This window comes from Pocillopora verrucosa, chromosome 5, assembly GCF_036669915.1.
Source record: "Pocillopora verrucosa isolate sample1 chromosome 5, ASM3666991v2, whole genome shotgun sequence".
NCBI lineage: Eukaryota > Metazoa > Cnidaria > Anthozoa > Scleractinia > Pocilloporidae > Pocillopora > Pocillopora verrucosa.
In genome coordinates this window covers 7,807,451-7,909,419 of record NC_089316.1, presented here as the reverse complement: position 1 = coordinate 7,909,419, position 101,969 = coordinate 7,807,451, and the positions used below count along the sequence as shown (strand labels likewise).

Here is a 101,969-nt window from a genome sequence, read left to right as displayed (position 1 = left end):
TTTTCAGTCTGTGGTCTTGCCAAAAAATCAGTAGTCTCAAACTGCAATGGCAAATCATAAAGGTAAATAGTTTCAAATTTATATGTGTCTCCTAAAGTTCTTTTCAAAACTCCTTCTTAACCCTTTAAACTCCCATTAGTAGGACCAAGAGAGAATTTCTCCTTACAATAATCAATGCCAATAGCACCAGAAATAAGTGATGAGAATAGCGAAAAATATAAAGTAGGGAATACTTTTGTTGATCCAATACGAAATTATCTGAACTAACATTCTAAGAAGTGGATGGTTGACAGTGAGGAGAATGCCAATGTGATCTGGGAGTTAAATGGTGAAAGGCTTCTGGCGTCTGCTTGCAACTTCTTGACTTCATATCCATTCCTTCCTGCTTCATTGTGGTGATCAAGCAACTCTTTAGAAGAGTCGTTCTAACTTAATGTTCTCTAAAACTTGTGGCGATAAGCACTCTTCTTGGCTGATATTTTGCTTGTACAATGTCATTTCACAGACCAAGATACTAGGAATCAGCCACAGTAAAAATCCCCATTGTATGATTTCAACAGCTATAATCAATTAGTATATAACACACATTCAGATGAATGGTTTTTTTTGTTTTTCATGTGACTGATTGGCGAGTTTATTAGTGTTGTTTCAGTTGGCTAGTTGAATGGCAAGTACCATTCACCATCCGAACAGATGATGAGAAAAAATTGAAACAACAAGAATGAAATTCCCACCATTTTTGGTATATTGAAAGAAATAAACTAAAGTTAGTATAATTGTGTGGTTTTTCTGTGACTATTACTATATATGACTGAAACAAAATTAGATCACCTCAGTGTCGATGAAGAATGATGGATATTTACCCCCATGAATACAGAGGGTAAAGATTTCTAAAGATAACTGTGGTTGGGCTGCGTCGGTGGGAGAGTATAGCAGGTAATTTATTTTAAGATAACACTGAGTTGAAAAACGTAATTGGCGACCGTAAAGAGTAAAAAAAGCTGACTGTTTCGAGCGTTAGTCCCTTCGTCAATCGCTCTGACGATGGGATAACGCTCGAAAACGTCGGCTGTCTTTAAACTCTTTACGGTGCCCAATTTACGTTTTCAACTCCAGTTGTTGACACTAAATTACCTGATATTTACCTCCACTTCGGTGAACAATGTTAACTATCATGAGATGTTTGAACGCAAACATGACGGCAAATGATTATTTCAAACTATCATCAACTATCGTGACCGTTTGAACAGGGCTTAAAAATTCTGAGTTATTTTTGAGGTAAGCATTAAAAGATTTGTACTTGTTATTCTGAATTTATACCCGATGAAAACGTTTCACTCACCTCCTCAATTATAGCATCTTCTCCTTCGCTAAGAATACCAATGTGACAATGGTTTGTTCCGCTCCTAAATTGAAGTTGACTAAAACAAAACACACGTACAAACCAACTAGTAATCGCTTACAATCAAACTATGCATTTCTCTATGGCACAAAACAACCAATCGTATTACGCGTCACATGGTTTGAATCGCATAGTTGAATCACATCCATGGGCGTAAATTATGGGGCTCTTTGGTCTCAGATACTTGTTACAAATTTTTGATCAAAACTCAGGAACTGCACGCGAATGCGGACTAGGCTACTGGAGGTGAACGACTATGCTTTTCAAAACTATATGTTCGATGGCTCTCGATTTCTCGATCTCGGTTTCTAGCCCTGATCTATTCTGCGTCCTTCACCACTGTCTATTCCATCTACGGAGTTTCCGATGATAAATTTAACCTCTAAATCATCATCAACGGGGATAAAATAAGATCGACTCACATCGACGCCGATGAACTTGAAATCTGAGTTGTGTAGTGCATAATTAACTGCCAAATTGGCTTTAATTTTCAACATCTTATACTCCAAATTTGGAAAGAATCGGAAGTAACGCAATTTTCATAAGCGTATTGACCAAGCGTGAGGTCAAGATGGCTAGATATTGGGTCAGTTCTTTTTTGTGTTTTATTTCCATAAAAACGGAAAAAAGAGAACGACACTAATATCCAGCCACCTCGACCGAAAAAGCTTGGTCAATATCGGATTTATTATAGAGCAAAAAACATCGCCGCTTTATTACGAATCAAGACTTGTTTATTTCGAGAGACGGGAAAGGAGGCCAACTGTTTTTTGCGCGGAATCACAGCGGGCCGTCCCGAGCCCATCTTGCCTTCTCAGGTGCCAATCAAAACAGAAGATATTTCAAATTTGGGTTATTTTCCCTAGGGCAATTACCAAAATAAAGGGAAAATTCCCTCTATCTGAACCAATCAACCTTAAGTAATTTGCTCTCTATGTTAAAAAATAACAGAATCAACGCGCGCAACATTATTTGAGAATGGTAGGCTGTTTTCAGCCGACGGTAAACCATTAGGGTGGTGCTTTGTTTTAGGGTACCGTTCGCACTTGCCTTATTGGGAACATTTTCTCTTTAATTTTCCTATCATGTTTGGAATCTTTAACGATATGTCCGTTTTGCTCCAAAAAAGTGTTTGAGAAAAAAAAGAAAAAAAAAAAAAAGAAAAAAAGAGAACTGATGCAGGTCACAGGGCTCTGTAACGTCCCTGTTACAAAAGGCTATTAGTAAAGCGGCACCAATTGTTAAACAAAAAATATACCCCAAAAATTTCATCCGCGTTCGACAATAATCGACCTTAAAATGCTCAGCGATGGCAGGGTCAGGGCTCTTATAGCACATCCAGAGCCTTTCCGTTACCTCCGAGTCTCAAGTAATCTGGAATCAGACTTTTTGAAACTCTAGGACGCATACGTGGGCTCTGAATCGTAAGGACCTCAACATGTAGACCTGGTGTGGTAGTAAAAGTGTGCATGCAGAGTCAATGGAGTATGCGCTTATCTCAACATTGTTTAGCAATTTATTACCTATACGTCCGAATAATTGCTTAAAACTATCATTTAATTTTGTGGCTTCATCACAAGCAGCTCGCTAAATCTCATCGATGCTTTTTTGTGCCTTTGAGGTGCAAGAGCAAATATACATAACCCAAGGCTAGCTTAAACATCAAGGACAAATTGAATATCCATGTTGGCTCACCATGCACTAAGCTAGGGGTATCATAATGATGAAATCTCCATTTGTTTGCAGCAGTTTTCTTTTTTCCTGTATTCCGTCATAAAAAACGCTTTCTTTTCCCTTCTTTCTCTTTTAAAAGAGCGATTTCATTCACGTCCAATCTTGAGTTATTACCCATTAACTCTAAAGGGTGACTGGCTTCTAATTTCTCATTTCAGTATCAACCTTGAATGAATGTATAGGTAATGAGAAAAATGAAAATAATAACCAATGTGAAAAGCTCATCATTGTTAAACAAATTCTCCTTGTCCTTACCACAGGACATGTAGAGAGATCGGTGTGGAGAATATGAGTACCAACCTAAGGGTGTAAATGGTTAATGATCGAGCTAAGTGCAAATTAATGCTATGTTTCATCTATTTGAGCGAACTGAAAAATTCCAACATCTGTGGCATCATGCAGTAGTTCAGTGATTGGATTCTGTCATATTGGTTCTATCATTCGTCGGTCTGCAATCGCTTGATTGGTGAGATTATCACGCCATGCACCTTGCTGGGACATACCTGTTAGATAAAATACCCTTTCCAGGAGTTCTCAGTATTGCTTTCAATAAACCTCACAGAATATTCACTTAGATACTAACAGCAAGAACTCTTACATTCAAATAAAATCTAGGACCGCTAAATAATTAGTTAGAGAAAGCTCGAAAAAAAATGTTTATCAATACTGGCTCGCGGGGAGGAAGGAAAGGAGGTGAAGGATGGGAGGGATGGGAATCCTTGTTACAAGGATCTAGTTCTCATCTATAAGTCACGGTGCACAAGATTAAGTAAGAGAACTCTCAAATTGAAATCATGTCACTTATGAACACAACTTTATTAATATCTCAAAATAGGCCAAGATACATAATTCCCAAAATCTATCAAGAAATTCTTCAAAAAAAATGTATATAAATCTCTTTTAACTCTAAAAATCTAAAATATCTTTTTCTTCAAAAATCCCGACCATCTCAGCACTGTTTTTCAAATAATCACAAAATTTGGCATAAAATGTGAGATATTGTGGTGCAATTTCTCAGAAACACCTTTAAAACATTCGCACAAGGTGTGAAAAATTCGCATCTCCTATAGGCGGCGAAGCCACCTAAGTTAGTGCAGTTCTTACTGTGACACTACAGAAGATTAAAACACCAAAAAATCTCCGTTAAGCCACAGAGAGATAGTTGAGATGATTATGAAATTAATATTCCTCCATGTGAACTGGAATCTCTTATTCGGGAAAATGAATGAACTTAAGTCATCAGTGACCTCATGGATAAGCTTCCGGATCTCCATTTACTTGAAACAAGTCTTAAAGAGGAGTGGATTTTTCTATACTGCATCACTGCAACAGCTAGGCTCGGTCTCTTAGGAAAATCAGGATTGGTTTGATGACAATGTGTGGAAATAAACGAAATCCTAGAGCAGAAACGTAAGCACTTTCTTGCCTATCCAGTCAGCGCAACATCAGTATCGAAATGAAAGTCTTTATTGCCTGCAATAGTAAACTCAAGAGCATCTCAGAAAAATGCAAGACACCTGGCTCCAGGCGCAGACGCCATTCCTGCGTAAATATGAAAGGCAGGTAATAAATAGTCACCCAAAATCTGTGTGAAATGTTCTCATCCTTTTGGAGTTAAAGATGTCAAGACTTCAATAAGGCTATCATTGTCCAATGTAAGAGCGAGGAAACAGGCAGTCCTGCGATAACCACAAGGACACCGTTACTGCCGTCAGTTTAGGCAAATTCCTTGCTAGAGTCAGGCCTAATCGACCCCATCAAACATTTGCAACAAGGTCTCCTGCCGAGAGTCCGTGCAGCTTTCGAACGAGCAGCAGCGGAACAGTACATGTGATATTTACAGCTCGTCACTTTATGAGAAAATCCAGGAGTAACACTAGGACCTCTGTACACCTTTGTTGACCTGACCAAGGCGTTAGACACGGTTCAGTCGTGATGATCTATAGAAAATCATCTCAAAGCTAGATGTACCTCTATTATCATCGCCATGATTGGAAAGTTTCTTAAGAAATGATGGAACTTGTAAAATAGTGAGGTGTGGAAATATTTCCCGGTCAACAATGGCTTGAAACACGTATGTGTTCTCGGCCAACCTTCTTCTCAATGATGCTCTCTACAATGCTCCCAGGTGCATTCTCACAAGGTGATGCAGGCGTAGAAACTCGTTATAGAACTGATCACATGCTTCACAATCGTAGACGACTTAAGGAAACACTTGAGGTCAGTCTTACCACCATCCGTGATCTAAATTTTGCAAATGATTGTGCACTGGATAGTACTGTGAAGAACAGATGCATCATGGCATGAACTCTTTGGGCACAACCTGTGAGAACTTTTGATTCACCGTAAGTACCCACCAGCTCTAAGAAGCAATACAACTAACCTTACAGTCATTTAATTGGCACAAAACTCACGCAATTGACATGTTCACCTATCTTTAAATTGCAGACCGCTGTCCATCAGCTCGGCGTACAGTAGACTTCGCCTGACTGTATAGGGACGCAGGTAAATCTCAACAGGTAGAAAACTCAAAGTCTATAAGCTGGACAGTTTACAGCAGGTAAGCAGCCAAATTTAATCACATCCACGCAACAAGCCTCCGAAATGGTTCATTGGTTCAACTAAATAGTCGAACTAGGGCAACAGTTGAACTATACAAATTGCACAACCTATCTTAGTTAGTTAAAGTAGTTCAAGTGATCAAACTAGCTTCAATTGTCAACTGCACAAACTGCACAATCTAGCTGAATTGGTTCAGGTAGTTAAAACAGTTAAACTAGCTCAATTGGTTTACATGGTTAAATAGTCAAACTAGCGAAAACAGTTTAAACTGACAAATTGCACAATCCAGCCTAACTGGTTGAAATAGTTAAAATGCTCAAACCAGCTTAAATGGTTAAACTGAAAAAAAATGCATAAGCATCTTATAGGGTTCAATCTACCAAACACCACAATCTACCATAATTGGTTTAAAGTAGTTAAAATAACCAAACTAACTTAACTGGGGTATAACTAATTGGTTGAAGTAGTACAAATGATCAAACTAGCTTAAATTGTTCAACTGCATAACCTGCACAAACTGCACGATCCAGCAGAATTGGTTCTGCCTAGAAAGTAGTTATGTAATTCTGCGACCTGATTCGAATCCAGACAGTCAAGTAGATATTTCAGTGTACCGCTGGTTATTTTGCAGTCACGGTAAGATATCAATTTTTCGAGAGCACATGGTCTGTTTTGAGTTTAAGTTTTAGTTTCTGCTAAGATTGTCGAACAAGATTTCATTTGTTAGTAGCGGGACAAGACACAAATAACTTGTACTATTCCATCGTTTTTGTTTAGCTTTCTTATCCTTTGTGACTCGGTTAGTTTGCTTTATTCAGCGGATTTATGCATTTGATTTCAGTGAATCGTTGTTCATGTAATAAAAAGAGTTTACAGTTCAGCGCAATTGGCTTCAACTGGTTAAACAATCAAACTAGCGAAAGACCGTTAAACTGAAAACAATTGAAAAATATATCGTAGTTTAAAGTAGTTCAAATGGTCAAACTAGCTAAATGGTTTAACTTGAAAAAATGTTTACAATTAGCTTAAATGGTTTAACTGCACAAGCTGCACAATCTAGATTCAAATACCTAAAATAGTCAAACTAACGAAAACCAGTTAAATTGCACAAATTTCACATTCTTTCTTAATTGGCTAAAGTAGTTCAAAGGGGGGATTTAGGATTTTCGGTTTTGCAGCTTTGGCTACGTTTTAGATCGGTTTTTCGGTTTTTGTGCCACAAAACTTCGTTTTTTCGGTTTGGTGGTCATTGCGGTTTGCGGATTTTCCGTTTTTTAGCATTTGGTTTTCGGTTTTTGCAAAAAAATACTAACTGGTTTTCGGCTTTGATATCCGATGCAGTTTTCGGTTTTTCCAATTAGACCTATTTGGGTTCCGGTTTCTCTTCGATCTGAGCGGCAACTACGCGCCTCCACTAATCTCGAATAGCCGCTAAACGCAAATTTATCGAGAGGAATGAGTGACAAACCAATTGAAATATCGCTAGGGATCCCTAGGTAGCCTACGTGTAGCCGTACCCTCCCCCTCCCCTGAGGTAGGGGGGGGGGGGGAAAGAAGGGAGGGTACGGCTACGCGCCTGCACGTAGGGCACGGCTAAGCACGGATCATTTCCAAAGTTTCTTTATCAACGCCACCTCGAAGTTGGTGACCAAGTTACAGGCCATACGTGACTGATTGATTCAACATTCCAATGGAATCTCCAAACTTTCAGGTCTTAGTTCGCGAATGGAAATGTTAGATCAGGGATTTTTGATGAAACTTTCCAGAGCTATAGCTTTTTGCGACTGCAAAATTGCAATTCCTATGGAGGGCTTTTCTCGTCCTCGAGAGCGTAGCTGTTAATTTAAGCAGATACTAGAAGAGACGAATGCCAAGTGCATGGTATTCATGGATCCTGTCATGAAATTAGTGTAGTTTACTCTGTACGCTACACTTGTCATCACTGTATCGAAAACGATCAGGGTTTTAATAACTGGGATGTGAAAGTGTATCGATTTTGACAGTTTTGCATGCCGTTTTCAGTCTTGATCGAGTTTTTTTTTCGATTTTGGATGATTTTTTTCTACGGTTTTAAGGTTTCTAATGGGCCCCAATGCCCTCCTCAGTTCAAATGGTCAAACTAGCTCAAATGGTTCAACCGGAGAAAATGCATAACTAGCTTAAATGGTTCAACTGCACCAACTGCACGATCTTGCTTAATCGGTATAACTAGTTAAAATAGTCAAACCAGCGGAAAGAGGTAAACGGTATCGGAACAATTCGCCCCACCAATTTTTAGACAATTCACCCCTAATGTGAAAACACCGAGTCAGTCAACCGAATCATTCGTGCCCATCGTACATGAAACAAAGCTATCTACGGTCGAATTTATAAGTATAATAAGAGCGAACGCGTTCTCGCGCGTCTAAAACCGAAGAACTGAACACGTATCACCATCTTACGCTCACGCGATTGACGATCATTAAATTATTTTGGTTTCGGTTGACTCGAGTAGTCGAGTTTTCTTTTTCTTTCAAGAAATGATTGCCTTGTGACAAAAGCTTTATTTTCTACAATAGTTTGGGTGTTTTCACATTGGGGGTGAATTGTATTGAAATTGGGGGCTAATTGTCCGGGACGAATTCTCTGACATTCGAAGTGAACTGCACAAATTGCACAATGTATCTTATTGGCTGAAGTGGTTGAAAATGGTCAAACTAGCGAAAAATGATAAAATGCGTAACTAGCTGAAATGGTTTAACCGGCCAAAATTCATAACTAGCTGAATCAGTTCAACTGCGGAAACTGCTTAAGTCACCTCAAATGATCCAACTGGTTACATAGTCAAACTGGCGAGGATAGTTTAACTTCAAAAATTGCACAATCTATCTGAAATGGTCTGACTACCTTAAGTGCTTCAACTGGACAAAATGCATAACTGGCTTAATAGGATCTACTGCACAAACTGCACAATCTAGCCTATTTGTTCCAACTGGACATAGTTTGATTCTACTCTGGTTTGCAGATTTAATGAATGTAACCGAAAAAGTTACAATTCATAGACCCAACGTTTCGACACTCCTGTCTAGTGCCTTCATCAGGGGTGATCTAAACGCTGCAACAAGAGGTCCTATTATATGATCACTAATCAGCGGCCTTTTTTTTCGGACGAGGTCTAAATAGGCGTCAGGTAGCAAACCGTCACCGTCACGATTTTAAGGAGCGTGAGCGGAGTTAATATGCCAAGCCTCCAAACAAAGGCGCTGGTGGTAACGCAGATTAGTGGTGATAATTTTAGAATTATTCCACCCAATTGTATGGTTAGTTAGGCATGTATGCTCCGATAAAGCTGAATTTTCCTTTTTGCAAAGGAAAACCGCTTTTTGGTGCTCTTTTAACCGTGTACCAAACTGACGTTTGGTCTGTCCGATGTATTCGTTGACACAGTCATTGCAAGGAATACAATAAATGGCGTCGGTTCGTTTTTCTTTCGTGACAGGATCCTTAGGTTTGGCGAAAATATGCCCCAAAGTCTGAAAAGGTTTTTGAGCAACTTTAACGTTGTGGCTATTCAAAATTCTCTTGGTGGGTTCCGTAACACCCTGTATATAAGGAATAAAAGCAAAACCAGTCGCTGGTTCCCTTGCATCAAGAGCGTTACTATTTGTAACTGATTTTTGGCAGTTACGGGGAAAAGTGTTTGTATGGCCATTTGCCTTTAGGACATTGGAAACATATTTCCTCTCCTCAGCCTTCGAATCGAGTGAAGATGGTAGACAGTCAGCCCTCCTAAGTAAAGTTTTGGCTACAGACTTTTTATGGCAAACGGGGTAGTGAGAATCGAAAGCGAGGTATTTGTCGGTGTGGGTAGGTTTACAGTAAACACTTGTCTCCAAATTACCCTGAACACATTTAAATCAAGAAAGGGAAAATGTCTATCCTTTTCACGCTCAAGGGTGAATGGGATCGACGGCTCTACTGAATTCAAATGCGACAAGAGGCGCTCCGCTTCATTTCCAACTATCGCAGAAATAATATCATCGACATATCATTTCCAGAAAAAGGGTTAACCGATTAAGTGGCTAAGGCCTTTTGTTCCACGTCTTCCATTACCATGTTAGCAATGACAGCAGAGACGGGCGAACCCATCGCTGTACCAAAAACTTGTTGATAGTAGGCGCCGTTATATGTAAATTGCGTGGTTTTGAGGCAAAAAGACAGCAGATGACTAATATCCTCCACAGGCAAGGAAGTTCTTTGTCCAGGGAAGCATCTTCTCTGAGTCATTCCTCCGCAACCTTGACGGCAAGATCAACTGGGATTTTGGTGAAGAGCGAATCAACGTCTAAAGATACTAATTCTTCACAAGCGTTAAGAGTTTTATCTCTTATGAAATCCGCAAATTCGCAGGGATTTTTGACAGAGTAATCAGTATTCCCAACAATAGGCGACACAATTCTCGCAAGATAACCAGAAATTGCATAAGTCGGAGAATTAACAAAAGAGACAATGGGTCTCAAAGGAATTCCCGGTTTATGAATTTTAGATAAGCCATGAAAACGTGGACATAAGCCGTCACTACTGTATAACATTTTGTACGTAGAGTCACTAATTATACCAGCTTTTTTCAAATCAAGCAACATTTTGTTTAACTTTCTTTGAGTTTTATTGGTAGGATCAGAGTTAAAGACAGCATACGTACTCTTGTCATTAAGCAGAGACAAAGCTTGGTCGTGATATTGCTGTTTGTCCATAACCACAACACAATTACCCTTGTCCTCAATTACGAGCCTGTCCGGATCCTTTTTGAGAGCTATAAGCGCATTGAAAACATCCTTTTGAATGTTTTTGGAGGAGGTTTAGCGCGTGTGAGTATGCTAATTACTTCTGCTCTTACCAAATACCTACGATCGTCGTTGAGTTGAGAGATACTCTCTTCAACAGCGGCGACAATATCGGCAGTCGGTATTTTGCGAAGAGCAATAGCAAACTTCAGACCCTTCTCTAAACCACTCCGTTCCAGCGCGGATAATTGGAGGAAAGGTTCAAGACTCATTTATCTCTCAGAGATGAGCCTGAATTAACAGGAGACCTCTTACTGAGCAAGTGACGGAGTTTTCTGTCGTTTTTCTCTCTCTGTTTGGTAAACGTCTGCAGTTCTTTCGAACTTCTTTTCGAAATTTCTTTAATTTAACTCCAACTGCTTAAATGGTCAAACTAGCGAAAACAGTTAAACTGTATAAAATTCATAACTAGCTTAACCAGTTCAACTGCAGAAACTGTTAAAGTTGTCTCAAATGATTTCACTGGTTACATAGTCAAACTAGCGAGGACATTTAACTTCAAAAATTGCACAAGCCACCTGAATTTGTTGAAGTAGTTCAAATGGTCAAACTAGCTTAAACTGTTCAACTGGACAAACTCCATAACTAGCTTAAAAGGTTCTATTGCACAATCTAGCTTAATAGGCTCGACTGGGTGAATAGTCAAACTAGCGTAGGCAGTTAAACTGCACAAATTGCACAACCTATCTTTTTTGGTTGAAGTAGTCCAAATGGTCTAACTAGCTTGAGTGCTTCAACTGCACAAACTGCACAATCTAGCTTAATTGGTCCAACTGGTTAAATATTCAAACTTACAAAACATTTAAACTGCACAAATTGCACAATCTATCTTATTTGGTTGAAGTAGTTTAAATGGTCAAACTAGCTCAAATGGTTCAACCGGAAAAAATGCATAATACATTTGGTTCAACTTAAATTGAATGCAGATGGTTCTATTGCACAAACTGCACAAATACCCTTCCTCAGAAAATGGCTCCTCTGTTGTAGGCTGACACTGGAAAGAGATCCGTGGGTGGACAGAGAAAGCCTTTTACAAACAATTGAAAGTATTCATCAAAAACCTGGGCGAAGATCCTGAGAACTGGGTAGGATAGGCTCACCTTTGGCCGTTCATGTGATTCACATGCGACAGACACTCTCGTGCACCGATTGGTCTCCACGGACACCCTCAGACACAAATGCGTACTCAACGGCATCAAGGGAAAAAAAAAAAACTACACGGCTGAATTTTATTATGTGCAAATATATCTCGAAAGGCAAGGCTTTCTTTAGTTGCCTCAAACCATTGACTTGTCTTGGTGCCAAGACTTGGAGGAGGCGGCGTTAAAGAAACAACAGCTGCAAATGGAGAAGGAGGTAAGAGAGGCAGAGGGCAAGTTGAATCTAGGAAAAAAACATGACGAAAGATTCGAGGAACAACCGAATACCGCATGAATGCAGCAACAGCAGCTACGACAACTAGAACGTATGAACATGGTTTTGCTGCAGCGGCAAAGCCAGGCGCTTATGTTCTTGTTACAAAAACTTGCTGACAAATAAATTGTTCCGCAAATTTATTTGAAACTTGGACTTTCTGGTTCAGATGCCTTGCGTATTTCTGTATATGTGATAGACAACAGGAAGAGAATATCAGCTGTCTGAAGAGAATATCAACAGTTTGTATAATCTGTATGAGTTATGCGATCATTTGATATAATCTTGTAATTTTAAAAGTTGTTTATAGTTTTAAAGTTTAATACTTTTAAAATGCTTTTACATGGTAATGATCGTTTAAAGGAGATTAATTTATTTGAAAGTAAACTGAAGACTGATTGAAAATTATTCGGAAAATTGATTTATTATGGACCATGCTTGAAATTTTTGAAAGTACTCATGGACAGTTGTGGGAAAGAACTGGAAAAACTTAGATGTAATTGCACCACATAAACATGCCCGAGAATTATGAAGAAGAGCACATAAAATATACACTTTTCCCACAGCGCTTGAGCATAACTTTGAATTCCTCTTGAAGTCCAAGAATTTAAAATACTTTACGACATCACCGAAGATCCATTCAATTAAAAATCTCACTTCACTCATTGACTTGTTCCAAGCTTTTGGAAGGTCTGTTAGTAACGCCGTGAAATGAACTCCGTGAAAGTGAAATCGGAGAAGATACGCTGGATCGCCATGAATGCATAAGTTGCCTCCTCCTGAAGCTGGTTCAACACTTTGGATCGAGCCAACATTACGCTGTTGTGCCTTTTACTCTCCACCGGGCCATAGAGGGTAGCAATAAGGCCGTTGGGTGTAGCAATGGACTTAAATTTCATTGAATGTACTTTCGTAGGGCCGTTGTACATCATCCGCTCCTTTCTCGCTGATAATTTCTGTGAATGTCTACAAAGGTGGGCGACTTATCCACGGCTGATCCAATCCAACAGCAAACGTATCCAGTCAGTGCAAATGGAATCCATCACAGTATGCGAAATCATTCAAAGTTGAGGCTCAGGTATCGCGAATCGTGGTATCAATTCCAATTACCTGCTCGGGCAGGCAAACTGCCTGAGAAATATGTAGAATGCCTCAGTTGTGTCCATGTTGACGTCGTTATAGCAAACAATCAGGCCTGGAGGGTTCAATACTTCAGTAAGTTCTTGCTTTCTTTATCTGTCATCATGTCCAGATTGAAGCGTTCGTGGCTCCAATATAGAATAAAAGGATTTTTGGGAGAACTTAACGTTATATAGAAACAAGTACTCTGTATCATCGATCAAATTACGGGCATAAGCCATGAGAATAGTGTCTCTTACTTTTGGCATGGCAGATATGAGCAAGGACGAAATCGGCAAGACACTCAGTAAACTTTCAAAGGTTCACAATTGCTGGAATAAGAAACTCACGGTTTCCAAGATCTTTTCGTAATGTAAACTTTTGGCAGGACCGCCAACGGCAACTGACGGCCTCGACGTTGAGTCCCTTTACGTCGCCGTCGCCATAAGGTCTCGGGTGACTGTTTCGAGGTACGCGGAAGTTAAGCGTTAAGTGGACTATGTCAGAGGATCGCCTGATTTCCCAAGGTATTACTTTACGGAAGAAGGGCTAGGACTTTCAAAATAAATTATTTGTTTCTTATATCACTATCATGCCTTGCCAACCGGAGCTATACAGAAGGCGCTTGACCCATTTTGCGTCGGAAAAAGCAACTGGGACTACCCGGTAAGTTAGCTCGTTGGGCGTTGGAGGGGAAGAAAAATATCTGTATAAATTCTATGCATGCTCAGCACTCTTGTAGTTTAAGCAATTTATACGACAGGATCCAACGAGCTTTAGATATAGTGGCCTTCCAAGGGTACTTGTTTGTTTTGGTCTTCAGAGAAAGGTGATAAAGTGGACGTGGCCTCAATTGGCATGTCAGTAGTTTGACACCATAAGAAGCATTGATGAGCCGGAGTCCAGAATTATTTCGTTCAAAAGGAAGCAGTAAATAGTTGTTCACTGGATTACTGACGTCAAGGCGAGCAACCATGCAAGGTTCAGGTAAGATGCTAACTGAAGGAACGAAAAGATCCACGACAGATCAGACGAACAACAAGCAAATTTAAAATGATACAAAAAAGTTTAATTCACTCTTAAATCATTCTTTGGGGAGACAAGTACATAAGTATATAGGAGTTTACCAAACTATGGTTTTGAAAAAGGTAACGCTTTCATATCAAATGGGTGTTGTTCTGTGTAATGGAAAAAAACTTCGCACCTGAACCAATCCTTGGAATGGCTTGAGAAAAACTCTGGGAGAATCTCTAAAGTTGGTCGTTGGACATAATAACAAGCCGGTATTATTAACGCGGTCGCAATGATAAAAAAACTGAATTTTTATTGGTGCCTGAGAGAATGCGGAGCTCGCCATATGGCACTAGGTAGAACCGGAGTCTAGCACGCCGGTGAAAAAGGTGGGGGGGGGGGGGAAAGTAGGGGACACAACATCCGATTTATGTTCTGTATCTTAAGCTGCTGTACTAATTTATCTTTTCGAACCGCCGTAAGTAGCAGACGACTTTTGCGCTCCGTCATCGTTCATATTATTACTTCGCTTAAGGCCAGATAGGCTTGATTTCCGCCGCTCTATAGCTGGCCCAGTCTGTGATCCTCCCTGGTGAGATACCGCACTTTGCTTGAAGCGTTCACCTAGTTTCCAAAGTAACAAATCACATTTATTTTGTCTTGTTTTCCTTAGTAGTTTGTCCTGTCGGTAAATGTGCTCACGTTGTGGCTGGGTCATCCAATAATGTTCTGCCATTAAAATATATTCAATGGAGAAGAAACTAATTCAAACGGTAAGTTAACTGCCAAAGATAAGAAAGACCACAGGGTATAGACATTTCTTTTTATAGACCCCATTGCTCCGGTCTTGGAGCAAGCAGACCAAAGGTGATAGCAATGAACGACCGAAGGACTACTTCTTGTCTGCGACATGGCGATGAATTCGTCATTTAACCTACTTAGAACTTCATTCAGGTCCAATTTCAGCTTGTGAATCGTAACATTTGTCTGAATATTTCTTGTGATTGGGTGATCAAAATGTAGGGATCAATTTGTTTTGTCACTCGGTATGAGTACGCAAGGAATTGTGTTTTTCACTAAACCACTCTTTGTAGGAAGTAACAAAACTGCGGTGGTCAAAGGCTGCTTATACTGTCATTAAATAGGTCAGTGGAATGAGTCAACGATTTCTGGCGGGTAGCAGAAGGGTTGTGAGCTGTTAACTTTCTGACGTCAGTGTATCAGAAAAACAAAACCTAATTAAGGGGACCAACGGAATGGCGAGTTAAAGATAAGAAACATTAAACGGCATAAACTTATTTTTTGTATGGTCCTCATTTCTCCGGTCCTGGGGCAATGGGCAACTAAGGGGACCAAAGTGATCGAAATTTTTCAACGGAAACGAAAGATGAAAAGACTATTTTTTTTGTCCAAAGAACCGACTGAAAAATGTTTTTTTCTTGACGTACGTTATCTACACTTTTAAGTGTTGTGAGAAATCCAGATGATTTGCATTTTTTTTGACTGATCTGTTAATGACGTATCAGCCCAACTTCTAGTAGGATAAGCATAGCAAAGTTCTTTGAAACCTCCGTTAAATCAGGAGGTTCTAGGGTGGCTTCTTTGCTCTGCATTGCCCTGCCGTGTAATCTTTGGTGAACATCGGACTGAATTTTAAAGATAAGGAAGATTAAAGGGTATAAACTTATTCTTTTTTATAGTTCCCACTGCTCCGGTCCTATGGCAATGAACAGTTAAGGGGACCTAAGGTGATTGAAATTTATCAATGCATAAGAAAAATGAAAAATGTTTTTGGTGACGTGCGTTATCTCCACCTCTAAGTGTTTTGGGAGATTCCGATTTTTTCTGCATTTTACTATTGATTTGTCCAAGACCCATTAGCTCAATACTAGTGTGATAAACATCGCAAGTTCCTCGAGAATTAAGTTACATCAGGCGCTTCTAGGGTATAAGCGTAGTCGAAATGTAATTACTTTAAAGGTAAGCTTTAGGTCAGTAAGCTTCTTTGTTGCCCTGCCGCATAGCCCTTGTTGAAAATTGGAATAAATTTAAAGATATGTAAGATTACAGGGTATAAACTTATTTATTTGTATAGTCCCCGTTACTCCGGTCCTGGTGCAATGAACAACTAAAGGACTCAGGGTAATCGAAACTTTCAAAGGATAAAAAAGATTGACAATGTTTTTTCGTGACGCACGCTATCTCTACTTTTAAGTGTTTTGGCAAATCCTGATTGTTTTGCATTTTCCTACTGATCTGTTGATGGCGCATCAGCCAAATTATCATGATCAATTTATGTGATGAAATGAAAGCCCCAAGGATTTTTTGAAAAGAAAAATTGAACTTAGTCTAAGGAAATTAATCTCGTTGCTCGTTTTGAACAAATAACTAAGAAATTCAGGTAAAATTTCAAAGGGAAAGCGGCTTTCTATTTTGCTTGCGACGGTCCCCATAATTTTTACTGCAAGATAACGATATGTCTGCACATATGGCATGAGCATTTTTGTGATAGAAAAGACGAGAAACTTAAAGAAAACAACTTATTTTCCTTTGGTAAGATATCTCTTGAAAGGGCTATATCGGGTGAAATAATCATCAAAATGCACGGATGTGTTTTCTCGTCATTTTTAGGGTCCCCACATGGTGGATTATGACTTAGGTAAAATTTCTAGCGCAAATGTAATTGTCATTTTCAAAATTTTGACCAAATAATGGGCTTGTTAGGTGGAGCTTTGCTAAGGAGAGCGATATCATTTCGATGGAATCCTGACGCACAAAGAAAGCAACGGATTCAACAGGAAATAAAAATTGGCGGTAAATTATTAAATACACACGCAAAAAAATAAAAACAGTACAGACTGGCCCAAAAAACAAATGCTCAAGACGGCGTAAGTTAACATGCTACGTTGATGGAATATATGTATGAATTTAGGAGATAAGATCTTGCTAGAAGCGGGTGCTCATCAAATACACGGGGTAAAGTTATTGTGGAAATATAGCGCCATAGTTAATAAGTCCACACGTGCTCTGCAAACGAAATTTCCCGCACAATTCTGTAACAGAAGTACGATGGTTAAAGGCTGCTTTTTCTCCTATAAACTAAGTCTGTGCAAGAAGTCAACGTTTACTGGCGGTAAGCAGGAGGGATGGAAGCTGTTAACTTTTTGACGTTAGTGTTATGTATCGAAACAACAAAACCTAATTAAGGGGAACCTGTTAAAGATAAGAAACATTAAACGGACAAATTTATTTTTTGTGTAGTCCCCATTTCTCTGGTCCTGGGGCAATGAGCAATTAAGGGGACCAAAGGTGATCGAAATGCGTCCACGGGTAAGAAAGATGAAAAGACTATTTTTTTTTTGTCTAAAGAACCGAGTGAAAAATGTTTTTTCGTGACGTGCGTTATCTCTACTTTTAAGTATTGTGACAAATCCAAATTTTTTGCATTTTTTACTGATCTTTTAACTTGTTTATTTGTATAGTCCTCATTTCTCCAGTCCTGGGGCAATGAACAATTAAGAGGACCTAAGGTGATCGAAATTTGTCAATGGATAAGAAACTATTTTAAGGTAAGCTATAAGTTGCTATGTTCTTTAACTTTTATTTTTCTGTTCTACATTGTCCCTACCGAATAATCTTTGGTGAACAACGGAGCAAATTTTAACTTGGTCCCCACATTGTCCGAAGACAATATTTTAGTCGTGCAGTGTAACTGATTGCTGTGATTATCATGATCAATTTATGCGATGAAATGAAAGCACCATGCCTTTTCCACGGGAAGAATTGAACCTAGTTTGAGGGAATTTATTTAGCTGGTCGTTTCGAATTGAACGGTTGACTAAGAAATTAGGGTAAAATTGCGAAGAGAAAGCGGCTTTCTTTTTTTCTTGCGACGATCCCCATAATTTTTCACTACATGATAACAAAATGTCTGCACATGAGGCATGAGCAGTTTGGTGATAGGACAGAAACTTAATGAGAACAACTTAATGTTTCTTTGGGTCAGATATTTATTGGAAGAGGCTATATCGGGTGAAATAATAAACAAAATGCTCGGTGGGCAAAGGCTGCTTATGCTGTCTACTAAGTCAGTGCAATAAGTAAACGTTTACTGGCGGGTAGCAGAGGGATACAAGTTGTTAACGTTTTGACTTCAGTGTAATGTATCGAAAAACAAAAACCCTAATTAAGGGGACCCACGGAGTGGTGAGTGAATCTGTTCAAGATAGGAAACATTAGACGGCATAAATTTATTTTTTTTGTAGTTCCCATTGCTCCGGTCTTGGGGCAACGAGCAATTTAGGGGACCAAAGGTGATCGAAATTTGTCAAAGGATAAGAAAGATGAAAAGACTATTTTTTGTCTAAAGAACCGAGTGAAAATGTTTTTTCGTGACGTGCGTTATCTCTACTTCTAAGTGTTGTGATAAATCCAAATGTTTTGCATTTTTTTACTGATCTGTTAATGAAACATAAGCCCAACTGCCAGTATGATAAGTATAGCAAGTTCCATGAGACTTCAGCTGCATCTGGAGTATAAGCGGAGCCAAAATGTAACTATTTTAAAGGTAAGCTATAAGTCATCGTTATGTTCTTCACCTTTCACTTTTCTGTTCTGTTCTGTTGGGTGACATCGGACCAAATTTTAACATGGTCCTCATATTGCCCAAAGACAAAATTCTCAGTCGTGCAGTGTTACTGATTACTGCGATTATCATGATTAATTTATGTGTTGAAGTGAAAGTACCGAGCCTTTTCAACGGAAAAATTGAACTTAGTCTAAAGGATTTAATCTAGTCGCTCGTTTCGATCAGTCGATTTAGAAATTCAGATAAAATTGCGAAGAGAGGGCACCTTTTTTCCTTGCGAAGGTCCCCATAAAATCTGGTGCATGATGGTGACGAGTCTGTACATAAGGCGTGAGCAGTTTAACGATAGAAAAGGGCAGAAGCTTAATGAGAACAATTTATTGTTTCTTTTGGTAAGATGTCTATTGGAAGAGGCTATGTCGACTCATAAAATCGGGTGAAATGATAATTAAAATGCACGGATGTGTTTTCTCGTCATTTAGAGGTCCCCACATGGTGGGTTATATCCATGGCAAAATTTTTAATTAATTGCGAAAATATTATGACCAAATAGACTTGACGATGTTTCCAAACCATGGACTTGAGAGGTAAAAGTTCGCTGAGGGGAGCGAAGAAAGTTCCATGAAATTGTGTGGCAGAAAGACAGCAACAGATTCGACATTAAAAATTGGCGGGTAATAATTAATAACACACGCAAAAAAATAAAACAGTGCAAAGTGGCTCAAGAACACAAAATTGCTCAAGACGGCGTAAGTTAAATTGTTTCGTTAATAGGATTTACGTATGAATTTAGGGGATGAAATCTTGCTGGAAACTGGTGCTAATCAAATACAAGGGGTAACTTTTTTCGTAGAGATACAGCGCCATAGTAAGAGTCCCCATGTGCTCTGCAAACAAAATTTCCCGCGCAATCCTGTAATCTATTACTGTGCTGATTAATTTATGTGATGAAGTACAACTGCATATCGAACCTTTTAATGGAGAAACCTGGACGTTATTTATCAGAACTTACTTTAAAAATAATTTACCGTGTTGGTTTTTAGCTGAAAATCTACTTCAAATTCGGGGGATTTGTTAAAAAAAAAAAAAAAGGAATTTTTTTTCTTGTGCGGGAATGGCCATATTATTTAGTATGAGTTCATAACATGTTTGCGCGGTCTTAAGTTGCTAATATTCTCTGTGCTGCAATATGACCCTCAAGATAATTTTTTGCGATGATAGCGACCTAAGGCGCCCACACGGTCTGTACACAAAATCGTTTGTCATGCTGTTACTGGTTGTTCGTTGTTGTTATTGTCATGATGAAATAAGAGGATAAATTTGAAGCTATCGAATTCTTTTTTTTTAAATAATGAACTTAATTTAACAGAATTTGCCGTACAGAAAGTTACTTAGTTGGTCGAGTAAGAAATTTGGGTAAAATGGAGACGAAAAGACGGATTTATCTATTTGAGAAGGTCCCCGTTCTTAATCACTGATCACTCGGCGAAAAGTGTAAATACGATGATCACAATGTTTACCAAATATAAATTTAAGGGTTAAAACTTTGCTAAGGAGAGCGACAGCATTTCGATGGAATCGTGTGGGGGAAAGTGACCAAGAAATTTGACAGGGAATAAATTGGCGGGAAATTATTGAGGGGCCAAAAATTGATCTGTACAAATCGGCCCAAGGACGCAAAATTTCTCAAGACGGCGTAAGTAAAACGTTCCTTTGATGTGATTTATTTGTGAATTAAGTTAATGAAGCCTTGCTGGAAAACGGGCGCCAATTGGGGTAATCTTTTTGTGGATATAGCGCCATAGTAATTCACAGAGTCCCCTCATAATCTAAAAATAAAATTACCCGCGTTATCTTATCACCTTTTACTATGATTATGAATTTATGCGATGAAGTGCAGCTTTGTAGAACACTGAAGTTTATTTTAAAAATTTGTCTGTTGTGTTCGAGTGAAAAAAGGGCTCAAACAACTTGCCATCTTTTAGGAAAAGCAAAGGAACGGTAAATTCATTGGACAAATGTTTGCTACTTTTTTTTTTTTTTAATTGGAAAAATTTACAAAATGTACGTGAATAGGGCGTTTGTTGTCTTTTGCCCGGCCCGCGAGAAAGAAACGTCTGCTGCTATTTGCTAAGGGAAGGTCAGAATCATGCGGATCACAGTAGAGATTTTGTCACTACCGGGAAAGATTCATGAAACTGTTGCAACATTTCCATATATGATTTTAAAGTTGGCGTAAGCCCGTTTTTGGGGATTTTTGGAGGAAAAGGGCGGCCTTTTCAGATTTAGGAAATCAAAAGAATGCGTCCTTCGGAATACTCCACAGCTTAAAAAATAGTGTAAATTTATTGATCTTAAAAATTTTGTGGTTATGTATTTTTTATCAGTTTGTTTATTTATTTGGTAGCAGTCCTTTACAACAAAGAATGACCGATGGAGGTACATCGGTTTTGTCAGACTCTCAGATCCCCAACTAAAGGCAATTCAATGTACTTTACAGCTACCCCGCATATAGGTGACATGGAACTGCAACAAAACTCCTTCTTCCTCTTAATCCAAGATCATTAGACTACAATCCCTTTCAGACTCTATTTTATGCTAAACTTCCTCGTACATCTTATTGTGTCCAGGGAAAAACTGTTCGACTAAAACCGTAGCCAAAGGTAATATGTGTGACACAGATAGAGCAAACAAAAGAGAACAATACCAAAACAAAAATATTATTAGAATGGTTTAGACGAAGAGGGTCAGCTTTAGAAAATTGGAACGCTTTGGAAATTACTAATAGACCATGGAAAGGCAATTACATTACTTTTCTTGCTAGCTTAAAAAATAGGCAGCCTAACCTTGCATTTGGCCACTGATATAGTATGACTTTTATAACATTGAAGATAACTAGGGGTTGTATCATGATGCTCGAATGTAGTGTTGCAGAAAATTTCCATTCACATGTAAAACAGTAAACTGCCGTAACCCACGTATCTATGAGTACCCTGTTTGTGGAGAGAAAGATGATTCGCGAATATAGTGATTGACTGACATTCAGGCAATAACTAAATGGTAAAAAATAATCATAATAAAGATAATAATATCGGTAAATTTATAGGGGCTAGCTCGAGAACCTAACTGTTCTATCTCTAACCCTTTAACTCCCAGAAGTGATCAACATGAAATTTCTCCCGATAATGTCCTTATATTATCTTGCAAACAGCTCATGAGAATATTCAAACTTATCAGGTAGAAGTTGTTGTCCTGATCTAACACCAAATTCTCACAACTAATTTGCAAGGATATGTGTAGCAGCTAGAAGGGAGAATTACCAATCAGATCTTGGGAGTTAAGGAATTAAGGCTAAAAGTGATTAACTCATTTACAGCTACTTACTCATTTCGATAATATATATGGATTTGCCTCCCACAGGAGGAAGTAGCCACAAAAAGGGAAGCAAAATGATCAACGGATTTGGTATAATTTTGTTTTAAGGGTGAGGTGTGTTCCAACAGAGAAGTTTTCAAAGGGTGATCTCCCTCTTCAATATAAAGGGGAACTTGTCTCAGAGGATGAAGGTTATCAAAGAGAAGATTTGCATGTGGAAGAAATAAGAAGCTTTCTCTTCTTTTTTAAGGATGGATTCCTGTGTTTATGGTAAGTTATTTTAATTATAATATAGTAAAACGTCACTAACCGTAAGCGCTAAGTTAAACAAAAAAGATTTTAAGGTAGTGGGGGAGGCTGTCCTAAGACTACTGTACACAAATCGACCTGAATGAATTCAAATAGGCTTCATGAGATTGTTAATCACTGATATTGAAATACATACTATTTTGTGTGTAATGTGCTTCATGATTTGTCATCATTTGCATATTACTCCAAATGAAATAAAATTACCATCAGAATATATGGTACTTTTTTTGCACTTTTTTGGCTTTATCATGAGTTGCATTTAAGTTTCATTGTAAATAAAGTAGTTGTGTAATTTTAGATGGGCTTGGTCTGCGCCACACAACCAAAGGAAGAACTGAAACTAAGTCATCAAACCTTACACTACACTTTTACAAGGAACAAATTGAGACTGCTCTTTTCCAATTATAACTTTGACTTTTGTGGATTTTCTAGCCTTGATGCAACATTCTCTGCTGGACTTGGAAGACTAAAAAACGATAATCCATTAAATAAAGCAAATGAGAAAGATTAACGGTGAAGACAAAGTGTGCCTTGCCCTTTGTGGACTTCGGAACGGTGAAGGTCTACACTGTGACCATGAAGTTAGAGATCTTCCCTGGCGAAAGCTAAAAGGTATTGCAACCTAACCATTAATAACTTGTTTTGGGAGACTTGTGTCATACTTAACAGAACTGCAGCAACTCTTTTCTTTGCTTGTGGTTCAGTGTAACGGACCCCATGAGCTATCAGGGTGTTTGCCCCATCTCTTCTAAAGATAATTTCGTTTTTTTTTTTCTTGTTTTGTTTCGTTTTGTTTTGTTTTTTTAGGGGAACATTCATAGCCCTTAGGATAAAAAATTATAACATTTAATTCTCCATTCCAGACTTAGATTTACTCAAATGCAAACCGTTTCAGTCCTGTTATGATTACGTATATTAATCTCTCTTAACATGAATATTGAAAATACCATACAATCTGTCTAGATATCATGACAACTCATACCATCCTTGGTCAAAACAATCTAAAAGTTATTTTTTTAATAATACTTCAAATGATGACGACAATGATTATGATGATGGCTCCAATTATTCATTCCTGGTTTCACACAAATTAGCAAAACTCTACACATTTCTTTTTCTTAACCACATAGGTAATGAGAGCAAGGCAGATGGACTAAAGAATGGGACAGTAAGGTGCAACACAAAAAAGAAGAAAATATGAACAAGGGCAACAGCAGTCCTGACAATGATGAAAGTTTCCACATAGATGTAACAACAAATTCTGAAGAGATTTACTCCCTGAATCAGATCAATGACTGTCTATTTACAGACTCCTTGGAAACTGGTATGTACATACAAACACCCTCTATTATATAAACTGCAGATGTCCCTTACACTCTGAGCCCATCAATTCTTAGGGCTCTTTGGAAAATGAGAGATATTTTTTGATGTTACAGAAATAGTTTTCCAATATTAAATCCCCACTGAGTTTTTTGCAAGTGGCTTTTGCCATTTCAAATGTCTTCATAAATATCATTATACATTCTCTTCCAACGTCAAAGGTAAGTTGCAACCAAACAAAAGCCTTAAAAATCATAAAAACAATGAACTATTACTACCACGGCTAAAAGTAAAACAGTGGTGTAAGAAAAGTGCAAGAAAAGGGGAGGAGGAAAAACAAAAGGTGTAAGACTGCTTTTTGTGCATAACCAAACTGCGGAAGCTTATGATTTGCATCTGAAAGAACAGTATCTATAAACGGTGTTTTGGACAATTTCGCTCTTCAGACCCTCAAAGTGACTAAAAGAAACGGTTTGAATAGCTTCGAAAGACATTCTCAGACAAAACTCCCAGGAACTAATGCGTCAAAAGATGGTGGTTTTGACATAGAAGAGTTGAAGTTATTAAATGAAGTTTGGCTCTACTAAGAAATAATGATTATCACAAAACAAGAAAAAAACTGTTACATTCCTTTTTTGTGTCTGCTGCATTTATAATGCATGCAGACACTTAGATAAGCTGTAAAACGCGCGACCAGCTACTTCATATACGACAAGATCTCGGATTTACTCTTGACGTTTCACTGCGGATTCCATTTGGTGATACGATACATGAAGTATGCACGGAGGGGTAATACTTTCGGCCTGTAATACTTTCGGCCTGTAATACTTTCGGGTGCAAACTTCGTTCCTCAGGGGAATAATCTATCCAATCGGATACGAGGAAAGGACAAAGGAAAGAGGTCGTGGCAAACTACCGATTTCCGGGAAGACTCGGAACCAATCAAATCTGAGAAAAGGACAAAGTCAAATCCGTCAAACTATATGCTTTCGAAAAACGTTTGGGTTGCGTCGTATCGTCCTGATTTCGTTCGTCAAGCCAGGGTGTACTATTGCTTGCAAGGTGAGTGATCTTTTCGCTTTTCATATTTGTAATGGATTTCTTAAAAGGTGTTTTCTCATTTTGCCACAGCATTCGCACTGGGTGTCATTCCGGCCGAGTGAAAGGTTTTGAAAGATGCTTTGAATTTGTAAATCGACTGAAGCTTTCTCGGCGCCAACACGATCACCGCCCCGCCATTTTGCAAGTGCTCAGGACGCAAAATAAGCTTTATGAGCCCCATTTGGGGAATGGAAAGTTCCTTCGGGGAACAATTGAGCTCCATTTGGGGAATGAAAAGCCCGTTAAGGGAATTATTAAGTCTCACTTGGGGATTACAAAGCCCAATGGGGGATATAATATGCCCTGTTTACGAAATGGATTTTGCCGAAGATACATGTATTTCACTACACACATGAAAACATCTATCACTAGACAAACATGTGCGAAAGCTGTGGCGATTTTATACAGAGGAGAGAAACCTAGAACTAGTATTCTTCATGATAATTATTATCTAAGCATCGCTATGAACAGATCTTTGCATACAGTTGTAAGGTATCAATGCTTTCAAAAATTGGAATCCTTCATCAAGATTAATCAAGCGCTCAATTGCTCCTTCACATTTCAACTGTCCAGCATTTGAAGATTTGCTATTTCCTTTGCACTTCCTAAGTGCAACTTGTGATTTTCCTAAGAGAATTTTCATTTGAAGCTTTTTTGTTTTGAAGAATATATTTTCAACACACATAGCAGCTCTCCTATCTGATCGTCTTAGTTCAGATTTACAAATGTCGCTATAATGAACATTAGCTAGTCTATCTTTATTTTCTGGTCGACTTTGACCAAGGAATATACCAGGATATGCAAACTCTTCAGAATATTGATCTCTGAATATACTTAAGGGTTTGTTTCCCTCTCCTGGTGCAACATTTAAAATACGTTGAGGCAGACTGTCTTCAAAATAATGTGTGTTGGTCAACATGGTGTCAGTAACACCAGCAGGTGTTTCTGCTTCATCTTCAGTCCACTGATCATCATTATCATTACTGTCATTTCCATCTTGCTTATTGGAACCACTGCTCTTTTCTATTTCTGGTTCACTTTGATTTTCAGTATTAGTATCATCTAATAAACAGTTTGCAGTATACTGCACTCCCCAACCTTCATTTAGTGTTATTCCTTCCTGTCTGTAGAGGCTGCTGTTGTGGATTGATTTATAATGAATAAGTAAACAAATAAAAAATTATAATTCACCTAGGTTAGTTTTTTTTTTTGGCATTTTGTTGTTATAGTTAAAATTTGTAGTAGTAGTCGTAGTCGTCGTCGTTTTTGATGCAGTGCTCCCTATGTTATTAGAAATTTTGAAATACATTATATTGCTATGAAACAAACTCAAAAGGTTCTTTTTCACTTGCAGTCAATGGAAGAACAAAAAGAAGAGATTGTTGGTTTCTTAGACAATGTGTCTCCAACTAAAAAAAGTAGCAAGACATCTTACTTTGACATGTCCATACAAACCACCGATGGCTTAGTAAGAGGAGTCTGCGTCTCCGGAAGTAAACAGGAACACTTTGATCAAATGAGCAAAAAGAAATCTCCAATAAAACTTCGAAATTTTAGAATTGAAAGAGCAGGAGATGCAACCACAGTACTGATGAATAACAATGTACTGTTAGAGCCTACAAAAGAAATACCTTTTTCAAGAATTGAGTTGCCAAGTGCCAACAATATCCAATCAATTTCAGCTGCAAACACAAATCAAAGTATCACCATCAAAGCCAAACTTATTCAGATGTCATCAACAAAAAAAGTGAAGACAGAGTATGGTGAAAAAAAAAAGTTGTTTGCCTATCTTGTGGACCCACATGGAGCCATTAAGGTGACACTTTGGGAACAATTCTGTGGATCTCATTAATCCTGCTGAGCTACCTCAGAACTTTACCAATACAACAGCAGCAGCAGAAATACTTGGAGTGCGAAGTGTCACGGCATATCAAGCCTGCTGCAACTGTAACAAAAAGCTGGTAATAGAGACGTCTCCCATACTAACCTGTTCAACTTGTGGGCTCAAGCAGAATATGAAGTCCACCATTCAACAATGTTATGGACAACTACTGGTACAAATTAAAGAATCGAAGATCACAGTGACCCTGTTCAACGACATCCTGCATGATATGCTAGCGTCACAAGGAAAGAGAACTCTTCCGATCACTGAGGAAACCATAACTACCTTTCTTCTAGAGTTACCAACTATAACCAGCATAACATTCAACAACAAACAAAAATAGTGGAGTCAGTGCAAATCTGAATAAAATGAACAATTTCCTGTCACACATCAGTGGAAATTACTACTGAATACCAAACGTTAATAATACCTGTTTTGTTACAGTTTGCAACAAACATTTTGTAGACACTGGTTTTAAGTGAAATGATTGTTTCTCTGACTGATAAACATTATTTACAAGTACACGTGCTGCTTTTTTTGGGATAATAATTCTGTTGCGTTACATTTCTGATACATTTCATTTCAATTAAAAGACAAACACTTCAAAATACTTTTAAAAGTATATCCACCTATTAGTTACTTGAACACGACAATGTAAATATACTAACTTTGTTTTACCTATGTTTTGTTCCAAATTGATTGCATATTACCATTAAATGAAAAACATAATGATTTCTTAGGAATTATTACAACCAGAGACTTTTTCTTGCTTTGCAAAACTGCTACTGCGTTTGCATTACAGTTGTCTTGTGTTACAAAGACTTCTGATACTATTCAATTTTGTTAAAAACTATTGGCTGTTGTATTTCAATTCTTTGATTTAAATATTCTGCTACAAAATAAAAGAAACGTTCACTTTAATGTTAGATTCTTTGCAGTACCATAACACAATAAAAGTTATTTAAACAGTGATGAAGATGTAATCACAATCATTATATTGATGATTGATATTGATGATCCCTTACCTCCAACTGGAGCATTGGACATTCACCACTTCAGTTCCCCATCTTTGTGATGCCTTGAGCATTCCATAGCACTGCCTTTCGGGAGATGTTTCTAGCCAGTTTAACAGTATTAAAAAAAATAGGCGCCTACAGCAGATTCCATTCCACTGCAGCAGACACAAGTACCCATTGGGTACCTATTTTCTTAACCATGTAGTTAATGAAGGTAGATGCCAGTAAAAGATGGCAAAGTTGAGAGTAAGGTGCAACGCAACAAAGAACAAAATATGAACGAGAGCAACAACATGGCTGATGTTGATGAACAATTCCAGATAACTATCATAACAACTAAGGATGTTTCCTCCATGAATCAGAATAACTAAATATCTGCAGACTCCTTACAGCAATTTCACGAGTGGAAACTTGGGTTGTGTGATAAGGAATGCTGGGTAAACGATGAAGCGAATTACAAAGCAATCGAATAATTAGAATCTCTGCCTTTTAATTTGGCTTAATTTAAAGGTAGTCACTAAATTTATATTGATAGCCACATATAAAGCAATTACCTGACATATTTTGAAGGAAAAGGAACTTGTTATGCTGAAATAAGCGACCACTTGCCACACAGGTCTATCAGAGAGTATCATTTTACGAAATGGCATTGTAAGGGAGATACAAACTGGAAAGAAACATCTAACTAGTACAATAACACAATTAGTGATCAATCCTAAACTACTCAGATTTATTTTATTGACTGGTTGGATTGTTTTAATTTGGAGTGATTTTTGTCTGGCCCGTATCTCGAACAATATGATCATCTCTTAATCTGGCCATTCAGTTCCACAGTAGTTGTCCTTGCTCAACCAACGTTGCCATTTTGTATAACTGCTTCAGTCAAATTTCCATAGACAGGTCATGTTCTACTCTCACTTACTTACACTTTTGTATACTGAACTGATCATGCTCCCTTATTGCAAAGAATTTCTGTAAGGGGGGGGGGGGGGGGGTTTCCAAATCCTTTTTCGGGTTGAGTTGTTCAAAGCTAGGTTTAGATAATCCAGGCTTAGTGTGAAATCTGGTTCCAGATCTGAAAGCTTTAAATGAAAATTCAATACAATTCTTTTTGTCTCCAATTTAAAAATTGGATGCTATGAAAAGAAAAGAGAAGATTATCCAAAAAAGGCTTTTGAAAGAAGGAATAAAGAAGCTTGGATAAAAATTTGACCTTGGGTTAATGCTTATTGGCCTTTGAACAACTGGGCCTAGGAATCTCTCATCAACTTCTTTTTTTTCCCACTGGGGCATATATATTTATAATGCTTTCCTAACTTAGAAGTTTCAAGTTATAGTAATTAAGCTTTTTTATTTGTTCCAGTCTTGCCATAAACAAGACTTTCAGCATAACTCACTATTTTTCCTCTTGAATTCAAAGGGGAAAGAAATCTACATCTCCAGTTCCTTCTTCTTACAACGGTGGAATAATGCATCGCAGAGCAATGCACCTGAAAAAGTCCTTCATTCTGTGTCAGGTAATAATGATTATTGTGATAATAATACTTTTAAACATGCTTATAACATAGCATGCTTGCCCTATCTTAGTCCAAACCCTAATTAAGTCGTATTTTCATCTCCTACTTCAACAAAGTCTCCAGTTATCAAGGAAAATGTCATGAAAATTCTGGAATTGAGCTTCTTTAAGACACTCAAACTGACTGACCAAAAACATTGCCTGACAACAAAAATGAAACCAGGAAGGGTAGATCTAACTGGTGGCTAAATCTGTGGAATGATAATATTATGATTGCAAAAATGTACTATAATATTAAAGAGTCTCATGCTGTTGCATCGATACTTTTTTGGTTTTTCCTTTTTTTTGGTTCTTTATTTTTTTTTCCTATTTTAGCTTTCTAATTTCTAAATTAAATCCGGAAAGTCATTCTTTTTAGCCTTGCCCCCTTCTCCTTGGTATTTTCATCAACCCTGACTGGGTAACACATTGCACATCCTGATGTCATGATATCACAATTACAGCAAAGACAGTGAGAACATTTTATGAAGTTTTCAAAAAGTTCAGCATAATGACGTGTTTTTCTGATGCTAACAATGCCTTTTTGGGCCATTAAAAAGAAAATATTTCTGTTTCATTTTTTATATTTTAATACCTTGGGGGGAATTTCTATAATTTGAGTTTGTAAAATATTGTTTGAGTAAACGTAATTTATGTTTTAATTATCATATTTTTAAAACAGATCAGACATAGTTGAGATTCGTAGTAAGTGGGGCAGGACTGTAACAGTAATTTTGACACCTGAGGTGAAAAACAGCATCGACCTCCTCAACAAGACAAGGAAAGCCGTGGGTATTCCAGATGAAAATCCATTTAATAGTTGCTAGGTCAAATAGACAGTCAAATTTGCTATGGAAGGCGGCCTACCTCTGTCAAACCTTACAGAGATAGCCAGTACCAAACTCAGAAAGTATATGGCGACCATTTCCCAAGTAGTCTCTCTCAAAGGAACAGAGGTATACCGACTAAGCAAGACACCTTGGTCATGAAATCCAAGTGCATGGAGACTTCTACTGTCTTCACGAATCTGCAGTTGAAATTTCCAAAGTGAGCAAGCTTCTTCTTACAGTCGGTCAAGGTGAAACAAGAAAGTTCACAAGGAAAACACTGGCGGAAAATGACTGAAATGGTGAGTACAAGATTCAATGGTTTCATAACTAATTTCTCTTGTTCTTCTGTCTATATTGTTCTTGAGAGCCATAAACTACACATTTTTTTGTTCTTTACAAACACGATTAAGGTGCTAACTATGTTAAAAAAGAGAGAAGAAAGATCGGTCACTTACCAAGTTGAACTACACTAGGAAGTGATCCTAGACCGTTTCATGCTTAGCTGCCAACCTCGTCCCAAGGTACATCGGTCACTTTTTCAAAGTGGCGGCCACGCGTTCGTAGATTCCCGTGCATAAGGGGATATGCATGCTCAAACAATTACTTATGGGGACTACCAGCCATACTTATGGGGACATTTCTAAAACAACTAGTTATGGGAATTACTTGCCATTCTTAAAGAGCTTATGACACGAATTTTTTTGCGTAAATATTTAGCTTATCATATGTACAAACCAATTCCGATTGAAGAATAGTCCTAGACTTAAAACTCGGTTTTTTCGGGCCCTAAAGTGCTTTTGTCTTAAAAGTGTCCCGTGGACTGGTAACGAATTAGCGGCTGATGACGTAGAAAACTGTGAAAACTCTCAGTCTACACCAAAATACCTTTCACATCTCTTGCAATTTTGTATAAGTCAGCGCTGAAATAATTTTGAAATAACGACCGATAGCGATGTCTACCTACCTTAAGTAAGCTCTACCGAGAGTTGTAATACATCGTACTCAAGTTATAAAGAAGAAATGAAAGTTGCGAGTACGGTTCAGCCCTAAGAAGGAGAAACGCGCTGCATCAAACGAAGATTTATACGAAGACTGACAAAGGCGGTTTCCCGCTTGCATTGTTTAGGTCAAGATTAGAACAAAAATTCCCGTTACTGAATGTCTAGTTTGCTGCGCTTGTGTTTTGTGGATAGCTCTGTTCGTTTCTGTTGCAATAGCATTGTTAGTGAATGTTTCCATCCGACAGATGCCAGTAGGTAATTTATGACCGGCCCGGTAACAAGAGAGCCTACGCCACCTCCACATGATGCAATCCCATTGGCAAGCGCCTTCTATTAAAGTATTCACCCAGGACAACGATAGACGACACATAGGAGAAACTAGAACCCACTAACCATACAAGTCCGTAGGTCACATACATTTATGAGCTTCTTGTATGAAGGAGGTTAGGAACAACCCTGGGACGGATAGTAACGCACCAGCAAAGGACACAACACGGCATCCAAGACGATCACACAATGCACTTGATATAAGACCAAAAAAAAATTAGAACCCATGGCCATGGCGCCAATCCACGCTGTGAAAAGAAATCAATAATATGATCTCCATGTATAAAGAAACATGTCATTCTTTTTGTCACGGGCGTGAAGCAGAGGCAAATTTTTTAAATGCGGCAACGACTGTTTTACATCCGTTTCATGACCAATATTATTAGGTTCCTCTCGGTCAATGCTCTAGTGTTTCGTTGCTGTAGAGAAATTCCCTTGGTAAACCAAAAGCTAACTTTTGAAGAAATAATCAGTTGTATCACGAGGCACGATGATTTTCCACCGAAGAGTAATCGAGCAGTTCTACTGCAAGTTGCTCCTTCTCCCATAGATTGCAAAGGCAGAAGCCATGGTCACGGTCGTCGAGCCGGTCAAACCAAAAGGAAAACGAGTGAGTTTATAGTCATCTGATTCAAGTTAATCTCATATAGGCATTTTAATAGAAAAAAACCTTATTTAGTTTAAGTGCAGCATTGCCATATGACCCATTCCGCACAAAGGAAATAACGGACATCAGTATTATTAATGAATATTTCGTACGCATCGACTTTCATACGGCACTTAAATTCGTTACTATCTAATTCAATAAAATTTGTGTTTCCTTATTTATATCGTTGCGGTGCTGTTATCCCAATGAAATTGCTAATATTGCTACTTTTGGTTTCTTGAGGGTAGGGGGGAATTGATAGCTCGTGAGATGGATTTTCGGAAACCTAGGTTAGGAGAATACACGGCCCCTTTAAGCTTGTTTTTATGCCATTATCCGTCAGAGGTTGCACACTGTTCACGCAACAGGATATCGGTCAGCTCAGGAAAGGGCTTGAACTTCATTACAATTGATGTAAATCTTTTATCAAAATACGATGGAAGCTACAATTGGTATGATATTCATACGATAAGAAAAGCGCAAATGTAGTCATGTGGAAAGACAAAAAGTGTGAGTACATCTCAAGCGCGTGAAATAAACATCAAGAAGGAGCTCACCATTTTTCATTTGCGAAATGTCAGCCGGAAAGAATGTTGAACAATCGTGTATAGTGTGGAAACAGGGCCCTTAATCAGCATTCGTTTTAGCTGAATTCATCGGTTATGTTACCCTTATTTGTGGTATGTGTTCGCAACAGGCGTCTTCGAAGCCGGTACGGAGAATAAGGCCGACGACATTAAAGAGTAGAATCTCCTCGATGTCGACGATCGAAAGCGTCCATTTTGGCCATACAGCTACGTCATTTGGAAAGTCGTGTATATAATTGCCCGGTTTATGTGTATTATTCTTGTAGCGAACATCATTGGGCGCTCCAGCCACGCACTATGTTCGTCCTCTCTATGATATTTCTCCTTTCTCCACCATAATTGCTTACGCGTCTTCACAGTTTTCTACGTCACAGCTATATAACATGATTTTGGCCGCTCGCTTAGTGGCGACACTTTTTGGCCGCCAAATCGTACTTCCAATGGACCAAAAAATTGGTCAAGGAGAACCCGCTAAGCGCTATGGTTAATGATCTCTAATTTTAAATACAGCTATCAACCAGAAGATGCAAAATAAAAAATTTCAAAATTTCGTGTCATAGGCACTTTAAAGGGAAAAGCTCTACATAGCTACTAATGTGGACTACTTGCCGTACTTATGGTGACATGCTAACACACAACTACTTATGGGGACTACTTTCCATTCTTGTGGCGACATGCTAATACACAGTTACTTACGGGGACTACTTGCAAAGAAATTAACCCCCCCCCTTCCCCCCCCCCCCCCCCCCCCCGAAAAACGCAGCAGTCACATGGACATGGAAAATGTGGACCGGGGAATGTCAAAGTCAAAGAGTAAGTAGAGAAAATGTTGTAATTATAAGAGGAGTAAGTTTTAGCTGAAAGCTTACTTGTTGTGCTTATTTTGATTTTCTTTACAGAGTAAGATGCCCATGTTTTATGTACAGAAGAAGAGAAGGAGGCAGTTTTTTAAGCACCCTAGTTCATTTGTCAGAGAAAGACGCTTTACGGGAAAATTGGACTGTAAGAACTGTATTTTAAAAGCAAATGGTGCATTAGATGGTAGGGACTGGCATGCTGTTAAATATTTTGTTAAGAATCATATTGACATTGGAGAAAGAGGGTTCTTGCCGCTAAAGTCCCCACCCTTAATGACAACCCTTAATACCTTGCTAAAATTCAACCTCAATAGCTGCAAGGACAACAAAAAACAGTAATTCATGATAATTAAGGGGTATTTTGCTGTTTCCAAACATCTCCAATATTTTAAAAAAAAACTTACCGTCATAGTTTGCGTGGATACCCTGTGATTCAACGACAAATAGAATATGTTATATTCTACCATAAATTTTTGGATATAGGCCAATCCCAAAATACCCCACCCAAAGTGTAAGCCACCAATCCTCCATTAAATTGGCTTTGTCAAGTGTAAAATGATATAAACTGTAGTATTGACATCAAAACTTTTAAAAGTCTTAGAATCAATATGTTATCCACTTGTAATTCCAACTCAAAATTTTGCTACCTTAAAAATAGGATTTTAGGGTTGTGTCCAGAATTTTTACATTATTTCGACTTTCTCAAATTCAGTCATTGATAACTATGGAGGTAGATTTCAGTATTACACAAACTAAGAGTGCTTTATTTAGCTCTTGATTGGAGTATTAAGATATAACCAATTGAAAGGGTTTGGCATCACATATTTAACTTTGTCAAACAATGACGTTATTAAGAAAACTAAACTTTTAGAATTGTATTTTAAAAGCAAATGGTGCATTTAGTGCAACACTTGCTTTTAAAATACAAACAACTTAAGGACCGGCATGCTGTTTAATACTTTGTGAAAAATCAGATTGACAAGAAAAAGCAGGTTCTTGCCCCTAAGTATAACTAATAGAATCGTTCTGTTTTTGTTATCTCAAAGTATAACTAATCCTGTGCAGGGTAACCTACTGTTTTGCCAAACTCTTCCAATCTCAGGGCTGTCACAAAGATCTCAAGTTTCTGGGTAACTACAGAAAGAAGGCAGGAAATTAAGCAGCTAGGGATTTCCTTTTTGGTTCTATTTTTATTCTATACTCTATGAAAGTGGCCAGTGGTCAACTTCATATTCGCTAAGGAAACTCCCTGGTCCCCCGCCCGTAATGACTACCCTGTTACCTTGCTAAAATTTCACCCCAAGAGCTGCAAGGACAACAAAATACAACTGAGATAATTAGTATATTCGTTATGATGTTGGACATAATTGCTAACATTATGATAGTTAAGGAGTGTTTTGCTTTGCATTTCCCAATATTTAAAAATATTACTAATAGTCAAAGTTTGTGTGGGTCTCCTGATTCAAGGGCAAATAGTATGTTCCAGTTGCCTCAAATTTTCTTCAAAAGTAATAGAGCTTCCCTTTATTTTATCAATCATTTTAAAAAGTTTCTGTAGATTCTCATCACGTAATCACTGTTACCGAAGGTGAGCCCTACCAAGACTTCTTATAAATACTCCTGCGCTTACAGTTTTAGTGAATTGTATAATCCGCCAGGATCTAAGGCTCCTGCAAATGTTTGGGTTATACTGTTATAAAAAACACACCCTGAACATTTGGATATAAGCCTATATTAAAGTACCCAACCTCAATATAAGCTACCAAATTCTCAAATCTATACATCCTGATAGTAAGCTCTGTAGACCTTACATACCCGCCAATATTCTTAATATGACTAAACATGAATTTTTTATCCATATCATTACTGTTTCGTTAAAGGGTGTAGTTTCAGCCAGTATTGCATTGTAGCTTGTAACCACTGATCCGGCCTTGTTAAGTTATAAATATATACAATGCAGTATTGTTATACGATTTTGCAAAATATTAGAAGCAATTTGCCATCCATTTGTAGGCCTAACTAGTTTTTAATTGGTCAATATCTTCTTTACAACAAAAAGCTCCTATGAAATTATGAGCTCAGGGTTATATCCAGAATTTTTACCGTTTTTAAGTCTCTTACACTTGATCATTGATAATTCCAGAGGTGGATTTTAATATACACTAACTAAGAGTGCTTCATTTCTGGAGTGTAAGCAAAACCAATGAGAGAGTTTTGCATAATGATTTTAACAAAAAAATTTATAACTACAGTGGTTGAATTGAACTGTTATTGATCAAGCATTGTGAAACCAACATCAGAGGGTTGTGCAACCAAACTACGTCTTAAGTTAAATTTTAGTAGCCATTAGCATACAATCTTATGACCAATCTCACTAAAAAGATGTCTGCAACATGGGATGCAGAATATCTGCTCTACTCACTCGTGAGTGGCTTTGGCTGATAACTCTCCTGTGACAGTTAAAAAGAAATCGCTGCTTAAAATTATATTAAAGTGTTACAGTTCCATTAACTTCAAACTTCTCTTGCCTTCTTTTTTTGTGAAAAGCCACCTGAAGTTCCAAGATTATGAGGAGGGCTTACCAGTCTGGCTTATATATATGCTACGTGTAGGATGGAAGCCAATGTTAATTAAGTTCCAAGTACTAGATCCTTTTTTTTCTTCTATAAGAACCTTTTTTAATAGGAACGTTTAGGCTGAGATTAGCCCAAATTTTTAAAACATTCTCAGAACATACCCAGGCTGAGAGTCAGTTGAGAACTTTTTCATTTTGCTCATCTTTTTTATCTTTTTTTTAATGAAGAATAAGAGAAGAATAAATAAGGGCAAAAGAAATGTTAAACTGTGGTCAAACAGGACAATAAACTCAAATACTTAAGAATGCGGTTTTTACTGTTGTACGATAAACTGAAGAACAACTCATATTGTGGTCGAATTTAGTCCGTAATAATAAAACTTTCAGAACATCTTAAGAAAGTTTTCAGACTCAAATTGCATAAAAAAGAACGTTCAACCTCAGCCCCCAAATTAGACGTTAAAAAAAGGGTGTGTTACCAAAATGGTACCTATTGTAGTGCTCAACTTGTATTTGTCAAGTATTGCCTTTCCTCCAGTTGGCCAATATCATGGGTTTTTCATACACCAAACTGAAAAGCCATCTCTTAATCAAAGAAGCCGAATTCAGAAAGCTTTTACAACAAATATTTTTGTGCCCTTTTCCTAAAATCATTACTGTCGAGTTGGTGTTATTGAAAGCGTGACAGTTGGACTTTTGTTGTAAACATTACAGGATTCGAGTTATATCAACTGTCTCTTGCCTTCTTCACAGAAAGATACCCGCAGGTTTGAGTTTCGAATTTGAAAGATAAAGATTAGGTCTTTCCTGCAAAGAGTATTTTATCCCAAATTGAAGGGTCACTTTTGAGATTTTTTCAGTTGGGCTTCCTTAAGTCGCAGTCATCCTTCATTGTAGGCATGCTATGCATGCAAAAGTTATTTCTTTGGATGGATAAGCTCAGGTGGGACACTAAGTAACTGACGTTTTCATTTTTGTAAAAAGGGAAAAAGTATTAACTTCAAAAGATTCCGACAAAAATTTCTTTCAATAAAGAGCAAAAAAGACCCATTCAATTTATCTGAAATGAATTTAGACACAGGTGTTTTTCTGGTCTATTGTCACTGGTGTCTGAATAGTTTTAAGCAACACTAAACTCTATTGGTGTCACACTTGCGGCAGTCTCCGTCGCAGCCGTTGTTTAGTCTCGCCACGCAGTGCAGTCTCTCTCCCATTGCAAGACCAAACAACGACTGCAAAGGCGATTACGCTAACGGGCCTTCATTATTAGTATTTAATCACGAGGGTTTTCTTCCGCTGCAGGAAAGTACCAGGCCTTCAGCAAAACTTCTTCGCCTTCTCCAGCAAAAGGAGAGGCGGTCCTCATAAGAGGGGTGTGGAAACAGAGACCCCACAAGTTAGGTAAGTATGTCCTCACAAGTCTTATATTAAAAGTAGTACCCACAAGTAGGCAAAGTTGAGTAATGGACAGGTCCCCATAAGGAAGTCCCCACAAAAAAAATTGGAATTTCCTCAATTCTAATCAAGTGTATAAAGAGTAAGGCAAACAAGCTATCAAACATCGTAGTTTTTATTTTGATACTGCCAGCAGAAGGAGGGGTCCCCGCAAGCGGTGTGTGTAAACACAGTCCTCACAAGTTGCCAAAGGTGCGTATGTGTGTGTGTGTGTGTGTGTGTATATATATATATATATATATATATCTTCTTTTTTTTTTTTTTGCTGGTTCGCAACAGTTGATGCACATTTCGTTATTTCAAAGCTAAATATATTATAGTATGTACTATAACCATATTTCAATTTGTATATTTTAGAGCGAGAGCGTGCAATGGTGTTTCCGGACTACTACTTCTTTGCTGAAAGACGACTGGTAAACCATATAATCGAAACAAGAAAAGTCAAGAACTTTGATGATTGCGAGCTTTTGTGCTACCTGAACGACAATTGCGTCAGTCTTAACTTCAAAAAAGATCCTGACAATAATAAAACAGTCAACATCTGTGAACTAAATAACGCCACGCATCTGAAATATGACAGTAACTTGAAAACTGAGGCCAATTTTTATTATCGTGGCTCGAAGGTGAGTTATTAATCGATTTTTCGAAATTTTGGCCTTGGAATAACATAAAAGCAATGATGAATGTTTATGCAAATTTTTGTGTATTCGATCATTTGGTATTTTGTTTTAACAACAACAAAGCAACAAAAATATTTTATTCATACTATTCAGGTACAACGAGAAGTAAAAAAAATAAATAAAAAAAAAAAGAGGAAAAAACTACAAGTAAAGAGAGGAACGAAAGAAGGAAACAATAATTAAGGCCAAACTAATTCACGAAGCAAGAAGTGTTTCTTCTTTCATTTAATCTCTCCATCTTTCATTCGTTACTTTTTTTTTCTCCTTCAGAACGCTTGTGACAAGAGTTTCCAGTGCCAAAATAACGCGACTTGCCAGTCTGGATTTACACTCAAGGGATATCGGTGCTTGTGTCCTCCTGGATTTAAGGGAGAATTTTGTGAAACGGGTACGAGTCTGAGTCAACACTTGAAATGACGTATATGTGAGATTTTTTCCTGATTCTCAATGCTGGTATGACAACTGTCCCTTAGCTGGTGAAATTGGCGTGAATTTGTGTCATTGTATATTGAGCTGAATTTTTCCAAAGTAACATATCTTAGTATAGCTTAATGAACGTGTGTATTGTTTTCTTCGCTCGCTCTCGTTAGCAAAATGGTGAAAACAGTTATGGTTTGCACTCTTTAACACCGTAATTGCTTATGAGCGGCAATTTTTGCATAATTTTGATGGCCCATTTTTTGTTTTTTAAATTTGATTTAATAGACGTTGACGAATGTAAAGGAAACCACGCTTGTCACGAAAGTGCAAACTGCACCAACACCATTGGATCACACGTATGCGATTGTCAGCCTGGATATACTGGAAACGGACAAAATTGCACAGGTGGATTTTAAAAGATTTTTGTTTGAATAATAGAGAGGCCTTGACTGTGCTCTTTCCTGTTGTAAAGCACGCAGAAAGCGGCTAGAACAGAAAGAAGTGTAGAGAGAAACACGAGACGTAGTCGGGGAGGAGACGTAGCCGGGGAGGATATTTTTCTTTGCTCACTTTCTTATCACGTAAATTACGGCGCTTGGCATGTTTAGAAACCTTAATTAGGATTTTCTGTTGCTACTTGCCTGCTCCCGTGTTCCGAAATTTCACTTTTAATTAACGAAAAAAAGGTAGAGAGAAGTCCGGGAAATGGTCGAACATAGTACATTTTCTGAGAGGCGTGACAGCCTTAGCTCAGCACTAAGTTTTGTATTCTGATGAAGCAAGCTCTTTTAACCAATAGCAGCGTGCGTTATATCCGAACTTTATTGAAAAGCCCTTCCGAACCTGGCTGGAAAAGAGCAACTTGAACACCATAGTAATCGGCATTGCTAGAAAATACGATCCCTGATTAATTGTTTTACACCGCCGTCAATTGTGTTACGGACCCCCTATAGTCGTGTTTCATTTTTCTAAATGAATATCTTTCATGCTTTTTGTATCTTTCTGCCCTTGGGAAGGCGTTGCAATGATAGCAGACGACTGTGTAAAACGAAATCGCAAGTTTTACTCTGAACCTTAGAGCTAGAAGGTGTAAAATTTCGTAAATGTGTTCAACAAAAAAATGAAGATTAAATAAAGAGTCAAACATCTATGTATAAACCAAACGTTAACGGATCGGAGGCGTAAAGACTACCGTATAGACTACCCAACGCGTTCGACTACAGCGCCGCACCATTCAGCCGCGTTAACTCATAACTCGGTTTAATTTATATAAGCAGCCGTTTCTCATGTTAAGGACCTTTTGGGTAATGTTCCCAACTTTGAATGAACGATTTCGGTGACTAATGCATTGTCATTCTGCTTTTAAATAGATCCTATAAAAATAATCGACAAAAGCATGGAAATAAAATCGCTCGTTTGGCTATGAACCCTATGCACAGGATGGATATGTAAATGATTTTCCATGGCGCTACGTTTTCGTTAACGGTCAAGATATATTTGAGTGAAAAAGTTAAAAATTATTATCATCAAGTTTTATAAAATAGTCAAGATATTACGAGCACCCTGATTGGTCAAAAAAAAAACAATCGTTGATTGCACCGGTAAACCTGTGGAAAATTGAAGTTTATATAATGTTATTAAAGTAACAGACCGCACTTTCTATCGGTTTACCAGCGTAGAAAACGCCTTCAGATGTTGGGAAACCATTCGAAAAAAAAGTAGATCAATCGCCTCCAGCTCGTTCTCACAAAGTCCAGCGTGGATTATATCGCCAGTAAACTGGGAGAAAGAGCGAAAAATAAAGGTTCTACAAGAACTGCGAAGCTGCGTCGGTGGGAGAGTGCAACAGGGTAATTTAGTATTATCAACTGAGTTGATGAGGAATACTCGAAAGGTCACCTTTGAAACTCTTTACAGAGGCCAATTTGCATTATCAACTCAGTTGATAAGGTAAGAAAAATAATGGGGAAGGAAAAAAATCGAAAAGAAATGGCAGGTTGAGTCCTGAAGGGATTGTATGACCTTATCTGATCCTTTTCATAGAACGAAAGGAAACCTTAAGGAGGCAGAGAGAAATTACACACTCCTGGGAAATAATTGTGTTACTACCAAATACCTCGGGGCTGGCATCGTTGTGCGGCAGTTGAGAATCAAAAATGTCTTAAACGCATTTGGTAGCATACAGTAGGGGTACATACAACTCAGACTTAAATGGGCGATTAAAGCAAAAGGAGACATGACTCTTTGTAATGCTATCAGTGATTGAGGAAGAGCTAACGCTCGAATCGTCAGCGTTTTTACCCTTTACGGTGGCAAATTTACGTTTTCAACTCGGTTGTTAACACTAAATTACCTGCTATAATTATCAAAACCTGGGTGATGCCAATATTAAGAGTTGTTACGCTACACCGAAATTTGGTCCATTGTTTTGTGACGACCTATCCCCCAAGGGATGGTACGTTTTGTGGGAGCAGCAGGAACGAGCCAGTTGTTTCAGAGCCGATAGCTTGATAAACTGAAATACTCGTGATAAAATATACGTTTCAAATATCTAATTCGTGGAACACAAAAAGAGAAAAAATTGTTTTATTATGTATGATTACCAAAGTAATCACTCGATTGAGAGTCTGCTCATTTTTAAAGTGGCAAACATGATGAAGTTCAAATATATATGTGGTTTCCTCAGATATTGACGAATGTAAAGGAAATCACTCTTGTCACGTGAATGCTATCTGCACGAACACCAACGGATCCTATCTTTGTGAATGCCACCCTGGATTTAATGGAAATGGTCAAAGCTGCACAGGTGAATTTAATCTCTTTGCTATAATATTTAGAATATTCCTGCTCGAATATAACCTGAAGCTGCTGAGGTGGCCATATTATTAGTTTCTCATATGTAAACGATACCGGTTGTGCCCTAAGTCTGCCTAGAGCTGTCCTTTAATGCATTGTCTGAAAAAGAAGGAGCTCAAATTCGGATCCTGATGAGTTTATCTAGATTTCCAATATCACTGTTTTAGTCTCAAAGCCTTAAAGTAGTTAAAGACATGCGAGTTACAATGTTCAATTCTTTTTCGCCTAAAAACACTGTAGGTACATTTAAGCAATTGCTATCTACAATCGAGTGAGTGAATAACAGACCAATAATAACTTGCATGCTATATCTGTGGATCCATAGAATTAAATAAAGCAATTTTAGCAGGAAATATTGTCCTACCAGTACTAAACACGATCGTTAGCAAGCGATCTAAGATTTTAGGGCTTAGTTACCTTTTGTAATTGAGCGTGGCTTTAAGCAACGTTAGGGCTTTTCTTTAATACATTTCTTAAACCATATATGAAAACTCTAAGAACGGGTGCTGTTAATTTTATCGTGAATTAATTCATCAATAAATTAAACTTGCTTCATGTTGAAGTTTAACAAAATGAAACAACACGAAGGTTACCTGCTATATTATTCAGTGTTATTTGTTGTCATTGTCGTTTTAACCGTGATTTAAAATTGTTCTGCGAATTGAAGTCAGAGATAAAAAAAATTTGAGAATAGCTCGGGCTGCACTTTTTTATGTCTTTAGTTTTGATCAGCGCCGGTGAAAACTTAGACAAGTAAGTCATCTACGAAAGAAAATAACAATCAACTTGATTTCGGCATGGTTTTCTAAATCTATTAATTTGATTCAGTCTTCAACGAATTTATTCGTCAAAAAAATTAAACTAAAAATAAAAACAAAATAAAACAGGAACGAAGTCTGATTCCTCAGTCTAACCGTTTCCTTGGTGACTAGTTTGAGTGCATTTCATTGGTTCATGGTTAAACGGGAACTGATTGTAAACAACTCCATCGTTGGGTCGCTTGATCTCTACATGTTTCGCCATGACACTTGCTTAAAAGAGGTGTACTGTCATGATTGAGAAGAAAATTCAGCAAACAAGGGAAAAACGGCGACGATTTCAATTCCAAATTATACTTTACAAAATTATGAAGAAAAAGCAGTAGTGCTGAAATCTTGAAGCACGATACGAAATGACAGCGATACAAATCATCGAAAAAAAATATTTAGTGGGCTTCAAAATTTGATAGATAAATCTGCAGACTCGAGACTTAACTGAAATGAAATAATTTCAAAGTTTAATCGCCCATGTGGATTCATATTAACAACTCACTTGTAGTAAACTCTCCTCGGTTTGTGCTTGTCGTTACACTAAGAGGATAATTTCGTTGTCCTTCAAGTGGTCTATGAAACCGAAAATTCAAGGCTGATAATGATCCGAAAGAGCCAAGGTTAGGATATTCAAGAACAAATATAACGTGGACGGTTCGTTCGGCATTTTTGCTGCGCGCGCCGTTTTGAAATGACGTTCCCGTCCTCTCGCTAAACCACTCTTTTAACGAATGTAAAGGAAATCATTCCTATCACGTGAATGCTACATGCATGAACACCCTTGGATCACATGTATATCAATGTCACCCTGGATATGCTGGAAATGAACAAAACTACACAGGCGAATTTCATCTCTTTCCGAAATGACATAATTGACTCCAGCGCCGCACCATTCAGCCGCGTTCGCTCATAACTCGTAATATAAGCAGTGGTTTTTCATGAAGGCGATTAAATTTTTATTTTGTTTCCCGCGTTGAAAGTAGCAGTAAATTCCTCAGAGTTGACTTCCATCCGAAATTCACATCGAGGAGGCATAATTTTATGCTACCTTGTGCACAGAAACGATCATTTTTTGATTATGTTTTAAATTATTTAACAACCTTACACGAACTTTTACATGATGTAGAAATGAAACTCTCCGTGGAACTAAAAAACCTTCAAGAATCCCTGAGCTTTAAAAGATTCCCTAATAATAATAATAGCAGCTATGATCCTTATTTGACCTATGCAAACCGATGAATGAGTTGCCAGCAATCGGATCCTTGTGTTTTCGCAAAGATTTCTGGGAGCGCCACGGGGCAAACATTACAACTCTCTAGAAATAAATGTATGGCGAAAGGCTGTTTCGAGGTCCAAAGAAACGATTATGAAGAGAGATCATCGCTTTTTTTGCCGCTGCTTTATCAGAATTGGAATGGGTCATGTTGATTCAAGGGAAGCGTAAGTTTTGTTTGAACAACCATGAGATATGAAGTAAAATGAACCGATTGACTTTTCACCCTGCGCACAGTTTATTGTAAAATTGACATCGTGTTCTGGTCTCGAAATTTAGACATATTAGCCTTTTCAGTTTTTTTACGTGTGTTAAGTCTACTTATAGCTTCTAGCTTTTTTCTTGGCTTGGTAATACAAAAGAGCGCTACAACGCTACTTTGAAGCAGCAGGAGATAGAAATGGTGTGCTTGGGCATTTAATAATATCGCAATACATTAAAGTGATTGCTTAGGAAATCTTTGTGCAAACGCAAGGATCCGATTACTAGCAACTCATTCATTCGCGTTATGATTATAAATAATTGGATGGTGCTAATAGACAGAAAGTCATTGCACACTCCTGGGACTTAATTGTGTTACTACCAAATACCTCTGGGCTGGTATCGTTGTTTGGGAACTGAAGATCAAAAATGTCCTAAACGCGTTTGGTAGCTTCCAGTTGAGGTACAAACAACTACAGGCTTTGATTGGCGATTAAAGCAAGAGTTCACATAACTCTGTATAATGCTATCATTTCATTTTAGTTCCTATTTGCATCATCACTGTCCAATCCAAATTCTTCTTTAAATTTTACTTAACGCATCGTTGTTCTTGTAAATCATTAGTCCCATCTAGTTGTTGTCGAACTGATTGACTTGAAAAATTTCAACAAAAAATGTTATCTTTGTTACTACAACCTTTTTGTTATTTCATTTACTAGCCTACCCATGTTATAATTATCAAAACCTGAGTGACACCAATAGAAAGAGCAGTTACATTACACCGTCAGATGGACCACTTTTGTGTGACTACTCACTCCCCGAGGGATGGTATCGTTTTGTGGGAGCTGCAGGAACAAAAATGCCCACAACACGTGTGCCAGCATTCAGATGTGGTACAGACTGGTCAGGCTGGTTGGATGATGCTCATCCTACAGTGGAAGATGGTAAAGTAGGCAAGGAGGTCTGCTTTAGTGATCGCTCTACTGGTTGCCAAAGCAAAAATACTATTTTTGTAAAAAACTGTGGATCCTACTTTATCTACAAACTTCTAAAGCCACCTAGTTGTAATTCACGCTACTGTAGTGCAGACTGAATGTGAAGCAAATATACCTCGCCTAGTAAGAGAACTCACAAATTGCTCCGTAGATACATGTATATAAAGTTTCGACATGTAAGGTATTCAACCTTTCTTCTCTATCGTAAACATTATCATCAGATTTTAACTTTGGTGGCAAACAGGTACTTATCTCATTAGAATGATAATTCTCATCAGATAGCCTCTGTCATCAAAGAGAGTTGCCCCAAGTATCTTTAAGTAATCTTCCAGTAAAATCTGCAAGACACAAACTCTCAAGCTTAAGGTTTTTGAGCCTTTCATTTATGTTTTTTTTTTTGCGTTTTTTTTCATCCTTCAATTACTGTAATTATAAACCATGATTATTTCAGCGTAGGTCCGTGGAATACAAACAGGCGCTTTCTTTCGTTATAGGCGTAGAAAAAAAAGCGATGACAGTCAAAATCTGATGTCCTTTGAAATTACATAAAGTTAACGTAATAATAGTGACTCAGTATTTTAAAACATTGAACCAATTTCCAGAAACACAGTAAGCAAAATTCAATGGTTTAGCCTGCGTAACCGTGTGTTAAATGTGTCGTAATCGACCAGAATTCATTTGAAATTAATGGATCGCTTACATCTCACGCTTATTTTAAATCCAAGTTAAAGATCTTGACGCAATGGCTTCAAAGTGTCCTTATAAAGCTTATTTAACTAAGAGCACGGGCACCTCATTCATTCAAGACGAAATTTGTTAAAATACTTTTATAGCTTTTAAAAGTTGACCTGTTTTACTACGGTTAATGTTTGCCTACAACATTAACAAGCTAAAAGAAAGGTATTCAGAACTGCAATGTGTTAAAAACCAGTATTTAGAGCAGCATAGGTAAACACAAGTTGTAAACAACTTTCTACACCGTTTAAGTACATCACCAAAAATTTTTTTTTCAGGAATGTTAGATTTGAAATCAAAATCACAGTTTCTCTCGGCGAAGTTTTCCTTTTATATAATGCAAACATATTCAAAGAATCCTATGAAAAATAGTAAGCGCAGAAAAGAAACCCACTCTCACCGTAACCCCCAAAGGCTACTGCCTGATATTTCAATATTCTAACTAAGACTAGTCTTCCAATCATTTGATGTTCATTTGTCTCTAATTTACAATAAGAGACTTGAACACAAAGCAAATGAGGCAAAGCAAGGCGAGTTTCTTGACAACGTATCAAAATATAGAAAAATCGTCGGTAGACTCTTCAAAGTAAAGTGATATGAGCTGGGTCAATTGTGGCTCAGCTTCTTGAGTGGTGTAAATAAATTATCTCATTATTTAACAAAAACTGTGTATCTCTTTGTAAATAAATTTAACTTACACGGACTAGTTTCATTACACGAACACGAGTAAGCGTTAAGGGCAGTGTAGTCCATGGGTCGGAGTAGGTTCTCGATACCACTCATCTGATAGCGATCGCGAAAGAGTAGCTTTCACCGTTCTTTACTGAAGTTAATGTCAATAACCAGGTAAAAATAACAACAAAAACAAGGAAATGTTACAGTGAAGTAAAAACAGAGCCATAAATCAAAACTGGGTTTAACTTTACATCGCAACGATGCAGTAACAAATGGAGAAAGTTATTGAAAAATATTTTAACGTAAGGAACAGAAAAAGGAAAATAAGGTAATTTTTAACTTAATATTGAACATTTTTCTTGATTAATTGCAAGTAGTTTTCACAAGTAATGTTTGAATTATGAAGTTAATAGTAATAAAAAAAAAATTGCAAAAAGGCATCTCTTGTAGTTCATGCCTTTGTTAGTGCTAAGTGGATGTACATAAATTTGATACCCGTATGGGAAAAGGGACAAAAGGGAGGGGGAAGGTTCTTTATAAAAGAACAATGGGAGAAATCATTGTTACCCTTAGGACCTGATAGTAATAATGTATACCTTTTGCATTGATGTAAAAAAATTGCTCTGAAAAAATTCATATTCACATTCCGCTGGTAAATGAAGTTATCGATAAAATGTGTAAACGCACTGGGCGGTTAACTTCACTCGGTTAATATATTTTTTCCATAAATGAATCAGTTGGAACTGTTGCGGAATAAAGTCTGGTAATAAAACAAGGTGCTGTAGTATTGCCCATTGTCTCCCGTTGCCGGATCCCATCATTTATCCTGTCGATGTCATCTGTCCGGCAGAAGGAAGTGAATAACGTTTTCGTACACCACAAATGTAAGTGCACATGCTGGCGTTACTCTAAAAAGAAACAACAATCAACAACAATCAAACGCACAATACACAGTAAAATCGACAATGAACGTTTTACATATATTACAGTTTCAGGGTTTCTTCTAAAGCGCTCCTTTGCTGGATTTCCAAAAAAAGTATCTTAATTAAGTATCTTAATAATTTCACAGTATTCGAACATGTAACTGACGAAAACAATGACATGGCACCTACTCCAAATTTTATAGCCTCTTAATGTATCTATCGCCTGTCTCTTCTTCCCAGTTTCTCACAGATGGAGGGTGCAAATAAGTTCAAACACCTTATGGGGGTACCCCATCTCTTAAGACCCTTTCCTTTACAAAGTGCCACCTAAAATTAAAGATGAGAGCCCACTAAGCCCTCTTGGCCAATTCTAGATTATACAATGCGGTTCAACACATAAAACTAACAAGCAAATCTACTTATATCATCAAATTTTTAACATTTAGCCTTACCTGAGGACACTGGGAATTAATCCTTTATAAAATCCTGTTACTCCTTCATGCCTAAGATTTTGAAAAGAACCTGCCGTGAGGAGAGGCCAGAAAAAGAAGAATACCTTCTTCCATAAAAATGTGGACTTTACCACTAAGCCGTAAGTCAATCCGAAATTGGATACAGTTCTCAAACAAGCTGGTTTCAGTTCTCCGCCAATTTTGGTCCAGTTCTTTGTCAAATTGTTTCAAACGGGCAAAACATGTACCTCTCTTTAATGCAGAGGGTTTGAAACTAGATATGGAAAGCTAGTCTATAACGTATCGAAAACTTTAAGTCCTCAAGTCAAGTTCCAACTTACCTGAAAGTCTTACTAATCACATCCAACGCGCCTTTGTATTCCACCATCGTGTACTGATTCTTTAGAAAAGTAAAATTCATGAACAATAAATGTCAGCAGGAAATAGTAAATACTGAACGATTTAACAAAACAGACTTGCTTAGAGACAGCTCCTGATATATTCAATTGGTTTTAGCTAATTTTATGGGCACAGGATCAAAACTTTCGCGCCGTGCGTTCTCATAACCATCTTGGATCCGTGTTTCTTAAGAGGAATAGGGAGAGTGAAAGAGGGTGAAAGCTACTCTCCCTCGTGAGATTTGGTATTTATCCACATTGTAGGGTTTCCCTGGCCTTTTGTTGGTGCCCATTTGAACCACTGGGGGGGGGGGGATGTGTGGGGCTAACGAATCTTTTCCCAAGGAACCGACACAATGACCTAGCTGAGGCTCGAGGCTCGAGCACAGGTCACATCAACCTGGAGTCCAGTAAACCAACCGATGAGATCACCGGCCTGAAAACTAAAAACGGCCTTAAACTACAAGTTTATTTAAAGATAATAGCATACAAAAGTAAAACGAAATCTAAATCTGTGTCAAAAAGGTTAATAATTTGCTAATGAATCTCCCATTCTAACCTGAAGTCTTGCTCTAACCACTTGATAAGGATATGTCGCTGTTGCAGCGAAAATTTTCGACAGTGAAGCCATTACAAGGTACTCAGTTGAACTCTATGAAGAAAATGAAAGTTAGCAAAACATAAATTAGAGAGCAAAACACTTTATATAAAAAAAAAAGAACTACTATATTTTCAGCACTTCAGAGTGATTCCCAAGATAACCCATGGTTACATAATAATAACCGTCATCCTATAAGTACCATCCTACCAGCCACATGTACAACAAAGGTAATAGAGGTTGTCTTTTGGACGTCAGTTGTAGCTTCAAAATGCTGAAGCTCGTCATGGAGGACTACTACTCAAGATGAGAAGCCAAAAACTTCCCCCACCCTTCCCTCTCTCATGTTCTCCCTTTACATTCGCCACTGGCCACTACATGTGTTCGTATTGACCCTTTACACCCTAACATCAATATTCATATTCTCCATACTGTTCTCTGTACATTTCCAAAGATACTAACAAGGAGAATTTCTTAAACAGTCAAGAACTTTTTCGGTGGCTGAATATTTCCTCTATTCTCATGACCTCCATGTGTGATTCAGAGGTGATATTGTAAGGAGAAGTTAGATGTCAGTCAATCTTGGGGAGGGGGGCAAAAGGATGATTCTTATCAATCCTTCTGGGTGGAGAGGGGAGTTGAGAGAAAAGTTTCCTTCCAGTAAATGACAGCACTTCAATCATCCACCCTAAGCTATTAACATGATCAGAGTAAAAGCACTTCACATGTTTTGTATGTCAAGGATTAAGAGCAAGAGTTTCTTGTTTGCTAACTCGGTTGAATTTGTGAGCGTTAACACGTATACAATCAACTATACAGACACGTGCAGACAGTATTCACCAGCTTCTTGTTGATTGGTGTTCCAAAATATTGACTGTAGCCTTTCTTCAGCTCCTCATAGGCCATGAATTGCAGTGCTCCGTGTGATACGCCAAAAATAGCTGGAACGTAACCCTGGTCAAGTAAAATATAATGATATGAGAAAACTTCATGTTCCATCCAAACACATAAACTCAGGTAAACTCTAAGCTAGGCAAAGATAGCGAGGTCTTAACTCTAAGACTGATGTTTGTGCTTCTCTTTTGTTCTTGCTCTTCCCTTCCCTTTTTCTCTTTTTGATTGTTTTTTTCCTCCTTTTCCATAAGAACACTTTTACACTTCCACTATTGAATCGCCCATGTACATTTAAGAACTAAATACTATATATATATATATATATATACAGTACTGTCTGCAGTTAGATATAGCTCTTTGGCATACAAAGCTTTGCTTTCATGTCCAAATTGAGCACTCTACTAGGATGAGTCATTGCTGCTAGCATTATGCATGCTCACTAGTTTATCTAGTTTGAGCACTCTGGCATGGCTTAGATGATACCACACGTGTGAGATCACTTGGGGTGGCTATATAGCCTTACCTCCATCCTAGCATCAGCACTGCACTGATGAGGCCCAGAAGGCCGAAACAGTACTGTCTGCAGTTAGTTATATATATATATATATATATATATATATATATATATAATTTGCACAATGGAGAATGTGCTTCCGTTTTCAACGCTTTATTCAAGACCCGACGCGTTTCGGCATTTGCCTTCCTCAGGGGCCTCAACATGCAATTGTTATTTAATAATTCCTCTATAATACTACATTTTATTCCATTATTTTTTTTTTGTACTTAAGCTCAAGGTATTAAGGTACACATGGAGCGGTACGCAACACTTGTGACTTCTTGGATTTGGTTGACTTTATTAGAGACCAATACCCTGCATACTTCACCACAAGACCAGCACACACAGTCAAAATAATCTCAATTTTTAACTTGATCAATCAATCAAAAAGCTGTCAACAGATACATTTCAAGGTTACCTTGTATAAACCTCTCAACCCCTCATGTCTCCACAACTTTAACAGAGCATCTGTAAGGATCAAGGAGTACAAAATAAGTCATGTATCTGGATTTCATGTAAGTGAGGAATTGGTGAGCACAATTACATACGCCACCAACTTGATTCCAGTTCACAGTGAAATTGTGATTGAGAAAAGTATCAAACAATTTATTATTCACTGCTGAAAAACAAAAGAAATGATCACAAACTTGAAAGAGCTCTTGATTTTTAACCACATTCTCCTTGTAAGTTGCATGTCTGAAATGTATCAAGAACAGTACGGGGAAAATACATACTGATGGAAGGGTGTAAATGGTTCACTTTTCTTTTCTCTCTCTTAGGTAAAAAGGTGTCATTCATCTTTGCAAACAAATATCTTACCAAAATTTCATTTGTACTGAGGTGTTTGTGTTTTTTCAGCAAGGGAATCAGAATACTAGAGACATAAGCGACTTTTGACCACCCATATTGAATTTGTTAGGTAACCTGGCACAAACCACCAAAAAGTTAATTCATCATTCTAATTAGCAAATAGATGGACCTTAATCGTTGGAAAGTAAGTCAACGTGATATAACTAAAAACGTTTCCTAAAATGATCTCAATAATAACGCAACACAATTGGTTACTCGCCAAACATACAATTATCTATTTGTTCAAAATTGATCAGCGCACTTGAATGAATGTGTAAAGGGCATCGCATGAATTAATGTCTGATAATATCTCGAACCGTGAACACGACCCTGAGAGTGACACTAAATGAGCACGCTTCAAACTTAGAGTCTCTCAATGGAGACAAACACCCTGTCCCAGATGCTTTTTTCGAAACATATTCACAATTCTTTCATTAAATTGTTTTCGAATATCTGTAGTTCTTAACAGTAGAAACAAAACAAGATTATAAAGACTGCCTCGATAAGCTCGTCCGTGGAAAAGCGCCAGAGTTTGCCCGAGAGGTTTCAGAATTCAGACCACCTGTACATGCTCTAAATTTAAATTCAAATAAAGATTATTTGGGACTAGAAGTTATTAGGATCGCACAAGTTATTAGTAAACTGCACAGCCACAGAATTTAGAAAAGGAACCAAAACTGCATAGTTTCTTTGAGATAAGCTTAGATTTATAAGGCCTATTTGGTGCACCGTTTTATTTTGTCCCTTGTTAGAAGTGCTGTTTCACAGCTTTTTTTTTTGTTTGTTTTCAGTCATTTGCGGCGGTGAAATATCGCTTTCAAAAATCTCACACTTTCAAAATATGGCCAACATTTATCAAATAGAACATAAAAAACCACGATATTTCCATAGGGACATTTTTTAATACAATAGCTTTCCCTCGACGGCTTTGAGGTTTTGCGGTGCCTTGAAGGAGATCAAATGAAAAAGAACACAAAAAAATGAGCCAAATCTCGTGCAGCAACTTCTTTATTCTCCATGTGTAGAGGGCTGGATTAGTCTTTAAGACGAATATCAACATTTAGACAAAGTAATTGATAGCATGAATCATGAGGTTCATTTTGGATAAATGATTCTAGACAACTTTTCTCTCAAATATTGATAACTGAGTTCAGTCAAAAAATATTGTTTGGGAATAAATATTAAGAGAATATAGTTCAAATTGCTTGACCGGTCGTACTTCTTTTCTGCTTTGAAAAGTAGAATATTCAGGACCTAATTATCTTCAAGCGGCACCGGTCCGGCGGTTGTAATTTACGTCCACGGGGGCGTCTTTCCTACAGTAGAAACCTCATAAAAAATAAATGTCCTTAATGCATCAATTTTTGGTCACGGAACCATAGTTAAAACAATTTTTAAGGACTTAACTCGGACTCAAGTTTCAATGCACAAAGTTTGTGCATTAAGAAACGAAACTACTTGGCGACAATTTGACGCAAAATCTCTGGAGGGCTTTTCTTAAGTCAACACATAATTCTGAAATATTTGAGGGCACTCAAATAAATATCTTTTGGGCTTGATTTTAATAATATCAGTCCTTTTGCAATTCTCATTTCACTTTGCAGCTGATCCTTGCTATCATTATGAAAACCTTAGTGAAGCCAATAGAAAGATAGATTACCTTACACCTCCCGGTTCAGAATTGTGTGACTACAAACTCCCTGAGGGATGATATCGTTTTGTGGGAGTTGCGGGAACAAAAATGCCAACAACACGTTTGCCAGCATACAGATGTGATACAGACTGGTCAGGCTGGTTGGATGGTGCTCATCCTACAGTGCAAGATGGTGAAGTTCAAATGAAGGTCTGCTTTAGTAATCGTCTATCTGAGCTCCCGGTTTGCAAATACTCAACAACGATTTTTGTGAAAAACTGTGGATCCTACTTCATCTACAAACTTCACCACCCACCTGGTTGTGATTCACGCTACTGTGGTACAGACTGAATGCGAAGCAAATATACATGGCGCAGTAAGAGGACTCATAAATCGCTCCGTAACTACATGTGTGTGAGGTTTTTAATATGTGACCTACTTAACCTTTCTTCTCTATCGTGAACACTATCAGCAGATTTTAACTTTGGTGGCAAACAGGTATTTATTTCATTATAATGATAATTCTCATCAGAGAGCCTCTGTTATCGAAGAGAGTTCAAGGATCTTCAAGGTAATCTTCAAATAAAATCTGCATGACGCAAACTCTCAAGCTGATGGTTTTCGAGCCTTTTAATTGTGAATTTCTTTTTTTAGTATATTTTTTAAAATCCTTCTTTAGCTGTAATTATTAACCACGGTTATTTTAGCGTAGGTTGACGGAATACAAGGAGGCGCTGTCTTACAATATCGGCGTAGAAAAAAAAAGTAAAGACAGTCAAAATCTGATGTCCTATAAAAAATAACACAAAGTTAACGTAATAATTGTGACTCAGTATTTTGGAACGTTAAACAAATTTCCAGACACACAGTAAGCAAAATTCAATGGTTTAGCCTGCGTAACCGTTATTTAATTAAGCGCACAGGCACTCCATTCATTCAAGATGAAATTTGTCAAAACAATTTTTTGCAGCAATTTGTATAGGTAATCATGCGTTTCGAGTGCAATTTGGGAGAAATCAGCACGAGTAAATTTTCAAAGACTAACCAAATTGCATAAGCCATTGGGGCGAGTGCAACATGCATGAGTACGATTACGTTGAAAAGCCGCATGTAGTTTTTAAAAGTTGACCAGTTTTTCAAAGTTTAATGTTTTCCTACAACAGAAACGCAAAAAGAAAAATATTCGAAGCCGCGATGTGCTAAAAATAAGACTTAGAGTAGTATAGGTGAGTTGTAAGGTGTTGTAAACAACTTTGTACACCGTTCAAGCACATCACCAACAATTTTTCACAGAAATGTTAGATTTGAAATCAAAATCACAGTTTCTCATTGTGAAATTTTCCTTTTTTTAACCTGCAAAAATATTTAAAGAATCCTATGAAAAATAATGAGCGCTGGAGAAAAACCCGCAAGAGCCACTTCTTTTCTAAGACTAGTCTTTGAATCATTTGATATTTATTTGTTTCTAATTTACAAGAAGAGACCCGAAAACAAAGCAAACGAGGCAAAACAAGGCGAGTTTATTAACAACGTATCCAAAAATCGTTGGTGCTCTTTTCAAAGGAAAGTGATATGAGCTGAGTCACTTTGTGACTCAGCTGCTTGAGTGGTAGAAGGGCATCGCATATGTAATCTCATCATTTAACAAAAACTTTATCCCTTTGTAAATATATTTAACTTACACGGAATTTTTTATGTAGTCCATATGCCAGAGTAGGTTCTCGGTACCACTCATCTAATGAAATGTTATGTAAAAGACTCTTCAAATTCACTTGATAGCAATCGCGAAAGAGTAGCTTCTACCATAATATCAGTAACCAGGGAAAATGACAACAACAACAAAGAAATGTTCGGGTAAATGCATGAAACCAGAACCCAGTAAGGCAAAAACAAAGTAATCAATCAAAACTGGTTTTAACTTTACATCACAACAATTCAGTAATAAATGAAGAAACTTATTGTAAAAGATCGTAACGTAAGGAACAGCAAAAGGAGAGTAAGATAGTTTTCTTTAGAACTGTCACAATTAATTTAATATTGAACATTTTCCTTGATTAAATTGCAGGTAATTCTCCCACAAGTAATGTTAGAATTCAATTGTCAATTATTATTAAATAAACAGCAATAATAAAAAAAGGAAACTTGCAAAAAAGGCATCTCTCAACAAAGGGATAAATTATTGTTATCTGTAGGGGCTAAGATTAGTAATGGCTTCCTCTTGCATTACTGTACATAAAATGCTCTGAGAAAAACTTATTTTCGCATGACGCCGGAGCATGAAGCGTTACTAATAAAATGTGTAGACGCACTGGGTTGTTAACTTTACACCTTAACGAATTTTTTTTTTTCCATAAATGGAATCAGTCGGAGCTTTTGCTGAAAAAAGCCTGGTAATAAAACCACTCGCTGAAATTTTGCCCCTCGTCAAAAGTTTACACTAACACATCAGATGGAGCACCGCCGAGTTCTGTCCAGTCGAACATGTGGATTTTCTTTCACCTCTGCCAAACCAACGAGATGAAAATACCTTAAAATGCTGATTACTTTTTCTACCGCACACCTTTTCTTTGACATGTTACAGTATTGTTATTATAAAGGTGAATTACCATCAGTTGGAATTCTAGGCTCAGAGGTTGTCTTAAGCTTTACTTTGAGCCTTACTGGTGAAATGAGAGTGACTTTGCTCTAGGCTGAGAGGTCATTACCTTCTATCAAAATCAAGACACCTGGCATCTCCATAAACGTTAATGAGTGAAAAAAGTGACTATATCACTCAGGTAATCTGGCCCAGACCGCCAAAACCACCAATAACGCAACACAATCAGTTACACGCCAAACATAAGATTATCTATTTGTTTAGAATTAATCAGCGCATTAGGACGAATATGGAAAGGCTATCGGGCATCAAGTGAATTAACATCCGATAACATCTTAACTGTGAACAGGACCCTGAGAGGGACGCTAAATGAGTACGGTTCAAACTTCGAGTCTCTTGACTAATGCAATCACCATGTCTAAGATGCTTTTTTCGAAATAGTTTCACAATTCTTTTATTACATTTTTTTTTCGAATTTCTTTAGTTCTTAACAGTACATACAAAACAAGAATGTAATATTGCAATGAAAAGCTCGTCCATGGAAAAGCGCCAACGTTTCACTTAGAGGTTTGAAAGCCAAGTTCAGCAATAAAAAAAATACGAGGCGTGACACGCAACTCATCAGAATTAAAGCCAAAAAGAACATGCCTACACAAAATAACCGGACACATAGGAGAAAAAGCAAACAGCAAAGATTGAAGCCAAGACAAAACACTCTGAGCCAGAGGACACAAAAAGAAAAGATGCTCCAAAGATTCCACAGGAGCCCCACAAAAGCAAGAGAGAGGAACTGGCAACCCGAAAGACCCGAGACGCTGCGCCGTATAAAGAACCCCATGGGCAATCTTCCAACTCAGATCGATCACCTGACGGTCCAGATCAAAGAAGAAAAGGGAGCGCCAAGTGGCCGGCCAATCAAGAGCACCATAAACCCCAGCAAACTTCTCCACGCAATGTGGAGAGACCATACTTTCAGACAAAAGGAACAGGTAACAAGCCTTGGTGCTCGAGATCGACACGGGGGAACAGACATGAGCAGAAGACGCGCCATAGACGAGGGCATCACGAGACACCGAAAAAGAACCATCAAGACCACGCCAAGCAAGAAGAAGAGACCTATAGAAGGGGGGCAAGACCCTAGGGTCGAAAGAATACGGCCGGGAAAAAAACGACAAAAGGGGGAAGCACCAAAATGAAAGTTAAACCAGAATGACATGAAAGAAACCCAGCCAGAAAAAGGAGGAGGCAAACCTCCTCACCCACTGACCGAGAAGAGCCCAGACTTTAAGTTTGACATCAACCACCGAAAAACCACCGAACAACGAGGATTGGACTACAACAGAGCGCGATACTAGATCGCGCTTACCAGACCAAAAAAGAGAAGGCAAGAGAGGAAAGTTCCTTTAGGACCCAAGGGGGCATGTGAACGAGAGACGCCACATACCAAACCCGGAAAGGGCCAAAGCATTAACAACCAGGGCCTTGCCACGAAAAGAAAGAGAGCGAGAACGCCAGGAGTTGAGTACGCGTTCCACAGCATCAATCCTGGGGCGCCAATTATCAGCCTCCAAATCACCCACACCGATGAAAACACCAAGGACCTTGAGCTTAGAGGACGACCAGTCCAAAACGACTGGGGGGTCTACCCGACCACACCAGCCACCCAGCCAGAGCCCTTTAGACTTGGACTGGTTCAGCTTCGAACCCGAAGCTTGCTCAAAAAGAGCATACGTCTCGAAAGCCGCAACAATGGCATCATCCGATGTTAAGATAAGAGACGTATCGTCCGCATACTGAGAGATTGGAGACAGCGGAAACGCCCCAGGAAGACAGAGACCAGAAATGCGGGGATTACAGCGAATGTTAACCGCCAACACCTCGGAGACCAAGACATAGAGCAAAGGCGACAGGGGACAACCCTGTCGCACACCACGAGAGAGGCTAAAGAAAGAAGACAAATATCCGTTACATTGACAGCACTCTGAACCCGATGATAAAACAAATCAACCAAGAAATGAAGGAGGGGCCAAAGCCCATGGTACACAGAGTGGACCGCATGAAAGACCAATCAACACGGTCAAAAGCCTTCTCCTGATCTAGGGAAAGAATGGCCACCGAGGCGCCAGAGGAGGAGGCATAGTCAGCAACGTCCCGAAGGAGCGCGACATTTTCGCCAATAAACCTCCCGGGAACCCCACTTGCTGGTCCTTAGCGACAATAAGATGAATTACTTTGAGCAGCCGCCCAGCAATAGCGCGGGAAGCTAACTTATAATCAACATTAAGAAGGGTAATTGGACGCCAGTTACGAGGGTCCAAGCGATCACCCTTCTTAAAAGACAACGAGATTATGCCTCTGCGCTGAGAGAGAGCCAGGGAACCCGAATCAAGACAAGAGTTTAAGACGGAAACAAGATCCGGACCGAGCACATCCCAAAACTTAACGTAAAATTCCACCGGCAGACCATCCAGCCCAGGAGCCTTGCGCCTGGCCATACCGAGGAGAGCAGAAGAAACCTCTGCAGCCGACAGATGACCCTCACACAAAGCCGCCTGATCACTGGGGAGAAACGATGACAAGTTCCCCAGGAGGGCGGACTGAGCACAGGAGTCTGTGTCGGAGGCAGTAAAAAGATCAAGATAAAACGAGGACAAAGAACGACATAAATCAACAGGAGAGGAAACAATAGAGCCGTCGCTCTCCCTCAGCGCAGAAATCCAACGGTCCGCGGACCGTTTCTTCTCAAGACGGAAAAAATAGGAAGATGAAATCTCACCTTCCTCGACCCATCTGACCCTTACCCGAACCTGAGCGCCCCTCGCAGCCTCAGAGTCCAGGACAGCCAATTCAGAGAGAGCAGAATGATAAGGCCCGAGACAAGACATGGAACCATCATCCACCTTGGACTTCAGATGGTTCACAAGCCGCACAAGAAGATCCCGATTACGGGACCGAGCAGCTGACCTTGAACAACAATAGCGAATCGAGAGCCCTTTAATGCGACTCTTCCCCTCATCCCACCATTCCGCCAGCGAGGGGAAACGGAGGACCGAGGAGCGCCATGACGCCCAAAAGTCACAAATTAAACGGACGTACGCTTGCTCTTGCAGAATAGAAATATTAAGCTTCCAAAGACCGGGGCCAGGTGGGACGACATCCGGGACTGAGACAACAGTGAGGAGACCACAATGATCAGAGAAGGGACGGGAAGGAGATCACACGAGAGAACAGAAGAAACCCACACATACGGAATACCACAGAGATCAATACGGGAGGCACGGGAGCCGTCCCACCTGGTCCAGAAAAGCTAGAAGAAGAAGGATGGAGATACCTCCAAATGTCAACAGTGCAACAGACATCGAAAAGGTCCCGGAGAGAAGAAAAACTCTCACGAGACGGGTCAGATGGGTCCGAACCGAAACGGTCAACCGACCGATCAAAAACTGCGTTGAAATCGCCGCAAAGGATGGTAGGAACTGACGGATCCACCTTCACATGAAGATCATCGAAAAACTGGTCCCGTGCAGGGTTGCGATTAGGCGCATAAATACAACACACACGAAAAGATTTACCACAAAACACGAATTCACATTGGAGATAACGGCCAACGCCATCACTCCAAGAATTGACCAAAGACAGAGAAGGCCGAAAAAGAAAGAACAGCAGCCACAAGAATGTACAGAGCCACAAGAAAGGGCACAACTAAAACCGGAAGACTGAAACCACAAAGAACACTCCGACAAGGACAAGCAATGCGTCTCCTGAAGGCAGACAATGTCTACACTTACAGGGAGGGAGCGCAACACTGCACGAGACCAGCACGCTTGGGCTGATCCCTGATTCCGTTACAGTTCAGAGAGAGAACAGACAACGCCATGAGAAAGAAAAGACAGGACATAGTCATTTCTTCACGACAGATGAAGGACCTCGCGAAATAGCCGCCAACGCAGCACCACCAGCGGTCCCACCAGGCAGGTGGGAGCCGGAAGGGCCCGGAACATTCAGGGCGGCCCTCTTGCAGTCTTAGGAGCCTGAGAGGGCGGAATCATCAAAGGATCTGAATCAGAGGTGCCGGCCTCATCCGATGAAACTCAGAAGCAGCCCGTTTCCGGGAGCTAGAAGCGCAAGTCATATCCGAGTCCACCGAGGACTCATCAGAAGACGAGGCCTCGCCAGAAGAGTCAACACAGGCAGCCTCCCCAGCAGCCACCACAGAACTATAGGAAGCTTTGCTAGCAGGCGTTACTGAATTACAAGCACTAGATAGTTTACCAGCAGCATTTACATTATTAACAGCACAGTCCCCCATAGGGATATGAATAGCAGCATTTATAGTACCATTACCATTAATTAAATTATTGCTAGCACTTACACTATCAGCAATTGCATTATGAGCCGGCTCTTTTAGGTCATTTACATTATTACAGCTTAAAGCAGCAAGGCTATTATCAATATAACTATCACTATGGTATGACGGACCCTCAAGGTCAGGGTCAAGCTCATTATCCTCCATGTCCTCAACAGGACAACCAGAACCATCCCCCTCAGAGGCCTGCGCACAGGGAGGGGACTGGGAAGCAACTTCCATACCAGAAACATCGACACGACGGGGGCACTCACTTGAACGGTGCCCCACTTCCTTACAAGTAAAACACTTGCCCTTAGAGGGACAATCCGCGGCCTTATGGCCAGGTTCACGACAAATGTCACATTTACAGGCTGGCCCCGATACCACACTTTTACACGAAATTTTCCCACATGCAAAAACCTCGGAATGTCTTTAGTAACAACCATTGGAATAATCCGAGTGCCGGTATAAACACCTTCCAAATCCGGCCACCTCTGGTAGCGACCAGGCCTCACATCACCGTGTCTCTTCAGAGCGTCAGCAATCTCCGCTTCAGGCCTCTCGAATGGGAACCAACTAATCAGGACATCCACCCGCTGGGGAGGGGGGGGGGGGGGCACACAACCTCACACACCACCCCATCCAGAGTAATCGCACCCAGACCTTCAAAAACAGCCTTAGCCCTAACGCTATCCCTATCAAAAGTAACCCTAAACATCCTAGACGGGAATGGCTGGGCAGAGACAACACCATAACCCCCCCCCCTGAAAAACACAACAAGTCGCTTCGCAACATCCCAACCTTTCAGAGTCGACGGGAGTAAATGGCACCTGACATCAATGGTCCGACTCATTGCCGAGGCCATGACGCCAAGAGAAAGGAAAGACCCGAACGCGGGCGACACCCAAAAGGGCGAGAAACCCACAGTTCCGACGGATTCATTCATGGAAAAAATATATTAACCATGCGAAGTTAACCGCCCAGTTTGTTTACACATTTTATCGGTAACTTCATTTACCAGCAGCATGTGAATAAGATTTTTTTTTCAGAGAAATTTATGTACAACAATGCAAGAGGTATCCATTACTATTCTCAGGTCCTAAGGATAACAATGATTTCTCCCATTGTTCTTTTATGGAGAACCCTCCCCCCCCCCCCCCACTTGTCTCTTGTGGGTATCAAATTTATGTACATTCTCGTAGCACTAACAAGGGCATGAAGTGCAAGAGATGCCTTTTTGCAAGTTCTTTTTTATTACTATTAACTTCATAATTATTCACACAATGCTTGTGAAAACTACTTGCAATTAATCAAGAAAAAATGTTCAATATTAAGTTAAAAATGACCTTATTTTCCTTTTTCTATTCCTTACGTTAAAATCTTTTTAATAACTTTCTCCATTTGTTACTGAATCGTTGCGATGTAAAGTTAAACCCAGTTTTGATTTATGGCTCTGTTTTTACTTCACTGCAACATTCCTTGTTGTGGTTATTATTTTCCCCTGGTTATTGACACCAACTCCAGTAAAAAAATGGTGAAAGCTACTCTTTCGGGATTGCTATCACGTGAATTTGAAGAGTCTTTCACAATCTTTCATCAGATGAGTGGTATTGAGAACCTACTCCGACCCCTGGACTACACTACCCTCAACGTTTACTGTCGTGTTCGTGTTATGAAACTCAGCTGAGAATAGTCCGTGTAAGGTAAATGTATTACAAAGAGATACACAGTTTTTGTGAGATAATGAGATAGCATACACGATGTCCTTCTATTTACACCACTAAAGAATCTGAGCCACAATTGACCTAGCTCATATCACTTTGCTTTAAAAAGTCCACCGACGATTTTTCTATATCCTGATTCGTTGTTAATAAACTCGCATAGCTTTGCCTCATTTGCTTTGTGTTCAGGTCTTTTCTTGTAAACAAGTGACACTTGAACATCAAATGATTGGAAGACTAATCTTAGCTAGAATATTGAAATATCAGCCAGTAGCCTTTGGGGGTTATGGTGGGGTGGGTTTCTTTTCTACGCTTATTATTTTTCATAGGATTCTTTGAATATGTTTGCGTTCTAAAAAAGGAAAACTTCACAGTGAGAAACTGTGATTTTGATTTCAAATCCAACATTCCTGTAAAATATTTTTGGTGATGTACTTAAACGGTGTAAAAAGTTATTTACAACTTATGTTTACCTAAGCTGCTCTAAATACTTGTTTTTAACACATCGCAGTTCTGAATACCTTTCTTTTAACGTGTAAATGTAATGGGCAAACATTAACCGTTGTAAAACAGGTCAACTTTTAAAAGCTACATGCAGCTTTTAAACTTAATAATACACACATAAATTGCACTCGCCCTACGGCTTCATGCAATTTTATTGGTCGTTGAAAATTTCTCCTTCTGTTTTATCCCAAATTACACTGGAAACATGTGATTACCTATATAAAATTATTTTAAAAAATTTCGTCAGGAATGAATGAAGTGCTCGTGCGCTTAGTTAACTTAGCTGTATAGGGACACTTTGAAGCCATTGCGCAAAGATCTTTAACTTGGATTCATAATAAGCGTGAGATGTAAGCGATCCATTAATTTCAAATGAATTCTTGTCTATTCGGACACATTTAACACAGGGTTACGCAGGCTAAACCATTGAATTTTGCTTACTGTGTCTGGAAATTGGTTCAACGTTTCAAAATACTGAGTTGCTATTATTACGTTAACTTTACGTAATTTCATAGGACATCGGATTTTGACTGTCGTCACTTTTTTTTCTACGCCTATAACGAAAAAAAGCACCTGTTTGTATCCCACTGACCAACGCTAAAATAATCATAGTTTATAATTACAGCAATAGAAGGATGAAAAAAACGAAAAAAAAAAATAAATAAAAGGCTAGAAAACCATAAGCTTGAGAGTTTGTGTCTTGTAGATTTTACTTGAAGATTACTTTAAAGATCCTTTGGGCAATTCTCTCTTCAATGACAAAAGTTATCCGATGAGAATTATCATTCTAATGAACTAAATACTTGTTTGCCACCAAAGTTAAAATCTGCTGATAATGTTGACGATAGAGAAGAAAAGTTGAATACGTCGCATGTCAAAACCTTGTACACATGTATAAAGGGGTAAGTTTCTAAAGAAACTGTGGTGCTGCGTCGGTGGGAGAGTATAGCAGGTAATTTAGTGTTACCCTTCGTCAGAGCGATCGCTCTGACGAAGGGCTAACGCTCGAAACGTCAGCTTTTTTACCCTTTACGGTGGCTAATTTACGTTTTCAACCCAGTTGTTAACACTAAATTACCTGCTTGTACACATGTACCTACGGAGCGATTTTATGAGTCCTCTTACTACGCGAAGTACATTTGCTTTACATTCAGTCTGTACCACAGTAGCGTAAGTTACAAGTAGGTGGGTTTTTAAGTTCGTAGATGAAGTTGGATCCACAGTTTTTTACAAAAATATTTGTTGAGTATTTGCAACCAGTAGAGCGATCACTAAAGCAGACCGTCCCTTGAACCTCACCTTCTTCCACTGTAGGATGAGCAGTCATCAACCAGCCTGACCAGTCTGTGCCACATCTGTATTCTGTCACACGTGTTGTTGGCATTTTTGTTCCTGCAGCTCCCACAAAACGATACCATTCCTCAGGGAGTTGGTTGTCACACAACTCTGAACCGACAGGTGTTAGTAACTTATCTTTCTACTGGCTTCACTCAGGTTTTTATAATGATAGCAAGGATCGGCTACAAAGTGAAATAATTGCAACAGGATTTAGGATATTAAATCAATGGTTCAAGATCTTTTCTAACGTCTTATAATTCTGGCAGCTTGTCAATCAGTGTTGAAACTTGTACTTAAGAAGACAAGTGACTTTACATTAATTAAGGGGCCAAGTAGTACATGTCAAATCCCGGTGTAGCGTAACTGCTCTTTCTATCGGCATCACTCAGGTTTTGATGATAATAACATGGGTCGGCTATTAAAATAAATAAACATTACAAAATGTTGCAGTACCAATGATAAAATTTTTTTGTTGTTGACATTTTTCAAGTCAATCAGTTATATACAAACAGAAGGACTTGTGTGTTACAAGAACAACTAAGCATTAAATAAATTTTAAGGGATTCGTTGGAAAATGATGATGCGCATAAGAACTAAAAGGAAATGATAGCATTGTAAAGAGTTATGTTTCCTCTTACTTCAATTGCCCAACAAAGCCTGTAGTTGTTTGTACCTCAACTGGATGCTACCACATGCGTTTAGGACATTTTTGATCCTCACCTCCCACACAACGATACCAGCGGAGAGGTATTTGGTAATAACACAATTATTTTCCCATTACTGTGTAAGAACTCTCTGCCTATTGGCATCATCCAGTTATTTATAACCATAGCGCAAATTGCCTTGCAAAAGTCAAACGAATTTGATTGATCATACCTGTTATTATGGGGAATCTTTTAAGGTTAGAGTTTTTCAACAGTTTTTTAGTTCCGCGTAGTGTGTTATGTCTGCATCATGTAAAAGTTCGTGTAAGGTTTTAAAACATTAATCAAAAGTTACAAACATTGAAGCGATCTTCGCAGTTTTGAATACTACTATACTGGCAGTAGCAGTGTACATATATGATTTTCATATGTTTACATTAATGTATTCACCAATTAGATGGTTTATTTGTAACTAGCAGCTCCCAGTTAGCCTGTTAGCTCAGTTGGTAGAGCGTTTGCACTGGTATCGTAAAGGTCATGGGTTGAAATCCCGTACTGACCTGAATTTTTTTCAGGCCTTATTTTCACTACTAGTTCAGTGGTATTCATAACTGCGAGGATTGCCTCTATATTCGTTTCTTCCCTGGTCGCAGTGCAAGATGCATGATTTTCATATATTTATAGTTGTATAATGAAAGTCAGCTCTAAGCCAATTTACAATGCTACGTTTAACGTGGGAAACAAAATATACATTTCATCGCCTTCATGAAAAACTAAACTAACCTTTACATTCAAACCATCCCCAATTTACATAGGATTGCAAGAACAGTTGTATGATGAGCCCTGGGTATAAGTGCAAGATGAATTTGGATGGCATCCGTTCATTTTGACGGTATAAGCTTAAATGAACGAATGGCATCCGTTCATTTGCTGCATTCGTCAACTTCTGAGAGAAAACAATTAATTTTCCATGGATTTATAGGTGCAATCAACGATTGTTTTTTTGACCAATCACGGCGCTCTTAGTATCTTGATTATTTTATAAAACTTGATGATAATAATTTCTAACTTCTTCCCTCAAATATATCTTACTTAGCGTCAACAAAAACTCAGTGCCAGGCAAAATCACTCACATATCCATCCTTGGTTCAGAGCCAAACGAGCGATTTTCATGCTTTTGTCAATCATTGATGTAAGTTCAATTAAAAGTAGAATATCAATTATATCAGTCACCAAATTTGTTCATTCAAAAGTCAGGAACATTACCTAAAAGGTCCTTAATATGAGAAAGGGCTGCTTAATTAAAACGAGTTATGACTGAATGATCAATTATCTTATTTTCTTGCGACGCGGCTGAATGGTGCGGCGCTGTAGTCGAACGTGTCATGCAGGATTATTCCAAATATTATAGCTAAGAGATTAAATTCACCTGTACAGTTTTGTCCATTTCCAGTATATCCAGGCTGACATTCACATACATGTGATCCAAGGGTGTTATTGCACTTAGCATTCACGTGACAGGAGTGATTTCCTTTACACTCGTCAATATCTGAGAAACCGTAAATGCATTTTAACTTTATTTTCTTCACCTAACGATTTAATTACTTTAATCATTTCAAATAATAAGTAAAAGCTTTCACTTTTTCGTCTTTAACGAACTAGATTTTTGAAACGTGCAACCTAGATATTTTATTCTCTTCTCTAATGTTATTTTTTAAATTCTCCTAACATGATGGCTCTGAAAAAAACCGGATGTAGATCGTGGCAGCTCCTTGCATAAACATGTATGGGTAATGCTGCTTAAAAAAAGTAGGACAGTAGTTCCTGCTAAAACTGCGTTGTGTAATGCTAAGGCTTCTCTGATATAGCATACAAGCTATTATTGGTCTATTATTCACTCACTCGATTGTAGATAGCTCAAATGTACAACCAGTGTTTTTAGGCGAAAAAAATTAAATATTTTACCTCGGCATGTCTGTAACTAGTTTACCTGAGCACGAGCGTCCATCCCCAGTAAATCCTTCTTTGCAGGTGCAATTATAAAACCCAACAGTATTGGAGCAGTTTGCATTTTCGTCACAAACGTTATTGCTGCCTTTACATTCATCGATGTCTATTGAAAATTAATCGAAGAAATCACTGAGACAAGGTGAAAACATTTCACAAAAGGCTAGGGCAAAGGTAGACCAAACGCTGTGTAAATTCTGTTCTTGGTATACTGACTTACCTTCCAAAATCATGTCGCAGTAAACCAACTTTGAACTCCCGACATTAGTTGGATCCAACAGTAGTTTTTACTGATGCTGTCTTTACCTTCACTTAATTTTATCTCTTGGCACGATAACGCTGGTAATTCAGGAATAGATCCTAAGGGGGCTAATATATAGACATGACTTCATTAATAGTTTAAGGGTAATAGAAGTTGCAAAACAGATTAGATCTGAAAATATATTTGTCCGGGCAAGATAAACATGGAAAGCAATAATTAAGAGCTGAGAAGTTTAGCTGATATCAATGTATGCATGGAAGGCGAATTTTGCTTTAAGACACTGACTCTATTTAATAACAAAGCAATCGACACTAGCTCTCGGAAAGTAGCGAGGTCTTACTGGGAACTCACTGAGAAAGATTTGTATGTAAAATAAACTAAACCGGATACATACTTCTACCACTAATGCGTCCCATGTAAAAGCGTAAATCATCTGGCTGAAAATTCTCGGGCCTTGCTTCCTTGGTTCGGGAGTTCAATTCACAGGACTTTTCCCCAATTACATAATTGTAGCTTTGACATATCGTTTCTCTCTCGCAGGTGATATCGCACACATGAGGAGCTGTTACTGGGACCTTTTTAAAGACGAATCCTTTGAGAGCCATACCAGGTACGCTAACTTCTGTCTTGCACGGAATTTTGGCAATAGCGAAGTCCATGAGATACAAAGGGCCAATAGGATTAGGAAGCTTGAATTTGATCCTCGCCATTGCCCTGATGCTGAAATTGGAAAGTATATGTTATTTAGGAATATGCATTGAGCGTTTTTTTCTAGCCCATTGATTTAACACAAACCAAACCAAACAAGTAAATAAACAAAATGCCCCCAAAATAGGCGGAAGGACAAACAAGCGGAAGAGAAATGAAGAAATCCATTTTGAATCGGTTGTAAGTCAACTACATGTCTATTAAATGTTACTACTGTCGGAGTCGCTACACCTTTGTTCATCCGCAGCTCTTTGATATTCGTAACTTTTACATCTCTTGCAGTTATTTGGGAATTATGAGTTGCGGCATTTTGGCGATACAAAACATATCGTGACCGTCCGATTTATGGAAAAGAAATAAAGAAATCCATTCTGAATCGGTTGTAAGTCAACTACATGTCTACTAAATGTTACTACTGTCGGAGTCGCTACACCTTTGTTCATCCGCCTCTTTGATATTCTTAACTTTTACATCTCTTGCAGTTATTTGGAAATTGTAAAGGTTGCTTCCTAGACAGAGTTGCAGCTGAGATGTTGATCGGCCTCAAGATTAAAAGGTGACAATGAAACGAGTGAGGTAAGCATTCATATATTTTTTGATAGACTTGATCCATTGTTATTTTGAGTTACGGCATTTTGGCCATGCAAAACATATCGTGACCGTTTGATTTATAGGAGAGAATATTAATTCATGTCATGGCAAGTTGATAAGAAAAAAAGTTCAAACAAGACTCTGTGCTTTCCTTACGTTAATATTACTGTGCTTGCAATTTTTCGACACCCTTATTAACAATGCCGCACAACTTTTGCGCCAAAGATTCGGTTTGAACAAAATGATTCGATTCCTCCTCCATATCAATTTAAGAGAGGAGATGTGAGGTTGAATTTGCATTATGAATCCATAGATTGAAATGAGGCTTTTTAATTGAAAAAGGCTGTTGAATTGCGGCAAAACTTTGGTCTCGATTTCTCTATTGTTCTTTAGAGGTGAAAAATTTTTTTTTGTCGTAGGTTGTGTTGGTAAAAGATGAGTGCTCGCTCCTTTGAAGTCTACATAAAATATTTGCACCATATGTTGGAGCTCAAACGCTTGCAATTTTTTCTTTAATGTATCGACACACGGATGAAGCACGTTCGATTTTACCGTTTTATTAGCACAGAGAACAACATTATTTCTCATCTTAATGATAACAGAGAATTGACTTACCCCGAAAAGGAATAACGAATGATAAACACGCAATTATTCCTTAGAGCCCCCGCACTCACCAACGTCAGGGAGACTTGATTATCACTTTTCAGAAACTTTTAAGCCTAAAAGATATATAATTCACCTCTGCTCAAAAACGAGTGCCCTCAAACATTTGAGAATGATGTGTTAATACTTACTTAAAAAAAAGCTCTCCAGAAATTAGATCAGCACTTTGCGTCAAATCGTTACCAAGTAGCTTCGATTCTTAATGCACAGCCTTTGTGCATTGAAATTTAAGTCGGAGATAAGTCCATAAAAAAAAAAAAAAAAAAACATTGTTTTAAGTATAGTTCCGTGACCGAAAATTACGAATTTGATGCATTAAGGACATTTATTTTTTATCAGTTTAGAGAATGGAAATTAGCCGAACCTCCTTATGAGGTTTCTATTGTAGGAAAGACGCCCCGTGGACGCAAATTAAAACGACTTAGAACACCTGTGGGGCTTGAAGATAATTAAGTCCTGAAGATTACACTTCTCGAAGCAGAAAATAAGTACGATCGGTCAAGCAATTTGAACTTTATTCTCTTACTATTTATTCCGGAAAAATATTTTTTTTGACTGAACCCCAAAAATATTTAGAGAAAAGTTGTCTCGAATCATTTATCCAAAGTGAACCTAATGATTGCTTTGTTGCCGAAACTTACATGAACGCTATCAATTTCTTCTTTTTTTTATGTTGAAGTTAGTCTAAAGAATACTCCAGCCCTCTGAACATGCAGAATAAAACAAGTTCCCGCACGACTTTGTTACAATCTTTTTTCATTTGATCTCTTTGAAGGCACCGCGAAACCTCGAAAACCGTTGAGGAAAGTAGAACTAAAGTAGAATTCGACCATCGTCGTGTTAAAAACAAATACACAAGCCTTTTATAGATAACAATCAAAGGTTATATTCGGAGCATTCTTGCAGTTACTGTATTAAAAAAAAAATGTCCCTATGGAAATATCATTGTTTTTTTATGTTCTAGGTGAGATTTTGGTCATGTTTTGAAACGAGAGATTTCGGAAAACGCTATTTCGCCGCCACAAATGACTGAAAACAAAAGTGCTGTGAAACAGCACTTCTAATCAGCGGGAAAAGAAAACGGTGCACCAAATAGGCCTTCCGCAATGACTTTAAGTCAGATTATAAACTGGCATATCGATGAATTCTCTCTCGCGTAAAATTAGAGAAAGAAAAGTGTTCCAGAACTTTGCGCCGCAAAGGAAGTCGTAGAAAGTTGTAGAGAAAGTCGATAAAAAGAAATGTCATTTCAACTTCTTCATTCTCTGGTCAATATTTCAAAATTTATAGGTTTTCTTTTACCTGCGAAGAACATTATTGCTTTATTCACATCAATTATGCTGCAATTGCAAACGTGAAATTCGAGATTTGATACAGAGTATTTCCAATATGAAGGAACATGTCCTTTTTGGACAGATTCTTTGAAAAAAGTGATGTAAAGCTCATGTTTTAAATCCGTCGCTTTTAAAAAACCCTTACTTTGTTAGTTGGATAATTAGAAATATCAAGTTCAAATTTAAAATCGTACCCGTCGGCAGAAAAAGGAAAAGCAAATCCTATACTAGACTGTGAAACTCAAAACTAATCGCTTTAAGGTAAAGCATGCATATCGCATCCAATTCGTTCGGACAATTTATTTTCCTTTTGATTTTCTCGAAGTGAAGAAGTTGTATGTTCCAAATAGTTTAATATAGTTTTTCATTCTTGGAGTGTTCACAAGTGTTAAAGAAAACTGGCTTACCTTTTAAGATGCAACACCTCTCCGGTAAGAAATTCAAAACGCATTACAAAGAATGCTGTCATTAGCATTTGTTGTCATATAATTACAGCTGAAGTCCTAGTAGACAATAGAATGACTTTTAATAATTAATTTCTTGTTCCTGTCTGGTCTTGAGAATATATCACACCGCTTTTTTTTAGTCTTGAAACGGTTTATAGTTTATTCATAAACGTCGCAACTTTTTGTAGCAGTCTGAGTGTCTTGAGTGTTACTTTGGGTAAATAGAAACATATTTTACTCTCTTAAACTTGCCACTGGCCGTAAATATAAAGAAGACTCTGTAATGATGAAAAGAATCGCACGCACCCTAAGAGGTAAATTAAGAATAAGGAATAACAGGCTTTTGTTCCTTACAGGCACGCAGTTATTACGCAATAAAGAGGTAATTATCAGCTTAAATAAACTATTTATTTTACACACATCGAACCTCTATACAGGTTTCTACTTTTATTTAATTCAGTTACACTTTATTTTTGTATCATCATTATGTTGTAAATTATTTTGTGGACACAAGTCATCAAGCGTAAGTAATTTCATTGACTTAAACAAAAAGGAAAGTTCGATCCATTGAATAAAAACATTTAAACTTCATGCGAGAAAAGGTGTCCTACAACCTTAGAATATGAATGAAGAGAACTCCTGCATGTCTTTAATTGAATTCCGTGTTATACAAGTTTGAAAAGAAAAAAAGAATCGCTGCTTTTCGATATCATTCAAAATCGAAGAAGGAAGAGTTTAAAACTATTTAATTTAAGAAGCATGGTGTTATTAATATTTTTATAGTTCAACTGTGTTTGCAGCCACAGTAGACAATTTCAGTCATGTTATTCAAAGACATCTCCTCGTTCCTGCTTAGTTCTCGAGATTAATTGTAATCGATTTCTTGTCGTGGTGGCTTGAAATACATTTCAAAATGTCATAACACACAGCAAGAATCTTGCTGTTATAACTGGCAATTATTCTAGAAACAAAGAAAACTCTTCTTTTTTCATAACAATGATAGCTGGAATCGATCTCACCCTGAAGGAATAATGAAAAAATCAACACGAAGCAAGAAAGGATATTGTCTCTTGCACGCAATTTTCTTTGTAACTCCTCGTCTTCAGCAGCGTTAGAAGACTCGATTATCATTTCTTATGGGTTGTTAAGCTAAGACATGTCGAACTTCTAGAGTTTTACCCAGGTTTTTATAATGATAGGAAGGATCGGCTTCAAAGTGAAATGACAATTGCAAAAAGACCAAGATGATTAAAAATCAATGTTTCAAGGTTTTCCTTAACATCCTATAATTAAGGCAGCTTGCCAAAAAGCGGTGAAACTTGTACTTAGCAAGAAACATGACTATGCATTGATGCAGATGCTCGTAAAAAGTTCAGCATAATATGCTAATGTATTAGAGTATAGAATTTACTTTGCGTCAAACCCCACATAAAACACCCCATAATCGGTTACCATCCAGTAATTTGCAGCTTGTTTACGAAATGCAGAGGCCGAGGCCGAGACTTACATAACTAATAAAGATTTTGGTCTATTTACAAAGCATTTCACAGGTTAGAATATTGATGCAGTGAGTTCACTATTACTATCATCATTTTTGTTGGGATGATAATAGCACATGATTACCACAGAGTTTATAGAGAGAAATTTAAATTACTTTTTAAAAGACTCCTTGGTCAATATTTGTCGGTTTGCAGCTATGGGTTCTGTCACAACAGTCATTCTAAAAAATGTTACTAACAAATAACTACTTGTTCCTGTCTAGTGCTCGAGATTTAAAATACACCGTTCATTTCAGTCTCAAAAGCGTAGAGTTTTTACAGTAAATGCTGTAGCTCTACTCCAGCGGGATGAGTCAGGCTTGTAATTTTGGCCTAATAAGTACTTTGGCTCTTTAAAATTGTCAGCAGCGGTAATTATTAAAAATATAAGGGACCATGTAGAGGAGTACAAAAAGAAAAGAATCACGCCCCGGGCAACCATTAGAGTGATAAAGGAGTGATACTCACTTTCAGTAGGTTGTTTAGTATACAATAATTATACTTCTAACTCCTGGCGTGATGCTCGGTTGGGGTCTTTGGGTATTTAGATCTTTAGTGTACTCTCCACGTATGTACGAGGTATCTTCATATTACAAAAAGGGATATAACATTGTTTTCCTATTCCGCAGGTATTACGTGCATATGTCGCAGGTCAAGAAATTTCTAAGAAGTTGACGAATTTGTGGAATAAAAGAACCCTTCTAGGCTTTTTCAGCTAATTCTGCTGTCCAAGAACTTAAAAAAATTAGTGACAAAAGATTAAGAAAATCGTTAAAAACATTGTTTTGCGAAATGGTGAAAAAATTAGCATAACCTCAAAAATGTGATGAGTGAAAAAACAATATTGATGCACCAAATTAAATAGCAGGACTTGCCTCTCTTTGGGCTAAGATCGTAACGAGCTTCCCTTTTAATATAAAAGGCAAACTTGACCAATTTTTTTGTCTTTTTTTTTCTGTAAAATTTTTCAATCCCCGATAGCTGTGTGCGATTACATACCAAAAACATGTATTTTCATTCGGATGAATTAATTCTTGAGTACAGCATATACAAACGTCTCTGGGTTTTAAATTTTTTTCTTCTTAACAAAAAAATAGTTTGTTTATCATAAAAATATTCTGTCATCTCATGGTGCGGAGAAAAAAAACGATGTTTTAGACAGAACCTCGTTTGCAAATTATCTGCCATTTCAAATAATTGTTGTGTTTCTAGCTTAAATATGGTCTCTTATTTTTGGTAATGGTAACAGATTAGACAAAAAGAAAAAATCGTGGCTGAAAGATAGATTTTATTTTAGAATTGAGGTTCTAAAGCGAGGCGTATATCTGGCGAAAACAACCCAGAGCTAAGTGAGACCGAGGTGAAGTATTTTCATCACAAAGAAACACAAGACAACAAGCATCTCAGGGGAATTATATTTAGCTTAATCTGAAAATAGCAACCGAGCATTGCAAACACTGATAATTAACGAGGCCAAGCAAGACGCCTTTTTTTCTTTTTTTTTTCAATGAAGTACCAGTGATAAATGTGAATCAAGTTGTTACATTTATTGTTATGTTATTTAACAAATTTACTAAAATGATGTACAATATCGCGTAAATTGTTACGTACAGAACGACCTAACTTTACTAAAGGACCAAAATCGACCAATCACGACCGACCTACGCAACTAAGTCCTACAGCCAATAGCATCACGGTAATTCTGACCAATCACTTAAACAAACCGGACTTAGACCATTCGACTGACAACAACTTTTCACTTGGCTCTCATGATGACTTCCGCTCGGGTTGTCGAAACGTCAGTCATCACTGTACAAAAACTGTCCTTCAGTAGGACTACACTCACCCGGACGATCAAACTACACTATTACAAAGTCAATACAATTGCAAAGGCCTTAGGTTTTAGACGAGCTTTATCCCCACGCTCTACACGTCTTAAAGCGAATCCCCGCACAATTGGCACATTTTTTTTGGTCATTTTATTGGCTTCATAGCACAAAAAACTTCAAAATCTCGGAGAAAAGAAAGACTTTTGGACACTCAACCATCAACATTCCTAAACTAAATACACAGACCTTCCATGGATGACGATCCAAGGTGATGTTTACGAATCGTCCGTGTACATACGGTATACGAAATGGAGTGCTCATGGAAACATCGAAGTCTTTTAAAAGATGATATTTGAGTGAATGACACAGGCATACTCGGAGAAAAAGAACTCAGAGTGCTCGCAATAGGAGTCTAACCTATCACCTTGTGATTAGTACTTCGGATTTTCTACCAACTCGTGGCAGGCTAGGCCGTTAGGCTATGTGCGTGGTGACAAATTTCATGTACACTGCTAGGATATGAATGTCAAATGTGATGCATTCGCGCAATGATTAAACTAAATTGACACATTGAAGAATTCACTCATGTGCAACATTAAAAAAATAAAGTGTTCTAAAACCTTGCGTCACACAGGAAGTCATAGAAAGTTGAAGAAAGTCCATAAAAACTGAAGACAAGTTAAACGTTTCTTATTCCCTGCCCAAGATTTCAAATGTAAAAGTTTTCTGTTTCGAGCAGCAACACCCGACTTACGTCTACTATGCTGCATTGCAAACTTAAAATTGGACATTTGATAAAGACAGTTTTCATATTTAATTAACATATCCTGTTTGAACAAGTTACTTGAAATAAGTGGTAGGAAGCCCACGTCGTGAATCCTTCGACTAGAAAGATCCTTTCTCTTTTAGTTAGAGAAATTAGATATATCATAGTAATTGCAACATCTTATCCCATTACATAGCTGCGAGGACTGCATAAAAAGAAAATGGGTCTGAAGTTTCAGTGACGTCGGGAGAGAGGATCATCTCATCGCAGTTGTTCGCAAAAAAATGTTTTTCTTCTATCTTCAGAAAGGAATGAGTATTACACTATGTCCAAATGATTTTAATAAAGTGTCTCATTATCAGATTTTTAACGTGCTGGCGTCAAAAAAAAAAAAAAAACTGGCTTACCTTTTTTTTAGCATGTAACACGCTTCCTCCCGAGTTTTAAGCGAGGATAAAAAGCCCTCTAAAAACGATGCTGTCTTTGGCACTTATAACGGTAGTTGCTGTCACAATAGTCAATATCTATATATCATGCTCTTAATAATTCATTTCTTGTTCCTGTTTGTCGTTGATCAACCCTCTAAAAGCGATGCGTCATCGGCGCTTGTTTCTCGTTTAATTTCTGGTTCCTGTTTGTCGTTGAGAATAATAATGCGCTGTTTTTTTGTCTTTAAAATTTAGAATCTGTTAAAAAATGTACGTTGCAACTTTTCGAAGTTGTATGAGTGTCTAAAGTGTAACTTAGGGTAAAATAAAACAGGGGGTTTTCTTAGAATTTTTATCAGCTTTAAGACAAAAAAAAACGTTAGAGGAACCTTTATATGATGAAATAAAACGCACGTACCTCACACGCACCTCACACTGTTTTCCCTTCACAACTCATGGGCGTCCTGCTTTCTTGAAATATGAATGAAAGAACCCCCGAACGTGTTTAATTATATTCCTTTTTCTTTTTTCATTTTGGAACGTAATAATAAATGCCTGTTTGCGACGTCATCCAAAATCAAGAGCGGCTTTGTATATCATGACAACTTTGGAAAACTTTGATTTAAAAGCGATCACGGTTTTGAAAAGAAAAAAAAATGACACAAGTACTGTAATTTCATTCATTTTCCTTTTCTCTTTCGTTCCTATAGATTTTACAATCCACCACGGCTGTATGCGTTTGATGTACTATTTCAAAAGCGAGCGTGAGGGTTTCATCAGGGTTTCCAAGCACGAAAAAACTGATGGAAGCACGAGACCGCAGGCTGAGTGCTTTTTTTGTTTTCGAGTGTTTGAAAACCCGGATGAAACCTGATGCACAATTTTTAAAATATTTTCTGAATCTTTTTTCCAGACACAGTAGAATGATGGCTTCAAAACAGCAATATTTAGGCAAAAAACACGGAAATTTCTCCTATGTAATGAAAGCAAAATGTTTCATTATTCACAGAAAGACGCCCCTGGATGCAAATCACAACCGACTAAGAACACCTGTGCGGCTTAAAGATAATTAGGTCCTCAAGATTCCACTTCTCAAAGCAGACAAGAAATACGATCGGTCAAGCAATTTGAACTTTATTCCCTTAATATTTATTCCCAAAATTATTTCTTTTTGACTTTTTTGACTCGGTTATTAAAAAGTGAGAGAAAAGTTTTCTCGAATCATTTATCCAAAGTGAACCTTATGATTCCGCTCTTGCCGCAACTTACACGAGCGCTATCGATAGCTTTTTTCAAATGTATATGTTAATCTTAAAGACCACTAACTTCATTTACCAGCGGCATGTAAATATGATATTTTTTCAGAGCAATTTATATAAAACAATGCAAAAGGTATCCACTATTATTCTCAGGTCCTAAGGATATCAATGATTTCTGATTTCTCCCATTTTTCTTTTATGAAGAACTCCCCCCCCTCCCCCCCTTGTCCGTTGCGGGTATCAAATTTATGTACATCCCCTTAGCACCAACAAAGGCATGAACTACAAGAGATGCCTTTTTGCAAGGTTTTTTTTTATTACTATCAACTTCATAATCATTCAAACATTACTTGTGAAAACTACTCGCAATTAATGAAGAAAAATGTTCAATATTAAGTTAAGAATTACCTTATTTTCCTTTTTCTGTTCCTTACGTTAAAATCTTTTTCAATAACTTTCTCCATTTGTTACTGAATCGTTGCGATGTAAAGTTAAACCCAGTTTTGTTATGGCTCTGTTTTTACTTCACTGGGTTCTGGTTTCATGCATTTGCCCGAACATTTCCTTGTTTTTGTTGTTATAATTCCCTGGTTATTGACATTAACTCTACTAAAAAATGGTGAAAGCTACTCTTTGGTGATTGCTATCAAGTGAATTTGAAAAGTCTTTCACACAACCTTTCATTAGATGAGTGGTATCAAGAACCTTCTCCGACCCATAGACTACACTGCCCTTAACATTTATTGTCGTGTTCGTGTTATTAAATTCAGCTGAAAGATAAATGTATTTACAAAGCGATACACATTTTTTGTTAAATAATGAGATAATATACACGATGCCCTTATATTTACACCACTCAAGAAGCTGAGCCACAAAGTGACCTATCTCATATCACTTTGCTTGGAAAAGTCCACCGACGTTTTTTTTTATTTTGATACGTTGTCAAGAAACTCGCCTGGCTTTGTATTCAGGTCTCTTCTTGTTAAGTAGAGACAAATGAACATCAAATGATTGGAAGACTACTCCTAGCTAGACTATTGAAATATCAGGCAGTAGCCTTTGGGGGTTGTGGTGGGGTGGGTTTCTTTTCTGCGCTTCTTATTTTTCATAGAATTCTTTGAACATGTTTGCACTATAAAAAAGGAAAACTTCACCGTGAGAAACTCTGATTTTGATTTCACATTCAACATTCCTGTAAAATATTTTTGGTGATGTACTTAAACGGTGCACTCGCCCTACGGGTTCATGCAGTTTGGTCAGTCGTTGAAAATTTTCTTGTTCTGTTTTATCCCAAATTGCACTGGAAACGCGTGATTACCTAAATAAAATGATTTTAACAAATTTCGTCTGGAATGAATGAAGTGCCCGTGCGCTTAGTTAAATAAGCTGTATAGGAACACTTTGAAGTCATTGCGCGAAGATCTTTAACTTGGATTCAAAATAAGCGTGAGGTGTAAGCGATCTATTAATTTCAAATACATTCTGGTCGATTCGGACGCATTTAACACACGGTTACGCAGGCTAAACCATTGAATTTTGCTGACTGTGTCTGGAAATTGGTTCAACGTTTCAAAATACTGAGTCACTATTATTACGTCAACTTTTTGTAATTTCAAAGGACATCGGATTTTGACTGTCATCACTTTTTTTCTACGCCTATAACGAGAGATAGCGCCTGTTTGTATTCCACTGACCTACGCTAAAATAATCATGGTTATAATTACAGCAATTGAAGGATGAAAAAAACGAAAAAAAAACAAAAACATAAAAGGCTCGAAAACCATAAGCTTGAGAGTTTGTGTCTTGCAGATTTTACTTTAAAGAAAAGAAGATTACTTTAAAGATTCTTCGGACAATTTTCTCTTCAATGACAAAGGCTATCCGATGAGAATTAGCATTCTAATGAAATAAATACTTGTTTGCCACTAAAGTTAAAATCTGCTGATAATGTTGACGATAGAGAAGAAAAGTTGAATACGTCGCATGTCAAAACCTTGTTCACATGTACCTACAGAGCGATTTATGAGTCCCCTTACTACGCGAAGTATATTTGCTTTACATTCAGTCTGTACCACAGTAGCGTGACTCACAATGAGGTGGGTGTTTAAGTTTGTAGATGAAGTTGGATCCACAGTTTTTTACAAAAATATTTGTTGAGTATTTGCAACCAGTAGAGCGATCACTAAAGCAGACCGTCCGGAGAACGTCACCATCTTCCACTGTAGGATGAGCACCATCCAACCAGCCTGGCCAGTCTGTACCACAACTGAATGCTTGCACACGCGTTGTTGGCATTTTTGTTCCTGCAGCTCCCACGAAACGATACCATCCCTCAGGGAGTAGTTTGTCACACAGCTCTACATCTCTTACGTTACTAATCTTTCTACTGGCTTCACTCAGGTTTTTATAATGATAGCAAGGATCGGCTACAAAGCGAAATAATTGCAACAGGACTTAGGTTATTAACATCAATGGTTCAAGATCTTTTCTAACGTCTTATAATTCTGGCAGCTTGTCAATCAGTGGTGAAACTTGTACTTAAGAGCGACGGTCAGGAAATATCGACCATTGAGTGGCAAGAGTTGAAAAATTAATTTCGCTTATTTTCTGACTATAAAAAGCTACTAAGAATAGAAGAAATTTCATGTATTTCTTTTTCTTCCGGAGCGCTTTAATTCTGAGAAAACTGAGAAAAACGAATTTGACCCGCGACGATCCCGAAAGGTCCCGCAAGCAAGTGTGAAATTGATATTTTAAACTGACTTTTGGTCTTCAAGGAAAAATGATTCAAGGGATCATGACACCGAATTTTGATAGAGTGAGTGCCGTACTTTCCCAGAAACTATATGACTTATCTTTATTGTTGTTCATAAATAGCAAACAACGCGCAGGAAAGTTCAACCGTAAAAAATCCCGCAAATACCTCCTTAATTCATATGTTTTTTTCACTATGTGATATAATTCAGATTTTCCTTTTAACTATGTCGTTAGAGGGATTTAAGGTTTTCCTTGATAATATGTTAGAATCAGCATGGGTTTTCTATACAGCGCCTCACGCGAAGGTTTTGAAATGACAGTAATTCATTCAAATTTTTTACAACGGCTGAGTAAACAATTCTTGTTGCGTGACCGTAACGTCAAGCGGAGTTTTTACACAGCAGGCCGGAATATACACGAAAGCGTACTGAAAACGATTCTGGTGTGAGCTTTTCGTCCTTTTTTATTGAAAAAAAGCTAATCGGCCAAAGAGAGGTTATTTTTTCTCATTGTTAAGGTGGAAGTTTTCCTTTTCAGTGAAAGATGTTTTCCCTGATAAATATCAGGATGAAATTTGATTAGCTCTCGGCTAACCTGTTTAACTTTTATACTTGTTTTTTCCGCTTCCTTTGGTTTCAGAAGAATCGGAACAGAAAGACAAAAATCATAGATTCTTTTTTAAATTGATATTTTCTTCAATTGTGAGGATTCATTTCTATTATTTATTGAAGAAATGACAGAGTTGGCTAAAGCTCGAAGCAGTTTACTAGCCATAGTAAATTGAATTAGTCAATTAAATACAAAGAGGGAATATTTAATTAGCGAAATTGGAGCGAATTTGTTTTGCCAGTTTTGTGTCATCATGGACGTTAAGTGCTCTTTTAGCTCCTTAGTCGGCGGTTCTTGCTCTTATGACCCCAGAGATAGGAGCAGATCAACTGAGGTTATTCCATTTCTGAACTGCAAAAGAGACATCGCGGTTCATAAGTCTTCCTTGTCAATAAGTGATGTAGAAACCGCAATCGAACTTATTTTGGGAAGAGTATCTACATCCTTTTCTTAGGAGTTAGACCTTTCGGAATTAACGATTTGTCCCCGGCACCGCTCATCCCTTGGTATTGGGTGGCGTTGAGGATCGAACTGTGCTGAGTTCCTTCGCTAATCTCGAAGCACGGCGGACAAGCCCAAAAAACGCAAAGGCAGAACGAGGACTTGGCAAAAGTGCTTGTTATTTGATATGGAAGAAACTGGGAATTTTTATTCCAGTTAGTTCAGGTATGTATACATCATTTTTCATCTTTTTCAACCAAACAGACCAGCTCTAAAATGGCGGTCCAATCTGACACTTCAATTAAAGCACTTTGTAAGCACTTTTCTTTTTTTTTTGTTTTGACTTTTTCAATAATTAAGTAGCCGTGACGGTCGCAAATTCAATAGCCTTTGTTTATTTACGTGTTTCTTTTCCTTTCATTACTCTAACATTTTATATTAGTGATTGTAGCAGCAAAAAGGTAAATTTAGAAGCCTTCACCGGACTCCTAAAATTACAGCTTTTTAAAGCAGATTCCCTGATGGCTGATAGATAGTTACAGGGAGACTCAGCCCCTAAAGGGTACCTTTATCAGGCTTCAGGTATATCAAAGGGTAGGGAATCGAAGGGTTGAAGTATATGGAAGGGCAGGAAAATCTATCATTTAAGTTTTTTAAAACAGGTTCCCTTACTTGTGTAAATTAAGACCGTAGTTGTTCAGAATAGTGATTATATCTTATCCGCAAAAACCTGCATTTTCCATCGATTCACTCAACAGGTATTTGTCGCAACTGCCGGGTTAATCTTGACATGCAGAAAATAGGGGAGCTGCCCACAAAGCTTCCGGAGACCAAGAACCTTTCTTACGAGGAAACTGTTGAGACTTCTGTAAGTTCTGAAATGGTACTCAATGGAAATAGTGTTATTAACAATGGCACCAAACAAGGCCCGCGGGGCAAAAAAGATAAAAAAAAAATGGATAGGGACCTTATCATCACAAAATCTGCATGAGCGGGCCCCGTTTCCTTACTGCCTTTCCTTGAAATGTAACGAATAGGGATAGAAAGCACAAATTAACCGATTTCGTGGACCTCAGACTGTGTGCTGGTATCCAAGAAAACAATGCCATATGCTTATTTTGTGCCTTCTACGTCAGTTTTTCCTGAGTTCCGCAGATAATGAAGAGGTTTAATACCCCGTGCATTTTATGTCGCCCTTGCGTCTGCACACAGTTGAAATTTATTTAGCGGATTTTCTATTTTTATTCTCACCAAAATCTGAGAACTTGAAGCAGTGGCAACAAGTTAAAGACCACGTAGTCCGCGATGGCAAGCTGAGGCCAAATTGTTCTTTTAAGAATAAAGGGTTCATTTAAAAAAAAACTGCATTTTTGCTTCCAATTGCCCCCACCTACACACACGCATCCCTCCACCTTATACCGCCAGGGATACGAGTTCATGCGATTTTCTCAAGGTTAAAAATACGGTGAATAACGCCCAAAAAACGTTTCGGGTTTCCAATATACCACTCCGGGTTCCTTTACTACTCGCTTTAAAGTTCGTACTTATTTGTCATAATGAAAGGTATTTTATGTAATAAATTAGGCACTTTTCATCATAAATTAAGGCAGCAAAAAAGATTTTATTTTTAGTCCATAATAAAGGAAACAAAGATCAGGAGGGATTATTGATCTTTGTCTAAGTGTTGGTTAACTTTGATAATTATGTACCCAATTAATTTTTTTTTAATACAGTTTACGTTATATTTATTTTGCGTCCTTGTCTAGGGCGTGATGTGTAACCTTCCAATTGCTGCAAGTACTCCTTGTTCGGTGGTAGCACATGACTTACTAGATCAAGAAACGTCATTATATTTACCAGCAACCCTCCTAGAAGAAACCGAGACAAGCACTACAGGAATGAACTTGGAAGAACCTATTGACCACCTTAGCGCAAAGCCAAGCAAGCGGTCTCAGCTGTTCTTGGTGAAATAGCGCCTAATGATCTAGATCTTCTCTGGGAATCTATTATGTCCTCAAAACAAAATGAAACTGGAAATTACACTTGTTCTAGTGGTTTGGATAAAGAATTGATGTACACGCCACTCAAGCTTTGAGCACCAAACCCAGCGACTTTTCCTAAAAATCATCTGGGGACATTTTAAAGTCGTCGTGACTTGTACGTCAGCATTGACGTTACCATGGCAACCGACTTTTGAGAGCCATATTTTCCAAAACTTGCTGTTTTACTCATTCAATTATACCCTTACACTGTTCTTATACGACGTCAAGAAGTGCATTGTTAATATTGTGAAGAGTGTAGCGTTTCAAAATGGCCAAAACTCACCCAGTTTGGCTTTTCTATCTCACTCTCTAAGTAGAAACACAACTTTGCAACTGTGAAACCTACAAGGATTACGAAAAATGATTATTTGGGGATCAAATATCCACTTTCATGGATTTCGAAACTGGAAGTGTTTACACAATTACCGCCGACCCACCATGAAAATTCCTTAACTTCGATATCGCCTTATAGAGATTTCCTTCAATAACCCAAGCTAATTCCCAGGTATATTTTAGATGTATGTATACATGTGGGATTTAACTAGAATGAAGTCAATTTGGAGTTATACCACATGTGCAATATTGCCGTCGAAAATCAATAACAAAACGGAGTTTTTGTTATTCATAAAACCTATTCCTCATTTTTAAATAATTTCTGCTCGGTGAGTGTCGCTTTTGCTCTAAAAGAATCTTCTAGTAAAAGAAGAACAGTGATTCTGTTGGAATAAAGTGTCCAAATTTCTCCGTACGACTTTGTTTGCGAACGAGAGGCAAGTTGATGTATGCAAATTTCACGTAAATGATTAGCCAATTTTGTGACTCCGACCACAAACACCGATATTCTAATTTTTCTAAAAAATAAAAAGCTTTTGGCAGGAACAATCCACAGCAGGTATCTTATCTACCTAAAAGCTACTTATGGGCAAAAAACGAAAGAAAGCGATTTTTCAACTCTTGCCACGAAATTAAGATTTTGGTCGATATTTCCTGACCGTCGCTCTTAAATTGTGTTTTTTCTTTCATTTATATTGGGCAAAAATAATACGAGTACGTTCGCGACATCATCCAAAATCAAGAACAACTATACACATCATGACAACTTTGATTTCATGGTTTTGATAAGATGAAAATGGCAGAAGTACTGTGACTTTATTAATTTTCCTTTTCTCCTTCCTTTCTACAAATGCTACAATCCGGCTGAGAAAGAAAATTAACAACTAAAAGATTTGCCACCGGCCGATTTTCGCCGTGTACTTGAAAGATTTCTTCTCAAATGAGATGTCGAGTTCAACATAGTAAGAGAAATTTCATATCTACAAGCAACCATGTATTTTTTGTTTATCATATAAACACAACAGCCCTCTACTGACAAGAAAAGTCGACTTTTTTAATGAATGAAAATAAAAGGATCAACAATCCTTGAATAAGAGTCGTAAAGTGCGTTGATGCACTCAAGATGAAAACATCCGTTGAATCACTACAAAAACAAACAGTGGGCCTAATTTTCAATATAAAAAAAATCACAGTTATTGAATTGGTCCTTACCTACAGAAAAAAATCTTTCAGGTACACGGGTCGTGGCAAATCTTCCAGCCGTTGGTTTTCGTTTGCGTCAAAATCGTCGTGAAGTAGCTTCGTTTCTGTATGCACAGCCTTTGTGTATTGGAACTTGAATCCGAGATAAGTCCTTTAAAAAAATTGTTTTAACTATGATTCCGTGAACAAGAATTGATGCATTAAGGACAGTTATTTTTTATGAGGTTTCTATTTTAGTAAAGACGCCCCTTGGACGCAAATTACAACCGCCGGACCTGTGTGGCTTAAAGATAATTAAGTCCTGAATATTCCACTTCTCAAAGCAGAAAAGAAGTACGACTGGTCAAGCAATTTGAACTTTATTCTCTTAATAATTATTCCCAAAAAATATTTTCACTTAACTCAGTTATCAACAATTGGGAGAAACGTTTTCTCGAATCATTTATCCAAAGTGAACCTCGTGATTCATGCTATCAATTGTTTTTTTTTTTTTTAAGCATATTAACCGAGAAAGCCATTGGTACACAAGGAAAGTGAAAGAGGCAATTCACACAAGACTCAGCCCAATAAACATAAACAGGGACAACGGAGCCGAAATACCGGAAGCGTGGATGCCTACAATAAAAAAGCATCGAAACCAACGACGCACAAAAAAGCAGCGAACGCCTGAGGAAGCCATGGTACATGGAAACAATAGCCGGATTGAAATGCACCAATCACAACAGACCACCATGATATAAAAAGCCGTGCCAGAACCAGTCGACCTCATCGCCTGAAGAAGACTTGCAGTAAGCAGTCGAAACGTGCGTTCCACATTTAAGTGACCTTGTCGTGAGACAACAGAACAAACTAATAATATCATCCAACTACCACGATGAACAAAAACCTATTTCATAACAAAGTATTAACTTTATGAAACATATTTTGTTTTACGTTTATGTGCTATTAACTTGAAATAAACTTGTAGTTTTAAGCTTTTATGTAGTTTCAGGCTGGTGATGCAGAGGTCTCATCGGTTGGTCTACTGGAATCCGGATTGATGTGGCCTGTAATCGAGCCTTAGCCAGGTCATTATATCAGTTCCCTGGGAAAAGAGTTGTTTGCCCCACATAACCTCCCCTTCCAAAAAAGGGCCAAGGAAATCTTACAATATGGATGAATATAAAATCCCATGTAGGGAGAGTAGCTTTCAGCCTCTTTCACTCTTTCATTCCTCTCAAGAAACACGAATCCAAGATGGTTATGGCAACGCACGGTGCCAAAGTTTAAATCATGTGCCCATAAAATTAGCCAAAACCAGTTGAATACATCTTGGGCTGTCTCTACGCGATTTATTATTTATTTTGGTGAATCGTTCTATTTTTACTGTTTCCTTATGTTATTTGTTGTTCATTAATTTTACTTTTCTAAAGAATCAGTATACGATGGTGGAATACAAAGGCGTGTTGGATGTGATTAGTAAAACTTTCAGGTCAGGTGGAACTTGATAAAAGAAGTTAACTTTTTTTTAATGCGTTACAGACTAGCTTTTTATCTCTAGTTTCAAATCCATCTACATTAAATGGAGGTACAGTATTGTCCTTTTGAAACAATTTTACAGAGAACTGGACCGAAATTGGTGGAGAACTGATACCAGCTTGTTTGAGGACCGGATCCAGTTTTTGGATTGACTTTTATTTACGGCTAAGTGATCAAGTCCACATTTTCATGAAATAGGTGTTTTCTTCTTTTCCTTTTCTCCTCTCACGGAGGTTTCTTTGCAAAATCTTAGGCAGGAGTAAGAGGATTTTACAAAGGATTGATTCCCAGTGTCCTCAGGTAAGGCAGAATGTTAAGGATGAAATTGATAGTACAAGTAGATTTGGTAAAAAGTTTTATCACATAAACTGCGGTGTTAAAAAGGGATTTCCGGCCCTGAGAAAGGCCGTAAGAACACGATACGAAATTTTTTCACGTGTGTTGATATAGCGAATCAGCTGCTAACGCGTCTCTCGCCTTTGGCGGCACTCGGTCAGGTTAATGAATGAGCGGCACAGCCTTCACAATTCTCAATACAAGGTTCTTTCTCGGGTTGTGGCGGCTAAAAAACTATCTTGATCTTACACCAAATTCTCATCACTTGTTTACAAAGAAATGTCTAAGAGCTAGAGGGGAGAGTTAGCAATCAGATCTTGGTGGTTAAAGAGTAAATGAATCAAACCAGTATGCTAAAGATCCTTATTAGTATTAGCTGAGAACTTGTTTTTAACTTGCACTCTGTATAGTACTTGCACTCATTCAGCCTTTCTGCCTTATGGAATGCGTTCTTTTTATCACTAGGAACTAGGCACATTGTCAGTAAAAAATCCAACACGGGTGGTTAATACTTGCTTATGTCTCCAGTACGTAATTACAGAGTTAAAAGAAATGTATTCAGACTTAAATTTTTACAGGTGCACTTTTCATGTGCATGGAAAATGCAGAAGTGGGAGTATACTTGGAAATCACAATTTGTATAGGTAATCACATGATTTCGAGTGCAATTTGGAATAAATAAGCACGAGTAAATTTTTTCAAAGACTAACAAAATTGCACGAGCCCGTAGGGCGAGTGCAATTTGTGGTCTTTGCAAAAATTAACAAGTGCTTGTTTACTCCAAATTGCACGAGAAAAATCATGTGATTACGTGTTAATAATATACATGGAAAAATACGAGATGGTCTATCATAATTAAACATATTCAAAGCGCGCACATCAAGTGCAAAAAATAATTTATTCAAACCGTGCGTTCGGTCAAAACAACTGCGTACGATCAAAACAATAATATGCAATGATATCTTCACATCTTTAAGGTACAAAAAAGTTCAAAGTCCGGCTAAACAGTTCAAGGAATTGTTCAGTCTGTGTCCCAATAACTTTCGATGAAATGGAATCGTCGTTTCCGAGGTTTAACCATGTTTGTTTGGATCGCTCGAGCAAAGTGTTAAGCTGGGTCGAATCGTAAGTTTCGATTTCCTCGGCAATTCCCTTCTCTAAACACCAGTTTTTCCAAACGGACAACCAAAAAGCAGTGCTTTTTACAATGTTTTCGTTGTTTAAGCTGTTTTTCAGCTGCGGTGGCGAAAGAAAACCTACTTAAAACGCCGGCCATTGTTTCGCTCGCAAATTTTCAAATTTTCAAATTTTGTTGCGACATCCAAGGCTCGCATTTGATTGGCTATCTGCGAGTTTCTTTGATTATTGACTAATCTAGAATGTCTGATTTGTTTCTTTCTTTGCACTGAATCAACCCTCTTCTGCACTGAATTAACTCTCTTCTGCACTGAATTACCTGAAAACTGCATTTGTTATAACCAATCAAAACTGAGTAATTTTTCCATGTATATTATTAGAAAACTTTATACCCCGCAAACCTAATTCAGCCCAATTAACCCCTTTAACTTCCAAGGTCTGTTTATTTATTCTCCTCTCTAGTGGTTACACATTTCTTTGTAAATTAGTTAGGAGAATTTTGTTCTACCTGATAAGTTTCAGTATCATCGTCACCTTTTTGTTGGATGATGTAGAGATGTTACAAAGAGAAGTTACATGTTAATCACCTCTGGGAGTGAAGGCTTATGGCCTCACCAGCTTGGCATAGCTCAAATAATTGCATTTAACTCCCACATGGAAAGATACAATGACGCAGATATAGCACATTTATGGAAAGTGGCTGCGATCACAAAATGATGATATACTCTTTAGTAATTGGTAATTACACACAAAGCAATCAGATTAGCAGCCATGGGTTCCCATCTCAAGATGTATAGTTCACTTAATTCTTTATTTCCCAAGATTGATCATGGTATAAATTCTCCTTACCATTTTTATGTATTGCCAAGCAGACAGGAATCTCTAATTTAAATGAAAGGAATTAACTTGAGTTTTACTGTTTGGATGGAACTTGAAGTTTGCTCATATCATTTTATTTTGATCAGGGTTACGTTTCGGCGTATCACATGGAGCACTGCAATTCATGGCTTATAAGGAGCTGAAGAAAGGCTACAGTCAATATTTTGGAACACCAATCAACAAGAAGCTGGTGAATACTGTCTGCGCGTGTCTGTATAGTTGATTACATGCGTCTTTCAAGCTCACAAATTCAACTGAGTTAGCAAACCAGAAACTCTTGATCTTAAACCTGGACAAACAAGAACATGTAAAGTTCTTTAACTCTGATCACATTCATAGTTTAGGGTGGATGATTGAAGTGTTGTAATTTGTTGGAAAAAAAACTTTACTCTCAACTCCCTTCTCCACCCAGAAGGATTGATAAGAATGAACCCTTCCCCCCCCCCTATATTGACTCACATTTAATTTCTCCTTACAATATCACCTCAGAATCACTCATGGAGGTCATGAGAATAAAGGAAATTATCAGCAAGAAAAAAAGCTCTTGATTGTTAAAGAAATTTTTCTCGTCAGCACCTTTGGAAATACATAGAGGACAGGCTTAATACGAACACATGTAATGACCATTGGCTCATGTAAAGGGAGAACACGAAAGAGGGAAGAGTAAGGAAAGTTTGTGGCATCTTATCTTGGGTAGTCATCCTCCATGACGAGCTTCAGCATTTGAAACCACAGCTGACGCCCGAACGACAATCTTTATTACTAGTTGTACATGTGGCTTGTGGGAAGGTACGGATAGGATTAGGTTTAATATTCTGTAACCATGAGTCATCTTGGGATTCAGTTATTTTTTATAGGAATTGTTTGCTCTTTGAGTTATGTTTTGCTAAATTTCTTTTTCTAGGTAGGTAGCGCAAAGAAAACCTGTTCTTTTGATCCGATGCCCACCTCACTGGTTTTTAGCTGCATTGATGTCCTGCTTCCCGTGATCACAAAAATGATAAATCTATCCCTCGTGGATGGTGTGTTTGCTGATGTCTGGAAATGTGCACTTGTTAAGCCGTTGCTCAAAAAAGCTGGTCTTGATCCACTTCTTAGTAACTACAGACCTGTTAGTAATTTGCCATACATATCGAAGCTCACCGAAAAGGCGGTGTATAATCAACTTCATTTACACATGATAGACAATTCTGTTTATCCAGAAATGCAATCATCTTACAGAAAAGGACATAGTACCGAAACAGCGCTTCTTCGAGTTGTTAACGATATCTTAATGAAGATGAATTCACAAGAGGTCACTCTTCTTGTCATGTTGGATCTTAGTGCCGCCTTCGACACTGTTAATCATGATATAATGATCAAACGTCTACACGAAGAATTAGGTATTGCTGATTCTGCCCTGAGCTGGTTTGAGTCATATCTCCATAACAGGATGCAAAAAGTTGACATCGAGGGATCGATATCTAACCCATTCGATTTAGGCTGCGGAGTTCCTCAAGGGTCGTGTCTTGGACCGATTCTATTTATTATATGTGCATCTAAGCTCTTTAAGATCATTGAACACGAGCTTCCTTGTGCTCATTGTTATGCTGATGACACCCAGTTATATCTGAGTTTTAAACCTAATGCTACATCTCAAGACCAAGTCTTGCAAGCAATGGAGAACTGTATTGAAAAGATCAGGAAGTGGATGATTCATGATAGACTGTTAATTAATGATAGCAAGACTGAACTGATTTTAATAGGCTCCAAACAACAATTACCTAAAATACAGCCAATCAGTATCTCCGTTGGCAACTCGGTAATTAATAATAGCTCCGAGGTTAAAAATCTAGGCTGTTGGTTGGATGCTAACCTAAGCATGTCTAAGCATATTACAAATATTTGCAAATCTGCATTCTTTTATCTTCATAACATTAGAAGCATTAAGACAGTCTCCATACTTTAGTTCATGCGTTTATAACGAATAGATTAGATTATTGTAACAGTCTTTTGTATGGTGCCTCAAAGGAACTGATAGCTAAAGTACAACGTGTACAGAATGCAGCTGCAAGACTGCTATTGAACGTTGGAAGGTACTCGCATATTACTCCTATTCTATATGAGTTACACTGGCTTCCAATCCAGGCTCGCATTAAATTTAAAATTCTTTTATTTACTTTTAAAGCGGTTCATAATTTACCTCCGTCATATATTAACAGCCTTATATCTATTAAATCAAAATATTCTTATTGTCTTCGATCTAATGACAGTCTTTACTTAGAGCCCCCTAAGGGTAAGATGCTGAAGACATTTGGAGATCGGTCTTTTCAGGCAGCAGCACCATACTTATGGAACAGACTTCCTCATGAAATTAGAATGATTAAGTGTTTGGATAAATTTAAAAAAGCTATTAAAACGTTTCTGTTTAATGAAGCTTTTTGTAATCATTAACTCAGATATATTACATTAAAATAATTTATTCTTATGTATTTTTAGCTACCATTACTATTGTAAATTTTTATTTAGATATATAAGGTTTTTAATTTTTATTCAGTGTAAGCACTATTGATCTGTACATGTAAATAGGGCTATACAACTAATAAATTATTATTATTATTATTATTATTATTATTTTTCTTCATAGAGTTCAACTGAATATCTTGTAATGGCTTCACTGTACAAAATTTCGCGGCAACAGCGAAGGATCCTTATCAAGTGGTTAGATCAAGACTTCAGGTTAGGATAGGAGATTCATTAGCAAATTATTGACCTGTAATTTTGAAATGGATTTCGTTTTACTTTTATATGCTATTATCTTGAAATATACTTGTAGTTTTTAGGCTTTTTTCAGTTTTCAGGCTAGTGATGCAGTGATCTCATCGATTGGTTAGCTGGACTCCGAGTTGATGTGGCCTGTGCTTAAGCCTCGAGCCTCAGCCAGGTCATTGTGTCGGTTCCTTGGGAAAAGACTCGTTAGCTCCAAATATTATCCTTCCCAGGAGTTCAAATAGGCACAAACAAAAGTCTAGGGAAACCCGACAATATGAATGCACATCAACTCTCACGGAGGGAGAGTAGCTTTCGCCCTCTTTCACTCTTTCCATTCCTCTCAAGAAATACGGATTCAAGAAGGCTATGGGAACGCACCGGGCCAAATTTTTAATTCTGTGCCGATAAAATTATCGAAAACCAACTGAATTTATGTGGGGCTGTCTCTTTGCGAATTTTTTTTGTTTTGTTGATGATCGTTCTTTTTAATTGTTTCCTTCTGTTATTTATTGTTCATGAATTTTACTTTTCTAAAGGATCAGTACACGATGGTGGAATACAAAGGAGCGTTGGATGTGATTAGTAAAACTTTCAAGTCAGTTGGAGCTTGGTATGAGAACTTAATTTCTTTAATAGGTCCTAGACTAGCTTTTCATTTCCAGTTTCAAATCCATCTACATTAAATGGAGGTACATGTATTGCCTGTTTGAAACAATCTGACAGAGAACTGGAACGAAATTGGCGGAGAACTGAGTCCAGCTTGTTCGAGGACTGGGTCCGGTTTTTGGATTGACTTCCATTTATGGCTAAGTGATAAAGTCCACATTTGCATGAAATAGGTATTTTCTTCTTTCACTGGTTTCCTCTGACAGTGGGTTCTTTTCAAAATCTTAGGCATGAAGGAGTAAGAGAATTTTAAAAAGGATTAATTCCCAGTGTCCTCAGGTAAGGCAGAATGTTAAGGATAAAACTGATGACACGAGGAGATTGTGTGATCAGTTTTATGTGTTAAACCACTGTGTGTATTTAAGAATTGGCCAAGAGGGCATAGTAGGCTCCCATCTTTATTTTTAGGGGGCGGTTTAATTTGTAAAGAAAAGATTCTTAAGAGATGGGGTACCCAATAAGGTGCTTGAAGTTATTTGTACATTCTAGCGTGAGAGAAACTGGGAAGAAGAAAGAGGCGACAGAAACATTCAGAGGCTGTAGAATTGGAAGTTAGTTTTATACAATAGGTATCATATCATTGTTTTTGTCAGGTATATGTTCGAATACTGCAGATAATTAAGATACTTATCCTTATCACAAGTTTTTGTGCTCCATCTGATGTGTTAGTGTAAATTTTTGCGGTTTTCTATTTTTTTCCGAATTTCGGAAATCTAACTAAGGAGTGCTGTAGAAGATATCTAGAAACATTAATCTCTGTGAACACTTTCATTGTTGGTTTTACTGTATTTTGCGTGTTGGATTTTTTTATTTTTAGAGTAACGCCGTTATTCACTTCCTTCTGCCGAACAGATGACATCATACATATGACATAAATAACACAATCCAGCAATGGGAGACCATGGGCAAAATTCCCGCTCGTGGTTTTATTACCAAGCTTTATTCAGCAACAGCTCCGACTGTTTCCAAATATGGAAAAAATATGTTAACCGTTAACCGCCCAGTGCGTTTACACTTTTTATGAGTCATTTCATTCATAACGGAATATGAATATGAATTTTTCTCAGAGCATTTTATACACAACAATGCAAGAGGTATCCATCACTATTCTTAGCTCTTAAAGATAACAATGATTTATCCCTTTGTTCTTTTACGAACTTCTCCCCACAAACCCCCCCCTCCCCCCAACTGTGGGTAGCAAATTAATGTAAATCCCTTTGCACTAACAACAAAATGCCTTTTTGCAAGTTATTTTTTACAATTACTGTTTATTAAATAATAATTGACAATTGAATTCTAACATTACTTGTGGGAAAATTACTTGCAATTTAATCATGGAAAATGTTCAATATTAAGTTAATTGTGACAGTTCCAAAGAAAACTATCTTACTCTCCTTTTGCTATTCGTTACGTTACGATCTTTTACAATAAGTTTCTCCATTTATTACTGACTCTTTGTAATGTAAAGTTAAAACCAGTTTTGATTGATTGCTTTTTTTTTTTTGCCTCACTGGGTTCTGGTTTCATGCATTTGCCCAAACATTTCCTTGTTGTTGTTGTTGTTATTTTTCCCTGGTTATTGATTTTTAGTCCACTAGAAAATGGAGAAGGCTAATCTTTCGCGATTGCTATCAAGTGAATTTGAAGATTCTTTGACATAACCTTCATCAGATGAGTGGCATTGAGAACCTACTCTGGCCCTTGGACTACACTAACCTTAATATTTACTCTCGTGTTTGTGTCATGAAACTCGGCTTAAAACTGTTCGTGTAAGTTAAATTTATTTACCAAGAGATACACAGTTTTTGTTAAATAATGAGATAAAATACACGATACCCGTCTATTTACATCACTCAAAAAGCTGAGCTACAAAGTAACTCAACTCACATAATTTTGCTTTGAAAAGACCAGCAACGATTTTTTGGATATTTTAATACGTTGTTAATGAACTCGCCTTGCCTTGCCCCATTTGCGATGTGTTCAGGTCTCTTCTTGTAAATTAGAGACAAATGAACATCAAATAATTCGAAGACAAGTCTTAGAAAATTGAAATATCAGGTAGTGGGCTTTGGGGATGGGGCTGAGTTTCTTTCCTGCGCTTATTTTTTTTCATAGGATTCTTTGAATATTTTTTTCAGGATGAAAAAGGAAATTTCACAGTGAGAAACTGTGATTTTGATTTCAATTATAACTCCTGTGAAAAATTGTTGGTGATGTACTTAAACGGTGTAAAAAATTGTTTACAACTTGTATTTACCTTGTATGTACTTGTTTTTAGCACCTCGTAGCTCGGAATGCTTTTCTTTTTACGTGTTTATGTTGTAGGGAAAAATTAACCTCAGAAAAACAGGTCAACCTGAAAAAGCTACATGCACTTTTTGATCATAATCGTACACATGCAAGTTGGTTAGCCTTTGAAAATTTACTCGTGCTGATTTCTCCCAGACTGCACTCGAAACGCGTGATCACCGATACAAATTGCTGCGAAAATAATTATAACAAATTTCGTCTTGAATGAATGAGTTGCCCGCGCGTCTATTTAAATAAGCTTTATAAGGACACTATGAAGCCACTGCATAGATCATTAACTCAGATTCAAAATCGGTCTACGATGTAAGCGATCCACTTCGAATGAACCATTGAATTTTGCCTACTGTGTCTGGAAATTGGTTCAGCGTTTCAAAATACTGAATCAATTATAACGTTAACTTTGTGTAATTTCATAGGACATCAGATTTTGACTGTCATTACTGTTTTTTTGTCTACGCCTATAACATAATATGGCACCTGTTTGTACTCCATTGACCTGTGCTAAAATAAACATGGTTAAAAATTTAGCTAAAGAAGGATTAAAGAACAAACAAACAAACAAAGAAAAACCGTAAATAAAAGGCTCGAAAACCATAAGCTTGAGAGTTTGTGTCTTGCAGATTCTACTTGAAGATTACTTTGAAGATCCTTCAACTGTTTTCGATGACAAAGGCTGTCTGAGGAGAATTATCATTCTAATGAAATAAATACCTGTTTGCCACCAAAGTTAAAATCTGCTGATAGTGTTTACGTTATAGAAGAAAGGTTTACTACGTCACATCTTAAAAACCTTGTACACATGTAGCTACGGAGCGATGTGTGAGTCTTCTTACTACGCTAAGTATATTTGCTTCACATTCAGTCTGTACCACAGTAGCGTGAGGGACAACGAAGCGAAGGGAAAAGTTCGTAGATGAAGTGAGATCCACAGTTTTTCACAAAAATAGTTGCAAGGTATTTGCAACCTTCCTTACGATCACTAAAGCAAACTTTCCTTTTAATTTTACCATCTTCCACTGTAGGATGAGCACCATCCAACCAGCCTGACCAGTATGTACCACATCTGAATGCTGGCACACGTGTTGTTGGCATTCTTGTTCCTGCATCTCCCACAAAACGATACCATCCCTCAGGGAGTTGGTTGTCACACAATTCTTCTGCAAAGTCCTGTTTATCGTTAGTGCTCTTTCTATTGGCATCACTCAGGTTTTGATAATTATAACATGGGTCGGCTGGTAAATGAAATAAACATTACTAAAGGTTGTGGTATCAAAGATAACTTTTTTTGTTGTTGACATTTTTCAAGTCAATCAGTTCGACAAAAACCAGAAAGGACTAATGTTTTACAAAAACAACTATGCGTTAAGTAAAATTTAAAGAAGAATTTGGATTAGACACTGATGATGCACGAAAGAACTAAAATGAAATGGTAGCATTGTAAAGAATTATGTTAACTCTTGCTTTAATCGCCCATCAAAGCCTTTCGTTGTTTGTACCTCAACTGGATGTTACCAAATGCGTTTAAGACATTTTTGATCTTCATTTCCCACACAACAATACCAGCCCAGAGGTATCCGGTAGTAACACAATTAAGTCCCAGGAGTGTGCAATGACTCTCTGTCTATTAGCATCAACCAATTATTTATATTCATAACGCGAATGAATGAGTTGCCAGTAATTGGATCCTTGTGTTTGTACAAAGATTTCTAGGATTGCCACAGGGCAAACATTGCAATTCGCTAAAAAGAAATGTATGGTAAAAGGTTGACGTACAAAAAGCCCTATTTTGGAAAGAGATCAATGCTTTTTGCCGCAGTTTTATCATAAATCGATTAATGTTGATACGCGGAAAGTGTAGTTTTTGTTACAATGAACACGAAATATAAAACGTACCGATAAACTTCTCTCTTTATGTAAGGTCTAATGTGAAATCGTCATGGCGTAATGGTCTCAAAATATTACAAAATTCGCCATAAATCGTTATGAAATAACTCATTTAAGAGGCTGTCTCTCTTATTTCCACCCGGTCAATTTTGCGTCAAAAATAATTTTGCCTGAAACTCTGTTAACAGAAACACTTTACCTAAGAAAGAACTAAATTAGATTTGATTTGATTCGAAATAATTTTCTGACTGCATTACGGGCCAAAATTATTCCCCAGTCCGTAGGGACCGTCGCAACGTCTCGAAAAATTGAAATTGTAAAATATTTGATTGGCATAGTTAAGCCACAGAATTTATATCAGATTGCTTAAAAACCTTTCTAGTTTACCAAGAAAGTTAGAATTTTCCCTCTCAACATATTTGAAAAGGCGAATTTTAGCATATTCTGACCACTAGTAATCGCCATCGGCCGATGGTCGTAAATAACCTTGATTTAGACGCTAAGTTTTGGGATTTGGGACCTGGTTGACGATTGTAACCTACACAGCCATTAAGTTTAGACTTTATGATAACTCCAGCAAATACCTCCAAAATTCAGCGGTCGGCATCTGTCGATACTCTTCTTTGACTCGTTGTTGCGAACTGAACTCGAAAACTAAAGCCATGTTTCGCGCTTAATGTCCCGTTGAAACTTTGGATTGCAACTGCATTCTCTTCAAGAATCAGTCATAGAACTCCACTTGTAAGTCTATGTGTCGAAGTTTGGCGTTTTGAAATTTAAAGCTGAACGATTGCACTATCGCGCATAACAGAGGTCCACATTAATCATTGCGGGTGAACCCGCCGATCCTTTATTTGTTTTGGAAGGCCTGCAAGTGTAGTATGGCATGCAAGTGCTTTTTCGAAACCAGAGAGGCTTCAGTCTGTAGCGAGTCTTCAGCGAGGTTGTTAAAGCTTTCATTGGACAGAGGATACGCATTGACGAAACACCCAGTGAAGGGAACAACAGCTGCAGTACGAATAGTAGACGAATCAAAGAACACTCTCTGTATAAATAAGATTGAACATTTTAGTAGCTTCCACAACTTCGAATATGAAGATATCGGTCTGAGAGTTTGGAAATGTTATGGCATCGGTAAAGGGAAGTACATTCCATATGACGTAATTTATATCAAGCACCAAGGTCAAACTTCCCTTCAAACCATAGAATCTCAAGGGTTTTATGATCCTCCTGAAAAGCGTGTGGTCAAGCGTCGTTCAAAGGGCAGCAAGGAAACAGAGAGTACAACGCCATTGTTTGAATGCTCTGTGTTGAAGTGTTCGAAACCTTTTCGCAGCTGGAGCTGCACCTGGACATCGGAAAGCATACAGTCAGCAGGTTAAAGCCAGTATGATGCAATCAAAAGGGACTGGGCCCTTAAGTTCTCGTCGATAGATACCGCTGGTATCGAGTGTTCGAGCTGTTCGTTAGATTCTAGTACACCACTCCTCTCCTGGATACTTCGCCCCACTCGTCTTTACGAACAGGATGGGCCGTAAGCAAACCAAGGGGCAGCGTTAGATTTTCAGAGAAAGTAAAAGAATACCTAACGGCACGGTTTACACTTGGAGAAAGAACTGGGCGAAAGGCCGACCCCGCCAAAGTTGTAGTGGACATGCGAAATGCGAAAAATGAATCAAATGCACATTTGTTCACTAGAGAACAGTTCCTGACAAAGAGCCAAGTTCAGAGCTTTTTCTCCCTGCTAGCAGCAATGAGGCGAAAAGATCAGGGTGTGATCGGGATATCACTGGATGAGGAGGAAGATATCCAATGCGTCCAGGAAAATTCCGAGAGATAAGATCTGGTAGACAAAGTTAACAAAGAGATCAAAGTCTCACATCCAATCTGCTACGATACATAGGACCTCTGTGAACGTTACCACAATGACACACTTCAGAAATTCAATGTGGTTTTGTTGAGAGCCATCTGTAGTCATTTTGAGATCCCTGTAAAATTGAGAGACAAAAAACAGATCCTCATAGACAAACTGTCGGACGTGATTAGTGATTTTCAGTGTGTTTCTCAGTAGACTTATATAAACAATGTCTTATATGGTGGCTGAAAGTGTAGAATAAGCTCTACAGATACAAACTACCTTTACTTCCGATATCAAGTTCTGACGGCGTTGTTACAGTGTAATATATTATAATATCTAGTAGTCAGTGAAATGTTTTGATGAAATCGATTGAAAATTTACCAAAAGCAACACTTATAATATCTGTTCATACGAAGCATGTGTCAAGTCTTTAACACGTTGGTGGCCGATTTCTCCGGCTATTGACAGGTTGCTGTTCTGTGGACACAATCGACGCAGAACCGAGAGAAGCAAGCTCAGTATATTTGAAATTGATTGATTAATTATAATAATAATAATAATAAAAGATTTATACCGCGCCAGTATCCTACTGTTCAAAGGCGCCTACAAGAAAAAAAACTTAAACATTAACACTTAAGACAGCTAATATTAATTATAAAAGGCTTTTCTAAAGAGTAAAGTTTTTAATCTACGTTTAAAAACAGACACAGACTGAGCATTTCTAATTTCACTTGGCAAAGCATTCCATAATGATGGTGCTGCTACAGAAAAGGATCTTGCGCCATATGTTTTCAAGTTATAGGATGGAGAAACCAGAAGGTGCTTGAATGATGAGCGTAGTTGACGCGATGGGGTGTAAGATGTAAGCAGATCACAAATGTACGACGGTGCCAGGTTGTTAAGTGCCTTGTAGGTTATAAGTAAAATCTTAAAAATAATACGTTGGTTAACGGGAAGCCAATGAAGATTGAAAAGAACAGGCGTAATGTGATCATGCTTTTTTGTAAGTGTGACGAGGCGCGCCGCGGCATTCTGGACGTGTTGTAGCCTTTTTATAGCGTAGGCTGGTAGGCCATACAAAAGGGAATTACAGTAATCCAGCTTCGAAGATACAAACATATGAACCAGCAATTCAGTAGTGGTCGCTGAAAGATATTTCCTGATATAGCTAATATTTCGCAAATGATAAAATGAAGATTTACAAATGTCAGTAATATGATCCTTAAAGCAAAAATGGCTGTCGAACATAGTGCCGATATTCCTCGCCTTTTGCACGGAAGGAATAGTCTCACCAGCAACTGAAATTTCGTGAAGGAGTGGTCTTGGAAGATGTTTAGCGGAAATTACCAATAATTCAGTTTTGTCTTTATTTAATTTAAGACGATTAACCATCATCCAATGACTGATTTCATCCACACAGCTCTCGATGCTAGAAACCGCTAGATCCCTATCACCCACTACGGTTGGTTGGAAAGACAAGTAAAGCTGTGAGTCGTCCGCATAAAAATGATAGCTCAGGTTAAATTTCTTTACGATATCTGAAAGCGGTGAAGTATAAAGCAAATACAAAATGGGTCCCAAGACAGATCCTTGTGGCACTCCACATTTAAGGTCATGTTTCGTCGAAGTACCACCATCAACGGAGACATATTGCGTGCGATTCGATAAATAAGATTGCAACCATAATAGAGGCTTCCCAGCTATCCCAAACCGTACACGTAAACGAGAGAGGAGGATGGTATGATCGACTGTATCGAAGGCAGCGGAAAGGTCTAACAACAGCAAAATTACGATTCGACGATTATCAATGGCAGAAAGAATATCATTGTGAACACGAATAAGTGCAGTTTCAGCACTGTGATATTTCTTGTACGCCGACTGGAATGTCTCATTTAACTCATGATCGTTAATGTAGGAGATAAGTTGATTAGCTACCAATTTTTCAATTGCTTTGCTAATAAATGAAAGATTCGATACCGGACGATAATTGCAGAATTGAGTATGATCCAAAGAAGATTTCTTGAGGAGCGGGCGTAACATTGCAACCTTGAGTTGCGAAGGCATCTGACCAGATTCCAATGAGATATTTATGATTTTGGAAATGAAAGGCAACAGAACACTAAGTGCATTTCTTGTAACATAACCAGGAAGAGGATCAAGAGCACATGACTTAGCAGCCAGATTCATGATACATGTATGAACTTCATCCGCTGTTACCATTTTGAAAATATCAAAAGAATATGGACAGGCGTTGTCAACAACAGCAACTGTATCTCGATGAGGGAAAGCAGCAGTCGTTATATGACCCCGTATTCTATCTATCTTTGTAGTGAAGTACTTAATAAACTTGTTAGCAAGATCAGTGGGCGATTTGCAGGGGGGATATTGAATATCTGTTTTCCTTTGTAGTAGTTTATCAATTATCTTAAAAAGCTGTTTGTAATTTGACTGATTCTCATTGATTAATGATGCGAAATAATTCTTCTTGGAATCACGAATTAAGTTGTTGACAGCATCACATCCCTCAATAAACAACTTACGATCAGAAGGAAGTTTTGTCATTCGCCAGCGTCGTTCAAGTTTTCTACGGGATCTCTTTAAATTATTTATCTCCTCAGAATACCAAGGTGCAGCGGGACGCAAAGTAACTAACTTTTTTGCAGTGGAGCATGAGTCTCAAGTATGGTAGTAAGGACTCTGTTATATTGATCAATCAAATAATCCAAGGATGACGATGACGAGGCAAAAAGATCAGGAAGGCTCGAATTCATAACATCAGCACAGAAATTATCAAAATCAATAGATCGAAGCTTTCTGAATGAAATAATCTTCTTGTCGAGCGGCGGCTTATTAAGCGAGAGCTGGAAGTGAACAGCAGCATGATCAGAGATGACAAAAGGAGAACCAATTGTTAAATTTGAAACAATACTATCATCAGATCTTGTAATTACAAGATCTAAGGTGTGTCGATCTTTATGCGTTGAGCCATGTGTATGTTGAGTAAGATTGAAAGAATCCAACAATTGAAGAAATTCAGTTGAGTGTTGGGAAGAACAGGTGTCAACATGTATATTAAAATCACCAACTAATAATATTCCACCAGGATCAGCGATATAGTGCTCCAGGAACGTAGAAAACTCATCAAGGAACAATGAGGGTGTTAAACCATTCAAGGTCGAGGGAGGTGGGCGATAAAAAATAATAACTCTGAGTTTTAAACCGACTGTACTTGACAATAACAAATCCATATATTCAAAGGACAAAAACTTCTTGAGCGGCTGCAACTTTAAGTTGAAAGATGATCGAAATAACAAGCCAACTCCTCCTCCACGAGTAGAACCAGGTCTAGGAACATGATGAAATGAATAACCTGAAGGACATAAATCACGAATAATTAATTCATTGTCAGCATCTGATTGAAGCCATGTTTCTGTCAAGCCAAGAAGATCAATATTATTTTCGACGACAAAGTCCTTGATGATAGTAGTCTTGTTGTTAATTGAACGAGCATTTAGCAAGCAAAAATTCACGAAGCGAGCCCTTGGTGTGTAGCTTTTAATCGGGTTAGGAGTAAGTTCAATTAAATTTCTAAGATTCGATCCAACAGGAGTCTTCATCATGCATGTAAATCGTGAAGAATTTAATCGACAGCCTTGGGGTGAGACCAAAGCTCGAATATAATTCAAGCGTCGCCGCTTTTCTTGAACTATTTTTCCCGCTCTGCAACCTCTAAACTTTCTTTGACAATTTTTGCCCAGAGGAAGTATATGATATCAAACTCCAGGTAAAAGCATTTATTCTTTTCATCCAAAATTTTTCTGCTCAAATATTACATTGGATACAAAACAAAACCATATGGCACAACGTACAGCACAAGTTATCAGCGGTCTTCTCTTTTGTGCGGACCTTTGTGAGAACAGTATAACATCGAACTGGATCTAAATTTAAGCGATTATTTCTTCACTTCAGAAGCCTAAAACCTTCATTTCTCCCTCAGCTTCCATACATAGAGAGTTTATATTCTGATTTTGGAAATAATTCAGCTCTGCAGCGATGTTAAATGGGTGATTCACCGCGAAATGTGGCCAATTCCGACATTTGTTTTGATACCACGAATCACGATGGATGCCGCCTACTTTTCGAAGGCAATACCTAGCTATTTGTTGAAGTTATCATGGTTTTCACCAATTTGGTTATTAGAAAAATTCTGAAGTGAGCCACGAAGCCGGGCTGCAAAGCGGGTAAGCTGTATTTATGACGAAATCTGCTCCAGTGGTTCGATTTTGGTGTAGGCGAAAAAATCGCGAATGCTCGTACATGTGCTGATTCAAACGGTCATAACTTTTGAAAAATCGAAAACGTACTGGGGTTTTTACATATTTTTGCCTATAAAGGTCTAAACTTAACGGCTGTTTAGGTTACAATCGTCAACCAGGTCCCAAATCCCAAAACTTAGCGTCTAAATCAAGGTTATTTACGACCATCGGCCGATGGCGATTTCTAGTGGTCAGAATATGCTAAAATTCGCCTTTTCAAATATGTTGAGAGGGAAAATTCTAACTTTCTTGGTAAACTAGAAAGGTTTTTAAGCAATCTGATATAAATTCTGTGGCTTAACTATGCCAATCAAATATTCTACAACGTTACAAAATATGCCTATTTTTCAATTTTCGAGACGTTGCGACGGTCCCTACGGACTGGGGAATAATTTTGGCCCGTAATGCAGTCAGAAAACTATTTTGAATCAAACCAAATCTAATTTAGTTCTTTCTTAGGTAAAGTCTTTCTGTCAACAGAGTTTCAGGCAAAATTACTTTTGACGCAAAATTGACCGGGTGGAAATAAGAGAGACAGCCTCTTAAGTCTTTTCAGTTGTATTTATGTATGTACAGCCTAAATTCATATCTGTTAACGTATTGAATATACAAATTACGACGTCTAAAAATATACCTTCTCACAGGAGAGAAGTCTTTGTCAGCGGGGATGGAAATTATTTTTACCGGGATGTTGCTCGTTGGAAGGATGAATTAAACGATGAAAACGCGAGGAAATCTTTAAGTCAAATAATAGCTTGTTTGAGAAAATCCCAAGATTTTTGTGCTGCCACTTTTCTCCTCGAACTCATTGGAGGAGAAGAGGCAGATTACTGAAAGTCCAGCAGGAACTGTGGGCATATATTCGCTTGTGCATCGCTCCTTAAGCGACCCATTGGTACCTGCACATCCTCGGAGAGTAAAAAGGGGTTTAGCTTTGGGGCGATTATTAATGCCGTTTCGTTCTCATTTACCACAGCAAAGAGGCAGTGTATGTGTTTAATCACTTCAATGCACCGCGATAATATTTAATACCCAAGCACACCATTTCAATCTCCTGCTGCTTCGAGGTAGCTGTTGTAGCGCTCTTTTGTATTACCAGGCCAAGAAAAAAGCTAGAAGCTAGAAGTGGACTTAACACACGTAAAGAAAATTGAAAAGGCTTAATTGAGTTATTTCTGGGCGATTTATAGCTAATTTGTTTAAATTTTGAGACCAGTGCAAGATGTCAATTTCACAATAAACCTTGCGCATGGTGAAAAGTTAATCGGTGGATTTTACCTCATATTTCATGGTTGTTCAAACAAAACTCACGCTTCCCTTGTATCAACATTACCCAATCCAATTCTGATAAAATAGCAGCGAAAAAGCGATGATCTCTTTGATTTTCACAGGATGGGCCTCGCTGCATTCGTCAACGTCTGAGAGAGAACGTACATAGTAAAAAAAAAGTTGTTGAAGACCTGGTCAGATAAGGTCAGAGAAAAATATACAACCCCTGCAGAAGTCAATATC

The 101,969-nt window shown here is 37.9% G+C and overlaps 2 protein-coding genes, 1 long non-coding RNA gene and 1 pseudogene across 4 annotated transcripts; 2 read left to right on the top strand and 2 right to left on the bottom strand.

Moving 5' to 3' along the window:
- Positions 1-17,548: 17,548 nt before the first annotated feature.
- LOC136280933 (uncharacterized) lies at positions 17,549-34,035 on the top strand. 2 transcript variants are annotated; one of them, XR_010717476.1, is made up of 7 exons: positions 17,549-17,633; positions 22,136-22,297; positions 22,769-22,948; positions 23,467-23,660; positions 29,076-29,172; positions 29,893-30,339; positions 33,501-34,035. It is a non-coding gene; the product is annotated as an uncharacterized lncRNA (long non-coding RNA). The 2 variants fall into 2 exon arrangements; XR_010717475.1 differs by lacking the exon at positions 17,549-17,633 and adding an exon at positions 18,587-18,631.
- A 2,481-nt stretch (positions 34,036-36,516) lies between these two features.
- Positions 36,517-41,523, top strand: LOC131794484 (protein kinase C-binding protein NELL2-like). Its single transcript, XM_066167283.1, has 6 exons — positions 36,517-36,553; positions 37,336-37,434; positions 37,846-38,111; positions 38,439-38,556; positions 38,874-38,993; positions 41,275-41,523. The coding sequence occupies exons 1-6, from the start codon at positions 36,517-36,519 to the stop codon at positions 41,475-41,477; spliced, it is 843 nt and encodes a 280-aa protein (XP_066023380.1). The 3' UTR covers positions 41,478-41,523.
- A 5,400-nt stretch (positions 41,524-46,923) lies between these two features.
- LOC131788462 (solute carrier family 25 member 32-like) lies at positions 46,924-50,416 on the bottom strand. The gene is made up of 6 exons (XM_059105557.2): positions 50,372-50,416; positions 49,344-49,457; positions 48,465-48,557; positions 47,849-47,907; positions 47,508-47,558; positions 46,924-47,040 (listed from the first exon to the last, which is right to left on the bottom strand). The coding sequence occupies exons 2-6, from the start codon at positions 49,407-49,409 to the stop codon at positions 46,968-46,970; spliced, it is 342 nt and encodes a 113-aa protein (XP_058961540.2). The 5' UTR covers positions 49,410-49,457; positions 50,372-50,416; the 3' UTR covers positions 46,924-46,967.
- Positions 50,417-62,754: 12,338 nt separating this feature from the next.
- Positions 62,755-77,712, bottom strand: LOC131794615 (uncharacterized; annotated as a pseudogene).
- Positions 77,713-101,969: the final 24,257 nt, after the last annotated feature.

What these genes read in the sequence shown, in the direction of transcription:
- LOC131794484 (XM_066167283.1), top strand. Translation starts at nt 36,517, where the DNA reads ATGGTACCTATTGTAGTGCTCAACTTGTATTTGTCAA. An exon ending in TTTATTATCGTGGCTCGAAG is followed by an intron (nt 38,112 to 38,438) that starts GTGAGTTATTAA and finishes TTTCTCCTTCAG; the next exon opens with AACGCTTGTGACAAGAGTTT. An exon ending in GGGAGAATTTTGTGAAACGG is followed by an intron (nt 38,557 to 38,873) that starts GTACGAGTCTGA and finishes TTGATTTAATAG; the next exon opens with ACGTTGACGAATGTAAAGGA.
- LOC131788462 (XM_059105557.2), bottom strand. Translation starts at nt 49,409, where the DNA reads ATGGCCTATGAGGAGCTGAAGAAAGGCTACAGTCAATATTTTGGAACA. An exon ending in TGGTTAGAGCAAGACTTCAG is followed by an intron (nt 47,908 to 48,464) that starts GTTAGAATGGGA and finishes ACTTTTCTAAAG; the next exon opens with AATCAGTACACGATGGTGGA. An exon ending in GTGATTAGTAAGACTTTCAG is followed by an intron (nt 47,559 to 47,848) that starts GTAAGTTGGAAC and finishes TCAAAATCTTAG; the next exon opens with GCATGAAGGAGTAACAGGAT.